The sequence below is a fragment of the Desmodus rotundus genome, chromosome 6, assembly GCF_022682495.2.
Source record: "Desmodus rotundus isolate HL8 chromosome 6, HLdesRot8A.1, whole genome shotgun sequence".
NCBI classification, from domain to species: Eukaryota; Metazoa; Chordata; class Mammalia; order Chiroptera; family Phyllostomidae; genus Desmodus; species Desmodus rotundus.
Window position 1 is genome coordinate 144,765,667 of NC_071392.1, and position 113,490 is coordinate 144,879,156.

Consider the following 113,490-nt stretch of genomic DNA (forward strand, 5'->3'; position numbering starts at 1 on the left):
ATCAACAACAGGGGGCAGCACTGTGTGGAGCAGTGTGGCCTCACAAAGAAACTGAAGCTGGTTTAAGCCATGTAGATTTGCAGCTTTAAGGGCTAGACTTTCAGCCTCCCAAAATTCTGGGAGAAAAACAAGGGGTCTGTTCTTGCTCAAACCATCTGGATGGAAACTGAGCCAGGCACTCAGTGGGGTGCTCCTCTTGTGGATAGTGTTGGCTACTGTTGACTGAGCTCTGAAATATGCAAAGTGAGTATGTCCTGAGCTACAAGCCTTCTCTGCAGTTTATCCTGAGTTCACACCAAACTTGTGAGTTAGTATTACTATTCCCATTTTACATATTGTAAAACTGAGGCTCTCAAAAGCGAGGACACCTGACGAAAGTGGCAGACCTAGGAATTCAACCCAGGATTCTAGCTCACGTGTGTCTGACTCCAGTGCACAGTTTCTTTCTTCCTACTCAACATTGTCTCTTACCAAGGACAAAAGGAACTGCTTGCAGAGGAAATACATACAGCAGAGGGAAAAGGCAGAGAAAGCCAATAAAGACATCAACAAAGCACCACCCGAAAGTGATGCTGTTCCGCTGTAGACCACTGCTGTTGGCACTGTAGCCCTCCCACTTGGAATAGGGTCTCCTCTTTCCTCATCTGTAGCCTCCCCTTGGTCAGAGGTAATGAGATTGGACTTAGTTAATTAACCCTTTGATTCACTCTACCTAGCAGAGTCCTGTGGCATGAAGCCATTTAGGTGGGCTTCAAAGCAGCTTGGGAAGATTCTCCTGCAGAAGTGTATAGAAGGCTTTCTGTACTCCAGCTTCGAGCTGGCTGCAGTCTTCTTGGACACTTTGTAGGGAAGGGTATTCCCTGATGGAAGAGAGAGTTAGTTTTCCTACAGTGTTCAGATAAAACTTGGGGAGGGATTGCGGAGTGGTGCTGCAATCAGCTCTTTCTAAACCAGGTGATATTTTGACTGGCTAGAGACCCGATGCATAACTTTTAACTACAATTGTGAAACGGGAGGCCCCAAGATAAAACTCCGTCATTCAGAAGATGATCTTACTCAACTTATCCAAACTCATCCCTCTGTACTTGCTGGCATTTTGTACATTCTCTTTTGGAATCTGTAATTAGAGATGTAATTTCTGGAACATCCAGCCTAGCAGGAAAACATCGGAATTGACTGATTTCTGCAGTCTGGTTTAGGAAACCTCCCCCTTGAGTGTCATTATCTCGTTCAAGCACAGATTCATGGCGCCGGTCTTAGCTGAACGCATGTAGCTCGTTTCCCTCCCATTGTCCTAGCCTGCAAAATGGACTTCCGGCCTGTTTTTTGTTTTTGTTTTTTTTAATCATTTTGAAAATGGTGCCACATGTTCACAGAGAATTCCCTCATGCAAGGTTTTGGTTCTTAATGCATTTTATAGTGTTTGCCTTTTGTACCTTTTGAGACTATGTATTTATATACGCATAGATGGGGTATTTATTAGTGTACAGTCATTGCTAGTGTTCACCATAAAAGTATTACAAATGTCTCTTACCCTTCATAAAGCACACACAGTCAAAGTTTAGGCCCAGCAAATAAAGCTGCCCATTTTAATAACTATAGTATGTATGGCCTGGGTTTCATATGTGTCCGAGTGTCAACCGCAAATATTCCTTAAATAAAAATGGTTACACAGTTTCACGTTCCGCAGGCACGCTTATTTGTTCAACAGGTAAACATCAAATGCTTCCTAGGTTCCTATGACACGCTGTGTTCTGAGCGCTGCAGAAACCAAGATGAAAAAAGGAAGAGTCTTTTCCTTTAAGAAACTGCAGGTATGATTGGAAAAGGAGACATATAAACAAGTAAAATTATATATAATATAGCAATTAGAGCAACACAGAAATATGGTCGAAGAAGAGAAGAGCTCAGAAAAACTGATGAAATCTCACTCTTAATAGGGAAAGGTTATGTCACTTACTACTCAAGCATGGTCCCTGCACCAGCAACAGCAGCAAGACCAGATCGTGAGATATGCAAATTATAGAGCTTCGCCCTGAGACCCACTGAATTAAGATTCTACATTTTAACAAGATCCACAGGATCCAATACACATTGAAGTTTGGGAAGCACTGTCCTAGAGGAAATAATGTCTGACTCAGCTTTGAAGATGAATTATGGTTTTTATTTAAGGTAAGCAAGTGGGAAGAAATAAGAGAAATACTTTTCAGGCAGGGGAATAGAGGAACTAGAATGTGTTGAAAAGTTATTATCCGCTAACCATTGGTGGAGCATAAGGGGGGTGTGTGTGGTCTCCATGAGGGTAGGGGTGATAGAAGGGGCAGGCGAATTGAAAGAGGCTACAAATCTAGGCAAAGAACTTGTTACAAAAGAAAAAAGTGGAATTCTACCTATAGATAGAAAAGATGTCATTGAGCAAGAAGAGAAGGCCAATTTGTGTTTAAAAATATATTCTGGCCTGGGCTGGTGTGGCTCAGTTGGTTGGAGCACTCTCCTGTAGACTGAAAGGTCGTGGGTTTGATTCCCAGTCAGGGCACATGCCCAGGTTGCAGGTTCGATCCCCGATTGGAACGCTTACACAAAGGCAGCGAATCGGTGTTTCTCTCTCACATCAATGTCTCTGTCTCTCTCTCCTTTCTTTTTTCTCTCTAAAAGCAATATAAAAAATGTCCCAGGTGAGGGTAAAATATTTTTTTAAAACAAGAAAGAATAAAAATGTATTCTGGCAGCAGCACACTGTGCTGAGTGGACTTGAAAGAGGCAAAGTGGTGGAAGAGAAACCAATTTGGATATGATTTCCTCCCTGCTCTTAGTACCAGATAATGATTGTTCATTCTCATTCACTGTTCGTCTGCTGTGTGGGTGACGTGCAGAAGTTATAATTCAGTCTTAGGTCACAGTTGGACAGAAATGAATAGATGTTCCCCTCCTCAAAATCTCAAGGAAAGAAAAGCTAGGTTATTATTTGGGGGGGGGGGGGGGGTTGAGCTCTCCCTGTACCATTCAGTTCACCAAATGCCCAGGTCCATTGCAGGGGCCAGTTCGGGAAACAGAGGACCCTGAGGCACAAGTGAGAAAGCCTGCAGCTCCCATGCTGTCCTCGGCGGAGCTCACCTCTGGGCCTGACTCCAGCTAGCAAATGACCCAGATAGGAAACTTCTATATGGTGTTAGATGAACAGATGTGCTTCCCAGGGCACTTATCCTGCAGACCTTACTCTCTCTGGAATCTTCCAGCACTCTGAGGTCACTGGTCTGAGAAAGAGGCAGAATATATTCCATTAGGCAAGATGGGGAGCATGTGTGTGTGTGCGCACGAGTGGAGGGAGCTGTGGGCTCCCTAGCTAGAGGGGCTTAAGAAGGTGGTCTGATGGTCAGGAAGACACGGTTGGAGTTGAAGCTGCATTTGCATGAAAGCACATATTTTCAATTAGAGTATGTGTTTATCTGCAGAGGCTTTGAAGGAAGTGCCTGCTCCCCAGAGCCACCCCTAGGTGGCAGCTGTGTGTGTGTGTGTGTGTGTTAGTGACTCCCCCATGTCATGGTGTGTAGTTGGCATGGGGAATAACACAATCATACAGATACTGTTAGAAAGAGTTATCGAGATCCTTCCTTTATTTCATAAGTAGTTACATCCACCTGTTATTGTTTGGCACTGTGTTAGGTGCATGAGATGAATACGATGTCAGTTAGGGACCAAATCAAAATAACTCCAGCAGGGCTTATTTACAAAAGGACTCTGTGAAAATAGTGTGGGTCAGGTTTAGGAGAACCACAGGAAGTGGCCCAGTGGAAAAGAACAGCCAAGGGTCAATTATCACCCCCAGGCCTGGACAGACGGCTGGGGCAGTGGCCATTTGAATGTGGAAGCAGGGGGTCACTGGTGAAGGCTGCCTGTGGAGAAGAGGACCTTTTGTGAGTGACAGAGGAAGCCCACAGCAGCATCTCAAGGAGGAAGCAAAGGAACAAATATGCTGACCCCACTTTTCTCCCCCCCCCACCCCCATCAACTGCTGAGGCTTCTTGTTAACCAAACCAAGGGTGAAGCCAGAGGACAAGGAGACCCTGGTAGGGTAGTCCACAGAGGTCAGTCTCCAGGGAGGGCAGCAGAAGGAGGAGAGCCGAATGGTCTGGAGGAACAAGAGACATCAACCCGGCTGTTCCCCAATTCCAGGCTCGCAGTCGTTCAGTGGGGTGGACTTGAGGGCCCCCTGAGCTAGCCTGAGAATACAGCAGCACCGACCCCATTTTACCTGGGCTATGTTTTGCCGTTCCAGATCCATTCAGAATATTCTCAGGTCCTCCTTATCGGTTCTTACCCACAATTATTGTAAACAGTATTTGTTGAACTAACAATGAAATGTTCTTTGGTATCAGTTATGTGTACAAGAGCTGACCTTCAAGGGAGGCCAGTGCTCTAGAGATTGTGGGAAATGAGCAAAGTGAGGGGAAGACAGCAGAAAAGGGGGGGACTGCATTTCCAAACAGCCCAGGGTGGAGCTGCAATGTGTCGACAGCAGAACATCCCTCCATATTTTATCTATAAAGAAACAGACCCATAAATGAAGAGAACGGATTGATGGGTGCCAGAGGGGAGGGGATTTGAGGAGGAGGGCTGGGTTGCAAAGCGAAGGGACCAAGAAGTAAAGATTGGTAGTTACAAAATAGTCACAGGATATAATGTACAGCATGGGGAATATAGTCACTAATATTGTAATAACTATGTAAGGCGCCAGGGGGATCGCTTTGTAAAGTACCCGACTGTCTAACCACGATGCCGGACATCCGAAACTAATACAAAATAACATTGAATGTCAACGCTAACTGAAAAATAAAATTTAAAAAACAAACTTAATATGTGAGAATGATACCTTTAAAATATTTGTTTCATCTATAAAATAATAGGGTGACTTCTAAGGATTTTGTGAGGATGAAATGAGCCCAGTCATAAACAGTACTTATCATAGAGGGTAAAAAAATTTTAGTTTTAAATATATTCTTTGACAAATTATTTCCGATTCAATGAGGAAAATGGGCAACACAGTTTCCTATGGAAAGACCAAGGTCTGGCACCAGCTGACCTTGAGCAACCCTTCCCCTTTCTGGGCCCCAGTTCTTTCCTTTGTAAACTGAGGCAATTTTGAGCAAAAGGTCAGGTTTGATCTAATGGACAATGAAAATTGTGTAACTGACCATTAAATTTCTCTTTTCCTGCTAATTACACAGACCAGATGTATCAGCCTTCTGTAGCAATATAGAGATTTTTTTTTGGTATTATTCACATTTTCTCTCCTTCTCAAAGCCTTTTCCTTCTTTCTTTTAAAATTTGTTACTTATTAAAAACATTTTAAAACAATGCATCTCAGTAACTTGCATTAAACATGTTTGGGGGGAGAGGTGGCATGTTTATTTAAAGATTTTCACTTATTTGTGGGGGGGGGGGGAACATCAATGTGTGCTTGCCAAGGGCTGGAATAAGGTGGCATATTAATGAATACATGGTTTTAGTTGGCGAGGGGGAAACGAGGCTGTAGATAATTTTGGTTAAAAGCATGAGTTTTGATTTCACTACCTGCACAACTTATTTAACCTGCTTTAGTTTCTTCAATTATAAACTGGGGCTAATAGTTATATTTTTCTCATAGGAGAATTGTGAATATTAAATGAGGCAATACACTTGGTAGGCCTTAGCTATTGTTACTAAATATCAGTATTTTTTATTTCTCCCTCCCAAACCAATTCTTATGCCCATTACAGATACTCCACCATTGGTTTCTACAAAGTAGGGTCTGCCAATGGATTTTAAATTGAAACCCAGATGTCCTAAGTGAGGGTTTTCTAAAAACATGGCAACCCTGCCACACAGGAAAACACAACGCGTGGGACACAGCCTTGCAAGGGGCAAAGCAATTCTCGCCTGACGGCCGCGGTCCTCTCAAGGCTGATGGTGCTGACGGGTGGGAAGTGAAGGAAATCTGAATGCAGTAGAAAGACGGCTATGAATTTCACTGGCAACTTGTAAGCTAAGATTTCAGTTCTGATTACTCATTCAACCCACTGTTACTGATCTCCTGTTATGTACTGACTAGTCTGAGGACACAATGGCAAGCGAGACGGACTCTTAGGTTGAACGTTCTACTGATGGGATGCAGGCAAGTGTGTCCACAATCACAGCTCAGCGTAACAAGCAGTACGACAGAAGGAGCCCAGGGAGCTAGAGACAGCTAACCTTAACCTACCCCAGACGTGGAGGGATCTTGGATGAAGTGACATCTAAGTACACACCAGAAGGATAGATAGAAGTTGGGCAGCAAAATGGGGAAAAGAGTGCAAGGGGGAAGGAAAGGAGGACAGATCATTCCAAGCAAAAAAGCCCAGCTCGTGTAAAGGTCACAAGAGACAACACAGCAAGTTTGGGGAACTAAAAGACTCCCTTCAGCTGAAGCGCAGCAAGCTTGTTCACAGGAGAGTGCAGATCAGGTCCTGAAGCCCCTCGCAGGCGTGGGGAGGAGTTTGGGCTCCATGCTGAGAGTGGAGGGAACTAGTGAAGTGCTCAGAAGAATGACAAGGGCCCGTCCTTTGTTTTCACTCAAGCGATTTTCCACATTGAGAAGGACTTTGGGGTGTAACAACCTACTTCACTCTGTAGAAGGGGAAACGGGGAGATGCAGTGACTTGCCTAAGAACACTCAATTGCAAAACGAGGACAAACAGGCAAGCCTCTGAATTTCCAACACAGAGGTTACAACAAGACCCTGCTGCTTCCCCTTGCAAGCAAATAAAATTCAGGGGTCAGAAAATGATTTTTGCCTAAGGTCTAGCCAAACAGATATGTAATAGTCTCCTTTGTTTTTAAGCAACTTGTTCTTAAACGGTGAAAAGATGGAGAAGGAACAACAGTGGGGGGAAATGTCTTCCAGAAATCTATACCATCCACCACAAAACTCCCTTTGGAATGAAAGCCCATTCTCTCATTGTTGCGTATTTGTAATCACTGACACTCACAATCCCAAGGATCACAGTAGGAAATGGAAAAATAATAGTTTTTTAAAGAAAGAAACCTCAGTTCCATTTTTAAAGCCGTCCTTCACAGACAGCAGCACTGCTTTCTCACATGGCATCATGGACAGAAACGTATGTGTGCGCGTGTATATATATATTGCTAAAAATAGCAATTTAAATTAGAGTGATGTACCATCAAACCACAGAGGACAACGATTTCTGAGTGCTCGGGAGCCAGTGGGAGATCAGGCAGGGGAAACACTGCCAAGCCCTTTGCTGAGACTTGAGTAACCCCGCCCCTCTATAAATAGCCCCTAATAGGAAGAGCTGAGCGGTTAAGTATACATTTGTGGGCCCTAGGCAAACATTTCCCTTAAATCTGCATACACCTTAGATTGTCTCAAATGCTTTCCATTTACTGACCCTGTGAGGTAGCTAGTGCTCCTTCTATCGTTGGTGTCATCTCTGGAACAGAGTAAAGAAGTGACTTACTTCAAGGGTAGAATTTAACAGGGTCTGCCTCCAGCCTGGTCTGAAGGTCCACCAGGCTGCGCGGGTGTCAGTGAGAACCATGACTTTGGCAAGCCCTAAATGACAGACTAAGCCTTGAAGAGAAAGGTGCCTGTCCTCTCAGTTCCTTCCTGGGTTTGGCCAGGAATTATCAATACTTCTTCACGTCACTGTACCTTTTCCTGTTTGTCTACTAGGCAGTTGTTCCTGAATGAAGTTCATGCTGGTCCTGCTTAAGAGATGGCAGCATCAGGGATTCAGCTTTATGGAACTGAAAGGAAATGCCAGAAGTTATTCTTGACAAGGGAGCAGCATTAGGGACCAGATTCAAAGGGTCCCTCTCCCCAAACCCCAGGGTTTATTTCTCACTTCACCCTGTTCCCTTCCTTCACAGAACTTCTCCTAGCTGTAATTGGACATGTGCTAGGTTAACTCATGTACGCCCTGTCTCTCTTGGGTGATGGTAAGCTCCAAAAGGTCAGGGGCCCCGTCTTTTGTACACCAGTGCATACCCAGCTCCTGGCACGCTGCTTGGAACAAAGTAGGTGCTCAGTAAATATTAGGTAGATAAATCAGCACTTGGAAATAATGTGAGATCAATGAGATCCCAATGGAGCCCAAAGCTTCTGTCTTGCCCCTGCTGCAGGCGTGGTTCCAGGCTTTCAGAGACTGGGGACAAGTCCTCCCCGTCTTCTCCAACCTCAGAGCAGGGCGGCTGGCTGTCCTGGGGCGGAAGCCAGAGTTACAGGTCTGGGATGCACCGGCCGCCTAGTGGGGCACACCCAGAGCCCCTCGCCGCAGCCATTTCCTCCTCTTTGTGTGACAGCCGCGCCGGCTAAGGGGCCAGGGGCCGGGCACCGAGGCGGAGGAGGAGACTCGGCGAGAGGAGGGCGGGGCCGAGGGCGGGGCCGACTGTCCCGGCTGGCTGAGCGGTGCCGGGCAGAGCATCCTGCGCCCCGGCGCGGGGCCCCGCGGTATCTTAGGGCCGCTACCCTGGACCTGCCGCAGACCCAGGTAAGCGGCGTTGGCAGGCCTTGGGGCCATCGAGGGGACTGGGATGCTGCTGGACATGGCGATGTGGCTGTGAGGATGCGCGAGGGGCCGGCGCCCCTTCTCCCAGCCTGCGGGGGGCGCTCGGCGCAGCGCCCCAGCTAGCGAGGCCTGAGGGCCCTCGGAAGCCTGGGAGGCTGGGCCCCAGCCCCCGCGCAATCTCCTTGCCCCTCCTGCATGCCCGGGGTTCCGCAGCGTGGACACCCTGCGGGGAAGCGCGGGCACGCGGAGGGGCCTGGGCACGGTGGCAGCTGCAGCAGGTGCACGGCCCCGGCCGGAGCTGAGGGCCGGAGAGGAAGCAGCTCTAATCCCCAATTGCTGAGACACCTGCAGCAGCCGCGAGCCTGGCGACGGCGACATCCCCGCGCCCAGGTAGTGCACGCAGAACGCCAGCCTCCGCCTCTGCCGCCGCGTCCACCATCTCCTCCCCCAGGGCCTGGGAGAGCCGCCTGGGCCCGCCTGGCAGCTGCCTCGGGCACCCAAGCCCTGCGGTGAACCTGAGCTGGGTGGGGCGAGGGGGCGAAGCGGCGCGGTTTGTGGGTGGGGGTTTTAAAGAGAGAGGAGTCTCGTCTGACCCGCTTTGAAGCCTCCAGGCCTACACGAGCTGCGCTCTCTCTACCTCCCGGCTAGCTGGGGGCGGGGTGGAGGTGGGGGAAGAGGATGAGTGGGCTGGCTCCTGGGGGAAAAGGTTGGGTTTTCTTGAGCTCTGAACAATCAGGAACCTGCCTACCTGTCTGCTGTGGCTTCAACTTTTCAGAACAGCCCTCCCCCTGGATGGGTACACACCGCCTAAGTGAAAAGCCAGAGGAGAGGGTGCTGTCTTTTGGGGGCTGGGGGTGGGAAGCATGCTCTGATGACTATTGCTCTCTGAACAGGGAACCCGGCAGGGAAGGACACGGGCTGCCCGGGTGCCCTTCTCAGCCCAGGGATTCTGGCTTTGATTTAGGGTTTCCTCAGCGCAGCAGAAACACCAAGGGCTGGTAGCCATCAGCTCCCCTTCCAGCCAGGCCGGGAAGGGAGCAAGGATATATTCCAGCTGGCTCCTGGGAGCTTGTGCCCCTGTGGAATGAGCAGGGAGATGGGGGCAGTCCTGAGGGCAGGAGGGTCAAATGAGGAGAGTGCTGGTTCCCACACTGCCTCTTTCCCCCTCCTGCCTGTGTCCCCTTTAGCACAGGGGGTCTTACCTTCTTCTTGGGCACAGGCCCTGTAGGGAGATTCTTGCAACCCTGAAGATGACCAATGTTGGAGAGCAAAAGTCTAGGCCCACACCCCTGGGCAGGATTATTAGGGTCTCCAGGCTGTTTTCTCCAGCATCAGCCTCCTCTGTGACCCCGTGTGAGCCCCCTCCCCCCTTTCCACACAGTGTCTTGTGCTTCCCGTTCTCCTTGTTTTCAAGAAAGGAGCCAGTGACCATGTTTATCCTCAAGAGCTCAATACAAGAGAATTTCCCATTCCACACAGAGCAGGTGCTTTGATGTCATGTGGCCAGAAAGCAAACAGAGGATGAGGGGCCTTTTAATGGGAAGCAAAGCATTAGGGCCAATACTTGGTATCTCTAATGGTGGAATTTCAGACAGTGGGCTGGAAGTCGGAGTGCGGAGCTGGGTAGCAATTTGGGGGAACAGCTTCCTGAAATGACGATCCCTAGCAGCTGTCAGCTCTGTTTGCTGCAAGGACAGCTTTGGCCCTGAGGGCAAAAATATCGTAGGAGTGTGTATGTGTAACTGGTCAGGGGTCACTGCCACTAGAATGCCATCGTTGAGCACCCAGTGTCCACGTGGGGGAGGAGAAACTTTCCTCTAGAGAGTTATTCAGAGGCACTGGTTGCCATCTGCCAGGACAGCTACTGGGCCACAAGAAGGGTGTGTTGTTACTTACACAGCCTGAGTCTCTGGCTAGTTGTGCACACCGAGCCTCCAGCTGGGGGCAATAGCTCTCTGCTCACTAAGCCTCTTTATTATATTTCCTGGCCAGTTCTGACTGGTTCTGCAGGCACCCAAGCCCGCCTTGTTCAGTCCCAGGTGGATATGGCAATGAAAAGGCATTAGGCCAAGAGTAAAGTATAAAATCCAGTAGGGTTGACGAGTGTTCCTCAAATCGAATCAGGCTGACCTGGAGCAGGAAGTCGACATGAATTTAAAAATGAGGAAAGGGCCCCGGGAGAACACGACATGTCCCTTCTGACAAATTGGGCCCTCTCGGGGTGTTCAGCAGGCCTCCACTGCTGCCCTTGACCAGTGAGCTGAATTAGGTGATGAATAGGCAACGAGCTAATTAACGTCGGGGAATGGGGCTCCTGGGAAACAGTGCAGAGCTCCAGTCTCCATGTTTGAGGATGGGGAGACTCTCAAAGGCCTTTCTGTGGAGCACTGTTGGCCCCAGGGTTCCACCAAAAGCTTCACAAAATGGCCTTTTGTAGCCCCCCTGTGGCCACCATAATAATGAGTCTATTTCTTTACTGACAAGTATTTATTAATTATTCACTTGTAGTTGAAACCAGACATCAGTCACCTCGTTGGAGCCTTGTAAAAAGGCCTTTGGTCTTATTGTTCTAAGCAGTGAAGCCACCATGTCTAGGCTAGGCCAGAGGATGAGCCCTGCATTAGTGGTGGAGGTGGGGCAAGGGGGTGGAGCCTGCTGCTGCCTTTGGAGAGGTGAGGTGGCTGGCCAGCTGCGGTGGGACAGGAGCTGGTACTCCACTGGATGCTCTTATTGAATGAGGGATGCATGAAAGTGCTGTGTAGAGTCTAGCACAGAGTACTATTACATTTCTCTGTATTCCAATTTCAGTATATGTGCTGCCGAAGCGAGCACGTATATATTTCTGTAGTTATTATTAAATGTGTTAATTGCATAATCACTAAGAATGTGGCTCATGTGTGTAGTTAACTCACAGCTCTTTGTCTAAAATAAATATTTTTTATTCTATTACAGTTGTCCCAATTTTTCCCCCTTTGCCCTCCTCCATCCCACCCGCCCAGGGCTTCTACCATCCATCCCCACACTGTTGTCCATGTCCATGGGTCATTCATACATGTTCTTTGACTAATCCCTTCCCCTTCTTTCCACCATTCACCCCTTCCCCCCTTTCCTCTTGCAGCTGTCAATCTGTTCCTTGTTTCCATGCCTCTGGTTCTGTTTTGCTCATTAGTTTGTTTTGTTCATTAGATTCCTTTTATTAAGTGAGATCATATTGTATTTGTCTTTCACTGACTGGCTTATTTTCACTTAGCATAATAGCCTCCACTTCCATCCATGTTGTCACAAAGTAACACACAGCTCTTACCAACCCATCTACCTCTGGAGCCTTCCTGGAGTTTGCTTTTCCCAGGGGGGTTGGTCTCTGTGACCAGGAAACCCAGCCCCAGGTTTACCTGCTGAAGGACAGAGTAATAAGACACAGTGTCAGTAAGGACTTCAGGTAGGAAGTGCTCTTGAGTAGCACACTGAAGGTGGATACGACTTGAGTTGGCAGAGAGAAGGGGGAGGGGCTATGCTGAGCAGAAGCCCAGAGGTAGTTCTCACATTTCCACACAGAGGTCAGGAGGCACCTCTTCCTCTGTGTGCCTTCAGCATTTTGCAACCAAACAGGCAAGCATGTTGAAGTCACGTTTGGCTTCCCTGGCAGACAGAGCAGTACAGTGGACTTAGGAGACAGGATGGATCCCTGACTTTCTGGGTTCCTTTCAACCAGACACTACCTCTCTGACTTTAAAAACTGGGTGATGGAAAGCAGCCTGTCCAGCCTGTTCCCTGCCTGTCACCACAGGAGCCCACAGACGACATAATGTCTGCAAGTCCCAGTCTAAGAAAAAAAGACCATAGAAAGAGAAGAGAAGGAGGTTCCGGAATATGTGGTTCTTTTGGATGGCTGCCCTCCATTCGTGAAGGAACAATTTATTAATTCTAGATTGTGTGTCAGTTAAGGAGACGGATCTGTGGCCTCTCTGTGCCATTGCTCCGAAGGGAAACTGAAAGGCATTTTGTGATTCACAAATTCTGTGAAGGCCCCTAGATGGCCTTGTCTGTACAAAGGCACTTCAGACTTCAGTCAGTGGGTGTGGGACGCCTCCCAGGATGCAAAAGATTTGGATATTGGCTTCCTCGCCACGGCCAGGATGCTAAGAGCTGTGTGTGATGTTCCTCAAAGGACGGCCATTCAGGCCATACTTCTTGGACTCTGGTAACAGGAGAAAACTAATTGGATGCAAATTCTTAAAAGAAATCGTTTTGAGAAGTCAGCGTTTGGGTTCAGGCAGAATTTCTTACAGGGATCTTTCTGGCTGAATGGTATACATGCCTTCTGGAGAGATGGCCAAGAAAGACCCAGTGATGACTTCATCAATAGGACTTCTGATTTTGTGTTTGCATCATTGTTATGTCATCTTAGAGCCGTGGTTCTCAGGCCTCGATCTCTCTGTGGACCGGAGGAATGGTTAGTGTGTCTATGTTGTGTGGTGCCTATCTTCTCAAGAAAGCAGGAGATGAGGTCTTCTGCAGTAGCTAAAGGGGGTGGAGTGGTTAGGAAAGTTCAAGAGACTCTCGGAAGTTCGGAGCAGCTGCCTCTGTGGGTGGAATAAGAAATCAATTGGGGATGAATGAGAGGATTGTCTAACTTTCCTGAAGGCGCAGCCGAGATCAGAGAGTATCTGCGGGCCGACCCTCACAGAGGACTCTCAGTGACTCAGTATGAATTGAAGGGATACCTGAGAACGATTTTGATTTGTGCTTTTAAAATGAGATGCCTTCAGGCCGATGTTGGCAAGGTCTGTGTAACTGGTGAGACAAGTGTTCAAACTGAGGGTCAGCCATCAGCCTCTAAGTCCACTCTTCTCACTTGGGAAAGAACAAAGACCAGTTTCTGCTTTTCATGGTTTGAGGTAGAAACTGCCTGACAGAAGAATTTTCTAGAGGTCTCTTAAGAGTCTCATAGGAATAAGACTTACTATAAGCATGGGTACCTTGAGAACCATAATATTCTAAATTTTGTATTTTTTTTTAAAGTAGAAGACATGAATTTTGACCATTGGCTCATGCATTCAACAAATCTTTCGTGAAGTGTTAACTAAGCAAGTAATGCCTCGTGCGTGCCCAGTTTTGTCAGTTGCTAAGGGTCAAACTCCACAAAAAGGTGAGTTCGGGTGATCCGGTTAATTAGGAAAACATAAAGCAGTCCGTAATGCAGTAAGAAATGACGGACTTTGGACTGTGAGTGCTGCAGGCATCCAGAGAAATGAAGGTTGTGGTGGGTTTGGCTGGTCGCATCTTCGTGGAGGCGGCCTGTCTCCACTGGGGCCTGGACAGTGGTCAAGGGTAGGATCTGAGAAGGGGAGAGAACAGCCCAGGGGGCAGAGCAGACTGTTTGAGAAAAGGCACACAGCAAGAATGCCCATGGGCAGGTTGTGGCGCCCTAGACACCCTGGACACAATGGGTGGGGAGTCCATGTCGGGAAATGCGATGGGGTGGAGTGACCCATCTATAATCAGAGCCATTTGCTTTTGAGTTGGAAAGAAAGGCTCAAGTCCAATGATTCCTAACCGGTTGCTTTGGTTTTGCTTTTTTTTTTAAAGAACATATGATGGGCAATGTTGACATCATACCCTAGTCCCCTCCCTAACTTCACCCCATTTTCTCCCACTGAAGGAAAGAGATGAACAGACAAGCAAGGGAGGACTTTGAGCCCCGCCCCACACGTAATAGGCAGCACCTTGTTTGCAAACCTCAGTACCTAGACCCTTATTGGTACAAGTTGCCCCAACAACCTTCACAACAGAGCTTTTGACATCATGGTTGAGAACCACAGCCAGGCCACCCTTCATATCGGGTTGGCCAACGAGTCCATGTGTTTTTTTCCGTAAAATAACAGACACGTTTTTCACTTTCACCGATAACTTTATTGAGTTGGATATTTTGAGTGTGTCGGCTGTCTCCCGTGTGGTAGAGTGTTGACTGTTCTTAGTTAATGTTGCGATTTGATCGCTGTCCACTTCACCTGGTCTACCCGACCACGGAGCATCGTCCAGCGAGCCATCTCCGGCACAAAACTTCACAAACCATTTTTGACACATTCGATCAGTCATAGCACCTTCTCCATACACTGCATAAATCTCTTCTTGCATCTCAGTTGCAATTTTACCTTTCTTGAAATAATATGCATAATATGCCAAAAATGTTGGCGTATTTTCTTCTATCTTCAATTTAAAATGGCTACACAAAAATTCATCAATTTTGATACTTTTTTTAAAATACACACTGCTATGACATCTGTCACAACACAATCTAACAACGTTGTTTTGAATGAATTTAAAGACAACGAAGCACTACTAGAGCCATCTTACAGGAAAAACCAAATGAACTTTGTGGCCAACCCAGTACTTTACAGAGGGAAATAGCCCTTTAGAGTGAGTGAAAATGTGATTTCAGGACCTAAGTCAGTCTTCAGACTGAGAAACACGTGAGTTGCAATTTCGCATCAATGGAGCTGAGGCCTGCGTGCCCCAATCTGGTGGCCAAACCTGAAGTCCTGTTTGGTTCCCCAGCAGATGCAGTGGCTTCCCTTTCTGAGTTTTAGCAGGTGCCTCTGAGAGGCAGCTCCTCCCCCCAGATAAAAGTCAAGTCGGTGCCCCTCCTGAGGTGCTTTGTCACAAGCCCCAACAGGAACAAATCAGCAAGCTGCATTCGGTGGCGTGACCTCCGCACCCGGGAGGATGGTATCTCCGTGGTTGGGTGATCAGCAGAAACCCAGACAACCCAGGAGGCAGCTGATAAATCAGCAAGTGCAGCAGCGAGCCAGGTATCCCCGCCGGGATCTTTTACTGTGCTGTTGACAAAGAGGAAGGTTGGCCTCCTCCAGAGACCCGAGTCCAGGCTGACGGCCTTCTCTGCTCCAACCTCAGGTCCCCTGTGTGGAGAGAAGCTGCAGGGGACAGGGCCTCTGGTCCCAGAAGACCCAAAGAGAGGCCCTGACGTAGCAAAGACTGCCCAGAGACAGTGCTGGGGACTGGCCAGCTGTCTAGACTGCTAGAAAGGAGGGCTTGGGTTGCTGTCTTTTAAAGTAAATTTTATGTCCATGGGTCATACTTATAAGTTCTTTGGCTTCTACATTTCCTACACTATTCTTACCCTCCCCCTGTCTATTTTTCACCTATCATTTATGCTATTTATTCTCTGTACCTTTCCCCTCTCTCTCCCCCTCCCAATCCCCTATTGATAACCCTCCATGTGATCTCCATTTCTGTGGTTCTATAGGGGGGGAATGTGGGAGGGAGGAGGTGGGCAGGACGGAGTTGAGTGAAGGGGCGAAACGGGACAACTGTAATAGCATAATCAATAAATATATCAAAAAATAAATAAAGTAAATTTTAAACTTTTGATCAAAGCAATACATGCACATGCTGTAAAGAAAATCAAATAATACTGAAAAACTGACAGTGAAAAACAGCCATCCAGCACCCACCAGCCCCCAGAGACTGTGCTGTTTTTCTCCAGTAGTTGCCCCCAGATCTCTAAATGATAAGCTGCTGTTTCTTGTTTTATCTAGTCTGTGCGTTGTCTATTTACTTCCTGCTGTGAGGAATCAAGATTTCGCTTTCTGACACCGTACCACGCCCTCCCCCACCCCCAATCTCCCAATACAGAGAGAGCTCCATTTTAACCTCAATCCTGTCAAAATGTCCAAATTATGTAAATGGATGGTGATCCCCAGAGATTATGTTTCCTTTCTTACGTGGTTTTTTTTATCGCAGAATTAGAATTCATTCCCACCCCTACCCCACCCCTGTCCCTCTCTCTCTCTCTCTTTCTCTCTCTCACATTCTCCATTTTTTTTCTTTTACAGTCTGTCATCTGTTACTGTGTTGGGTCCCTCTGCCTTCTGAAAAAGTTAGAGTTAGCCCTGGCACTGTCCCTACTTAGGCAAGTAACCGTGTACACAAATCATTCCCATCTCTCAGCCTCAGAAAGAGAGCTTGGGTAGGAGGAGGAGGAGGGGCTGAGATCCATCTTCTCATCAAGCCCATCACCCCACCTTAGAGGTTTTATTGTCTGAGAAGTCTCTCCTCTTGGGTGGGGCAGCCCCAGGACCTGACCCAAGACCGTTGAACAAAAACAGGCAGGGGAGGGGCAGGTTTGGGCCGGGCCCCTGGGTGGTCCAGCTCACCCAGCAGCCATGGAGGCTGCCCCTTGGGGTTAGTGTGGGCGTGTCTGCTGCTCTCCTTTTCCCTCCTGCTGTCCCCTTTTAATTTTTATTCAGCACAGTCTCTGCTTGTATGGGCAGCGTCAAGCTCCCCAAGCTCACACTCCAGCTCCATCTGTCTTTGTATCACTTCTGCTCATGTACCCCAAATTTTCCAAAACTAGTCCTATAGATACTAACACTTCTGGTAACAACTTGATTGAGATAGAGTTCATGTACTGTACAATTTCCCCATTTAAAGCATACAGATCGGTAATTTTTAATATATTCACAGAGCTGTTCACCCGCCATCATGATCAGGTTTAGAACATTTTCTTCAGCCCAGGAAGAAACCTCATGCCTTTCAGCAGTAATGCCTGTCTCTCCCAGACAACTGCTGGTCTACTTTATGTCTCCATAGATTAGCCTGCTGAGGACATTTCCTTTAAAAAAGCTTATTATGCTCCTTTTTACCTGGCATCATATTTTCAAAGTTTATCCACGTTGGAGCATATCTCCATTCCTTTTCACGGCCGAATAACATTCCGCCATGGCTCTACCATCCTTTATTTATCCACTTATCAGGCTGATGGACCTTTGAGTTGCTGCTACTTTTTGGCTATTCCTGATGAACATTTGTGCACAAGTTTTAGTGTGATTGGGTATTTTCATTTCTCTTGGGAGTCCATCTAGGAGTGGAATTGCTGGGTTCTATGGGAACTCCGTTTTCAGATTTGAGGAACTGCCCAACTGTTTCCCAGTGTGGCTGTATTATTTCACATTCCTGCCAGCCACGTGTGGCTGGGGGTTCCAGTTCCACACTCACCAACCCTGCTGACAAGCCCGGGGAGTCCAGGGAAGGAGCCGTCATGTCAGAGAGGGGAGGGGCCTCGGAGGGATGAGTGAAATTGGGGCATGCAATGGTAGGGGACAGAGGTTTTATTTCACAGATAACTGTTTACAAATTATGGAAGCCTTTTACTTTAAGTGTTCCATTGTTAACACTGGAACCATTTTAATGGAGTTCCTTCTAAAATATGGACAACTTTCTTGCTGTTTATATCCCTTCTCCTCCTCCTTCACTTTGAAAACCCTGGTGTCTGGGACATAGCGACGCCTCTCTTGATGTCTTGGGTTCAGCGGTCAGCCACTCACTGAACGTAGAGCTCCACTAGTTAGAAAGTTGTGCTTAGCAGTGTGCTAGGTAGGAGCTGGGAGTGAATCAGACACGGTGCCTGCCCTCCGGGAGTTTAGTGTTTGGGTCAGGAGAGAAAACACGGGAAATCGGATGAGAAAGAATTATAGGAGCACTGGGTTTGCTGAGGACCAAGGGAGCAGGTACGGGGTTCAGGTACGGGGTTCAGGTACGGGAGGGGGCAGTCGGAAAGGCTGCTTTAGGAGCTAAGCATTTTCTTAGGGGTCTCCCAGCTCTGCCCTCATTCTGGCAACATATGGAGAGCGTTGCGTTGTGCTGTGAACCGTGGTATCGGTGATACCCCTGCGGGGTATAGAAATGCGGACAGTGGTCACTCCCACACGCTGTGGCTGAGTCTCCTCTCCACATGCCCCACTGTGAGGCCTGCCACTCTTAGCATCTGGGCTGCCTCTAACCTGCGGCTGTGTTCTGCGGGTTGGAACAGGTAATACCCGGCAGGTGGCTCTAAGTGGCTCCTGTGGGGTTTGGAGCCACGAGGTCTGACCTCTGGGTTAATGGACAGTTCCTGTAACACTCTTCATCACCAGTCTGTGCAGAGTGGGCTGCATGGTCCACTTGGGAAGTCTTATAAGATGCCCACAGTGACTGTCCTGGCGTGGCCCCCTATACCCCCGAGGAAGCTCTGACATGTGAAAGGGTCTCAGCTCTAGGGTAACACTAGGACCTGTGGGGCCATAACCTGTCACAGCAAACCTGGGCCCTCACAAAACTCCAGACGCACCCAGCTGACACCTGTGATGGAAAAGCCGGCAAGGCTTCACATTTCTTCTTGGGATATTTTCTTGCCCAGTCAAAGGCTGCTTTAATTTTTTTTTTTTTTTTTAAAGAGAAACCATCTAAGCCACAGGTGGCAAACACAAGGCCCACGGGCCAAATCCGGCCCTCCACCTGGTTTTATCCAGCCTGGCACCTTGTTTCTGCCTGGCGGCAGCACCCAGCTCTTATTTAACTGTTAAGGAGTAGTTACATTTATACAGTCCTCAAATTATAGTCAGCCATTTGAAGGCAACTGTGAGGCTCATGTGGTCCCCAGTGAAATGAGTTTGACACCCCTGCCCTCAGCCTCCTTCTTAAATTTTTTATATTTACTTATTTACTTATATTTTATTGTACATATACATATATTTTAATTTTTATTTTTACTTATTTATTTTAGTTGCTTTCTAGCTGGAGAGATTTACAGATGGGGAAAATATTTCCTGGCCTTTTGATGTTCATGAAACCCAAAGGTGGCAATTAGCTGATCTTTCTAGTTTGTGAGAATCTTGTTCTTCTTGAGGAAGGAGAAGGCAGCCCCACTGGAGGGGGGGAAACAGTAGAGTGCCTGGGACCTTTCATAAAGGTACGAAAGTAGGTGTGGTCTAGAAGAAAGGGCGTAGAACGGGCGTCCAGCTATCCCCTTTCTGCCCTAGCTCAGCCCCTAGTGGACCATGTGACCCTGAATGGGAGTTTTCACCTCTCAGTAACACCGTGCCCTCCTTTTCAGAAAAACAGCAAAAATAACATCTGCCCTCTCTGAAACCTCCAGGGGAGTTGTGATGGAGGAAGTCAATATGAAAGATCTGTAGAACTGAGATATGCGTGGGGTAATAACAAAGCCTTCCCTTTTTGTGGAAGAATCGGTGCGTTGTTTAATTGATCCATTCACTCTAGCAAAAAGAGGCCACCAGACCAGCTAACATTTCCCCGGTGCCTGCTCTGATCCTGTTACTGCTAAACGTTCCACGCCACAATGTTGTATAGTTCTCCGAGTAGATCCCTGAGGGTGGGGACTGCTGTGAATTAGCACCCTTTTACAGAAAGGGAAACTGAGGCGGCTCAGAGAGGCTAAGTAATACGCTTAAGGCTGTATAGCTAGCAAGTGACAGGGGATGGATTTGAGCCCACAGCTCAAGCTTAACAACTATACTTAACCTAATAATTTACTTAAGTAAAAATATCTTACTTTTTTCACTTTCCTTCCAGAACATCAAACAGAAAATGACAGTGCAAATCTTTTGCTTATGGGGTGGCCGGGTTTGGGGTATATGGGTAGTCAGAACCTGCATTCCCAAGGCTGGCTTCTCCTTGCAGGCTTCATGTATTTGGGGGGCCCACCTCCTCTGGCTCATGCACTGTGGGTCAGCTCAGTGGGTGGTGGTGGGGCCTACAGCCCTCTCAGAAGCAAATTGCCTACAAGCCCAATGTTAGTGCTTGTCTCGTGACTGCAGGCCACTGCGTCTGGGTTTGTTATGAATTTAAATGTGCCATGAATACCCCACGCTGAGAGGTGGCCACTGTGCCTGGCAAATGATGCTCCCAGAACACTGTTTATTTTTAAATATTTTATTAATTTCTCTTCCAAAATGACAAAAGGGCCATGTGTTCCTAGACCGAATAGTCTAAGGAATGCTTCTCATTTGCAAGGTTGCATAACAGGCAGGACACTCGGGCCAGAAATCCCCTTATTTCCATGTATATCTCTGTTCAAATCTCCAGTAGTTTTTTTTTTCTTTCTGATTGATTCGGAGTTGGCACTGGCTTTCAGCACTTGAGTGAAAAACGTCTGATTTCCTTCCCCCTTAGGCAGTGAGTGGTCCGCAAACACACCGAGAACTCCATTAGAGAAGCTGTATTTACAAGGAGAAAGGGAAGGTTGCGTTAACGAAATAGAGACTCCTAACATACTGGTTTCTAGGCTGTTCTCTTAGATTCTCCTGGAGGGAAGTGCGGGGTTATTACTGTGTTGAAGTGGGAAACCTGAAGGAGCATTCTGGTAAATGAGCGCTTTGATGTCTGCAAAAGCTCAGAAGAAACTCAGGTTACCGGAGAAAGGAGAGGGGAAAGGTCCTGGCAAATAGGAATCGGGGCAGAAGAGGGAAAGAATGGTAAATTAGAACTGTGAGTGCCCACACCAAGCTGGGGGGCTAAATGTGGAAATGTTTAAATCTCAACATTTATAAAAGTGGATGAGAATATAATAAATCCCTGGGTAAGCATCAACCAGCATCGACAATTATTACTGAGCAGCCGGTTCGCTCCGTCGAGTTCCCACTCTTCCCCCGCCCCGTGAGCAGCCTCGGAAGCAAAGGCCTGTACCCTTTCCTCCGTATTTTATTTTAGTAGGTGTTTCAAGAAGATAAGGACTCTTCTAAAACATAACCTCAGTATTGTTGTCACATCTAAAAAAGTAACACTATTTCCTTAATATCATCAAATATCTTAAGTCAGTATGAAATTCCCCAATTTTCTTACAAATGGGATCGTTTTATGTTTATGGTGGTTGGTTTGGAATAGGTTCCAGGTAAGGTCTTTAAACCGATAGCTTCCCGCTCCATCTCGTTTTTTCCCTTGCAGTGTGGTTGTGGAAGGCACGGAGTCATTTGTCCAGCGGGGTTTCCCATGGGTTATATTTCACCAGTCACATCACTGTGGCATATTTGAATGTGTTCTTCTGTGTTTTCTGTCACTTGGTATCCGAGGCTTGATGAGATTCAAGTTTTTTGTTTTGGGCCCAGCGTTCTTCGGAAAGTGATGCTGTGCTTTTCCATCAGGAGGCACTAATGCCTGATTCTTTCATTTAGTAACAGTTGATGGTCAGCACCTACGTCCATTTGTTTATTGGGGGTTGGAAAAATAGGAATATTTTAATTCTGTCACCATTTCTGGGGGAAAAAAGAAAGAACTTTATAGAAAGAAACGTCTCTCCTTGGCAATTTGGTTTTCCAGGGGTATAGTCTATATGGGAAAAACGGGTTAAGTGTTTGCTTCTTTCCTTTTATTTATTGACTTTTCAATAAGAGTTCGCAGGAATCCTCCAACTTTAGTAAAGTAATACAACCCACGTTTGTATTAAGTGTGATTATGATTTCCTGGATTTAAACATATTTGATACTGTTTCAAGTCCACTGAGTCATGCTTGGTGGTAATCACATGACCCTGTACTGGGCCAGTGGAAGCTGCCTCCCATTGGCTCCTGGGCCCCTTTGACACAACCCCACTAGTTTTAAATAGATAGCTGCTTCTAAGCCTTTTTTATAGGACAAACCCAAGTTCCATCCACAGCTCCACCACTTGCCAGCACTTGACCTTGTGCAGCTACTTAAATTCTGAGCTTCTGTTTGCTCCTTTGTAAAGTGGGAACAATCATAGTACCTACCTTTAGAGTGTTGATGCAAGATTAAAATAGTCAAGTGTTTGGCAGAGTGTCTGACACAGGGTAAGGGCTTAAAAATGTTTAGTTTTATCATTGTTCTTTGAATTAATGAAGAGCATTATCAGGGCTTTGGAGCTTGTTGATCATTATGCCCCATAAAATCATTAACCCTTCCTGCTAAATGGAACTTCATATTAATGTAAGAAAGAAGGCCATCTTTTCTGTGGATTGGCAAATGGTTTTGCTGAATGCCACACTTAGAATTCAGGAGGGAGAAGAGAAGAGGAAGAAGCATAGGTGTGGGAAGGACCTGAAACCGCAGCAGGGAGGCCAGGTGCTGGAGGGGGAAGTCACTTCGGAGTGCCCTGTGCCCTCATTGGATGTGGCTTTGGCTGTTGCCATAGAGTATGACAGGGGTTGTGTTGAGAACTCAGTGAAGTGTGACTCATAGTTAGCTGCACAGCCCCATCTGCCCTCCCAACTGTAGGCCTAAGGGAGACGCTAGTTGAGGGGCAGCAAGCCATTGGGAACACTCCAGCTCTTTCAGCCCCTAACCCAGTTCTCCCATTCCTAGTGAGGGAGTCAGTTCGCTGACACTCATAGTACTCGGCCCTTAAGCATGTTTCACACCTGCCTGTGATTGGGGGTGGGGAGAGAGGGAGGTGGCTCCGACAGCACAGTGGGCCTTCTCTTTGTTTCCTTATCCACCGTGCCAAAGTGTTAGCTTATTAATCTTCTTATAAAACAGTTTTTAGATTTTTGTTTGTCTAGTCTATTGTTTGTCTGTTTTGGTTTGCTTGGTTCTTTGCTTCATTTAGATCTACTTTTGTGTTATCGATCCCTATGTCTCATTTCTTTGGGTAGATTTTTTTTCTTTCTTTAGATTTGGACTGGAAAATTCAGTTCATTTAGTTTCACTTTCCTATTTTCTGCTAAACGCATTGAGGACACTTATTCATGCTCTAGCTTTCAGTTCTAAATGTTTTATAATTTCTATTTGAATTCCTCTTTAGCTATACATAACCTTGAAGTATGTGTTTATAAATCTCCATAGGTATGGGGTTTTTTGGTTTTTTGTTTTCTTTTTTGCTATTAGTTGCATTCTCCACTGTTGACTGTGTTGTACTGTGATCGGTGAGTGTGGCCGCTAGGAGATCGTGTTTGCAAGAACTTGATGACCACGGTTGTGATCTGTTTGTACCAACATCTCACTTTTTCTTGAAAAAAAAAATGGCTTAGATAACTAAGCTGTTCAGATCCTCTTCAGTTTCACTGTCTGAAGTCGTCACCAAAGCCACCACACTCTGCCAGCATCCCAGACACAACAATGTCCGTTCAGTGCTGATCTGTTTGGTGTGGCCCACAAAACACACCGAGGCCAAGGAAGATGGTGGTTCTTCCATTTTTGCAAATAAGGTTAATACCACTGGAGTCTGAATTCTGCTAGTCTCAGTAGAATTAGCCTGTAAAACCTGGGCTCTGGTTTCGGGTGGATAACCTTGGCTGTTGCAATCATGGGTGTTTGTGCTGTGCAGTAATAATCTAAGCGTGGAACTGGTAAATATTCTCATAAAGAACAAAAGGGGGGGACTGGCTGTGGCTTGTGTCCTGGCGTCAGGCATTATTTGAAGTCCTTTGCCCTTGGTCACTGGTTGTGTGGGTGTCATATAACCTCCCTGAGCCTTGTTCCTTCATCAGCTATGTGGGTATGATACCACCCACCGTGCTGATCACAGAGCATTGCGGTGCGGCTCAGCCGAGGTCATAGACAGGAAAGTCCTGTGTGAACTGTGAAGAGATCCTCGCACATCAGCTGCAGATGGAGGGCACCTTACGAAAAAATAACGAGTGTGGTCTCAATGCATGTTAACTCCCTTTATTCTCCAAAAGGAGTCTGGACAGGGTGAGGTTGAAAGAAGTGTTTGGAAGCCCCCGAAGTTCCTCATGGTGCTTCTCCTCTTTTCCCTCAGTGAGGAATACAGAAACGGCAACCATGACGACCCACGTGACCCTGGAAGATGCCCTGTCCAACGTGGACCTGCTGGAAGAGCTGCCCCTCCCTGACCAACAGCCATGCATCGAGCCTCCGCCTTCCTCCATCATGTACCAGGTCAACTCTCCCAGGGCTCTAGGGGCTCAGGAACTCTGGGGATCCCCCATGAGGGTTTGCTTTGAAGGCAGAGGGAAGGGGCAGGACTGCATCTTGGAGGTGAAAGGTCACGAGCTGATGGAGTCCCTGGTGCCCTAATGGAGCTGAGTGTAAGGAATAGATTAGCTAGTAAATGTACACCAGAGCTATTCCTCCTCCCCAGGGGAGGCTTGTTGCTCTGCTCTGACCCCAAATACCTTCCCGGCTGTTCTTGCTGCAGCACCAACCAAGGCTCTGGCAGCTCCGATCTCATGAATTAAATATTGCAATTTAGAAACCCCCAGAGCCTGCCTGGGTAATTACTTTTCCTTCATGTATGTGAGAAGAGCTCTTCAACTCCCCGCAGCAGCTAATGGCCCAGGGAAGCCTGTCACAGTTGTTTGCTTTTGCCTGAGACGGGTGAGCTTGTGCTAAACCGTGATTGGACGGGTCAAAGCCATGGTCACCAGGGCACAGGGGGCAGGGCATCGTGCGGGAGGACTCTGCCTTGCAAATAGCCCCTGGTCTGGGTCTGCAGGGTGAGTATGCCACACTGTGAAAGAATAAGTTCATCTGAAATTCTTAGCTGTACTTGACCTTTTGAAAGTTCTCAGACTGCTAATTCGGACTAAATATAAATGTGTAATATATTTTACATTTCATTCAGTGGTTAGATTTATGAAACACATGCCTGAAGGTTCAACTCATAAACTTGGTGTATTCACATTTTTTAACCCAGATTAAATTTTAATTATATAAATACCATGTTTATTACAAGTAGTACAGAAAAGTAGAATAAAAATTCCTGTAACTATGTCTATATATGTGTGTATAGAGATCCCCACATGTCCCTTTTTACCATATAAATGTATATATTTTCTAATATAACAAGGGCATCATACTATATATATATATATATATATATATATATATATATATATATATATTGCTCTGTGATTTGGCATTTTTAACTTAAAATTTCTTATAGATATTTTCTTTGACGACACTACGGTGCTACCACATTGCATTTAACCACCGTGTAGTACGTACAAGTCCATTGTGTGGATATACTATTATCTATTTAGCCTTTCACTGGTAGTGGACATTGGAATGATTTCCAGCTTTTCCTTTCACAAAAATGCTGCAATTATGCCCCTTGCATGTACGTGCACCCTCAGGTGAGTCTTTTTGCACCTGCTGGGTGAAAGCTGTGCACATCTAACTTCCAACAGCTCTTAGGTGTGGACAGCATTCACTCGGGGGTGCCGCCAGGCCAACTGGTGGGACGCGGACGTGGGCCCTGTCTGCAGGCGGCTCGCACACCGTGTGGTTCAGAGTGGGATTTGAGGGGCAAAGTGACAGGCTGATGGGGACATAGCTTTCCACAGAGAACTGGCAGCGTGCGTTGGCAGCAGTTTGTTCCCTGGGCACCCAGCCAGCTTGGACCTGTTTTCCAATAACCAAATGTTCCTGTCCTCCAATTCCCACAGGCTAACTTCGACACAAACTTCGAGGATAGGAATGCCTTTGTCACGGGCATTGCAAGGTACATTGAGCAGGCCACAGTCCACTCCAGCATGGTAAGCCTCTGGGACCCTGCCAGGGCGGGCAGGGCTGTGGGCAGCTTGTCACACCAGGGGCACAAGCTCAGCTCTGCCGAGGACCCCCGGCCTCCGTCAGACCCAGCTCCAGAGGCCCATTCTTACACCTGCCCCATCCCATCTCAGTGTCTAGGGCCATGCTGTGCCCCATCCTTCCAGCTTTGCAAAACCTACTCACCTCAAGGCTCAAGTTTATCCCCACCATTTGCTTCCCTTTTAGGTTAACATGGGATTAGATGCTGCCTTGTTTTATACTTCATAGATTACTGGCTGTGTGGAATTTTGTCCTAGCAAAACAAAAGGTTTCTCATAAAAGGGACAGTGGCTTTGGAATGACATTGACTCGAGGAAGCTGGTGACCTAAATCGTTCACAAGCGGGGCCAGCTGTGTCACGGGACAGGTGTCTGGCCCATCTCCGAGGGATCACCCCTTCCCTCGCGGGCTTTCATGGGTTGTGTTCTCATGTAGCACTGAACCCAGAGGACTTCCAGGGTCCTTGTTCGGAGCCTGCCCCTGCGACTCTGTGGATCTTTTTTCTGTCTCAGCTACATTCTAACCTGGTCATACGAGCCCCTGCGCAATCATTGAGTAAATACGTGCCCTGGGCTCTGCAGAGACCGTGCTAAACAAGGGTGGGTGGGGGGAATTCAAGGAGAGATGTGGACCTGCCTTGATCCTCAGTGAGGCAAGTGGGGAATTGACAAGCCTACCATTTATCAAACACTTTCTGTGCAGACACTGTAAATGCATTTTTTTCGTCCTCACCTCAACCCCGTGAGGTAGGTTCTATTACAATACCCATTTTATGGATGGTGAAAACTGAAGTGCAGAACAGTTAAGTTACATGGAGTCGGCTGCTGACAAGTGACAGCTAAACCCAGGTCTGTGTGACTATAAAACCTGGGCTCTCGGCTACTCTTTGCACATAAATAAAAAAGCACAAAATTAAAGGTGAACGACACGGTAAAAGCACAAAGTGCTTTGTTTTGGAAGGGGCCTTGAGAGTATCGGAGAAAGCTTGATGAAGGAAATGGCTTGTATTATATGTATGAATATATAACATGTAAATATACATGTATTACATTATAACCATATATATATGGTCCTTCAAAATGCATAAGGTGTGCTCACTCATACTATCATTGGAGCCTTATAACAGCCCTGAAACTTGCAAAGAGATCATTATCCCCACTTTGGGGATAAGAAAACTGAGACCTAGGGAACTAACTCAGCAAGTTGCTCATGATTCCACAACTAGAAAGTCACAGGGTTGCAGCTGGAATCCAGGACTTTGCTCCCCAGTCCTGACCTCTTTCCACTGAACTCTGTGGTCCCAGCTGGTGGAACCAGCAGGAGCAAAGGCAAAAAGGCAAAAAACTCCAAAGACTGCCTGGGTTCGGAAGGTAAGATACATACAAGAAGATTCGATGTAGTACTTATGGAAAATTAGATAAGGGTCCGTGCACAGGGGGCATATTCATTTGATGGGGCGGCCAGTGGCTTCAATGACAGCAATGTATTTTCTCACAGTGCTGGAGGCTGGAAGTCCAATACCAAGGTGTCAGCAGGTTGGTTCCTCCAGAGGCCGCTCTCCTTGGCTCGCAGATGGCCACCTTCTCACTGTGCCCTCGCGTGGTCCTTCCTCCGTGGGCACACACATATGGTGTCTCTCTGTGTCCGAATTCCTTCTTCTTAAAAGGACACGAGTCAGACTGGACTGGGGCCCACCCTAGGGCCATTTTACCTTACTCACCTCTCTCTTTAAAGGCCCTGCCACCAGATACAGTCCCATTCTGAGGCCCCGGGGGTTAGGACTTCAACTTAGGAATTTTGGAGGGACACAACTCAGCCCATCACGGAGGGGTCATCTGGAAACTGTGTTCATTATTTTGAGAAACTGCCAGACTATTTTTTTCCTAGTAATACTCTTCACCCCTTTTACAGATTATGCAGCCTGTGCGTGTTTGTTTTCCATTTAATTCTCATAAAATTCTCTGAGGTGGTTACTGTCATTGTCACTAAAGGGAAAATCTTAGGTTCCGAGGTTGCCTGAAGGCCGAAAGGCCAAAGAGCGATGAAGCTGAGATTTGAGCCCAGATATTTGGACCCTGAGCTCAGGGCCCTTTCTTTTTATATTTTTAAAGATTTTTATTTATTTTTAGACAGAGGGGAAGGGTGGGAGAAAGGGAGGGAGAGAAACAGCAATGTGTGGTTGCCTCTTGCACGACCCCACCTGGGGACCTAGCCTGCAACCCAGGTGTGTGCCCTGACTGGGAATCGAACCAGTGATCCTTTGGTTCACAGGCCAGTGCTCAGTCCACTGAGCCACACCAGCCAGGACTCAGAGCTCTTTCCACAGCATCATTTACCAAATGAAAGAAACATTAGCATCACTGCATTTTTTTCAGATTTACTTTTCATGCTGTTGTTGGTTTCACTATCTGCTCTGCATTATTTTAAAAATTTATTTTAATCATTTTCTTACTTAGGGAAGAGTAATGTAAGTTCTCACAGAAAGCGCAAACATTATGGTACTATATGATAGGGAAAGTGAATGCTCCTGTTTGTCCAGCCACACGGAGAGCTTGCTAGTCGTAGCCTGGTGCATATTCCACCAAAATATCTTCCAAATCCAATAATATATTTTTATAATTATTACTCATTGTTTGGCTTTTGTAGCCTAACTGCTGTGCATACTGTTTTGCTACTTGTTTATTTTCTTGCTAACGTATATCTGGGACAACTTTTGCTCTTGGAACAAATAGATCTGCTTCTTTGTTTATAAGGTGGCCGACCGTCTATAAAAAATGTGGCCTCCTCACAGAGCCCTTGGTGTCTGATGAGGATAGTTTAGGCCAGTGTTTCTCAAACTCACTGTGCACCTGGGAGGGCGAGTCACCTGGGAATGTTACTGAAATGTGGATTCTGAGCCTCTAAGCCCAGGTAGTGGCTTGAGGCTCTGCCTTTCTAGTAAGCCCCCCAGGTGACGGTGATGCTGCTGGTCCACGGACCACCTGAGTAGTGAGGACTCAGGGGCCATTGGGAAGCTTGTGGCCCCAGCACAGCCTTTCCCTGATGAGCGTGTTTTGCTTTTCAGAATGAAATGCTGGAGGAAGGGCATGAGTATGCGGTCATGCTGTATACCTGGCGCAGCTGTTCCCGGGCCATCCCCCAGGTGAGACTCTCCTGGCCTGGTGGCTCTCTGGCCTCCAGGGGCACCACCACCCTTCACATCCCCTCCCTTCAAAATTCCAGGTGGCTGGGAGCAAAGTAGGGGGGAGGGTAGCGGAGAGGGGGACCGGCTCACAGAAGACATTTGGAGAGTTTCCCATAAAACTGATGCCAGCCTAAAAAAGTTTTTGTTCAATCTGTTTTATTTGGAAAACAGTAAACGCTAGCTGTATGTCACCCAAACCATTGCAGAAAGATATAAAGTAAAAAGCAAGACACCCTCCCCTGCCCCCCCCAACCCCCCACCACCCAAACCCACCTCCCGACAGAGCGTGGTCACTATGGGCACTGTGCTGCTGTTTGTCTGGGTCTTTTTTGGTGACTATCACAAATATTTCTATGATGATTATTTTGTAAATTTTACAAAAGCATGTTGCTTCGTATCTTGTTCTGCTCTTTGATGTTTTTACCATTTATTCTTTACTGTTGACATTTATTAACATACTGCCTGTATGTATATTGGCCCACCCAGATCCTATGTTACCATCACTACACCGCTAATCACCATACAAGTCACATTTTAACAAAATCAGCGAGGCGCAGGTGTGCAAAGGGAGGCTGGCTGTCTCCCTCCCCCACTCCTGGCCCCCGGGGCTAACTGCTCGCTGGCAGGTCACTTTGCACTGTTTCAGACTTTGTGTCTGTAATACATGTGGACACAGAAACACAGTTTTGTTTTGTTTAATGAAACGGGATTGAATTACTCTTCCTGTCCTGTCGCAGTTTTCACTTGCCAATTTATGGCAGCAATCTCTGCGTGTTAGTCGACACAGGGCTGTCTCGTTCCTTGTGACAGTTACATAATGATACTGAACGAGCGTCTCATATTTTGTCCATTCAGTCATCGACTCGTGGATATCGAGCTGATTGCCTCTATTTTAAGAATTTCTAAACAGCAGTGTGAAGGATGACCTTGTACTTACCCTTCGCACACTCTTCGTCACAGGGGACAATTTCTCGCTGTCACAGGTGACAGTTTCGGTCACCCTGTTAGCTGTCCCTAGTGTGCATGCTGTGAAAACATCTGCCACATGACTCCGATGTGCGGAAGCCCCGTGGCAGAGACCGTGGGTGTCTTGTGGGCCCGAGTGTGGCAGGTGCATCCAGAGCAGTGGATGGAACATTTTTCTCTGCTGAGACTCTGGCGGGGCCCCTCTGGGGTAGGAAACGGCTGCAGGAGGGGGACCTTACAGATAAACGTAGACAAGTGTATGGCTCCTGGGCACAGTGCAGAGACAACTGGAGGGAGTGGAGGATTGTTCTTTCCTGCAGCCAGTGTCTGGGGGGCATTTTCCCCCAGTCAGACCCATCAGACAGGGCTGCCCCAGCCTCCTGTCACGAGGGCAACCTTGTCATTTATCCTAGTTGAGTGAAAAGGGGCCCTTTAACAAGACAACAGGCATGAAGCAGGACTGTGTGTGCCGGTCAGGATGCCTGAAATCCCCTCTCCCCACAGGTGAAGTGCAACGAGCAGCCCAACCGAGTGGAGATCTATGAGAAGACAGTGGAGGTGCTGGAGCCGGAGGTCACCAAGCTCATGAAGTTCATGTACTTTCAGGTGAGGAGCTGGGTGACTCTGGACCAGGACACTTGGGAAGTTCCCCCACTCTTGTAAACACATGGGTCTGGGTTTTTGTGCCGTGTTGCTTATTCACTCGACAAATACTTGTTGAGTGCCCTGGGTGGGGGGCATGGACAAACCCCTGCCCCTTCACGTAATTTCCATCCTCGTGAGCATGCAGGTGTGCTCTGGGCAGGAGAGACTACAATGAACAGTACACAATCGTTTCCAGGGCATAATATGTGCTGTGAATCAAATAACATTTAAAAAATCTCTGGGCTAGAGGGTGTCTGTGACCTGGTGCATTAGGGACGACCTCTCAGGAGGTGGCACTTGAACTGGGGTTGGTGTGATGAGAAAGACTGCCAAGTGGTGATCCCAGGAAGGGGGTTTCACGGGGAAGGACCTGTAAAGCCAAGGAATGCCCTGAGGCCTGACAGAGCCTAATGGGTTTCAGAAACAGAAGGAAGCCAGGGAGGTGGCAGGGTGGGAAGTGGGAGTGGTAAAAGTTGGGGCTGCAGAGGTAGCCAGGGACCCAATCATACAGGGCATGAAGTAGGACGTGAAAAGAATTTGTGGATTCTATTCAAGCAGCACAGAAGCTGCTGGAGACTTCTGAGTGACGACCCGGTTTGAGCTTTTACAACACCTGGCTGCTGTGTGGGAAAGGGATGGGAGGTGGGGGCAGTACAGATGTGAGGGGCAAGAGGGGCAGGAGTGACAGGAGGGAGACCAGCTGGGAAGCCAGGAAGAGTGATTATTTAAAGGAGGGAAAGGGGAAAGACAGCCAAGGGCTTTCAAGAGGGCAAGCTAGTTAAAAAAAGAAAGGACAAGCTGGTTAAACGGAAGTAACAAAGGAAAAATAACACAAACTGGTTGCTTATGCATGTGTCGGAAGCTGCTCAGGAGAGCAGCCTTAAGACCAGCCTGCACCCTGGAGCAGGAGTCATGTTACACACCGCGCCCTGCCCGGGCTCCACGGGAGAGCTGAGCTCCATAAACAGGCTCCCAGGCACTGGTCGAATGTCTGCTCAGCTCCGCACTGGCCTCCTGGTGGCAGGAGGTGGGATGTTTGGGAAGGTGAGGTCCTTGCAGCCCAGGCAGGAACACTGGCTTCCGAGGCAGAGGCCCATGTTCTGCCACGCGGTGACTGTGTGCCTGTGTGGCATTTAATATCTGTGACACCTTCAGTTTTCTCACCCCAGAAATAATACCACACCACGGTTTGTGGTGAGGATGAAAGAAGTTTGTTTGTAAAGAGCTAGGTAGAGCCCTGGCTAAACGGTAGGTTTAACACATCAAAGCTGCCGTATTAGCATCATGATTCTGCCTTCAAGGAGCCTAAAATCTCTTTAGGGAGGCAGATCCAAGAGAGAAAAACTATCCAGAAACCAATTAAGTACTAAGCTGAGGGCCTCCTGGCAAGAGAAATGGGGGTTTGGGATCATATGGAACTGCCCTGGGCAGGCAGTAGCCATTGCCTGCATGTGGCTATTTGCATTCATTAAAATTAAATAAAATTTAAAATTCAGTTCCTTCGTCGCCCTGGCCATCGAGTGCTCTGTAGCCACATGTGGTGAATGGTTCTCCTGTTAGGCTTTGTAGACTCAGGACATTTCCATCATTGCAGACAGTGGTATTGGACTTGGACTCTAGAAGGAGAGAGCATGGCCCGGTCTGATCTCGGCAGGAGAGGAATTCATGGCCGGTGGGGTACCCCACGCTGAGGAGTGGAGCGCACCTAAAGGAGTAATTTCTCTCTCCTCCTCTTCTGCTGCCGTCTCTCTGGATTACTGCTTCAGCCTAGTTCTTTGTTGTTCGGTAGCTTTCTTTGGTAACAGATTTACTGCTGTAATTCACAGACCATGTAATTCACCCGTGTAAAGTGGACGATTCAGTGGCGTTTAGTACATTCACAGAGTTGTGTGTCCATTACCAGGTCAATTTATGCCATCTCCATCACCCCAGAAAGAAACCCCACACCCTTTCACTATTACCCGTTACACCCCTGTCCGCCCCAGCTCTAGGCAACCGCCCTCCCGACCCCCCTCTCTGCTTTGTTTCTCCATAGACACATTACATTGTAATGTGCAGAAGTCATTTGTTTTGTCTTCCCTCACTAAAATATAAGCCGGTTAGGATAGAGTTTTTTTTCTAGTTTTGTTCCCTTCTTTACTCCAGTGCCTAGGATGGTACCTGGTACATAGTGGATCCTCAGTAAATACTATTGATTGGATCCATGAACCTCTTTCTCTGAATGTCTCTCTTACTCTTGGTCTCTACTGCCATATTGGTACCTCCCACTGTCCTAGGTGCTAGAATACAAAAAACGAGTAACGCACAATGTTTCTCTGCAAAGGTGTGACTAATGAATACATTGGTTCAACTCACTTGAGGGTTGCGGGGGGAGGTTCCAGGCTTCCCTTGAAAAATCAGCTTTGCATTTAGGGGCTTCTCTGAGGAAGGCCCCCTGGCAGATTTGCCTTTCTCTAAATGCCCAGGCTCTGACTAGGGCCCCAGGGGAGCCTTGACCCTGCTCCCCACCTGAAAGCGCAGCAAGCTGCCCCCTGGCCGCCCCGTCCTTACTCACGTCTCCCTTGCTCCCGCAGCGTAAGGCCATCGAGCGATTCTGTAGTGAGGTGAAGCGGCTGTGTCACGCGGAACGGAGGAAGGACTTTGTCTCCGAAGCTTACCTCCTGACCCTGGGCAAGTTCATCAACATGTTCGCCGTCCTGGACGAGCTGAAGAATATGAAGTGCAGCGTCAAGAACGACCACTCTGCCTATAAGAGGTCAGTCCCCCCTCCCTGCCCACTTCCTGGGGAGCTAGCCAAGGGGAGGAAGAGGATGGAGTCCTTCTAACAGGTTCCTTCTCCAGAACCAAACGAGCCACAACCCAAGTACACAGGACCTGGTTCTGTGGTGTGAGGGAGTGCAGGGCTGGCTCCTGGGAGAAATGGGTCTTTGTGTCGTGGTCATCGGTAAGCAGTGTCCATGGCGTTGTGGCTCAAGGCAAATTTATACAGACTACCGAGTCCTGTGGAGGAAAAGGGACCGCACGGCCACTCTCTCAAGGGGAGAGCACCCCAACCCTTGCCTTGACAGGCTTTTATTGATTTTCTGGGCACATTACATTGAGGATGGTCCTCATTTACTATGCACAGGTTCACTTTAGTTGGTTACCTTTTACAGAAAACAAAGGAGAGGCTGTTGCTAATTACATCAAAAAGGAAGGATATTTGCAAATGTAAAGGGAAAAGTGGTTGAACTGGTTACACTCGTCCTTGGAAGGTTTAGCACAGATTTTAGGAAGTTACTTTAAAGACCTGCAGTAAACGTTTGCTGCCTGGATCCAGGATGGGGGAGTTTTAGCAAAAGCAAGTCTCAAAGTGGCCTAGGTACAATGAAGGCCTGATTCCCCACGGGAGAACCTATCCGTGGGTGTGGGTCCTGTGTGCCAGACTTCTCTTTCCACTGGCCTTCCCGAATGGGAGCTGGGCCCACGCCACGCAGAACGGTCTCCTATATCTTTGCAGGGTTTTCTGTCTCAAGATGGAATCAGATCCTTGTTCCCCGCCTGTGGGGCAGCAGCACCCTCTCTTGTCCTGTGTAGTACAGCATCATGCGATCATCACAAAATGACCACAGTAGTCATTCCTGCCCGCATCAGACAGCCAGTTCAAACTGCTTCTGTGAGAGGAGGGACGGACTGGCTCCCAGAACTGCGAAGCCACTGTGTACCTGGATCCGGGTACTCAGAGGATGTTGGTCTAGTTCCCTCCACCTCGCACTGCAACTTGTCCTCCATATGGGCTCATTCTCAGGCAGACTTGGCCCTGGGGTGGCCTCCCTCGGGCCAGCATAGCCACCCCAGCTTCAGCTTCGCAAGAAGGAAAGGATGCTCGTCCTTGCAAATACTTTTACATAAGTCCCAGGGAGGGTTGTCGTCGCTCCAGCTTGGTCCTGTGCTAGGTCCTTTGTCCATTACTGTGGGGGGAGGGAGCTCTGATTGGACAGGTGCTCACCCACCCGTGGGGTCACTTGGGGGTCAGTGTCAGCTCACAAGAGAAAAGGACCGAGAGAGAAGGGAAGAGGTCGTTCCTCTGTAGAAATTAAGGGACAGCCACCCAAAAGTGGGGTGGGGAGTCAAAAGCAACAGATTCCCTCTTTGTTGTCTGGACACACCTCTTGGGAGGGATTTTCTGTGTCCCTGATAGAAGGGCCCTTCCTCCTTGAACCACATCATCCCGGGACTCCCAGGTTACTGGAGAAAGCAGACAGTGGGCTGATTCTCAGCACATCATCCTCCTGAGTGAGCTGTGAAACCTGGAGGTGCCCAGCGGGCAGAGCCCCATCTCCAGCCTGACTCAGAAATGGCACCTTTCACAAAGGTTCATAGACGGCTCATAGTGTAATACCTCCCCTCAGTATCTCCCCAACTCCTTCCATCGTGGTCACAATTGACATGCTCTGCGGGCCGGCTGGAGTCGTGAGTGGGGCAGGTGTCTTGTCTGAGTTGTGACTGTCAGGCTGTACCACCACCGGGTTAGGCTGGGGGAGTCTGGGCCACCGCAGCCTTCTCCTTTCAAGTCCTGCCTGTGCTCCCCGCCATCCCCTCACCTGTAATCCCAATGGGGTAAATAGACTTTGGTTTTCTGTGTAATGCTTTGCTTTAGAAACAGAGAGGTTTTCCAAGTAAAGAACATAATACACAACAAAAACAGCGCCTCCTGCCTGTGATTCTGCTCCATGACTGACTGGCCATTTCACGGAGGTCACCCCAAGGCCCAGGGATGCTTATTTCACTCTGTCTTACCACTTACAGCTGGTGGATAGGATGCTAGCTGCCCTTAAACTTGGAGTTTGACCTTCAGGGCATTCTTGCCTCTGAATTTCAGATGCCCTTATCACAAGTGTAAACAGCTCCAAATGAAATGACTCCAGAACACATCCTACTTTGACATTAGTCACCTGTGATATCAGGGCTCATTAACCTCGGGGGCAGTGTAACTCCGGGTCAGGTGGGCCTACTTAGGCAGTGGCACTCGAGCCTTCCTCTCTGCGACACCCATGCTTTAGGGCTGCCCAGTTCCTGAGGAAGATGGCGGACCCCCAGTCTATCCAGGAGTCGCAGAACCTGTCCATGTTCCTGGCCAACCACAACAGGATCACCCAGGTGAGGGCACACTCCCTGTGTGTCCTGGAACCCCGGGACACAGGCGGGGCCCAGGGGCTGGGTGGAGTCTGCGCAGAGGAGCCCAGTCCAGATCTCACACCCCGCTGCCTGGCTCAGGAATTCAGCTGCAGACCTAAGTCTCCCCTCCCAACCACAGACGAACACCTTCACCTTCTCCAGATTTTGTTCCCTGAAAACCTTCTCAGCCAGTATCCTGCTCCCCTATCATGGCTGAGAACACGAGTTCTGGGGTGAAACAGCCTATTTTCCAGTCCTGGACCTTTCACTGGCCTATTAGGAGACCTTGGGCAAGGCCTATACCTCATTTTGTCACCTGTCCAGTGGGGCTTTTTTTGAGAACATTATGAGAATATTTTGAGAAGTCAGTGAGATACAATGAGATATAAAAAGCCCCCCCGTAGGCAGAGCCTGACAAATGGCGAGGGCACAAGATGCTGTAGCTGTTATCACCCCCGCTGCTAGGCCAGGGCACGCCCACCCGGCTGTGGCTCTCACGCTCTGTCTGACTTAACGTAATCTGTCTTGCTCGTCTGTCAGTTCAGCCTAAACAAGCAGCAGCAAGAATGTCAGCAGGACCCAGGCTGTATGCGGCCCTCCACCTTCACGGGGCCCCCTACTCTGTGTTAAAGGCAAAAGGCTGTCAGTTTGGAGGCTCCGAGCTTCTTTCTGGGAGATGCAGCCCCTTGTTGCCCGGCCCTTCTCTCAGGAGAAGTGTTTCTGTACCCCCATGTCCCCCTGGGGCCCCACCCTCCTCCACCAGCTGGGTCACCTCCCATCATCTGACGAGATGTCATGGCTAAGTCCACACCCCCAAAACTAAACCGAGATTACTGTAGGCCTTCGCTGTGAAGCTGAACTGCATTTCGGTTCAGCCCAAGAAAGTCCTTTCCAACCATCAGACTTCGAGGAAATAAAATGGAGGGCCTGGAGGGGAGCCAGTTTTGTGCCGTGGGGAATGTGCAGGAGCTCCGACCAGCCATTGGGGGACATCGAGAGGATGCAGGCCCCCTCCCCTGGTGGTTAGCTGTGGGGGGTGAGGGGCGAGTGCAGGAGCACACACAGTTCTGCAGTGTAGTGGGTGAGGAGGGGGCAGGAGAGGGGCTAACCAGAGGGGGGCGCTGCTGTGTAGTGTCTCCATCAGCAACTGGAAGTGATCCCAGGCTACGAGGAGCTGCTGGCGGACATTGTCAACATCTGCGTGGATTACTACGAGAACAAGATGTACCTGACCCCCAGCGAGAAGCACATGCTCCTCAAGGTACGACCCCTGTGGTCAGCACTGCGGGGCCTGGAATTGCCCTCCCACCTCCTTCTTGCGGAAAATCACTTTAAAAAAACCAGTATTTATTTTTTCTTACTCAAACATTGATACAGATCTCACTGCACATAATGTTACAGAACAGACCCCGGGGGGACGGGCAAATGATATACTACTACTGAATGGACCCACCCTTGTGCTCCGGGGTGCCCCCCACCCCGTACTAGGTTCGCCTTGCCTGCCACCAGGGAAAGACGTCTCTCAGTGCCAGAGGCTGGTGAAAAGGAAAGGGATTATTTATTTAAAAATTATACAGACTTAGAGTACTGACTTAATGTCTTCATTAAAAATACTAAAGTCCTTTAAAATACCCACAAACGCACAGTCCTCCCTTCTCACCTTTGCCCAGTCCAGCGTACCATATCTCAGGAGAAGTAGAAGTCCGTGGTTCAGGCAGCCGCTCGGTTCCAGCACCATCCACTGTGTCGCCGTCACTATCTCCAGTTAATCCAGAGCCATGTGGCACCTTCTTATGGCCCACTAGCAAGAGTCCTGTGTCCCCTTGTCTTCCAGGCAAAGTCCCTCCAGCTTCCTAAGACACGTGGCAAAAGGAGCATCCTAAAGCTGCACAATCCCAACCTTCACCAAAGCCACGTGATCCCAAAAAGACCCGCAGGGCCGCTGCACCTGGGTTTAAATCCCAGCGCCAATCTTCCTCCGCAGCCCCATTTCCGACTCCTCCCACAATCAGTTACACCTGCCAGCATTCCCGTTTTCTCCCAGCTTTACTGGGCTGCCATAGTAAGTCTGGGCAGGTGTGGCCCTGTGGCATGGAGCCAATCATCTCCAAGCTTTTATGCAGGTGCTGTACCCAGTTACATCATCGGTTGAAGTCACTCCCATCCCCCTGGCTCAAGGCATGGCCACAGCAATTTAACAAATCTATGAACTCAGTTAAAGGTTATAGATATGTTAAATGACCATTCTAGAGGTTATCTGCAAAACTGTTGCTATTCAAAACAACTCTGAAGGACCCTGCTCCATGCATCCCATCCCCCAGCTCAGGCTTGTGGGGGTGAGGACATCCTATATATATATTTTTTTTTCCTAATGTTTCCTGGATACCCTGAGCTCTGGACCCCATTACAAATCCCCATTTGGGCCCCCCTCCTTGGCTGCACCCTGTTACAATAATGTTTTATAAGCTGGCTTTTTTCCTTTAAACCAGACATCATTAAGGATATTCCCGCAGTGTAGTTTTTAATGGCTGCCAAGTAGTCCATGGTATGGGGACACTGTTATTTAACAAATCCCCCCCTCGCAGGGTGTTTGCTTGCCAATCTGCACTGAACACTCTTACAGCTCAGCCTTTGTGCGCACACCCTCGTCAGGTCAGACTTCCCCGAGGAGAAACGACCCACTCGGAGGGAAGGCAAAATCTTCGCGCATTTGCTCTGGTTTGCCAAAATCATCACATTTGATCCATCAACTTACAAGTTTAATTTTTAAATTATCGAGTTATAATTATTGAAGAAAATCTGAAATATACAGAGAAGCACAAGATTAAAAAGTTTTAATCTCTCACGATCTTTCCATCCAGAGAAAAGTAAAATGCGTTACTTTTAGCATTTTAATGTATATCCTTCCCATTTTTCTATGATTATATATTTCCAACATATGCAGGATACACAAGTTATGTATGTAAGTTTTATCCCCTTTCATTCAATGTATTGGAATAGTATGCAGCTGTTAAATAATGTCGCGCGGATAAACTCTCCTTTTTTAGCCATTGTTCTAATGTTGGCGGCTTCGGATGTTTCTCTCTGACAGCTGTAGCACTGAAACGAATAACCTCCGTGTTCTTTTTTTTTTTTTTTTTTAATGCAAGAACTTTTTTTAAATTGAGTTTTAGAGAGAGAAAGGAAGGGGGGGGAATACATCAGTTTTGTTGTTCTACTTATTTATGAATTCATTGGTTGATTCTCTATGCCGGGACTGGGGATTGAACCCGCAGCCTTGATATAACTGAGCTACTGGGCCAGGGCCAACCTTCGTATGCTTAATACACTCAGCAAAGCCCCTTTTGATTCTTTCTTCCCCAAAACCTCACCTTTCAAACTCTCCTGGTGGTTATACTTTTTCTTTCTCTCCTCCAAGTCACTCTAGCTATTCTAAGCATCCCAGACCTGTTGGTGTTCCCTTCTTTACATTCCATAGCACCTGAATGGGGTTTTCAGGGCCGTGTGGCTTTGTGCCTCGTTCCCTTGGCTTCCTCTGCACAGTCAGAAATCCAGGGAAGGCACGTGGGCTCTCTCAGCCACTGCTATGCCCAGACAATTACTATAGCTCTCCCCAGAACTGCTGCTTCCACAAATGAGGGTACCAATTTCCAGTCCACAAGCATGCTTAGATGCTGCCGTCGAATTCTCAGGCCTTCCTTTTCCCTCACCTGCCTTTAATCTTTACCCACCACAGCTTCTTAACCTTCCTCCTCCTCAATCTCCTGGGTCTGAGGCCTGGCCTGGACACTGTTTTGGTGTTTCTAGTTTCTGTAGTTTGTCAGGGAACACAGATGCCATCAGGTGGCGCTGTTCACCCTTCACAGAAAAGTCTGGCATTTTCCCCCGGCAGAACCACACAATGCGGCTACTAAGGGGGCAGTGACCTTAGCAGTCCTCTAGTTCACTCCCTATGTGTCAGTTGTGACTTGCCCGTGGTCACATAGCAACTGTGAGCCAAGGGAGGCTCCCTCGTATGTTTGACTAAAAGATCAAGCCAGCCTTCAGGAAACTATTAACTGGGCTGGAATATCAGGAATTTGTCAACCTGCTTATTAAGCATTGTCAGGCAAAATTTTAAAAAAATATTCTTATTTTAAAAATAAAGTCTCCAGTGGCTCCTCAGGAATCTTTACATTATTATTGTTTCCTGGGGGAAAGAGTTGAATAGTTTCATGTTCATTCAACATTTGACAAGTGTTTCTCAAGTGCCTGAGATGCACTGGGCCCCAGGGATGCACTGGCAGCAGCCGCTGCTGGTCCGAAGGACTGGGTGTCATCAGACAGGCCCAGGCTTGCATCCTGTCTCTGCAGCTTTCTCGCTGTGTGACCTTGGCAAGCTGTGTGACCTCTCTGTGTCCTCAAGTCCTCATCTGTGAGCAAGGTTATTGTGTGGAACTTGACTTACAAGGCTGCTGTGAGAATTAAGGATAATGCCTGTGAAAGCCCTAAGCTCGGACTTGGGCCCATAGTTAGGACTTCAGCAGCGGCCGCCACAATCATATACTAAGGAGCCGCCTGCATCTCTTCACAGAAATCAGATTTCGGGTTGAAATTAGACCTCTGTGTGTTCTTTCTTTATTTGAAGGCACACGTGGGTTTTGTAATAGAACGTGTAGCACAGGGAGTGAGTGTGTGTGTGTGTGTGTGTGTGTGTACACGTGCACAGACCTAGCGTTTTGAAACTTTTCCATCCGATGTGACTGGCTTCTCTGCTCTGCCCCTTCTCACTCAGGTCATGGGTTTTGGTCTCTACCTGATGGATGGAAATGTCAGTAACATTTACAAACTGGATGCCAAGAAGAGAATCAACCTCAGCAAAATCGATAAATTCTTTAAGGTCAGCACCTGGGGCTGGGCAGGGGCCAAGGGATGGTCTCTCAGGGGAAAGAAATGATATTAGTCAGCAAGCAGTGGGGCTTGCTGGTTGGGCTACAGCTCTGAGGAGGAAGAGAATAGAACGGCAGGACCCCCAGCTGCCCTTGGTAGAGGAATCTATACTAGAAGGGACCCCCTGCATGGCAAACATGCTCAAGTCTCAGGATTTGGCTGGGGTTTGCCTGGGGGGCATTATGATCCTGTGTGCATACTGCTTTTTCCCTTTCCTGAAATCCCCTGCCATGTAAAAAAAGGTACATCCCAGAAGACAGCACCTGCTTTATTTCTCAGTTCAAGGCAGAGCTCGTAGGAGCAGAAGGATTAGACTGGATTTTAAACTGATTGGCATTTGCAAAAGCACAGCCTCTCACCTGGCCCACCAGAAGCACCATGCTGGCCCCTGCCTCTGGGCCGATGCCGCAGAGCATCCATCCTACACTCAGTCTGTTCCAGTGCCCCAGAGATTGCAGCTTCTCACCCCTGATCTTTGCAAATAAAACACTGCGATTAAGCTAAGCCTTTGAGATGTTCACCAAGGGATTTCCTACTTTGGAACTGAATCCCATGTTGTCATTTGATTCGAGCACTGGGCACTGCAGGCATGGGGTGGGATCCCAGAGGTCAGACACGGGAAAGCCAGGCTTAACATTCAAGGCGGAACCTGCAGATGTGACACGGTGAACACCAGGCTGGGCCTGAAAACCATCAACTCTTCAAGGTTAAGGGGAAATAAGTCACCGAAAGACATTCTGTGCCTTGACTGCTTTTTGAGGCTGGAACTTCCACTTTTCTCCGGAGCTGCCCCTAATGAAAACAGGGCTCGTCTCGGGAGACCCTTGCAAAGTCTGCCTCTGCCTTCCTCAGCATGACGAGGGGCAGATGGAGTGGATGGATACAGCATCTCCTCGGCCAGACCGGGCTATAGTCTACCCCTGCCACTTACTAGCTGGAAAACTTTGGGAAAGCCACAGAACCTCTCTGAGACTGAGTTACCCAGCCGCATGTGAATGTTAAGGGTCCACTTCACAGAGTCCCTTTGAGGGTTCAGTGGGATTATTCTAGGTGAGCCAGAGCCCTGGCTCGTAGCCCTGTCTCCTTGACTTCTAGCTGGAATGACTTTGGGAAAGAGTCACTTAGGCCATCTGAGCTTCGGCTTCTTCATCTCTGAAATGGGAATGAAAATAGTACTGACCTCACAGGGTTATTGTATGGGTTGAGATACTATTTTTGTTGTTGTTTAAAAGACTTTAATTTTTTAGGGCAATTTTAGGTTCACAGCTTAGTTGAGCAGAAAGTATGAAGATTTCCCTTACCCCTTGCTCCTCCGACTCATGTACAGCACCCCACCCCCACCCCCATTATCAGTGTTCCCCACTGGAGTGGTACATTTGTTGTCATTGATGGACCTACATCAACCCATCACTGTCACCCAATGTCCATAGTTTACATTAGGGATCACTCTTGACCTTGTACGTTCTGTGGGTTTTGACAAATGTAGAATGACGTGTACCTACCATTATGGTGTCATACAGAGTCCTTTCACTGACCTAAAAATCCTCTTGATTCTGAAGTGCTTAGCCAAGTGCCTGGCGCGTCAGAAGCAGGCTGTAAACATAAATGGTGGCCTCCCCGCCATTTGTCCTGGTCTTCAGATGAGACTTGTCTGCCCTCTGGTGTCAGGTGGTGTGATTTCCATTACTTCCCTGGGAACACCACAGCAGCCAGCAGCACCCAAACACCCACTCCTAGCTCAGAGTTCCAAGCAGCAAGGATCATCTAATCTGAGGAAAATGAGAGCAGAAAGGACCCTGCCCTGGGAGGCAGGCCATCTGGTCCTCATCCTTCATCTGCCTGCTGGGTGACCTTGGACAAGTCCTTTTGCCTCTCTGGGCTCAGTCGCTGGAACATATGGCTGGTCAGAGGCAGGGGATCTGTATGCTGGCTGGGGCTCTTTTTGACTCCAGGGTCCCCTGGAAGCACCATCAGAAGCAAGAACTAGGGGTCAGCCCAGAGGCCCATGGAGGCCACCTCCCCCAGTGGAAGGTGGCTGCCTAGTCCCCACCCAGTGTCTCACGCGCTGTGTTTGCTTCCTTTGCAGCAGCTGCAGGTGGTGCCCCTTTTCGGCGACATGCAGATAGAGCTGGCCAGATACATTAAGACCAGTGCTCACTATGAAGAGAACAAGTCCAAGTGAGTGCCTGCCGTAATGTCTCTCGGCTCCTGCGAGGACGCCCAGCCTGGGCAGGGGGTCGAGGGGCCACTTCAGCCCCTCCTCCCTCCCCAGAGCCCTGGGCAGGCGGATTCCAGAGGGGAGCAGCAGAGGGTGCTCTGGGCCCTTTTGTGCCTGCCCTTTGCTGCTGGGGTTCAAAAGGGCTCAGAGCACAGCCACGCCCCTTCTCTGTCCCAGCCGCCGCGGGACAGCAGGAGTCCTTCCTTGAGAAGGGGGAGGAACAGCTGGCCCGCGGTGGTCGGGCCAGCAAGGTGACGCCCTTCACATCACCCTGATTCTCTCCCCAGGTTTTGTGTCTGTGCAGTAAGTATGCCGTGGTGTGTGCGGTGTGGGCAGTTCCGGCAGTGGAAAGGTCGCTGGCCTCACCTTAGGTTTTACGAACCTCCATCCTAGGGAGTCTGGGCTGCAGTCCGGGCTGTCAGTGCCTCATGGGAGAGGGGGACATCCAGCTACAGCCTTTATCGCTGGGGTTGTTAGATTTTTTTCTGCTGGCGTCTCATTCCCAAGCTGAGTGATCTTGACCTTTCCATGGGAAAGCGGGGAGGGGCTCGGGGGCGATCATCCTTGAGCCCCTGTGACTGAGTCTCACCAAGGAAAGCCGGGTTAGCCTCTTTATAACCCGCTGGTTGCTAGTGTGTGGGAAGGTTTTCCAGGAAAAGCATGGAGCCAAGAATGCTGAACCCATTTCCTCACGTTTTCTACATGAATTCTCTACCACCTGAAGCTGGCCGGGCATAGTGATGTGGCCTGGGTTGGGTGCGTGTCTGGTCTTGTCCCCTTCCCTACACTGGTGATGCAGCACAAAACCAAAGCCAGAGTATACGCATGAGGAAGTGCATGGCCATCCTGAGTATTTATGAGGGCCACTTCAGGGCTCCTTTTGAAATATTAAATTCTTGGCGAAAAATTTTTATCTGCTTTCTTGGGTGGCTGTGCTTTTAATCTGTCTACCAGGCCACCTGGCACTGGACAGTAGAAGAGGGTAAAGGGGGCTGACTTTATTCTCTTGGGGAAGGAGAGTGAAGATTTTCATTCATTCATTTCCTCTCCAATGTAGGGTGGTTTTCCCAATGATATCTTTCAAAAATAGAGTTGAGAAATAGGAGGGGAAGGAGAAGAGGGGTGAGGAGAGAGAGAGAGACAATGACCTTGGCATTCCTCACCATGCTGGGTTTGCTTGTGTATCACCAGGTCACTGCTGGGAAGAGGCACAGTCCCTTTCGGTTTCCTTAGTCCCTCCCCAAAGGCCCCCCAAAGCCAGCGGCAACCACAGTCTGTCAGTGTCAGTAGACAGATTTTGAGAGGTCACTCATCTTGCTTTTTGGCATGGACTCCAGGCATTTGTAGCCCTAGAGAGGCTACCAGTCCCTTCTCGCTGGTGTGATTGGTGAGTACGTGGACAGCAGGTATCTGGAAAAGCCTGTGATTGGGTCTTGGAGGAGGAGGAAAGGCTGGACCATTCAGCCTGTGAGCACCACCGTGTGGAATGAACAGGCTGTCTTGCTCATCTCTGGGTTACCTCTGGGTTCCACCCAGGGGAGCAGGCCACCTTGGCTGGAGCCCAGGAGCAACGTGTAAGTGGAAGGAGCCTGTTCCACCACGTGCCGACCCAAGGACCTGTCCGACCCTGTGATTTTCCGCCCAGGTGGACCTGTACCCAGAGCAGCATCAGCCCCCAGTACAACATCTGCGAGCAGATGGTTCAGATCCGAGATGACCACATCCGCTTCATCTCCGAACTCGCTCGCTACAGCAACAGTGAGGTGAGCGTGCTCCGGCCGCTGGGATGGAGGCCCGTGTGGGCCCAGGGGGCGAAGGGGTAAGGACCAGGCAGGAAAGAAATGGCCACAGAGATGATGGACAGCAGGAGGGCAAAATGGCCAAGAGCATGGATTTTAGAGCCACACAGGACTGGATTTGATTCTGGCTCTGCTGCTGACCATCACAAGTTAGTCAACATCTCTGTGCCTCAGTTTCCTCCTCTGCAAAATGAGGGTAAGAGTATCCAGAGCGGTTCATTGAGAGGATTAAACTATGAAGCATGGAAAATGCATTGTGCCTCAGAGAGTAACAGGTAATTGTTAGTGATTGTTAGTCTGTATGTGTTCCAAACCATCTCTACCCTAGATCACGGGAGGAACCGAGTTTTGAACACTCATGCCCATAACACCATCTAAATATTTTAATCTGCACAATAACAAATGGTCATTAAACAAGCCAGAAAATACCACTGGGGACAAGATAAGTGCTCAACCTCAGGAAAAACAGAGTATGCAAAAGGAGGGACTATCTATCACATCAAATCCTACCAACCAGCACCAGCGAGGATTGATGTTTGGGTATATATCTCCTCCTGGACCTCTTTCCCTATAAACCCTCCCAGTAAGTCTACACATTGGTTCAGTAGCATAGGTCTCCTGATTTGAAATCCTTTGTTACCTGGCGCACCTGGATGACCGCCTGTCTGTCCCACGCTGGCTCACTGGTTCCACCATGTGGCTGGCGCCATACTGCATGTGCTTCTCAAAGCCAGACTCCAAACAGCTTCATCAAAGAGGCCACCTGTTTGAAACGAAGACAGTCAGACAAACACAGAAGGTGTGGTCTTTAGGCCCGTGCATGTGGGCTTAGGTCAAGCTCAAACCTTCGGCTTTCTTGACCATATGCGCCCATCAACTGAGCTAAAACTGCGGGCATACTTTAAGCGCAGGATCTCTTTTATTCCTCGTCACGTTTTGGTGTGGTCTCAGAATGGGCCTGGCTCAAAGTTATTTTTTACATTGTATGCTTTATATGTGGACATGCAGACAGTTCTCGTTATTCGCAGTAGTCATGTTCTAGCAAGTGGTCGTGAGCACTGAATTAACCGACGCTGAACCATTGCTCCGGGAAAACACGGGGTTAGGTTCCTGTGAGTCTCTGGTCACGGTGTTTTCAGCTTCTGATCGATGCGCAACCCCGTTTTATGTGCTTTTCTGTTTGAAGACGCCTCAGGTAATAATAGATGTTTTTGATTCATTAACATGAACTCACCGCCGACAGCGCTTTAATTTATGCCTGAAGAAAGCTTATGCAAAACACATTTTCTCCGAAAGGCACTTCTTTCTTAGTCTTCTAGACGGAACTTCGGCACCAGGCTTGGGGCCATCTGAAATACTGAAATCATCAGTAATAAAAGGTGCAGAAACATGAAAAACTCGGCACTGAATAAGCCATGGAAAGGACGCTTGTTTACAGTATGGGAGCCGAAACAAGAAGGCAGAGCCTCGCCTTGTCCGACCTCAGCCGAGGACGTGACCCACATTTCTTGTCACTCAGCACGTGTCTGTGAATGACCACAAAGGCACTGCAAACACTGGTTTTGAGGGTCCAAGTGCATTTTAGTGAGTCGGTGACTTCACAAATACAGAATCCACAAATAACAAGAATGGTCTCTGTGTGTTTATGCATGTGTGCGCAAACATATATGTACACATACACATATACACACGTGCCTGCTTACACACTACATTTCACTGTGGAACATTACACGTGGAAATAGATGATTCTCTTCGCCAACGCTTTTCGTCACTCAGTTGTGTCTAGTGACCTGTGAAATCAGTTTAGTGGCACATGATGAGCATTTTTGTGTGAAATGGCATAGAAAGTCAGAGGAAATCCCATGTATTAAGAGTAGAGCTGCTTTGTGACAAGTGTTTTGTGCGTGTATTTAATATCTAATATCTCTAGGTAAGGGTTGCTGAGTCTGTGGTACGCATTTCCTGCTGTAAATCACAGCCAGAAAAGTCGAAAAACCACCCCTCTGAAAGGCATTAGGGCGGCTGGCGACTCTCCACCTGCGTTGGAACCCTCAGCCATTCATTTACCAGCCATGCGGCCCTCCGCGAGGCACTGTCCGAGCCTCAGTTTACCTGTCAAGGGGGTATAATAATCGCTCCTCCTTGTAGCGTTCTTGAGGGGAATCAATGAAATAGTGTGTAAAATGCCAGGTATGTGGGCAATGAGGGTGACGGCCGATGTTCCCCAGGTGGTGACGGGCTCCGGGCTGGACAGCCAGAAGTCAGATGAGGAGTACCGCGAGCTCTTCGACCTGGCCCTTCGGGGCCTGCAGCTGCTGTCCAAGTGGAGTGCCCACGTCATGGAGGTGGTGGGTGTCCCCCTGACCCCTTCAGACCGCCCTCTGTTCTCTTGGCATCTGTCTGCCTCTCCCCAAGCACTCTTTTTTTAGCAGCTTTATTGAGCTATAATTCTCATACCATACCATTCACCCATTTAAAATGTAGATTCATTGGCTTTCAGTCTATTTACAGAGTTGTGCAATCAGCTGTTTAGAACATTTTCATCACCTCAAAAATATGATCGCTGCCACCCCCCACCACCACCGCATTCCCTGTCTCCCCAGTCCTAGGCAACCTAGTTTCTGTTGCTATAGATTTTCCAATTCTCAGTGTTTCCTGTAAAGTGAATCCTATGATGTGTGGTCTTTCGTGGCTGGCTCCCCTCACTTTGTATGTTTTCAAGGTCCATCCACGTTGTAGGGCGAATCCACATTTTATTCCCTCCTGGGGCATGGGCACACCTCGTTTTGTCTCTGCATTCCGCCGCTGATGAAGTTTGGGTTGCTCCCTCCCCCCAGTACTCCTGGAAGCTGGTTCACCCCACAGACAAGTTCTGTAACAAGGACTGCCCCGGCACGGCAGAGGAGTATGAGAGAGCCACGCGCTACAACTACACCAGCGAGGAGAAGTTTGCCTTCGTGGAGGTGGGTGCTGACCTCCCTGCGTCTCCTCTTGCCCCCGAGGCTGCTGCTCAGGGTCTGTGTCAGTGGGAGGGGGTGGCTCTGAGCAGCCTTGGCCCCCCTCCTGTGCAGCCTTGGCCCCCTCCTGTGCGTGCATGTCCCTGTCCCCCTTCTCTGCCCGAGTTCATCTCTGTCAGGTTACTTACAAATGATTAGAATCTCATTCTGTTCTTAAAAATCCAAATGAAAGTGTTCACTCCACTAGAAAACTGAGCAAAGGTAAACCAACCGAAGAAACAACCAAAAAATAACTGACAGAGATCAGAGAAATGCCCAAGCAGATGAGCGTTCAGAAAGAACTGCAGATGAAAACTAGGATGAGACAGAGTGTTGCCGACCACTCAGGATGGTCCGGTCTTAGAAGACTGGTGATCCCTGTTGCAGCGTGGGAAACAGACCCTCTCGGAGCCTTGGGGCGGCTCGTGTACGTGTTACAGTCTTTCTGTGAGGACAGTCTGCTGGGATTCACTCAAACGTTTAAAGCGCATACCCTTTGGCTCCGAGGGTCTTTCGGGAATATATCCCTGAAAAATAAGCCAACCGTGCAAAGACATGCACACAGGGGTTTATCACAGTGTTGGTTATAATACCAAAATACGGGAACAGCTGAGATGTCCTGCAGCCTGGGACCAGGTAAAGCAAATGGGGGCACAGCTGTGTCACTGACTACTATGTGGCCACTAAAGCGGACGTACCGACATGCAACAGTGTATGGTTAAGTCAGAAAAAAAACAGGTTAAAGAACATCATGTAAAAAAATAATACCATTTGTAGTTAAAATTAATATACTTTTGCACATTTGCTCAAAACTGAAGGACATAAGTATTTATATTTTTGTAGACCAAACCATTAATAGTGGTAATTTCTGGAGGGGAGATTCTTACTTCCTGGTTTATAGCCTTCTAATTTGTTTTTTGTTTGTTTGTTTCCTTGCAAAACGATGTTTCTATTTTGAGGGAGGACAATTCCTGCATGCTAAGTTTTGAGTGATAGCGCCCTCTCTCGTGACCGTCTGAAGCCGGGAAGGCGGAGACCTGGACACTAGCCCTGGGCCCAAGGCCACTTCATCTGTGTGCGCCTCAGCGTCCCTCTCTGTAGAAGGGAGCCGATAATGTCTACCTGCTCCATCCCAGGGCCCTCATTGAGAATCAGACATCAGTTGTCAGAGGAGACAATGATGTAGATGAGCTGTGGGAGCTGTAAAGGGTCAGACACTTCTGAGGAGCCCGAGTTGTTCCTTAGCACATCTCCAGGCCACATGTTAATGGACTGAGGCTCAGGGCTATAATTTCAGGCAGGAGACCAGTTGTGATCACATGATGTGGTGAAGGACTGGACAGACAGGTGTACCAAGGTACAGTGAGCCTGACCTTGATCTCTGCTTGGTCAGGTGATCGCCATGATCAAAGGCCTGCAGGTGCTCATGGGCAGGATGGAGAGCGTCTTCAACCAGGCCATCAGGAACACCATCTATGCCGCCCTGCAGGATTTTGCCCAGGTGACACTGCGCGAGCCCCTGAGGCAGGCGGTACGGAAGAAGAAGAACGTTCTCATCAGGTGGGTCTCCGGATGGCCCTTTTCAGGGGCACATCAAAAACCAGGGGTGCGGTGCAGGCCGCAGAGGAAGCTCCCTGCTCAGTCAGATTCCGGGGCAGCCTCTGAACACACACAGATCCTTCTAACAAGTTTCAGGAAGCCTTGTTAGGAGACTGGACATTTGAGATGGATGGTCCTGAGTCTCTGGGTTTGAAGCCCATTTCCATCACTGCCTGGTTATGTGAACTTAGTCAAGTTACTTACCTTCTCTGAACCTCTCTGCCCCTCTTTTGTGAAACGTGGATGATAATGGTACCTACCTATCTCATAGGCCAGGGGTGTCAAACTCATTTTCGCGGGGGGGGGGGCCACATCAGCCTTGCAGTTTCCTTCAAAGGGCTGAAGTAATTTTAGGACTATATAAATGTAACTACTCCTTAACTGTTAAGGAGTTGAAATTACATTCAGTCCTTTGAAGGCAACCACGAGGCTGATGTGGCCCCAGTAAAAATGAGTTTGACACCCCTGTCTTAGGCTGTTGGGATGATGAAATGAGATAATCCATGTGTCGACCTAAGCACGCGGCAGCATGGAGTAAGTATGCAGCGAACATAAGCTGTTACTGAAACTTTAAATGTGCAGCGGTTTAATGAGACTCTCTTATACCCAACACCAGAAACAGCCATCCCACCCCACTCAGGTTCTCTGCCACTGCACAGGCTCAGAGCTGGGTTCTCGGGCAGCCAGCGGGCACTGGAATCACCTGGGGCACTTGTAACATGCAGGCTTCTGGACTGTACCACAGATCTGTTAAACCAGCATCTCTGCGGTGGGGGCACCCAGGGTGAGCGCCTCTTACAGGTACCCCAGGAATTCTAGGGAAGGGGTCCTGGGACACCACAGACTCTAGAAACAGGCTTGCAAGGTTTACCTCCTTCTAATGGTGAAACCTGGTCTGAGCCTCCGTCCTTCCTTCCCACAGTGTCCTGCAGGCAATTCGGAAAACTATCTGTGACTGGGAGGGGGGCCGAGAGCCCCCCAATGACCCATGCTTGAGAGGGGAGAAGGATCCCAAAGGTGGATTTGACATCAAGGTGCCCCGGCGTGCCGTGGGGCCCTCCAGCACACAGGTAAGTGGCTCCGGAGACAGGCCAGCCCAGCTGACTCAGAGGCCAGCCAGGCCATGGTAGGTCCTGGCTGGGCCATCGGGCACAGGGGCTGGGGGTCCTCAGGCAGGAGGGGCAGGGTTAAGCAGCTGCTCTAGCTTTACTCTACCATCTTCTTGGATATAGGAGGGAGGGCCACTGGCTTAAGATTCAGGAGACCTGGATTCTCGTCCTAGATACCTGTGTGACCTTGGGCACGTTAGATATTCTCTTTGTGCCTCAGTTGTCTAATCTGGCAAATGGGGGTAATACCAGGACTGGTTCCAAAGTTCCAAAGTGTAGGAGGAGTTTAAAGTAGAATCTGTATGCATCTGTCCTGTCCCTCTTTAACGAACCCTGCCCCTTCCCCTGCAGTGGCATCCTAGCTTGGGAATTCACAAGTTCTGCCTCTGACTTGCTGTGTGATCTTGGGAAAGTGCCTTGACCTCTCTGAGCTCTGATTATCTTCTCCATTAAATGAAAACTTTGGAGGAGATCATGGTACTGATAAAATACCCCCTTTTGAATCCCTCTTTGCCCCCCAAAGCACAAGTATCAAAAGCCCTTGACCCCTTAGAGAAAGTCTAGTAATCCGAGATATTCCAAGTTTCCCACTGGAGCTTCTGACCAACAACAGGTTGCCTGTGGCTCATCCAAAGCCGTTGTAAGATTATAGGAAAAAAATAAAGAATCTGGGCACTTTAGTTAAATCTTTGCCACCTACTTAAAGGCTAGAAGCTTCTAGTGGGCTTTTTGAAGTATTGGGGGAAAGCTTGCGGCTCCTTTGCTGCTTTTAAAGGTCTTACAGGCTCAGAAGCCCCAGGCTGGGACTCCCACTTCACTCGACCTTTAAGCCTCTCTCCATGTACCTGAGTTCTTGAACCACCTGAGATGAGCCACCTGAGGCCACCCCTGACCCTTCTCACTGTGTGTGCGTCTGTGTCTGGGCAGGGGTACGGGGAGGAGGGACGGGGCAAGGTGTGTTCTCAGCACTGTCATCCTTAACACCCCCTGGCTTCACCACCCGTGGGCCGGTTTGCCCTGATCTCGCCTGCTGGCTGTGGAATGTCCTGAGGAAGCTTCTACAGACAGTTCTGTGCAGTGTTAGGGGCCAGAGACCTTTCTGGCTCAGAATGCCCCCGGCGGGGAGGGAGCTGAGCAGGGCTTCGGGCATGTCTCTAAGTCCCGAGTGAGGGAGAGAGACAAGGTACAGGAGAAACTGGGACGGAGAGGGGTTGTGCTGGAGGCAGAGAGAGGAGAGACAGGACAGAGAGAGGACTATTTATAGACAAGCGAAAGGCGAATGTCACCAACAGTCAGCCCCCCCAGCACCACCGAGTCATGCCAGGTGGCACAGATGCATTTAATAGGCTCCTAGACAGAGCCGAAAGAACCCTTAGAGAAAAACTAGTCCCAGTCCCCACCCCCTATTTTACAGATGGGGAAACTGAGGTCCAGAGAGGGGAAGTGGCTTGTCCAAGCCACAAGGTGAGTGACAGGTTGAGGTGGGACAAAGAACCAGGTCTCCTGACTCCCACCCCAGGGCTCTGCTGGAGCCTTGGGGGCACAGCAGACTCAGGCCCCTAGCGCAGCTGGGACCTTGGCTGTGCTGGCAAGTGAAAGGCTCTGTTTGATACAAGTAGGTGGGAAAAGAGTTCCCCCTCTTACAGACAAAAGGGATTTTCAGATAGAATTTGATACAAATCAGCTAACCCCCACAGGGATGGATTAACCCTTTTCCAAGGCCTCCCAAGGCCATCATTAGAACCGTGCTTCCCCATTGCTAGGGGTGATAGATATGCCCCCCGGCAGGGCTGCAGAGGGTGGATGGCGTGCCACTCCTTTCTGTGGCTACGCTGCCCCGCCCAGTGCCAGGCGCAGGACGGGTGAGAGCCTAGCAGAGACCCAGAGGCAGCAAGGACGGACGTGGTGGCAGAGGGAGGTTGGAGCGTCGCAGAGGTGGTCGGCAAGTGGCCCCTAGCAGTCGTGACGGCTTTCCCACCGTATACAATACCTCTTGCTTTTCTCTCTCTCTCTTTTCTCTCTCTCCCTCCTCCCTGTCTCTCCTGCCCTCCCATTCCCTCCTCCTCTCTCCTATCTATGTCTTAGGCCTGCCAGTGGTCCCCGAGGGCTTTGTTTCACCCCACTGGTGGCACACACGGCCGAAGAGGCTGCCGATCCCTGGTATCACACCGCCTGGCGGGGTTGGTTTGGGTGCACCTCTCCAGGAGGCAGCAGGAATGGACTAGCCTGGCTCCTCGAGGCCCCTTCCAGCCCTAAGATTCAAAGACAAATGATGTGGAGAGATCTAGATTAGCGCTTGTACCCTTTGCTCTTAAGGTCCTCTGTAAGAGGGAGCTAATTGTCTAGTAGGCTCCTGTGTAAGTACCGATCTTCACACGCTTTCCGCCCAGGATTTCGGCAGGCTGTGCCATGCAGCTGGTGCCACCAGAGGGCGAAATTCCTCAGGAACGGATTCAAAATGCTGAGCGTCAGACACTTGAGGTGGTGGGGGGCTTGTTTGGATCATACGCCATTTCACAGTTCTTCAGAATGTTAGCGCTGAAAGGGACGGGTTTGAGAAATTATCTGCCACAACTCCTTCACGTTAACAGATAAGAAAACTGAGGCCCAGAGTGGGACTTTGTTGCCCAAGGTCACACAGCAAGTCAGTGGCAGTACCTGGCCTTGACTCCCCAGTCTTTTGACTGTCAGTCTTCTGCTCCACCCGTGGTGCCACAGTGCTGTCCAGGAGGGCAGGGACTGACTCCTGGGTGGCATGGAATGGGGTTCTCCTCTGATGCCCACACCCTTGGCTGAGCAGAGCAGAAGCCTGAGCCTTGAAGGACCTGGCTTTACCAGGACCACCTACCCAGCGATGCCGCAGGCCCCAGACAGAACTGCCTTCCTGGGCTGGCTAGTCTCCCTCTTGAAAGTTTACATGTTCCAAATTTGCTGCTCCAACCCTAAAATTGGTGCTTCCTAAGACAAAGCTTTTTAAGGGCAGACATCTACAGAAAGAAAATATGTACGTACATAAACGCAGCACAAAGCAGCCTTTCCCCCCACCCCCGATGGAGGGCCAGCCCCTAACCTGCCCGTCTTTCTTTTTCAAGCTGTACATGGTGCGAACCATGCTCGAATCGCTCATCGCAGACAAGAGCGGCTCCAAGAAGACCCTGAGGAGCAGCCTCGACGGCCCCATTGTCCTCGCCATAGAGGACTTCCACAAGCAGTCCTTCTTCTTCACACACCTGCTCAACATCAGCGGTGAGCCGCGGTGTCTGGGGAGAGGGTGGGGGCTTTCTTAGTGGTCCCAGAGCCACTAAGCTGTCGGGCCAGAAGTTGCCAACAGACGTGATCACTGACCCCAAGGGGCACACTTTGACACCGGGGAAAAAACACCACCTTTCTGATGGGCCCTGAGAGCTAGGAAAGACCAGGCTCAGTCCGGCTACTCTGACTTAGCTGGAAATACCTGTCTGGTAGACATATGTGGCTAACTTGTCATGAAGCCCTTAGTACAGGGGGATCAGAAACAGCAGTGTGCTCACAGACACACATAGGACTAGGTCAGTGTTTTGCTTCTAAGCAGCAGCTCTGAGCCGATTACTACTTGTTACCCTTAGCAAAGGAGGCTCCCAGGCTGCACCCCCACCCTGTGTCCCCCATTCCTCCCCTGTTAGTAGGATACATGCACAGGTGCGACAGGGCAGAATAGAGGGACAGTAGCATCCCCAGGTCACAGGAGTGGTAGCACACCTGTCAGTATTAAAGAGAGATCTTAACTAATAGTCCGAAGTTCTTCATGGAGCGCAGCCTAGGAGGGGCCTTCAAGGCCTCTGAGCAGTGAGTTCAGAATTACCATGTACAAGGGGTCACAGAGCTGCAGTCCCATTAAAAGCAGACACCGGGAGACCTGTCTTGACTTTGAATAGCAAGTATTTTCAGGATGACTTTGTGGAGGGGGTGACAGGAATTGTGGGAGCCCCAAAAGCTCTAAAACATCACCACCTCCTTCCCCATGCCTTCCCCATGCACTGTCACTGTCTCTGACGCATAACAAACCCTATCTTCTAAATAAATGTTAGCCTGGCATTCAAGTTCAAGAGAGCAGGATCCACCGATGGGGTCATACTCATGAGGACCAGCCATGTGCCTCGTACCATCATAAGAATAACAGTAAAAAGTCATAAAAACAATAAGCTCGCAGGTCCTTTGCTGCTGCCCCCGTAACCCAAGGCTCTCTCCCTCGTGCTTCCCAGAAGCCCTGCAGCAGTGCTGTGACCTCTCCCAGCTCTGGTTCCGCGAGTTCTTCCTGGAGTTGACCATGGGCCGGCGAATCCAGTTTCCTATTGAGATGTCCATGCCCTGGATCCTCACAGACCACATCCTGGAAACCAAAGAGCCCTCCATGATGGAGTAAGATGCAGGGCTGGGCCAGCAGGAGGTGCCTGGGGTGCAGGTGGAGGCTCGTTTGCCAGTGAGCTGTTTTCTCCAGAACTTTCCAGATGAGGCATTGTGCCTGGCTAAGGATCTGGTCACACCACATTTGGCTGAGCTTTGCAGATGGGTTCAGGACTTACCAGCCCATTTACCCTTCTGATGCTTCGTTAGTCTCCTAACAGTTAGCCCAGGAAAACGATCATCTCTGGAGATCAGGAAGCTAACTCATGTTTTTCAGGCCTTGGATATATTAGCATCATGGACTCTTAATTTCTGTGGGTAGGATGTAAAGTAAGTTATTCCTAAGTGGAGGCTGGAAACATGGAATGCTGGGAGGTTCTCTTTTTCCTTTCCCTGAACTTGCTCATCTTTTCATCTGGATGTTCGTGTTTCCCAAGCAGGTATAAATCTGCCTGCCGTAAGAGAGATGATTAGTAAGCTGGCATTGTTTTCTCCTCTTTAGGTACGTCCTCTACCCATTGGATCTGTACAACGACAGCGCTTACTATGCGCTGACCAAGTTCAAAAAGCAGTTCCTGTATGATGAGATCGAGGCCGAGGCAAGTGACGTGCTTCTCCGTTTGTTCCTGTAATCTTGTTCTGAGAGTCTGGACCTTCCACATCTTTAGATGTTGGCACAGTGTGGGGTGTCTTAGTCCATTCAGGTTGCAACCAAACATCACAGACTGGATGGCTTATAAACAACAGACATTCATTTCTCACTGTTCTGGAGGCTAGAAGTCTGAGATCGGGGTGCCAGCATGTTTTGGTGAGGGTGTTCTTCTGGGTCACAGACTTCTGTGTCCCCCATGGTGGAAGGGACAAAGGAGCTCCAGGGGTCTCTTTGATAAGGGCACTAATCCCACTCATGAGGGCTCCACCCTCATAACCTCATTGCCTACCATCATCTTTGGGGGTTAGGATCTCAACATATGAATTTGGGGGGAACCACAGCATCGGGGATCAATGACTTATTCTGGAGAGTGCTCCCCCAAGGGACCTAAACTGGGATAATGGTCCTTCTTTTTCAAATGGTTAAGAATGGCAAATGGTAGAACTGCTTGGGTAAAATTAGTTTTCTAATGGGTCTTGTATGGTTTGATTACTTGGCTACCAATAACAGTAATACACCTATCAATTATTATATACTTACCATTTGCTAGGCACAGCGTATGCACTATACAAACATTTTAAATAATCTTGACCACAAAATAAAGAAAGAAGTATGTGCTGCTATCTATTTGGCAGGCAATAAATCAGAGACTTAAAGTGGGTCAAGTGTCACATCCCAAGGTCACAGGGTCTCTGTCTAGTACTGATTGGCATCCTCTCAGCTATTCAGCTGTTTACTAGAGAGTCACTCAATGGCTTTATTTCTGTAATGGTCAGGATAAGCTGGGTTACGATATAGTAACAACCAACCCCAGACTCTTAGTGGCTTGAAACCAAGGGTTTATGTCTGCGTTATAGGTTGGCTGGAGTCTCCGCTCCCTGTAGTCTTCAATCTGGGACTCACCTGGAATATTTATTTACTAGTTGCCCTAGCAGGGGAAGGATCAGGGTGAATCACACACTCTGATGCTTAAAGCTGCCACCTGAAAGTGACACAGCATTGGTCACAGCAAGTCACATGGCTGTACCTCATTTCAAAGAGGAGCGAGGAAGCGCAGTACTGCCAGGAGCCAGCAAGAAGAGGAACAGGAGATGAAAGGCACTAACGGCTCGGTTTTGTCTTCTGGAAGCTGGAATGATAGTCACCGTTCTATGAAGTTCCTGAGGTTATAGAAACATAGAATGAGGCCAGTTAGGTAAAACTGTCACACAACTATAAGGCATTCTTATTTATAAAGAGAAGACATGAATGTTTTAGGACAAGCATTACCACCAAATGCATTGGAAAGTTTGTGTGATGCCAAGAGAAGCTAGTGAAGATCCTGCTTTCTCTCTGCATCCTCCCATTTCTGTGGGGGTTGAAATGGAGGGCGAACCTATCCTCAGTGTCTTCAGACCCTTTCCTTCCCATATACCCAGACCCCGTTCTCCACCATGAAGGGCCTTGTGGCTACATGTTGGAGTCCCCAAGCTTTGTCTCCCACCAAGGGTCCCTTGGCCAGCCCTAGGGGTGCACATACCTGCAGAATAGTTTGCGCTTGGGGGTGAACCCAGGGAAGGTAGCACACAGGGCCTAGAAGGGACTTGGGCCCTTGGGGCAAGGGCACTCAAATCTGGTTCTACAAGAGGGTCGTGGGGTATCAGTGGGCACCCCCTCCTGGACTCTACGAGCTCTTTGCCCAGAGGAGACCCAATGCCCTTGAAGTTCAAAGTCCAGGGCAGTGGCCTTGGTTACCTGCGTATGAAGACAGCACTACGTATGCCACTGTGTTTTTGTGTTCAGAATAACATCTGGGGTGTAAAACAAAAGGCATGAGAGCTCATTACATTAAAGAGTTGACCACACAGAACTGAGAATTTGGTAAGAAAAGAGTCAAGGATTGATCACCTAAATACGATGTTTCCTAAACATCAATGATCCTGATTGATCACCTAAATTTGACATCATACTGCCACCCTGCTTCAGCCCCCACCCCCGTCTCTTTAAAGTCCCCCAGCCATTTCCTGCTCTTACCACACTGGGGGATTGGATTTGACCCTCTGTCTCCTGGGCACTTTCTTCCCGCCCGAGCAGCACCAATGCTGTGAAACACTGAAGTGGCAAGACAGTCCCTTGTCCATTAAAAATCAAAGGTTTTTAAGCAATATATATTTTTGAATGTTTTAAATGTCCAATGACCATTTAACCTCTTTATTTGCAAAGCGAGGTTAAAATGAAAGGGAAAGACAAGAAAGCCTAGAGGTAGCCAGGGCAGGCGAACAGGAGTAATTACAGGATGTGAAGACCAACCTGTTGCATCCCCCAGCTCCCCACCCTGGGCCGGTCCCTTATAATGTGGAGGAGGGGACCAGTGGGGAGGGCAGTTCCTCAACAGCTTTTTGAGCTTTGCCTTCTCTGTGCCTCACTGAGGACCTTGACAACAAGGGACCAGATTTCCCAACTTAACCTGGCCACAAAATCTTTTTCTTTGCCCTTCGAAGCCTCCCCTGCTACTACACGCTTTAGGCAGTCCTCCCCAGCTGCCCTCTGAGTTGCCCAAGTTTCTGTGATAGAGCTGGCCGGGCACTGCTGACATTTCCTGCTTCCTCTTTGCCAGGTGAACCTGTGTTTTGATCAGTTTGTCTACAAGCTGGCGGACCAGATCTTTGCTTACTACAAAGCCATGGCTGGCAGGTATGAGAGCCTGGGGTTTTCCTGTTGCACAACTTCCCTTCTTTATCATGGAAGAAAGTCTGAATGATTCTGTGGGCCTGGACTGGGTGCTAGAATACAGGAGAGGAAAACAGGTTTGGAGCTGGATCTCCCAGGGAAGACAGACATTAGTAAAAACCAATGCACGCACAGTGATTAGGGAGGGTACGTGCTCCCTGTGAATGAAAAGTTCATGGGAATGTGGGACTGTGTGACAGTTAAACCTGAGCTAGACTTTGGGGTAGGGAACTGGAAAGACTGTTCTGAGAGAGAAACATTTGAGTTCATTTCTGAAGGTGATAGGAGTTAAGTAAAACTAGGTGAAGGAGGGGACAGGAAAATGTAGGGAAGAGGAACTACCTGTGCATAGTCCCCGTGGCAGAAGTATAATAATAATAATAACAATAATAATAATAATAATAATAGCATGCCAGATACCACATGATGCCACTTATATGTGGGATCTGAAAAACAGAAACAAATTCATAGACAGAGAACAAACTAATGGTTGCCAGAGGGGAGGGGCGGATGGATGGGTGAAAAGGGTGAAGTTTCATAAGAAGTACAAACTTCCAGTTATAAAATAAATGAGCCACAGCATAGGGAATATAGTCCATAACTTTGTACGGTAAAAGATAATTATTAGACTGACCGTGACGACCACTTCTTAAGGGATATAAATGTCAAATCACTACATTGTACACCTGAAACTAATACATTGTATGCATGACTTGAAAAGTTCAAAAAATAGTAACAGCAGGCCTATGCCTTAGGGATGTGGAGAAGGGATTAACGTGGACTAGAATGTTGACAGGTCCCTTCACAGACCACAAGACGGGCAGGGCAGGCTGTGTGACACAGCTGGAGGGGCTGGAAGAGTCGGAAAGCCCAGCAGGCAGAGAATGGCCCAGATCAGAGCCGCCCGGTAGAAACACACCGCATGTTACACGTGTGAGCCACAGTGCCCTTTTATAAGTTTCAGTGGCTATATTTAGAAAAGAAAAAAAAAGCAGGTGAAATTAATTTTAACAATATATTTTATGTGATATGTAATCCAATATATGTAAAGTACTATAATTGCAACATGGAACAGTTAAAAATTATTAAAGAGATAGTTTTCTTTTTTTTTCCCCGAAGTCTTCACACTGTAGTATGCATTCGACACTTAGCGTGCATCTGCTGTTGGGCGCACCGCGTCTCAGGTGCTCCGTAGCTCCTGTGGTGGGTGGCTGCTCCCTGTACTGCAGAATGTAGATTTAGATTATGTCACTTTCCTGCTTAGTGGCTTCCTTTTAATACTTCCAGTTACATGTAGAAAACCTCTAACCTCTTTTCTGTGGCCTGTGTAGTCCCGTGTGATCTGGCCCCCAGACTGGCTTTATACATTCGTTCTTGCACCAGGATCTTGGCCTCACCCTGCCCTTTCTGCACCCTGGCGTCTTTCCTTTTCTCCAGCTCCCGTGTGCCCGAGACAGTCTGCCCCAGATCTTGCCATTTTTAGCCTTTAGGTCTCCGTCCAAGAAGCCCTTTCCAGAGAGCCTTTCCCTGACCCCCTAACACCAGAGTGTCCTGTTCCATTCTCCCCAGAACACCGATTACTCTGTGGTCTGTGCCTCAGTGTGAAAGACAATCATGGTGCGTCTAACTCATAGACCTGTTGTGGCATTAAAGGGACTGCGTGATCATGTGTGCGCACCTGATAGTAATACACGCTGTGCAGGTGTGCACTCTTTGGAATTATCTTATTCCTCTGCTTTTGTTCACGGTGTCGGTCTCTGTTCTCTACAACATGGGCTTCACGAGGACCTGCACTTTGTATTCCTAGTGCTCAGAATGTTTCCTCCTGGGGACCTTCTGTCCTGAGAAAGGCTATGGGACATGCGAAACATGCACTCACTTGTTTTTATTTTTATTGTCTTATTTTTTGGTAAATGAATACAAGAGGAAAGCAGCTCAGCCTCTGTGTTGCCAGTCCTCCCCTTAGAAATGCTATTGAAAAGAAATTCGAAGAACTTTGCTTTCGAACAGAGAAAAATTGTATTTCCAATGTATGAGGCGGTGCCTCCTGAGCCAATCCCATGGTCTAAAGGGGACGTGGCTGAGCAGCTGAAAACCATTCCCTGCCCCGTTCTCTGACCTTGTCCCCCCTTCTGTCCCTTCCAGTGTGCTGCTGGATAAACGCTTCAGGGCCGAGTGTAAGAACTATGGCGTCATCATCCCATACCCGCCGTCCAACCGCTACGAGACGCTGCTGAAACAGAGACACGTGCAGGTAACGAGGAAAGGCAGCCCCGAGGAGACGGACCGGGGCAGGAGAGAGCCGCTGAGCAGTGAGCACGCAGACCAGAAACCAGGGCTGTCTGTTGTCTGCCCCACACGGCGCCCCGCGTGGATGTGTGAGCGCCGTTGTGACTTGGCCTCAGAGTCAAAAGCAGGAAAAAGGCACTGGGCTCCCTCTGGTCCAGGTTCTAGGCTTCTCAGCTCGTCTGCAGCTCACCTCTGGGGAGGAGTGGCCACCAGAGCCTTTGTCTTCCCGTCAGAAGCTGCAGCCACTTCCTTGCTTAGGACTGCTGCTCTGAAATCTGTCCCTGAACAGGCTAAGGGAGGGAGAGCTCTGGGGGCCTTCGAAACAAAGCATGTCGGACTAAACACGGGGCAGATATTATGATTTGTTTTTGTGGAGTTGGTTTCTGTTAACATTTGGCCCCAGATGGAGAGAAACTGCTGTCAGGAGCTCAGAAACATATCCTTGCTTAAAAGCGTTAACGGAACCAGGCAGACAGAGTAAGAGATGCTCTGGCAAACTTCACCCTACTCCTGCGCCCTGCTGGCGGCCGAGCAGTGGTGAAGTGGCCTTTACCACTGCCGTGACCTCCGGGTGCTTATTACGTGGCCCACGGTGCTTCTGGGACAGACGCAGGTGAAGGAGGGCAGAGGCTCCCCTCAGCAGGTGCTCTGGGGGAGGATGACAGGGGTCACCTTGGAAGCCCTGGGCATTCCCACTGCTGTGAGAAATCCCAGAGAAATGGACAATCAAGATTACAGTCTCACCTCTGCCAACAGCAGGGTCTCACTGCTTTTCCCTCAGCCTCCTGGAAAATGATGACTGTCTCTTACTGCTACAGCCAGAATTAGCCACAGGATATTCAATACTGAGGACTTCACATGTGCACAAGATGGCTTTAAGGGGTCCCTAGGCAGGGGGTAGAAAATTCACTCCCAGAAGACAAATAGAAAACAATTAAACAGTTAAGAATAATCCTTGGGCACCTAGCAAAGTACAGTGCACTCAGCAGGTAGTCAGTAAATGTTTATTGCTATCTATATAACATCTTTAATAATGCCCATGTGTTCCCCAGTGGAAGCCACATTTTCCATTCTGTAACCAGCCCTTCATCCTCTTGCTTTTAAATTCATCCCCACAAAGGCACGCAGCAGGTCCTTGCTGAGGAGGCGGCTCTTCCCAGGTGACGGTGAATTGGGGCATAGGGCCGACCCATTCAGGAACGACCTCAGGGCCAAATTTAGGACGTTGGTCTTGCACAGGATGCCAGAGCCTCTCCCGGGCCTCCTCCTACAGTCTGAATGAGTTGTATTTTCCCTCAACACTTTATATTTCAAAACTATAGGAAACCTGAAAGAATAATACACTGAGCACACATATGCTCTATAAACAGATTCATGATTATTAAGGTCTTACCCCATTTGCTTTGCTTTCTCTTTCTCATGTGTATATTTTTTCTCTCTCACAAAAACAGTAAATATATAAAAAGTATTTATATAATCCAAGTTCCCATTAGTGCGTTGCATTTAGTTGTCATGTGCCTGTGCACACCGTAGGTCACTCTTCTCTCTCTGCCTTCCACCCAGCTCTTGGGGAGATCAATTGACTTGAACAGACTCATTACTCAGCGCATCTCTGCCGCCATGTATAAGTCCTTGGACCAGGCCATCAGCCGCTTTGAGAGTGAGGACCTGACGTCCATTGTGGTAAGAAATGGGAGCTCTGGGATTTTCGGTGGACGTTGTTGTGAGCCTAGTACCAGGCCAGTTAAGGAGAAGCAGTGAGTCTCTTTCCTTTCTGAATGGAGCAGGAAGAGTAGGTTTAAGAATGAGAATAATCTTACCCTCTCAATTGCCAGGAGAGCAGGAGTGGAGAGAGGTCCTGAAATCTCTTCAGAGGTCCAGTGTGGGGACACATGCTTGTCATTTAGGATTCTACAGATCCGAGCAAGTAGGAGGGTGGTCCTGTGAGGCCAGGGAAGGTTGCACAACAGGCTCGGCCTTGTGGGTGTGCTGAGGTCCAGGACCCAGAGGGCTCTGTATTGGCTTTAGTGCTCTGCTGTTGCCATCTTGAAATTCTCAATAATTTTTAAATTCTCACCCAAGGTTATGTTTTATTGATTTTAGAGAGAAGGGAAGGGAGAGAGAGAGAAACATCAATTAGTTGTCTCCTGTATGTGCCCCAACAGGGGATCGAATCTGAAACCTTGGTATGTGCCCTGACCGGGGATCGAACCTACAACCTTTTGGTGTTGGAGATGATGCTCCAACCAACTGAGCCACCCAGCCAGGAAAAAATTCTTAATAATTTTTTAACAAGGGTCCCACATTTTTATTTTGCGAGGGGACCTGCAAATTATATAGTCCATTCTGATGGACAAGCTTGGACCTGCCCTCCTCTCCTTTAAACAGCATGTGGACTTCTCTGGTAATTTCCTTTCTCCAAGAATTAGATAACCTTGACCGATCGGTCATTAAGTGAATCAAAGGGAGACTGGAATGCTTTCAGAAGCAGAAGAATAGAAGGAATGAGGGAACTAGAGCGTCACCATTAAGTCACCACAGTGTTGCTGGCCAGACCCGGCCATGGATGCTAAAATTAGTGGGCAGAACTGCGGGAAGAATATCGTGTGATTCCTCCTATTAGGAGATTCCTAGAGGCAGCCAAATTCACAGAGACAGAAAGTGGGATGGCGGTCTCGGGGAGAGAGGGTCAGGGGTTAGCGGGTGCAGAGTCCCTGTTGAGGAAGGTGGAGAAGCGTGGAGACGGGCGGAGGCGATGGTGGTACAACATGTGAAGGTGCTGAGTGCCAGGGACTGTGCCTTTACTATAAGCATGGTCAGAATGGTACACTTTACGTCATGTGTTATTTTCCCACAATAAAAAACCTCTGGGAAGAAACAGGATACTGGCATCATGTCAAATGATCTCCTTCAAGACATTTGTTACCTCCAAATAGAAGGTTAGTGGCTTTGCAGTGGGGACACTTGGCAGACACCCCCTTAACCAGGTTTCAAAGGTTGACATCACCAGTAGTAGTTAAATAGTCGTGTGTCCCCAGTTTGTGTTTTTCTGTGGTGTTCTTGCCAAAAGGCATAATCTCCGTCTAATCATGAGAAAAAGCTCACAAACCCAAATCAAATGATATTCAAAAAAAAAAAAAGCAAACAGTACTTTCAAAAGCACCCAGGTCACAGAAGACAACAAAAGACTGAAAACTATTGGAGATTGGAAAAGACCGGAAGACAGGACACCCAAATGCGACGTGGGAGCCTGGATTAAATTCCAGAGCAGAAGAAAGGGCCTTGCTGGACAGACAGGCGAAATTCAAATGAAGTCTGGCATTTAGTTGGCAGTATCGTCCCAATGCTACTTCCCCTTTCTGCTAATTATACTGCGGTTATGTAAGGTGTTAACATTGGTTACACAGGGTCAAGGATATGCAGGAACTCTGCTGTTTTCCATTTTGTGTTGGTCTAAAATTACTTCAAAATTAAAAGGGGCTTTTTTTTTCAAGTGGACAAAGTAGTAAAAAAAAAATCTAAAATGATTAGGAAGTAGGGCTGTAGAGTCAGGAAGACCTGCGGGCCCCGTCCTGACCTTGCCACTAGCTGGGTGACCTTTGGCATCTTACTATCTTCTCGAAGCCTGTTTCCCTGTCTGTGTAATGGAGGAAATACTAGAATTCACCTCACCGTGTCGGCGTGAGGGTGAAATGAGACGCTGTCTGGAAAGAGCTTTGAGTAGTTCATGAGGCTTAATAAATAATAGCCTACGGGGAGAGAGAAGACAGACGAGAGGAACATCGAAATTTGGAGCTGCGGTGAATGTTCTCAGGGTAAATTTTCAGCAATATTTCATAAAAGGACTTGACCCCCCCGCCCACCTAAGTCCTGGGTCGCTGACTTGAAGAGACTGTAATATAGCACACCTTCTTCTGGGAAATCTATTTTAAGAAATAGATTTTTCTTTGTTTATGCCAGAATGTTAGCAGTGATTATCTCCAAGGACTGGGATTTTTGTTTTCATCTTCTTTTTCTCTGTGCCTTGCAGTTTTCCACTAGTGAATGAGCACAGCTTATGGGAAAACTGGGTTGGGGTGTGTGGGGGTGGCCTCTCCCCACCCTTTGAAAGGCACTGAATGTTCTTTGAGCTGAGAACAACACCAAAGCACTTGGTGAAAGCCTGAGTTCACCAGGTGAGGATGATGGCCCCCGGGAAAGTAGCCACTTCCCAGGAAGCCTTTGAAGAGGAGATTCCAGGGACCCTCTCTCCTTTAGAGTCAGAAGACTCCCACTCACCTCTGTTGAGAAGCTTCTACCTCTCCTGAGAAACAAACCAAGGAATGTGCTCCCCTCAGCCCTTCCCTCCCGGTAGAAACTCCATTCTGGGAAGGGGCGGCAGCGTGATGCGCAGCTGGGAGGGCTGCAGAGACTCCTGGTCAGCCCCGGTCCCCCTCCACAGCCTGGAACACAGGTCCTCCGAGGGATCTGAGGCTGAGGTTGAGAGCTGGCAGCCTGTGACGTTCAGGCTACAGAGTGTATTTGAAATTTCAAGGCAACATTTAGCGTTTGGAGGAATTGGAGTCACACCGCAGAAGCTCTGGCAGCACCAGCCTCCCCAGATAGTAACAGTTGCCCAGACGTTGCCCTCAGCCTGGCTGCACTGCCCGTGGTTTCCCGCAAGCCCCCTTGGGACACTCTGTTCCTGTACCGGACCTCCCAGGTCTCACCGTGCCTGAGTTCAAGACCCCCACTCTTCTCACCTCCTTGGGGCCACAGAGCTGGTTAACAGTCACCTGTGGCTGACGCTTGGGCTTTCTGGTTGTCCTTGAAGAGCTCTTTCCACTATTTCACAGAAATTGCCCGTGTAGGTGTTGTATTTCCTCAGCGAACCGATTCACTGTGGAATGCTGATATCCTCTCGAAGGTACCTGGACCTCGCACGTGGCCCTTTAAACCCTCTGCACCTGATGCGCTGCGCCCTGCATCCATGATGAGGCAAGAGCACAGCTGGGACTATGTCACAAAGACACACCCCTGTACTGCTGGTGGCAGGCCCAGGGGACCTCCGCTTCCGACCGCCCCCACGTCACAGAGCTGAGAACACTCCCGCAGTGTGTCCCCTGTGGACACTGACGCATTTGCAAGACTGTTAAAAGTACAGAACGTTAGGACAGAAATTGTTCCCCGGTTCCTTAGGTGCAGTTATCTTCCCTGGAACAGGGCAACTCATTCATCTTAGAAATGAACTCATTAGCGTTTACTCCTTTTATTATCTGTACTCATTCTAAGTGAATGTTTCATAGAGGAGCAAAGGGAAGCTAGGGGGCTAAGTAACTTGCCCAAGGTCACCCAGGACGTACGTGACAGGGCTTAGGATGTGAACCTAGGTCTCTGATTCCAGATGAGGTGTTTGGCCCCTGTACACAGCTAGCTGTCTGGAGTAAAGAAACCATTGCTAAGAAAGCCCTTTGAAAAGTAACGATGGTTTTACAACATAAAATCAAAAGAACGTCGGAAGGGCAGTTCACCAGAGTGCAGCCAGGGGGTGGGACTGCCAGAGGGCCAGCCTGACGGCGGGGACACGGAGCTCAGTTGTCTAGGGTCACAGGAGGCAGCCTCGCCCCAGGGACTCGTTTTCATTCTCATCAGCCACCAGGCACCCCTAACTTTGATTGGGGGGCCAGAGTGTGGTCGGGGGAGGCCTTAGGCCACACTTCCAATCTTGGAGCTTTGCCACTCTGAAACTCGGATTCTGTGGCTCTATGCTGCGGGTACAGCACTGGATCAGAGCTTGCAGACTGAAATTGCTGTAGGGACAGACAGGTAAGTGAGACAGACAGGTTGGGCAGGAGGGAGTCCTGGGGTGGGTTGTCTGTGAGTGTCCCCGCCCAGAAAAAGGTCCAACTATTGCAGCATCAGGACAGGGCTTAGTGAGAGCAGATCCTGCCGTTTCTCAGAAGAAGGTCAAAGTCGGGATTTCAATTCTGGAACAGCAGCGGGAAGAACGAGATCCCAGTCCTCGTACACCATGCAGTACATGAGGGCAGAAATACAAGATCGACTCTGCTACTGTCTCCTGGGGCCCAGCTCGCTGGGCTGTGTCTTTGGAAAGCAAGCAGGCATGCTTGTGCCCAGAGGGCAGTGGACAGGGGAGTTGGACATGGTTTGTTGTCCCCTTCCTGGGACAGGCATGCAGCCTCCCTCAGCAACATCTGGCAATTCCTTCCTCTCCTCAGAAGAAGGGAACGTGGTCATTTGCCACACCCAGGGCCTGGGTCCCCACGTCGGCAGTTGGGAGGATGTGTGAGGGGCTCTCACCTGCATGACAGGAAGCAGTAAGACTAAGTGGCAGTAAGATCTTAGCAGCTGCGGGGTCTCTCTCTGGCCAGGAGCTGGAGTGGCTGCTGGAGATCAACCGGCTCACGCACCGGCTGCTGTGCAAGCACATGACCCTGGACAGCTTCGACGCCATGTTCCGGGAGGCCAATCACAATGTGTCCGCCCCCTACGGCCGCATCACCCTGCATGTCTTCTGGGAGCTGAACTTCGACTTCCTCCCCAACTATTGCTACAATGGGTCCACCAACCGGTAAGGGAGTCCCCATGCAGAGGGGGCTGGGGTGCGATGGGGCCCGGGAAGCAGCCAGCTGCCTCCTCCAAACTAGGCCCCGCACAGGTGTCAGCTTGTTCCTGTAGCGGGCATCTCACAGAGCCCCTTCTGAGTGCAGGCTCTGCTGGAGGCAAGCGGACATCTTCCTGCCTCTTGGAGCCTTCAGGCTAGATCAAAGAATTGCATGACTGGTCGAGTGACTTATCGCATGATAAATGTGCTGTGATAAGCAGTGAATGTGGAGATGGAAGAAAGCCCACAGAGCCAGGAGAGAGAACAGCACCGCCTGTAACAGCGCAGGAAGCGATGCAAACCTCAAGAGAGGCTTCCTCCTCAGAGGAAGTGTGCTTGGGTTGCAGGGCAGAGGCTGAGTAGGAATAAATGAAGCAAAAAGGCAGGAGAAGAGGGTTCCAGGCAAAGTTTGTAAGGAGCCAGGAAGCTGGTCAGGGCGGAGCAGGTGGGATGGGGAATGGTACCAGGAGATGACGTCAGGATGCAGGAGGAGGCAGGACCACACTGTACACTGCTCCACAGGCCACGTCAGGATGGGGCACTTAGGAACCTTGAAACAGTTTAAGGAAGGGAGTGACAGAATCTGATGGTACTTTGTGAGGACATCCACATGTGGGAACACATGTGTGAAAACAGACATACATATGCAGAGCGCGCACACACACATGATGAAGTGGAACACGTCTCCTACAAGGTGCACACAGCCCGGGGCCAGGCACCAAGGTAGAAACAAGACCTCATCCCTTATCCCCTCAGAGGTTCAAAACCTGGCAGGAGAAGTGAGAGGTATTCACGTACAAAGTAAGTCCGTAAGGATGTGTTTGCAGGTCCTCTGAGCATCCTCAGAGCCGGCACTAAATAAGTGTGTGCAGAATGAATGGGAGGCCTGGGAGGAACCCACCAATGCCCCCGAACCCGTGCTCTCAGCAAGATGCGCTTCTGTTCTCCGGAGATTTGGGACTTGTAACTTTCTTGGCCCACAAGCCACATCTAGTTCCCGACTATTTTTGTGCATACAGCCCATGAGCCAAGAATGGTTTGACATTTTCAAATGGGGAAAAAGTCCAAGGAAGAATTATAATTTGGTGACAAGTGAAAATTATTCAAATTCACAGGAACTCAGCCAATACTCACTCATCTACTACTGTTTACGGGTGCTTTCATGCTACCAGCAGAGCTGAGTCTTCGTGAAGGAGACCATCTGGCGGGCAAACCTGGAAATGTGTGCCATCAGGGCCTGTACAGAAAGAGTTTGCAGAACTCTCCTCTTGGGAAACCAGCCCGAGGGTGGAGAGGTGGAACCCTGTCCCAGCCCACTGTCCTGAGCTGCCACAAGCCCCAAATCAACCTGTGAATCTGGACTGCAGTTTCTCCATCTGGCAGAGGAAGCAGTCGTTGAATTGGGCGTATGTTAGAGAATTTTATTCAGTACCCTTACCACCTGGTCAGGAAGGGCTCCCACCATATGTGTCCCCTAAAGAACATGAGGACCCGATTAACTCCTGCCCCATCTCTTTTCTTCTAGTTTTGTCCGAACTGCCATTCCTTTCACCCAAGAACCGCAACGAGATAAACCTGCCAACGTCCAGCCTTATTACCTCTACGGGTCCAAGGTGAGTAGCCTTACCCGTGTCCTACTTCTAAGAGAACTGGCGAGCCAGAGCGGCTAGAAAAGTGTTACCTGAGTCAGAAAAGCAAGGTGTGGAGATTACGAGGCAGCAGTGAGATCCAGGCAGAAACGACCACGTGTTTATTCATCTTTATTTGTTCACAACTAGCAAGGACAGGGGTGAACTCAGGCCCGGGGTTGGATCCTGTGCAGGAGCTTTGGGGGGAGGTAAGCGGAGCGATGCATGCATGGGGTTTCTCATCTTGGAGTCCCATCACCTCCAGTTTCTCAGTCAATTCATTATGGTATCGTCCTGTGATTTTGGGATCTGTGTTCTATAAGTATGAGAGATTTGCAGACCGGAAGCAGTTGGGAAGGTGACACTTTGAAGGAAGTCCAGGTGACGGGAGCCAGAACTGAGAACCCCGTCTTCTGTCTCTGCTGCGCTGTTCACACGCACACGGCCTGACACTAACCGTCCCCAGTAGTGCCTGTTCTAGACCTTCAGTTCCTATCGTCCACTAAACAGACGCTCATTAAGCACTCACTGTAGGCCAGACACAGGTCGATTTTGCACGCTGGGGATGTGTTATGGATTAAAACCGACATCACTCTGCCCTCCTCATGTTCCATTTCCACGCCCAGGGTGGAGAAGGGAAACACCGCTCTCCAAGTCCCCCCGTCACATGGCATAGGTAGGAGATTCACTTCTTACCCCGAGAAGGGGGCAGTTATGGGAGGACTAAAGAATGCCACTGAAACAGTGCGATGGGCCAACAACAACACAAAAGCCAACCTTTCTCCTTGGGACGGAACAAAAATGGCCACCTTTGAACCCATGTCCATATGAACTTAGAAGAGGAGCTGAATGGATGAATAGAACACTCTTGGGAAAGGTCGTCCTGTGGGTCAGGGAGCCCTGGCTTAGGAAGTGGGATGAACCAACATGAGTTCCCACCAGTCGGCCCTAAAGGGGGGGCTTAGAAGGTCTTACGATGAAGCCGGGAGAGGGCGGTAGCTTCTCCAGAACTGCTGGTCTGGCCAGCACACCTTTCTCAAATCAGGGGATGCCTCCAGAAGGCATTTTAGGTCATTTCACACCTCGTGGACTATGTCAAGGAGAAAGACTTCTGTTGGTGCTAATGGGTCCTTAATACTTCTCCAGTGCTTACTAATCTCCCTTTTTATTGAAGATTAGAAAGTAAGCCTTAAACTCAGAGTCTTTAGTAGGCAATGGTATCTAAGTCAAATTTATGATTTTGTTTTCATTCTGTTTATTCTTATGTCTCTTCTACTTATAGCGGGAGGGTGGTGGTATTCATTTTCGGAGTAATGTAAGGCTGCCTTTTAAAATATGTTTACATTTTTTAAATGAGTCAACTTAAAAATATTTGCGCCCTGGCTGGTGTGGCTCAGTGGATTGAGTGCTGGCCTGTGAACCAAAGGGTCACAGGTTCCATTCCCAGTCAGGGCACATGCCTGGGTTGCAGGTCAGGTCCCCAGGAGGGGGCAGGCAAGAGGCAACCACACATTGATGTTTCTCTCCCCCTCTTTCTCCCTCCCTTCCCCTCTCTCTAAAAATAAATAAGTAAAATCTTTAAAATAAATAAATAAATAAATAAAAATACTTGCTAATTATAGTAAAGCTAGTATATGGCTTAGAAGAATGAAAATGATGTACAAGGTGATACGTGATTGCCTGAAAGTTGGAAAACACTCATGAGCAAGTCTTCTCCCACCTTTCCAAAACCGCCCCCCAACAGCAGAGGAGACTGCAGTCCTGCCTGAAAGCTGACTGAGACCATAACCCCGAGAGCCCATCTTCAACCCCAAAACTGCTTTGCAGTATTGTGTTTTATTTAAGTCATGCAAATTTCAGTTTCTACATCATAATATATTCATGTTTGTTTTAACATTAAAATAACTTTTAAAATTTCGAACTGCCCCTCCTCAAATGGACACTTCTAAGTGATGCCGCGTGTCTACCTTAGCACACCATGGGCATACCTGTCCTCTGGCTCAAGCAGCTTTGTCACAGGGCATCCGTGGACCCAGGTGGTCCATAAGAACACTGGCATTTGAGGGGAGACGTGGGTAGTCAGGCTACAGACACATTTTTACAAAGGAGCTACTCTGCGGAGGGCTTCATGCTGCACAGTGAGGGCTGCCTCCTCCCCACCACTCACTCCTTAAAATGGGGCGGAATGGCAGGCTGATCATCACCCGCATCTGAGGCAGCCTGGTCCGCTTCCACTTCCGGTTCTGTTCCATCTCCGGAATCCTTGCGTGGCATTTCCACCAGGGGAAGCCGCTGCTGGTCTTCCTCCCTCAGACCCAGGACCCGGGCCTCCTCTGGCCACCTCACCAGCCCATTGGCTTCCTCCATTTGGCCGGCTCTGTAAGACCAGCGAGGCTCATGGCAGCGGATGCACCAGAACTGGAGGCAGATGAATGCTAAGACGGCCGTGAGGCAGGCCATCAGAATGGCCAGCAGGACCCACAGGGAGACATTGGGGTCGATCAGGGGCCTTCCAGAAGACAGCGGATTCTTCTCCATGGTGTGGAACATGGTGCAGTAGTGCCTGTAGGGGAAGGTAATCTTCTTGCAGCTGACGCACAGGAAGTAGAAAGTGGAGGGGGTGAGGTGGTCCAGCACCACCTTGCTGACGGTTTTAGGCACCTTCTCCTCGTGTTGGAAGCTGTAGCGAAGATAGCCGGAGAAGATGCTGTTCCAGTTGGGCCTGTACATAATGTGGTAATAGTCCTCCAGGCAGGGCTCCGAGGACGACCAGGACACGACGGCTCCTGTGTAAGAAACGTTGCCAACCTCGATGTTCATCCTGATTCTGCAACGAGAACCAAAGTAAAGAGTGACATCTCCTTAGCGAATTTGTTTATGGCAATCATAGCCACTGTTTATGGAACATTCGCGATGGAGGCTAACATGGCCCCCATTTTACAACCAAAAACATGGAGGCCAAGAGGCGACATCACTCAACTAGGCTTAGCTAAACAACTGCAGGACAGGCGTTCCAACTGGGGCTTTTGTGTGCCTACGCTGGTGGCCTGCAGACCTTAAAACCATGGGCCCACATCACCTAGCCTCATCCGGCCTGGGCTCCGACCCTTTGAATACAACATTGTTCCCACCCCTTCAACACGAAGGAAAAAAGGCACTGAAAGGATGACCTCAGAGTCCCTGCAGGAGTCATCACAGATGTGTGACCTCCGCGTCAGGCAGGTGTTTCTCCTAAATTTCCCTTCCGGACCTCTTACGTCTGCTCTAAGTGCTGGTAGCTCAGCCATCTAGAACATTCTGCCTCCCAGATCTGTTGCCCATGGTGAGCGGACATCTGCTTCATCACTCATGGGCAGTTGATTTCTCCCCAAAGCCTCTGCTCTTGTTTTGTTTATTTTTTTTTCAAAGCCAGAGGTTCACAGGAAATTAGCTTCTTGAATCAATGCAGTCAGCTCTGAATACCAGCACAACTGTTACTATTTAATAGTACTGGGCCTGTGAATGTTAATCATGGCAGTAACCACCAACAGTTGGCGTGCCATGGCTGTGTCACAGGTCACGCTAGGTGTGTCACGTACAATAATAAATTTCCTTTACTCTTCAACACACCCTCCGAGCTAGATCCCCATTTTACAGATGAGCAATCTGAGGTGACTCAGCTAAGAAGAACCAGACTCAAAGCCACTGCGCCAGGCTTTCAAATTTGAGGCGACTGGGTTTAGTAACAGAAGTTACTGCGAAAAGGGGGGCTGGCACCAGGACCCAGTGCTGTTTTTCCAGACGAGTCAAGCGAGCCCTCCCCAGATCGCCAGCCCTCTCGCTTTTGGAAGGGAACACCATCTGCAAGCCTTTCACTTCTCTTGAATCCTGTGTATTTCCCCTTCACTGACTTGCCCCTGGTCTAAGATTCCAGGACAGCCGCATTCAGTCGTGTGTGGTGATGGACAGGTCTCCCCAGCTCTGTTCTCCGCTCCTCCTCCCACATGCAATACAGGAGGTTTTGCTTTAGACTGCAATGGCATAGTGAAAAACCGTCAGTCAGATTTTAACCAGAACTGGATATTAAGCCAGACTGATTTCCGGTACGAGCTGCTCTCTGTCCTCCCTGCCTCCCTCCAACCTTCTGTTTTCATGCCTGTATTCCTTCCTAAGAGAACATGAGTGATTTTTCAGTCCTTGATTTTCCTTCTCTAAGGATGACAGTAAACTAAAATGCTCAGGAGGGGGAGTAATTCCTTTCTCTTTGGCTGGAAATTTCCTCCCCGAAAAATGGAGACGGAAAGGGACGACAGATGTGCTCAGGTCCCTCCAGGGGAGGTCATTTGCCAAGGACACTGAATATTTGCGCTCCCTGTGGTGGGCTTCTCACACCACCCCGACACCCCACACAGCTTTATAAATACACTTCTGACCACAGGGAAAGAGCTCGGTTCTTTACTAAGGGTGCAGAGGCAACGGCCTTCCTAAAACCCTTCCAGCAGTGGTGATCAGGAACCTGTTTCTTGTCATGAATCTTTTCTCCTGTTTGCCTCCCCGCTGCTGCTGGCTGTCTTTGCGGACTGAGTTCCAACAGCAGGCATTTTTAAGGGCTTTCTGTCAAGACGCTAGCAGCATCCTGGGCTTTTAGGACCAAATCCATCTCCCTTATTTATTTTTCTTCCTCTGCTTCTGTTTGGAAATTCCCCCAACTTGTAGCTATTCGTATGACCATTGCCTGGCCCTCCTCCAAGCGAGTGTGAAAGGAAGAGCCATTTCCTTTTCCAAGAAGAGCCATTTATGTCCCTTACCTGGTGCTTGCGGCAGATCTGGCTACAGCGCAGCCTTCAGAGGCAGAGTGGACCCGGGCTAAGGGAAAGGTGCCTTTTCCCTGCCTCTGCTCTGGGCTCTCCTGATGTCTCTCTCGCCACCGTCTGAGTAATCCCACTGTCGCCCCCAACGCTCACATTATTCATTTCAACAGATCAGCATCATTCACCATGGCAACCAGGAAGCAAATGTATGCACGATGCTTTCAGGAACCAGTCTGAGAGGAGCTCTTGTTTATTTGGTGCAAAAGGAAAAAAAAAAAAAAAAAAAAAAGGCAGGCAGTCTGCTGCAAACTGATCCTCAGAATGGTACTAATTCTTCCAAGGAGCGTAAATTTTCCAACAGGAGGAGGAGGAGGAGGAGGAGGAGGAGGAGGAGGAGGATGATTTGCCCCATCTAGATCCCCTTTGCACAATGGTTTCAAAGGCATAGATGCCCTTCTCCATTATCCCACAACTAAAACAGTAACTTCACCTCCATCCCACCCCACCCCTCTCCCACCCCCACCTCCTTCCCCACCTCTGACTCTCTCCTTTATTCTGGTCTGCTGTGGCATTGCCTAGGTTATACAACACTGTCCAAGTCTTTCGTTCTCTGGGCCTCAGTTCCATCATCTGTAAAACTGGGGGCCTGGGCTACATCGGGTGGCAGACGGAAGACATGGGTCTACCCCTGCCCAGTTCTGAATTCGTGTCAGGCTTGCTACACCATCATGGTATTTGCACTGGGTTGGTTTGGGTGCCCGCCCCGAAATCAGGTCCACACAGAACCTCAGAATGTGACCTTATTGGGAAATAGGGTCTTTGTAGAATTAGTTAAGGGTCTCAGAATGATCTTATGCTGGATTTAGAGGGAATCCTAAATCCAGTGACTGGTGTCTCTATAAGAAAAAGGAGGGAGAGGTATACACCCAGACAGACAGGAAGGGAAGAAGACACGGAAAGCCAGGAGCAGAGATAGGAGCGATGCTGCCATAAACCGAGGAATGCCAGGGGTCAGGAGGAGCTGGAAGGTGCAAGGAAGGACTGCCCTCCCAGAGCCTCAGCAGAGCTCCTGGTGTCAGGCCTCTGGCCTTCAGAACTGTGAGGGGTGTGAGATTTCTGTTGTTTTAAGCCACCACATCTGTGGTGGTATATTGCAGCAGCCCCAGGGAATCACTCCTTCCATTAGGGTTCAGAAACACAGCCTCAGAGTCCTTCTTAACACAGCATCCCAAGAAACAATCAATTGTTTGGAGGTGATACCAGAAATAGAAACTGTTTATTCTTCCTGGGTTGGATGATCCCCAAAGTACCTTTTCTTTCAAGAATCCTGACTTTGCCATTTTCCATGTCCCGCAAAGTTTCATTGGCCTCCGGGCTTCCATCCCCTGCTGTTCCCCTCTGCCTTAAAAGACATTGTCACTGTTCTGTGGGGAGATCACAGGGCGTGTCTGAGACTGAGAATCAAGTTCTGTCTTCCTAAAGCCACCGAGTTTGAGGTAATCCGTGGCAGCTACCCTACCTCAGATAGATTGAAGCCTGAATTATTTTACACAAATTGCATGTTGTTAAAGTCAGCTTTTTTCTTCTTGGTTGTTGGCCAAAGTAGCCAAGCGAACCCCTGAAGGTTTTCTTGTGAATCCCATCAGTGACAAAAGGTCACGAAGTGTTGCCTGGGGGTCACAGACCCTCCCCTGGTCCAGGGTCTCTGAGGCATGGAGCCGGGATGTCCAGAGTCTCTTGATTAAATGTTCCCTGTGGCTTCCCCGTGGCTTCAGTCTCCCCAGGGGCCTGTCCAAATCTGCTGTAATTGAGGCTAATGGGGACTCCCTGCCACCAAGCATAAAAGCGTCCTCTCCACAGAAAGGCCAGTGTGGTAGTTTGCAGGTGCCTTTTGAAAAGGTTATTTTCAGAGGAATAAAAATACCAGTTCGGGAGCCTGTGGAGTGATGAGAGAGAACCCAGTCCTTTGCCACAGAAAAGGGGAATTTACTTCTGATGCTCCTGGATGCCATTTTTAACAGAGTATTTTTTTAATCCTCACCCAAGGACATATTTCTTTATCCTAGAGAGAGAGAGAGAGAGAGAGAAACACAGAAACAGAAACATCGATGTGAGAGAGAAGTATTGATTGGTTGCTTCCCAAAGGCACCCCGACCAGGGATCTAAACCAAAACCCAGCTATGTGCCCTGACTGGGAGTCGAACCTGCAGCTTTTTGTTGTACAGCATGATGCTCCAACCAACTGAACCACCCAGCCAGGGTCTATTTGAGAAGTTGAGACACTCAGAATATGAGGCCTTAGAAGTCCTTTGGCTTCAGAGACCCCGAGAGAAGGGCTGGCATTCCTCAGGCCACGCCACTGACTAGTGGCAGACCCAGGACTGGAAGCTGCATCCCTGACCAGGGCCCGTCCTGCTCCTCGGGGCCATCTCTGTTCACCAGCACCCAGAGGAGCCAGTGCAGTGCTTAGTGAATGAGAGAACCATCTGGGGACACTTGCTCCAGAGATCACACTCCAGCCATGCTCACTCTTTCTCGCCTCCAGGGAGGCCCTTCTGCTGGGTCTCCAGGTTGTAGCCTCTACAGCTGTCTGGCCAGGCTGTATACACCAGTAGTAGATTACCGACAGAGTGGGGTCCCTGTGCCCTTCCTGAAGGTGGCAGTAAAGGGACTGCGTGAGCGCTTACCTGGGTCCCAAAGCTGATGGGCACCCAGGGTTCAGTGTACAGGCCCTGAACCCCCTGGGCTGGGTTCACTTCCTGCCTGGACAAATTCCCTCACTTTCTATGCCTTGGTGAACTCCTGTGTGAAATGCGAATGTCAATAATACCTGCCTTACAGTGTTGCTGTCGCAGCGAGATGAACCCATCTCTCCAAAGTGCTGGCTTAGGAAGAGTAGCGATGATTACTGAGAAGAGGTCAGTGTGTCAGGGCCGTTTCCGGAATTGCTTAGCCCAGAGGTGGTAATGGGCAGGTTTATACCCTGCGCGATGCTTCCTTCCCCTCCTTTTTAAAAATAGCTTTAAAAAACACACGCTTATTGTGCATGCATTAAAGAATATAGAAATGTTCAAAGATGGCAGTCAAACTCAATCTAATTCAGAGATAACCATTGGGCACATTTTGGTGCATTTTCGTGTGTTTTCTTATTTTACCCATGCCACAACTCTTTGAGATAGGCGCAAAGGGGGAAACTGAGGCTCAGGGGAATTAACTTGACCGTTATCACAAAGCGAGGTTGTGGCCAAGCCGTGCTCTCAGTCTAGTTTGGCTGGTCCCCAAAGCCAGAGTCTAGCTGGTCTTTGATGTACTTTCATCTGTCTTGTCCTGGTCTGTAGCCAACAGTAGGGAGCAATAGCTCTCTGCCTGGTGGGTTGCTTCTCCTGAGAGGTCGAGACAAAAAAAAAAATGGGAACAGGCAAGAAACTAAAAGACCCCAGAGAGAACTTAGCCACCTGAATGTAGTCGACTTAGAAGCAGGGAAAACATCAGACGTGTCTGGAAAAACAGTCAGCAAGCGCTTCGCTTTCTGGAATCATACCTACCTGAGCCTGAGAACTCTCACTCCAGGTTAGGGCTGACGTCAAGTGTAAAAACCTTTAACAGCTGGTTCAGTAGTCAAAATTAGTATATGAGTCAAAGCTGTAAAAGTACATTGTCTAAGTAATTATGTAGACTCTATCCTACAGCTGCCTTCCAGGTGATGCAGATTGCAGCACAAACCATTCCTTCAATTGCATCAGTAATTTCCTGGTAACTTTTCAGCCTTTAGGAAGTGTTGCTGTGGTCCTCTCTAGCTTCACGACGCCCCTAAGGCATGATTTGACCTCTGGGAAATTCGTCACACTCCTGCAGTACCTTCCCCACTAAGTCGTCGTCCTCATCCTCAGGAGGCATAACCAGGAGAATCTGCCTCGGCCCCACTGACACCCCCACCAGCGGCGCCACCGCTTTGCTGAGGCCACCCCTACTCATGTCTGCCTGGTCCCACTCCCAGGCTACCCCTTATTTACCCACCATCCAGAGTTCAGCAACTTGGGCAGTTGGTCCATCTGTCAGAGTGCCATCTTGGATTTCACCTCAGGCAAGTCACTGCACTTAGATTCCTCCTCCACCAAATGGGGATGCTTGCACCCACCGTCCCTGGTGTAGTAAGCTGATGATGACCCCCAAAGAGATCAGGTCCTGATCCCAGAACCTGGGAGTGTTACTTGATTTGGGGAATAGGGTTTTGCAGAATTGAGTAAGTAAAGGATCTTACCATAGGAAGATTATCCTGGATTACCTGGACGATCCTACATGCCATCACAAATGTCCTTATAAGAAGGAGGCAGAGGGAGGTTGCACTCCCGCAGATGAGAAGAGCAGATCTTAGCAGAGATGTTTGAAGACTGGAGTGATGCAGCCATGACCCAAAGAATGCTGGCTGCCACCAGAAGCTGGGAGATGCAAGAACTGATTCTTCTCTAGAATCTTTGGAAGAAGAGTGGCCCTGCTGACCTGATGTCGGCCCAGGGATACTGGTTTTGGATTTTGGATTCTAGAACTACGAGAGAATAAATTTCTGTTGTTGTAAGCCACCAGGCTTGCAGTAATTTGCTACCGCAGTCACAGAAAATGAAGGCACCTGGGTAGTTATGAAGGAATTATTAGGTGAAAACATTTGTAAACTGAGAGGCATTATACACATGGGTATAATCATTGTTATATTAGATTATTTTTTTAAAATGATGGCATTGGTTTCCTTCAAAACTTTAGTGTTAGAGTGTTGGTATGGGATCGCTGAACAGGAAGCCTTCTTTCCTGTTCTCCCTCTTGCCTTCTTCAAAGGACTTAATTCCTACAAGAAAGGAGGACATCATTTCTCGAGGTCTGTTCAGCAGTTGCCTAGAATCCTTCAGCGTCTCAGCTGAGAAGACCCACAAGGAGCCCAGCTGTTGGAGACCCAGCCCCAGAGCTCACGAGACATCAAGGAGGGACGGACAAATGTGTCAGCAGTTTTCCCTGTGCCCTAGCAATGGATTTGAACCTGGAGCTCAGGAGTTATCAGTCCTTTATTCGTCTCACTTTGTGATCTTTCTTGGTGTTGCTGTTTTATTCATTTGTCTGCAGTGATTTCAGAGTTGAGTTGCCACTCGCTCTCTGAACCTAATTAGAGAACTGTGTTTGCCGTTGGTGGGCTGATGGTATTCAAATTGCTCAAGGAACATGAGAGAAATTGTAACTAAAACAGGAAATTGGAAGCAGTTTTAATTCCTCTTGGGATCTCTGAAAACAGCAATTGTGATTCCAGGAAGCAGAGATGCAAAGTGCTTGCAAATTCAGTTTGCCAAGTAAATAGCTCTTACTGTTTAGGATGGCTTGCCCTGTTTACCATCTAGTGAAAGACAGAGGCCTTATAACTAAAAGCCTTATACCCCACTTAAAAATTGTTTGAACAGTAGCTTTTATGTTATGTATGCTATATCACAATTTTTTTAAAGGTCCATTTACAGATAATATAGTGCCCAGGACCTGCCAGATCTAATTCACTATATTTTTTCCCTCTCCTTTAAATACTATTTTGCCTTTTAAAAATAAAATAAAAGGAGAGGGGAAGCAAATATATGTCACATTAATAAGATGGCTCTAATTCCTGAATCAGAATTGTCTATCTCTTAAGATCTCATAAAATTATCTCTTTTGTGGATTGTGGATTGTGCTGGCTTGTTTATCTTGACTTTAAAAGTGAGCCATCCTAAACCTAATTCATCTCTAAGACAGGCCCCTGGGTTGTAACCTGAGTCAATTAGCGGGATTGGTTCAGTATAAGAGATTTGTAGCAAGTTTCCAATGTCTCAAGTCATGTTGCATTCCTGTTTTTCTTTGCCCAACCTCAGAAAATGCCCAGGCTCCCATATTCGCACATTTTCTCAATAGGGCCCAGCCTCCTGTTGAGCCAGCAGGTCAGACGGGTGCCCTCCGGGGGTGTGCACGCACGGACTTTTGAGCATGGACGGGTGTTTCTTCTTGCATGGGTGTGGTGTCTTTGCCGGGTTGGGAGTGAGGGGTGCTTGTTCACTGAGAAGGATTTTAATTCTGCTCAATTCATGCTGGTCCTTGCTGAGCTTGGGTCATCAGCTGAGGCTTAAACTTCTGGTCCTGACCAGAATCCAAGACTGATGTAGGAACATCAACAAGAAGCTGCCTGTGTGCATTGAGCAGACTCATAGGGGGGAATTTTTGAACCTTTGTGTGTGGTAAAGCAGTTCCAAAGTTATTCTCCTCTGTCTAGAACTGGGGAGGGTTGTTGAACCCTATGTATATATTTCACTTGTGCTTGCCTGGAAGTGCTGAGGGAAACCTGGTACTAGAAGCTCCTTGGGTGGGAGTGAGGGTTAAGAAGACTCTAGGAGGGAGGAGCATCCCCGGAGATCTCACTGACGCTCACACCTCTGCAGGGAGTGTTAACCACAGCTCCTCCAGCCCCCCACCCCAGGCAGGCTCCCTTCTTTCCCAGCCTCCCCTCAAACAGCCTGCCACAGAGAGAGCCTCTACCCAGCAGGCTCTTATTGGACAGCTCCCATCTTTGTAATGTTGTAACTATTAAGCAAAATCTGCATTTTGGGTGCATTTCATCAGCTGGTCGCAGTTCTGCCTTCTGTCACATTCCCGTGTGGGACATCCACAGTGTTGTGCAGAAGTGCACCTCACGAATGCATCTCTCTCACGTGCAGAGTGCCGTGACCGCTGGGGGAAATTTGACCCGGAAGCTGTATTTTCCTAGTCTTTAGTTACCAAGTGATCAAACGAAGCAGCAGGAGTGGCTGTTATTGCAAAGGGTGCTTCCAGCGTGTCAGGCACGGTGCTCAGTGTTTCATACCTGTTATCTCATTCAAACCTCCCAACAGCTCTACTGCAGCTGGTATTGTCTTCACTGAGGGGAAACCAAGGCTGAGAGAGGTTAAGTACTTTGCTTAAGGTCATCAGGCTAGTAAACTTATGGGCCTGGAATTTGAACTCAGGTGAGCCCACCCCAGTTTACAACTATAGCCTCAGGCAAAGGAGAAAAAGAAGTCGTAGAATCACAGAATAAAATAAAGTAGCTGATTAGTTTTTGCCTCCTCCAGGGATATGCACTGAAAAGCCCCCTTCTGCTCATAGGTGCCTTTTATAGGTTATTTGAAAGGGGATGAAGGGGAAGTGCTCAGAGCTTCACTGGGTTCAGAGGAGAGGCCTGGAGAGTGTGGTGTGGGTGGGGGGATGCAAGGCCGGGGGGGGGGGGGGGGGTGGATGGCAGCCCACCTACTGGGAGTGCCCCTTGGGCCTGTGAGCAGAGCCAGGTCATCCATCATTCCTTCGTGCCTATGCAGGCTCAAGCTGCAGCCCTCTTCTGGAGAAAATTAAAATGAGGTTTTCATTTTTTAATCTTTGAAAATAAATGCCAGGAAGTAAATTAGGCTATGGTGTGGCCCAGTGGGTTTTTTAATTTACTTTTATGGTGACCTATAACCGTATATAGTAAAATGCACTTAGCTCTGGCTGGTATAACAAGAATACCACCCACCGAATGGCTTAAATCACATTTCTATATTGCCTAGAGGCTGGGAAGTCTAAGGTCAAGGTGCCAGCAGATCTGGTGGTAGGTGGAAGCCCACTTTCTCATTTGCAGATGGCCTCCATCTCATTGTATTTCCACATGCTGGGGGATCGGTGGGGGCGGGGGGAAGCTCTGGAGTCTCTTCTTACAAGGGCACTCATCCCATTCATGAGGGCCTCACCCTCATGACTTAATGACCTCCCAGAGGTCCCACATACAGGGGTTGGGATTTCAATAACCTGACCCAGTCCATAAATGCACAGATCACGCGGGCGCCTTTAGTTTCGCGAGTTTTGACAAATGCATACAGCTGCATAGTCAACAACCCAAGCAACTGTAGGGCATATCCATGCTGCAGAAAGTTCTCTCATGCCCCTGGCTAGTCATCTTCTCCCCCCTCCAGCAGTGAGCCAGGGTTGGCTTGGTGTTTGCTGTATACTCCTCGTCCCTAACTGTAGGAACAGGAGAACAGCACCAGAGCTGAGGTGCGTGCACTCACGGAGGAGAGTGAGCCCCCCACCCCTTTGTGCTCCAGTGCCCCACTCACCTCACCCTGCACCCAGCCCTGTCTGGCTGGGTGGCCTGTTACACAGACACCAAAATGGTTTGCTGCACTCCCGGGAAATGACGTGGCCTGGCCCCAGCGGTAGCTAGCTCAATCTCAACGACTCACAGACTTCCAGGGTTTGCTGAACATCAACTTCAGTGAGCATTGTACTTTTAAGTTAGTTGTATTTCCGTCCCTACATAAACCATTCCTGCCCCATGACACTTAGGAACCCGTAAGAACCTCATAAAAGGTACCTGTCCGCCCGGTTCAGGCAGAGTTTGCTGTGAAGGCACATTGGTGTTGAGGGCGGAGCCTGCTGCGTCACAGTCTGAGCCCCCCACCCCCCACGCATAGGTATCAGCTCACCAAGCAGGTATCCTTCAGCCTGCCTGACAAGTGGGTGTTCCGATTGTGGTCTTCGCGTGTCCTTGTTATTAGACGACACTCTGTGGTGTTTGTTTCATAAAGTTTAGAAGCGCTCCTCTATACAAAAACATACTTAGTGCAAAACGTCGGCTGAGCATAATTAAATCCTCCCTCGATGGCTCCAGAGGGAGTTGAGAATCTCGCAGTCCTCCGAAAGCTCCATTACAGTTCCTGTTTCATTCACACAGGGTTTCTCATTAGCCTACTAACAGAATCCCAGCAAGTAGAACTTCCGGTGTGGCCTTCCGGTGTTCGCACCATTTGCATTCAAGTGTTTTATAATTCCAGGTAGGGAGACTATGCTCAGCAGTAAGCTTTGAAGTGAAGCCTTATCTAAAAAAAATGAGTTATAATAGGATTCAGTTCCAGAGTCCAGCATTGTTAAACAGAGGTTAAGAACGTGGGCTTTGGAATCTGACCTCCCTGGGTGCAGATCAGGGCTCTGTTACCTAGGAAGTGTGTGACCTTGAGCAAGCTACTTACCACCCTGAGTCTCAGGCTCCTCACCTGTGAAATGGGGCCAAGACTCCAGGTGGTTGTTGTGTGGATTACATGAGAACGCACAGGGCAAAGGCTTCATGGGGCCAAGTATAAGGGGCTCTTTAAGTGTCAGCATTTCAGAACAAAGTCAGAGACGACTTCAGTAACCAAGTCAGAGCAATTTAGGGACCTATATTTTAGGGTCATATAGTCTCAGACAGAGATCTTAAAGAGATCCCTCTCCTTCATTGGGAGACCTTGTGGGGGTTCCAAGGATGACGGAGGTGGCCAGTCAGAGGCCAGGGCCCTGAGCCCCCAACCAGCGCCCAGACAGAGCAGCTGTGCTTTGTCCGTCTCACATATTAGTTCCTGGGACATCTTTCCTGTAGACTGCTACCCCCGGTTCAACCCATCCCCTCATTTCATAGAGGAGGACACTGGTCTCCCCATGCACTCAGCAGAGGTCTCCTGACTCCCCGGCCTGTTCTCCCACGACCCCACCCCGGTATGGATGGAGACAACTAGAGGGAGAAGAAAAAAGACCGTGTCGAATCAGCTGTTGCTTTTTCATGTGATTCTTCTAGCCAGTTTCTAGAACCAAAAATTCCTCTAGAGAAAAAAATCATGTTTTACCCCCACCCGTGGCTCAGTGTGTAAAAGTCCTGGTTTGTGTGTGCACAGCCGTGGGTAGCAGGAGTCTCTGTAAAAAAGACATTTGCCTGGAAGTTCTCTCTCCTCTTCCACCGGGGAACCCACTGCTCTGTCTAGTGGCCTTTGCTCCATCCTGTGGCCACTGACCCCCCCTCTCTCCATGGCCAGCATCTTGCCAGCATATGCCCAGGGGTCCCCAGTGAGAGTGCGCAGGTAACGTCAGGTTTCCATCCTTTCTGTCAGGGAAACATCTCCCACAGGACCTTCTCAGCTGCTTATTTCGCACATCCTCTGTTTTCCAGCCTCTCAACATCGCCTACAGCCACATCTACAGCTCCTACAGGAACTTCGTGGGGCCCCCTCACTTCAAGACCATCTGCAGGCTGCTGGGCTACCAGGGCATCGCCGTGGTCATGGAGGAGCTGCTGAAGATCGTCAAGAGCTTGGTAAGGACGGGCCGCCGTGGGGCCTGGGACGTGCCCAAGTGGGGTTGATAGGAATGAGATCTGCTGTCACTTCTTACCTGGCCTGAGAATTCAAGACACTTCAGCTATGTCTGCAGGAATCACCCAGAGTCCTTTGCCCTTATCCCTTGGTGCCTGTGACCTGTCGCTCTGTATGTCAAACAGGAAAGTGTGACCATTGATTAAAGATGTCTGGACACAGGAGGGATCAAGGTGCTCTGGGGTTTTCACGCCTAAATAAGAGAGTGCGCCTCAGTCCCCACAGCTCCCTGGCCCCACTGCATTTGAGCTCTTAGTCTGGATCCCATGGAGACACCCCAACCCCAGGAAGGACACCGGGCCTAGAAACTGCCCCCTTAAAGTCTGTAAGCCCAGTGGAGTAATGAGAAAGCTCCCTTTGCTGTCTTACAAAGACCCGTTTTCCCTGAGAACGGGCACCGGGGCGGCCCCCATCGTAGGGGAGAACCTGCGCCATCCTATCAGAGCGCAGACCCTGGCTGTGTGTGTCAGCTCAGCTGCTCTAACACATACAGCACAGACTAGGGGCTTCAACGATGTGCGCATTGCTCACAGTTCTGGAGGCTGGACGTCCAAGGTCGGGGCGAGCGTGGTTGGGTTCTGGTGAGGGCCCCCTCCCAGGCCACAGGTGGCTGCCTTCTGGCCACGTCCTCACATGGCAGAGAGACAGTATCTCTCTCGTTTCTCTTCTTACAACGGCACTGGTCCCACCCCAAGGGCTCCACCCTCATGACTGATCACATCCCGAAGGCCCCACCTCCTACCATCACACTGGGGATTAGGGTTTCAGCACAGGAATTTTCAGGGGACACGTTCAGTCCATCGCCCTTACCCCCAGGTTTCAGCAGAACCCCCGTGTACCTCAGTGGCCGAGCGTTGGGCCCGAAGATGCACCTGTGCAGCAGTGGGGGCTGGTTTCATCTTGTCCTCTTGCCTCCTCAGCTCCAAGGAACCATTCTCCAGTACGTGAAAACACTCATCGAGGTGATGCCCAAGATATGCCGCTTGCCCCGGCATGAGTATGGCTCCCCAGGTTGGTGTTGGGGAACCGGGGGCAGGGGTGGTGATAGGAAAATAATCCAAACCCCTCCTGTGGCAGGAGGGGCTCTGGCTACCCACCTTGGGGTGCTTGCTTCTTTAACAGTCCAGCAAGCTGGCAGAGCTCTGGGTTTGCATCCTCCCTCTGCCACTAGCTCCATAGGTAGCCTTGAACCCTGTCTAGTCCCTCTGGGCAGTAGTAGGGTCTTCCATCAGCCACAGTAAGTGATGCCTGCTGGGCCCGCCTCACAGGACCGCCGGGAAGTGTAAGAGGCCTGCAGACATGAGAGTGTTTAAATCACGTATTAGCCGGGTTTCCTCGTAAAGGTCCCCATTAGCTCATTGCCTCTGGGATTCCTTCCTCCATGTGCCCAGACGGAGGAGGCTGGTGCCCCAGGTGGCAATTCTAAGGTGAGTCAGGAAACAGGAATTTGCCATTCAAACTCTACGCAGAGAAATGATTCTTTCCTTCCCTCATAGTGGAGTAGGAACTCAGTGGGAGGCCTGGGGAATACGGAAAGATGGAGACCAAGAGTTTGGCACCTGGTGTTTTTTCTAAAACCTAGGATGCCAGGTGCTGGGGCAGTGGGATTCAGAAAGGGAAAAGGCTGGGGCCAAAAGCTCTGGTTTTCCATCTCAGCTGCCCCGCATGCTAAGCTGTGTGACTCTGGGCATGCCACTTACCCTCTCTGAGCCTCATCTGAAAACCAGTGTATTTGTGCCTAGTTTATGGTGGTGTTATGAGTATTAAAGGAGGTACTGCAGATAAAGTCCTTACACGGTATCTAACACTGATAAATAAATGTTAATTCCTGTCCTTATTAGGAATTGGGGTGACTTTTTGGAGAGACTGCGGAAGACCCAGGGCTACTCATTCTGTGTGTGTGTGTGTGTGTGTGTGTTTTGTTCTAAAAACATGTCAGAACTGGATGCCCGATTTTCTCTAGTACTCAGCCTGAGCTTTGAGTTGGCTTTTTGCTGTCCCTGAGTCAGGTGTAGGGCTGCCGCTCAGCTTCCCGTTAACCTGGCTGAGCTGTTTCAACCTCCCACTGACTGTCCTCCTTCCTCCTCCAGGCATCCTGGAGTTCTTCCACCACCAGCTGAAAGACATCATTGAGTACGCAGAGCTCAAAACAGATGTGTTCCAGAGCCTGAGGGAAGTGGGCAATGCCATCCTCTTCTGCCTGCTTATAGAGCAAGCTCTGGTGAGTCCTGAGCCCAGAGGGCAGCGTCCCAGCCTGGGAGGGAACCCCTAGCCCAGCCAGACTTCCAAGGCCCCTGTACCGAGGCCCTGCAGCATGGATTCACATTCTGGCGGTGTGGGGTTCACGCCCCTCCTGCATCCCGTTGAGACACCTGCAGCCCTATGAATGCTAGAAGGAACTCAGGTCCCACCCTGCCCATCTTCCCTAGAGGCAGGACCTTGGTCATCTGGGAGTCTTCATTCTCCCGTCACTCATTAAACAGATGATGACTCCTTGGCTGCTGCAGACCAGTCCCTGCCTTGTGTCCTGGACAGTAGCAGGGAGACCTGTGCTGACCAGTATTTACACAGAAGTATGTATGTGTTCACAGTCATAGTCAGTGCCGCATGGGATGAGTGCGAGTTTTAATGGCAACGTAGAACCGAGGACCTGGTGTGGTCTTGGGGGTGAGGGAGGACTTCTCTGAGGAGGTGACCTGCAGAACGACCAGGAATTCACCTGGTAGAGAGTCAGGGACAAGTGTTCCGGCTGAGGGAAGAGCACGTAGTGTTATCTTCATTTGTTGTGATGGGAGACAGCGATTCTTCCCTACAGGGTAATTGGAGGCTGAAAGGAGATAATGCATGTCAAGAGTTTACAGTAAGAAGTCAGTAATTGGTGGGAGTTATCCACCCTCTCGGGACCACACAGAACAAGCCACTGTTTATCCCACGACTATTGGTCCACCTTTGTCTTTGCTGTCCTCAATGGCTGGTGTGCATAAGTGGGCCCAGCTCTCCCGGTGGCGTGGGGAAGCTGGTGCAGCTGGAGCTGCAGGAGGAAAGGGGGAGAGATGTCGCTGAGGGGATGCGTGCTCCTGAGGACCTGGTGGGAACATGGGCGTCCACTCCCACATTTGTCTCTCTGTACATGCATTTGGTGGACAGTGTGGGGAGCCTGCTCAAAGCCAGGTGCAGTTCTAGGTGGCGGGTAAATGGCCTGGCATGAGAGAGACAGATCATTACTGTTTTTACTCCAGAGAGGAGGCAATGGGGGAAGTAAATAACCAGAGATGGTGAATGCAGGCGGCGGTATGTACCATGAAGCAATCACCAGGGAAATAGGACAGACAGAGGGATGGGTGTCGGGACAGGATGGAGCTTGATGTGTTCAAGAGAAAGAAAGATCCCTGGCGTGAGCCTGAGTGACAAGGAGACAAGGTAGGAGCTGAGGTGGGAGAAACCGGTGGCCACAGTCCCCAGGCCATCGGAGCCTTGGGAGACAGAGTGAGGGGCTCTGATTTACTTCTTTTAAAGGCCTTTTGGCCATGGGGAGAAGAACTCACTGGAAGGTGAATGAAGGATGAGGCTATCTGCAGTTGTCCGGCCCAGGGACCACCTTGCAGGCAGGAGACACATGGAGAGGGGAGGGAAAGGGAGACTGAGGAAGGAGATGAAATGAAGGTAGAGACAGGTGAGGAGGAAGCCAGGATAGCAAGGGCTCAGAAAAAAAGCCAAAGAAAGTTCTTGCTCCCAGTTGTCTGGAAGCCAGCTCACTGTGTGCCTCAGGCCCCCCCCCCCCCCCCCCCCCCCCCCCCCCCGCACAGGAGGGACATGTAGTCACCGGAAGGTCTGAAGTACACAGTTTTGCTCTTCCTCCATAAGGAGTAATTGCCTCCCTGTTCCCCATTAGATGAGCTTTCGAGACAGCTAATGTTCCTCTTTACAATAACAGGTTTGTAACCTGGTTCAGGGTGCCTGGGTTGCCATGGCAATGTAGCCCTCAAAAGTCACAGGGATGAGATAACTAGGAAGCACAGCTCTGCTCAATGCCTCAGGAAGATGAGGAGATGCTCCAAAGCCACCAGGAGTGGAGGTTGGGGGAGGGTGGCTCAGCCTCAGGCCCTGGGTGTCTGCTATTAGTAGCTCCCGAGCATCAGCTAGGCTTCCCCTGTGCAGACCCTTACCAGGCTACAAGAAAATGGAACTTTTCCTCAGGCAGCCCTGCCTGGGCAAGCGCCTTGCACAGATCACTGACGACAGCAGAACACTCATACCAAAGACCTTCAGACCTGAGAGAGACCCCAATGGTGTATGGGCTCCAACCCCCCCTCATTCACAAGGGAGGAAATGGCAAGGGGGGGAGGGGGGAGCCCCTCCCCCAAGCTCACATTGCAGCAGAGGTGGAAGAACTGAGGCCTAGGTTTTCAGAGTTGGGCCGGCCCATAGCGGAGATCAGGGCTCCCCAGAGCTGTGCCCTCTGCTTTCTGCGCAGACAACTGGGGAAATCTCCAAGCTAAGACACACTTTCTGAGATTAGAACGAGGCATGAAGGAGCTTTCTGGAGTTTTTTACTTTATGAAGCTGAAATTACATAATTACTTAAATGACACATCAATTGTTCTCATTAAAGAGGGGAACTAACAGCCAAAGAAAGGAAGGAGAGGGGGGGAAGAAAGGGAAAGGGAAGGGAGGGGAGAGGAGAGGTACTAAAGCAGCTTTGTACATACCAGCATTAAAAAAATGGTGTGAGTCATAATATTGAGTGGAAAAAAGCTCGTCCCAGGACAAGACACACGTTATGAGGCCACACACGTAGCTTGTCTTCTGATGAACAGAAGTTTCTAAGGTTTCGTGTATTAATCTCTTTTCCCGTATGGCTGGTGCTCTTGTGAGTTATTTTAAAAGTCTTCCCTAGCCCTGGCTGGTGTGGCTCAATGGATTGAGTGCCAGCCTGAGAACCAAAGAGTCACTGGTTCAGTTCCCAGTCAGGGCACATGCCTGGGTTGCAGGTCAGGTCCCCAGTGGGGGGTGCAAGAGAGGCAACCACACATTAATGTTTCTCTCCCTCTCTTTCTCCCTCCCTTTCCCTCTGTCTAAAACTAAATAAATAAAGTCTTTAAAAAAAAGTAAAAATTATTCCCTAAAGTCATAAACATATGTTTTCTTCTAAAATTTTTAGAGTTTAGCCTTTCAAGGAGTAACAGGCCTTTCAGTGTATTATGTATCTGGAATTGATGTCTGTGTTTAGTGGGAGGTAGAAAGCCAATTTCATTTCTTGCCAAGTTCCAGCACCACTGATTGGAAAGACCTTCTCGTCCCCACTCTGCACTGGTCGTCTGTGTCTGTCGTTAACAGGTGGTCACAAAGGGTCTGGTTGTGCACGCTCTTAAATATATTTGAGTCTAATCTGAAATGAGGCATTTCTTTAAGTACCTGTTTATAAGTCTGTTATGCTTTTAATGGGAATTCCGTTATTAATGACTAGTACTTTCTCTAGTGTCTTTTATCCCAAGAAATCATAAAGTGGTCCTTAGGGAAATATTCCACAGTCACCATGATTTTACTCAAACTTTTTGTGGTTTTCCAGCACATAGCTTGTTACACAGACACACACCAGGAGAGGGTCCAGTCCATTCACGGGAGCGAGGGAGGCCTGAGTCCCAGGGGAGGAGACAGCTCTTCCACATCTGCCTTTTACTGAGGGGCCTGTCACCAGCCCAGGACTGGAGATGTTTCCTGCCTTTGGTCCGGTTGTTTATCTCTTCTCTCCTCTTCACAGTCAAGTGGGCCACAGCCACACTCTGGTCAGTCCTGAGAGCATCGCTTCTCTTTCAGGCGGGGAGGAGAGTCTGGCCCAGACTCACAGAACTGAATGTTGGTCAGATCTGGAAAAACCATCAGAGACTATGCAGGACAGGTGTCTCAACCTCGGCACCACTGACATTTTGGGCCAGACAGCCCTTTGTTGTAGGACCCGCCCTGTGCATTCTAGGACCTTGGGTAGCATCTCTGGGGTCCCACTAGATGCCCACTGGGAGCACCCTCCCTGATTGTGACAACTACAAAGGTCTCCAGATAATGCCTAGTATTCTTTTGGAAGACGAAGCCCCTCCCCCTGTTGACAGCCACCAGTCTAGTGCAAGCCCCCATCTCGCAGAGTGGAAACTGAGGCCCCGAGAGGGAGACGACCTTCCCGACAGTACTAGGGCGGGAGTTGGGCGAGAACCAGGACGCTTTCGGATGTCATTCTTGGGGGCAGAGGGCTGCTCCACCAGCTGTGCAGATTGCTGTGTTGGTTTTTGTTTTAGTTCCTGCTTTACCTCTGGCCCCTTATTCTCCAGCTTCTACTTTATAGTCCCTTTTCTTTCATTCTGTTTTTCTTATTGTGTAACTGATATAAATTCACTGCTAGAAAATCCGAAGAAGCAGAAAGAAGAAGACACAAACCACATCACCACACTTGATTACTATTGTTCACATTCCAAAGGATGCCTCCCTGATGATGTTATGTTTCACCATGTAATTTTCCTCGTATACATGTTTTTACTTTGTTTGGTCATAAAAGTCACATTCACCAAGCTAAGAAGTGCAGTCAGGGTGGACAGTCCCTGGTCTAGAAGCAGTCTCCTTGAACTTGTGCTTCCAAAGCTCAGTCACCAGTGTGTGGTTGCCACAGTTCTTGCTGTACCCGCACACGACTGGTCCTTTTACTTACAGAATATTTTTATTTAAATCAGTTTACTTCTTCACTTCAACTTATTTCAATAGGAGACTTTATATCACTTCCATTGAAAACACCTCATGATCTCTTACCACCTTTAGAAAGCAAACAGAATAATAAATTCAATCAACATAAGGCAGGGTAGGGTCCGTCCAGCTGCTGCCCGCCCAGGCCTCTACACCTGAGGCCTGCTCCTTCTCTCTGTTCAAAACAGATCAGGGAATGTCAGAGAGGTAGTCGGATGTGCTGTGAGGATGCAAATGGAGACTTTCTCACTCAAGTTGTCAGAAAGATCCGTAGGGGCCTGAAAAGGGAGGAACTAGCTCACCGCAGGACCCACTGTTGCGAAACACCCTTTCCCTGCACCCCCAGTGTACACGCTTTGGGACCTGCCAACGTTGGAATGCACTTGGGCGAGGGGCCTCCTTGCAGGCCAGTTTCTTGGCTGTAGAGCTTTCCTAGTTGACCAAACCTGATTCGGATCCAGAATAATAATTCTTTCTCCCCTTGACAGTTCGGCAGTGGGGAGGGAGGAGCGGGTGGAGGTGAGACTTAACAATATATAGCATTATACAGTGAGGCAAGAGGAGCAGGGGAAGACCACACACACAGAGAGCTAGATAAGATTAAATTACTGATTTATTTAGCCAGGGCTACAGAGAGCTCCTGGAAGGGGGGCCACAGAGCAGGGACACGGAACATACCACAGCTGAGCTTCCCACGGTACCTGGACCCCAGCTGAGGGGCTGGAAGCTACAGCTCGTTCATTCTGTACAACGGAGGGTCATGGGGGACGGTGGGAGGCCTAATTTCTCCCTGCTCCACAGGCCCCGTATCCTTGGGGCTTAACACCAGTAAGCAGGAAACGCATACACTGACCATCTATGTGCCTCCATATAAGGGAATGTTTAAACCGGACCGCTGGGCACTCTGGCTAGGCCCCACCCCCCTCCGTGCCTTTGCTGCCAGAAAACCAGGGGGGGTTCCTGTGGGGGCTACACCTCCAGTTTGCCAGCTCATTTCTCTGCACTCACTTGACAAAGAGAAAACCGCATGACATTCCCATCAGTGTTATTTGTCTTTTTGTTGCCTCCAAACTCAGAGCAAAATGTTATTTAAGAAATACTGCTCTGAGATTGCTTTGATGATTACCTTGAGGAAATTAGTCAAAAAAATGCTACACTGTTTTTCACCCAGAAACAGAGCTGAAAGGTAGAGTCTATTGTTCTACATGAATCTGGGACGCCGAGGGTCACATCGCCCCTGTTTTTAAAAAATATGTATTTTGAATGTTTGTGGTATCTGTTAGCCAAGAGATATCAGTCCCCAGTTAACTTCAAGGACTAAGTTGGGAGCATGAGGTTTTGTGGTATTTGATGGTCTATCAGTTTTAAATTAAGTGCAACAGAAAAGGACATTTTTAAAGAGTGAAAGCCGTGCCCAGATGAAATACTCATCCCTTGGAGAATTTTGATGTGGGTTCCTTACAATAAAATATGCTTGCATTCTGACCGAAAACCTTTTCACTTCTACTTGCTCTGTTGGCAAAGAGCAATTTTACGTGAGGTCTTGGTCCTTATTAATCATCGAATGGCTTCTTTGCTCATAACCATAATACATTCATTGGCGGTCGTCCTAAGCAGTGGGGGTAATAAGCATTACTGGGGCACTTGGTAGGTGCAGAAGCTTTAGAAAACTCATCGTGGTTGGATCCCAATTCCAAAAAAAAAGAACTATCGCCCTGACTGGTGTCACTCAGTGGGTTGGGCTCCATCCCACAGACCCAAATGACTTGAGAGAGAGGGAGAAACTTCGATTTGTTGCTCTGCCTATTTATGCATTCATTGGTTGATTCTTGTATGTGCCCTGACCAGGGATCGAACCCACAACCTTGGCATGTCAGGACAACACTCCAACCAACTGGGATATCTGGCCAGGACAAGAGTCTTTTTAATGTTGTGATCACTGAGGATGTCCTTGTTTTTAGAAGTTGCGTGCTGACGTGTTCAAGGCCGAGTAATGCAGTAGCTTTAACTCCATTTGCAGTGATTCAGTAAAATGCATAGTCAAAGCGGATATGGTAAAATGTTCTCTGTGGCTCCACATCGAGGGCCTCAGGACGTTCCTTGTTCTTTCAAGTGTTTTATTTGTTTAACATGTTTCATAACACAAGCTTGAGGCAGAAGAAGGGAAACCTCACCGTGGCATCTGAGAAGTTCAGAAAAGGCCTCTGTGCACACAGAGTCACAACGTGAAGGAGGAAGAAAAGTTAGGAAGGCTTCTTGTTCTTTCCAGTTATGTCCGCTAGTGGGTAGCTTTATTCTTGGTAACACATGCCCTTCGGTACTTCTGGCTGGATTTTAAATTTATAGAGCCATCTGCCAGTGCCAAACCCAGCCACGACTCTCATGCTGCCCCATCTACTTGAGCCAGGGAAGCTGGCCAGTCCACGTTAGAAAGAGGCCACGTGGGCCACGTGAGAGGCCCTAAGAGAACACCCAGAACACCACTGCCAGCTGCCCTCCTCCCGTGGATTTGGTGGGAGGCTTTGCTGCTTCCACAACTCTTAGAGAGAGAAAAATAATAATTTTGAGCTCAGTTGAGGGCTCAGTTTATGAGGAATGTTTCAAAACCAGATTCTCTGAGGGTTGCTGTCTTTCCAGTCTTGCTAAGTGTGGAAGTGACTAGCAGGTAAAGCATTAGGGGATAAGATGGCAGGGCTGATTCTCCACGTAGCAGCAAAAGGATCTCCACACTGTTACAAACCCAATCATGTGACTGTCCTGCTCAAAACGGACTTAAAATTCTAACTCCTGCCTTTGATCCACCAGGCCCGGAGAATTCGGCCATGCCTACTTCTCCAAGTCTGGGTGACATTGTTTGGTCATCTCTACTGGAGGCCATCCCTTTCCCCCCGAATAAACACAAACCCTGGAAAGATGGCATCCTTATCGCCAATGAAGGCAGAGTGTGCTGAGACCCCTGGACACTGCCTGGCGTCCTGACTCTCTAGTGCTGGCGTTTGTCCTGCTCTGGCACCTGGGAAGCAGTTGAAATGCCCACCCCTGTTGGCTGGGCTGTGTGGACAGCAAGGCGGCAGAGCGAGGCATAGGACACTACCTGGATATCGTTAACCCGTCAGCTGTTTTGGTTACAAGGCAGCAGGATGGAAGGAAGACCAGGGGCCTTTGTTCCAATCACAACTCAGACTTAATTCCTTTTTTTTTTCCAGTCCATGAATCTGCTGATTTCACGTTTCAGTGACTTGCAATGAACACAGTTCCCTGGGGCCTTCGCCTTTGCACTGGCCACACGGCAGGCCCAGTGTCTCCCTCCCCACACCCAGCTTTTTGGGTGTGAGGTCCCGTGGTTCTGAAGGAGGTGCGTTGTGGGGACAGGGCCGCGGGGCCTGATGGCCAGTGAGGGAGTTCAGATGGTGACCATGCAGCAGGGTCTCGTCGGCCACTTAGAGGTTTAAAGTCGGCATTCCTGACCTGAGATTTACTGTGGGAACAGAGGGGAACCCTCACGCCTTTGTGCCTCTCAGGAAAGACCTATGTCCGGTCCAGGGCTGCACAACTCAGCAAGTGTTGCAGAATGAGAGAGCAAGGTAAGGCTGGTTCTAGGAAGGATGACTGCCCTGTGGGCCTGGTGGCCTGTACAGATCAGGCCAGAGAATCCTGTGAGGTCTCAGCTCCAGCCTGTCACCTGTTTCTTCATTTAATAAGAAGTACTGCTGTACTTATTTATATTTCACCTACATCCAGTAAATACGCGGCACGTCACAGTTACAAGTAATGGTGGCCCTAAGTCCAGAGACCATTACACAGAAGAAGAGCAAACAGGCACTGGGGGGCAAAGGAGAAGTCCAGGGTGAGTTACAGCAGGGCTGTGTCAGCCGGGTTGCAGACTCATTTTCAGGTGCGCTACTGGAAAGGGCGTATCTTCAGAGTCAGAAATCCTGGATTCCAGTTTTGCCTCTCTGCGTGGTAGCTCTGAGACTCTGGCAAAATGATGAAGTCCTCTGAGCCTTAGTTTTCACACCCCCAAAATGTTGGGGCTCCATACCTCCTTCCTAGAGTCTTTGTATTAAGTGAGGTGATGGATGTAAAGTTAGCAGAAGTTCATGAGCAGGCCCACAGTTACCAGGAGTCCTCGCCTTCCCTGCCTGTGCCCTGCGACCCCAGAGCCCAGCTCCTGCCTGCCTGCCTGCCTGCAGCCCTGTCAGCCTTCCCCTCCCTTGCAAGCCAGAGCAAAGCATTTCCTGCCGCCTTGACATCAGCGATGCTATCTTTGATCTTATCCCTCCTCTGTGTGTCCCGCACATTTCCTGCCAGTCCTCTCAGGCCCCTCTCAAAGCCATCGTTGCGTCATTCCCCCACTAGGTGGTAAACTTCCTGGTAAAATCTAGTTTTTCCAGTCTCACCTGGCAGCATGCAGGCCCCTTTCGGGCCGTGTGGTAGAGCACACCTACCCTTGCACTTGTGTTTTGCTTCCCCAGGTCAGTTTCCATCCTCATGCTGATGCTTCCCAAGTTCAGATCTGCAGTCTCTGCAAGGCCCCAGACCTCTATTTCTTAATTAGCCACTTTAGACAGTAATTGGCTGACTCCTTATTTGGAAAGATGAGATTTCAGCTTTGAGATGAGATGTGCACCTCTCCCCACTCTTCCTCTCAGTATTTAACTAGACTACTTACGCTTCTGTTGGTTTCCCTCGTGATCGGAAATGGTACACTCACCTCGCCCCTCTATTGCTGCCTTGAGTAACATTATTTAGCATCCTGACTCCTCTCCATGCCAGACAGGGAAATTAACCCTCCCGAAACCTACGCCTCCTACCTCTTGTCAGGTGTGCATTTACTTCTATATCATCACAGCTGCCTTTTTTGGTCACATTTGTATTTTGTCAAGCGTAGCCAAAAAGAAAAAAGAAAACAGAAACGTGTACTACTTACACATCATTAAACCTATGCAAATATGGTTCCTTGCTGGACCGAGCAGCACGCCAGGGTTCCTTCCCTCCGGCTCCAGCATCGAGATCCCACACACTCCTTATTTTACAGTTAAGAATTAGTTACTTCCAAAGGAGTTTTTTTCAAGTTAAGTTTTAAAGTAATATATGTTCAATGTAGAAAATTGAGTAAATCCATATATGTAGGAAAAAACAAGGAGGAAGGAAGAGAGGGATAGAAGATTTAAAACATTTTGAAAATCTCACTGCGCAGAGCTCACAGAGTTCGTACAGAGTAGTCAGTAACATCAGAGAGGAGCTACGTCCCTTAGGTCCATATAAAAATGGGCGGGACTCTGTTCTAAGTCTCAGTCCCTTTACATACCACAGAAACTCAACTTTCATTTACACACGTATTGAGCGTTTGCCACCCATCAGGCACCGTGCTCACTCTTGTGAATACACTGTGGTCCAAAAGGGGCATTGTCCCAACCTTCGTGAAGGTCATGTGCCAGCAGGGGGAGGTAGACATTAATCAAATAGGAACGTGCAGGCAGGAAAAATCCAGATTGCGCTCCAGCGCTGCAAGGAAAAGAAGTGGGTTCTTTAAGGACACAAAACAAAGAACCCTCATGGCCAGGGAGGCATTGAGGGGGTGAAGGGAGCCTCCCTGGAAGGCGTGATGCTTGAATTGAGCTTTGGAAGAAGAATGGGAATTAACTAAGCCAAGTGGGGTGAGGGAAAGAGCTAGGTGAGGGAGCCTTACAGAGACAGGGTGAAAATTCTGGGATGGGCGTCCAGACACTGCATTCAGGTAACAGAACACTGCCCTGGCTGGAGCAGAGAGCGCCAGGGGGCCTAGGGGGAAGAAATCCACTCTCAGTGGATTTCATAGGCCCTGGGCCAGATGGGTTCCCAGGCAGAGTTGAAGGCCAAGTGTGGATCCTTCAAGGCTGAGACTGGACAAGGGGGAGGTCAGCCGCTAGCATCAGCGCCCACAACGGAAGCTTGTTTGGATCCCTGACACAGGTCTTTGCGTGCCCTGAACTGAACCACACGTTTTTATCAGTTGCAGTGGCAGACAAATGCCAAACAAATACCTTCTACAAAAGGTGCTGTGGAGTATGTAGCCACCTCATTATGCAAATGGCCACATGGCTCATCCTCTGGGAGCTCCCAGGCAAATGCTTTCCCACCTTTACTAGGAAACCACATCCTTGGGTCTTTCCTGGCCTGCATGAACAAATGGCAGTACAAGGAGAGAGCACACAGGAAGCATGCCAGCCTGAACGGCCCTGCCCCCAGGACCTTCGGAGTCCTGCAGTTTGCAAACTCAGGGGTGGTAGCGGGGTGCGGAGGCGGGTAAATGGAACACGCTTGTCTCTCCCAAAGAAACTGAAGTGCAGGCTCGTCGTGTAAAATGAATAAGTCAGCAGCGTTGCTCTTGGTGTAGAGGGCCTGGGGCCTCCTTCTTCTTTTCCATCTCCTAAGTGTGTCTGAAGATCCATTTTACTTGCGTTAACCAAACAGAAAGGTGATAGTCCATGCAATGGACAACGTTTCTGTTAACAAGACACTTCCAGGAGCAACTGAAACTTTGGAAGAAAACAAGAAAGATAAACTTGGCTGTGGGGGTATGTGTACCAGTCCTCCGCTTGGATACTTCAGTAGTTCCTCGTTGCCCTTCAGATAAAACCCAGGCTCCTGCCATGGGGCCTCAGACTGTACGAAGGTGCCTTGCATCACCGTTCTCCAGGTTACTTTCTGCCCCAGGCCCGTTGCGCTGGAATGCTCTTACCTCATAATTGCATGGCTGGCTCCCTCACTTCATTCCATTCTCTGTTCAAGTTTCTTCGCCTCAAAGAAGATTTTTTTCTACCCACCTTCCCTTAAGTAGTCCCTTCCCCTTTCCTAGTCACTCTCTAGCTTATTACCCTGTTGTGTTTCACCACTACCTGAAATTGCCTGATTTATTGACTTGTTTTTATCTGCCTCCGTGAAGTAGACTGTAAATTCCATGAGTGCAAAGATCTAGTCTAACTTGTTCAGCATCATATCTGCAAAACCTAGAGCAGTGCCTGGTGCGCAACGCATATTTGCCAGTTGAATGGATGTAATAGCATTCTGGCATTTGGAATATAGTCATGTGGGTAAAGACATTTACTGATTCATCTGAGAAAATAGGGATAACATATGCATTCATTTTATAAATAATTATTGACAGCACTGGCTGGTGTAGCTCAGTGGATTGAGTGTGGGCTGTGAACCAAAGGGTCACCGGTTCAATTCCCAGTCAGGGCACACGCCTGGGTTGCGGGCTAGGTCCCCAGTAGGGGACACGCGAGAGGCAACCACACATTGATATTTCTCTCCCTCTCTTTTTCCTTCCCTTCCCCTCTCTCTAAAAATAAATAAATAAAAATTATTGACAAACTATTATGTCCTAGGCACTGAGAATATAGAGGCTTCACTCCTGCCTTTAAGGAGATGACAGCACTGTGGTCAGTGTGGAGAGCCAAGGAGAGAATCATGAGACACGAGGACCAGTTGATGAGGGGAAGTGAAGAGGAGACAGAAAATGAGTCCTAGGTTTTAAGCTCAGGCAGATAAAGAGATGATGGTACCTTTCTTCTTCTTTTTTTTAAATCATAACCCAAGGATATATTTTTTTCATTGGTTTTAGAGAGAGAGGAAGGGGGAAAGAGAGAGGGAGAAACATCAATGTGAGAGAAAAACATTGATCAGTTGCCTCCTGTACACGCCTCAGCTGGGGATCAAATCCACAATCTATATATTTTGTGCCCTGACTGGGAATCAAACCCACAACCTTCTGGTGTACCAGGCAACACTCCAACAAACTGAGCCACCCTGTAGGGACAGTGGAGCCGGTTTTTGAGCAAAGGAGCCCCAGGTGATGAGGGGAAAAGAAAGTCCACTTTAGAAATGTTGGCTGGGTGTATCCCAGTGGCAATAGCAGCAAGGGGTTGGGTACTGAGTCTGGAGCTTGAGAGAGAGGTCTGGCTGAAAGTAGGGTTGATGAATCAAAGGTGACACTTGTAGTCATGGGAGTAGGTGAGTCAAAGCAGGTAGGATAAACTGAGCAGAAAAAATGAATAAAGTGGGAGAAACCGAAATGATGGAAGGCCGCAGAACTCATTGCCATAGTAGCTGAGGCAGGTCAGTGCCTAACACACTGGAGATGCCATGAGATGAGAACGGAAAGGTGCCCACCACACGTGGTGGCAGAGCAGTTCTCAGTGATCTTTGCCAGAGTCACGGCCGTGGTGTGATGTGGCTGTGCATGCCACTTCTGTTTGCTGTGGGGGAAAGCCAAGACTAGGAGGTGGAGAGAGAGGCAGGAAACTCCTGTAAGGTGCTCAATGCTGCAAGGAGGAGAGAGAGAAGGGTGGCTGAAGATACTGGCTGGAAAAACACATCCAATTCTACTCCAAAGGGCAGAGCAAGGTCTTGATTGCAAACCATTGGGAGGCAGCCTTGGCTTAATGAATGATCAAACTTTCTCACCGCTAGCGTGGTTCGAAAATGAATGGGGCTGCCTCCAGCAGTACTGAGCTCTTGATTACTGAAGGTATTGAAGAAGAGCCTGAATGTTATATATATTTTTAAAAAGTTGTTAAATCAGTATCTTGGCTTCTATCATAAGAAACTAGAGAAAGAAGAGCAAATGAAACCCAAAGCAAGAAGAAGGAAGAACATGATATAGACCAGAACAAAAATCAGTAACATTGAAAACAAAAACTATAGAAAGATATGAATGAAACTAAAAACTGGGTTCTTTGAAATAAAAAATCAATGAAATTGATAAACTTCTAGCCAGACTGACCAAGAGAAAAAAGAAGATACCGGTTACCAATATCAGGAATGAAATAGGGGCATCACTATAGATCGCACAGACATCAAAAGGATGATACAGCTGTACCACCTTTATTCTATGTCCATAAATTAAACTTAGATAAAAGGAGCAAGTTCTTGAGACATACAAACCCCCAAAACTCACTAAAAAAAAGCCCATAACCTGAATAGTCCTATATCTACTAAAGAAATTTTATGCCTAGTTTAAGGGGAAAAAAAGCTTCCAACCAAGAAAACTTCCGATGCAGATGGTTTCACTCGTGAATTATACCCAACACTTAAGGAAAAAGTAGTATCAGTTCTACACGATCTCTTCCAGAAAATAGAAAAGGGGGGTGGATCTCTTCCCAAATTATCTTATGAGGTCAGCATTTCCCTCATATCAAAACCAAAGATATTTGAAAAGAAAAAGGCAAATCAATGTCCCTAATAAATAGAGAGTAAAAGTCCTCAGCAAAACAGTCACAAAGAAAACCCAGCAGTACTTAAAAAGGATAATGCATCACAACCAAGTGAAGTTTATACCAAGAATACAAGGCTGGTTCATCGTTCAAAAATCAATATGATTCACTATATTAATAAATTAAAGAATCACCTGAATGATCAATTCGCCAAGTTTTCAGGTTATACAAGAAAGCAAAGGCTCTAAGCTTAGACATAGCAATGAAGACCGGGTTATCTGATCTGCTGGTTAGGGGAGAAGCAAGTGAATTAAGAAAGGGGGGACATTTCCCTTCTGGTTGAGAAACTGAGAATGACACAGATCAGGCAGGTCCCTCTATAGAGGTCACTTGTCCTCCCTGTTTCAGGGAGGGATCTGTAGTAACAGGAGTTTGGGGGTTCCCTTCTCGAGCAGGTGGCCTGCTAGCTTTCCAGGGCGGACACAGTCCACCCACGCCTGAAAACCTCCTGATTTTCCTAGATGCTTAGGATCTAAGAGTGTCTGCGTTGAATGAAGCCTGGATCTTACCCAACACAAATCCCCACAATTGAAAGGAGAGAGAGAAAGTCACCATCAAACCTCTCTGTCCTGGGTTCTGGTCCTTGTCTCACTAGGTGTTTGTCTGGGGTGGAGAAAACTAACCAGACATGGGCCTTTCCACAGAGTCATCCTGGACTAGTGAACTGAATGGCTGGCCCAGCAGCTGCTTTGAGCCCACGGGCCTCACCACCTACCAGACAAACACAGCCTGGGGCCAATCGTCGCTGCCTGACCCCACTGCCACTCAGAATTCTCCAACAAATTCCTTGTAAGAGGGTAATGAAAATGAGTCGCACGCTCATTATGTACCTCGGACTTTGCTGTGAGGTTATGCATTCTCTTACTTAGTCCTCACAGCAGCCCATTAAAATAGGTAGTGATCCCATCTTCATTTTGCAGATAAATAACTAGACTCAGAGAGGTTAAGCAACTTGCCTAAGGTCCCACAGCTAGCAAGCAGAAGGGCTGGGATTCAGATTCAGGTCTACTTAACTCCAGTGCTCAAAGTTTTAGGAATGAAAATCCTTCCTGGTTTATAGTATTTTTTTTCTTTCCCTCCATCCCTGTTTGCAGTCTCAGGAGGAAGTCTGTGATCTGCTCCACGCTGCACCCTTCCAAAATATCTTGCCGAGAATCTACATCAAAGGTGAGAAACCACTGACAGCAGCTAAATAGCCAACTTGATTTTGAACTTCATATTCATTGAATCCCAACAAACCCAAATCTGCAGTCAGAAAGAGAGAAGGTTAAAGCCTTGGGAAGCTATGGACGAGTCACAGTATGGAATTCATAGAATTGGAAGTGATACTCCAGGCCTTGTTTCTTTGTCCTTCTAGAACATCCCTAGTTCTTGTTGTCAAGCCTTAGTTTAAATCTTTCTAGTAATGGAGAACTCATCCCCCACTAGGTGGGTGATTCCATTATTGGACAGAGAGAATAAAACATTTTTCCTTGTGCAGAGTCTTCATTCCACTTAGCAGAACCAAAGAGAATCGTTCTACACACTCCATCCAAGTTTTGGAATGCAAAGACGTCCCCAGTTCTTCTGAGAGTTGTCCCCTCCCCAGTTCCCCCAGTGTGACCTGAATCTCATTCTCTGCCCTCTGCTTCTTTGACAGAGGGGGAGCGTCTGGAGGTCCGGATGAAACGCCTGGAAGCCAAGTATGCCCCGCTTCACCTGGTCCCTCTGATAGAGCGGCTGGGGACCCCTCAGGTATGCTCCTTCTGTCTTGGGCCCTCAGAACCATCGTTTTACAGGTGGGGAAACTGAGGCCCAGACACAGAAAGGGAATGTGTTACCACAAAGCCTGTTAGTGGTCAGGCAGGTCTGGAATGAGATTTGCTGACTCTCAGGCCTGAATTCTTCCTTCTACACCCGGTATCCTCCATCCTGCCAAGAAAGAAGGAAGTCAGGCATGGGTCTGGGATGCCCCTGTTAGGTGTCAAGCACTCTGCTCCATTCTCTCTCAGAATTAAAATTCCACACACCCTGTGAGCCAGCAGTTCACATCTGGGTATCTTGCTAGAAAACCGCTTACAGGAACAGAAGGTGTTTACTGCCACGTTGTTTGTTCAAGCAAAAACTGGGAACAACCTAAATGTCGATCGGTACAGGGCTGACTAAATAAAAGGTGGTTAAGTCACCTAAATGCTGAGTGCTTGTTATATAATAATGAAAAGCAAACATTAATTAGATCTCGGTGCATCAGTGTGGAGAGATCAGAAACACATGGTTCGGTGAATAAAGCAAGTTACACTGCAGTTCATCTGGTCTGATGCCATTTGTGTTTTTTTAAAAAACACACAAAACACCCACATAAATAAAACTTTTCCTAGAAAACGATACACACATAGTTTGCAATGGTGGCAACCTCTACTGAGGATAAGAGACAGAGATCGGGGGGTGGGATCAAAGAAAACTTCAGCTTCATCTGCAATGTTCTAATATTATCAAAGGTGAACGAACTCATGCATTAATCCTGGAATTAAAAGTAATTTTTACAAAGCAGTCCCGCCAGTGGCTATGAACATGGAGATGAATGAGACAGGACCCCCTACTTTCAGAGATCTCACAGACTATGCAGGGGGTCAGGGAAGAAGAAAAATTGGGGAAAGACAACAAAAACCATGTGCTGTCTCCTTTCAAGTTGGTTTAAGCAATCTAAATATTTGTTTGGGGGGCGGGGTGGCGGCGGGTTCAAGAAGAGAAACAGGGCACCATAGGGAGAGAAGCCAGAGTGGTGTGCTGTGTTCACCAGAGCTTACTGTTTATTTAGAAGTTGAGGATTGGGATCCCTCTTGGCCTTGCGTTGCTATGGTCCTCTGCCCTACTGCACACAAAAGCTCGAGTGTGAAGACTCACATCCTGGGCAGAGGGCAGAAGGCAGCCCGTTCTCTCGAAAACCATGGCAAGTGTTTGGGGCCCCTTGCAGAGCCAGATCTGCCCCAGTGGCACCCACCTCCTCCTGCAAACCCGACTAAACGTTCAGTGGGAAGGGTGGTCCGAGCCATCCCAGAGAGGGCTCAGACCCTGTGGAGGGCGCCCATGTTCTCTCCGGGCCGGCAGGGGCCGAGCAGAGGAGCTCCTCTGAAGATTTCCTTTTAGGGAGAAATCCCCCAGGCCGGCAGCACAACAGTGTGTCTGCCCTGCTGGTGGTGTCATCCGACAAGAATCTGGCCCCTCGCACCCAGGCCTTGGCATGTGTTTTCACTTAGAGACTGGATTCCTTCCCTGTTCTGGTGAACACCATTTCCTGGGGACTGATAGAGATCGCCGTTTGTCAAGTGCTGAGTATTTAATAAATAGAAGCCTAGACAGTCTGCGGGAGAGGAAATGCCAGTCTTAGAAATCTGCCGGCCCTCGAGGACCAGTCCAAAACTTCAGTTGTCCTGACGACCGAAGAAAAGTTAACCAAGTGTTCACTTCTGAGCTGACTGGGGTTCAGAGGGCTCCCATAATACAGGGTGGGGCAAAGGTAGCTGTACAGTTGTTCCTATGGAAAAAATAAAATGATCAGTAAATAATAATACAAGAATAAACTATGTTTCTCCTACTCAATACTGTACACCTCCTTTAGCCCCGCCCCGTAGCCAGGTCACTGGCAGGGCGGTTCTGCTACAGAGTCAGAGTCGGGAGATGTAGTGCTACCGCATCGTTTGCCTCTGTTTCTGGGACAAACTGAGCTGGCCCGATTTGTTGCCCAGTGTTCTCATGGGAAGGACATTCTGGCAGAGGGGTCAAAAGACAGTATTCTTGTCCCAGTGTCACCCCTAAATTGTCACTTAACTTAGTGCTGGATGCTTAGTATCTCAGTCTTTGCTTTTCCATCTGTAAAATGGGCGAATGGCTGTTTTGTCTCCTTAGCTGAGCTGCCTGACATGATTGGTAGGATGAACAGATTAAGTAGAAGGCTCCTAAAAACACAAAGGATTATATTTTCAAAAGGAGTATGCAGGTCTCATTCTCCTCCCAAGGTCACTAGACGTCATCAGAGGACTCCGCGAAGAAACGCATTTGCACAGGGCTTCTGGGAAGCTTTTTCTATTCCCTTGTTTACTCAGAAAAGAACAGCAGAAAGAGAAAAATCCCCCACTGAGCGGAATAGAAAAGAAATGGATAATATTTACGTTAAACCCTAAGTATACATACACATATCATATATTTTTGTGTGTGTGTGTGTGTGTGTGTGTGTGTCATGAAGCCACACATCGGGGGTATTGGAAGCAAATGCAGAAAGAATGGACAGGCAAACCAAAAGAAAAAGCACATGAAAGGAAACTGATACCATAAAAACATATAAATGCCAACAAACATCAGAAAAAGTGTCCAGCTCTACCAGTCATCAGTGAAATGTAAATGAAAAGAACAGGGTGCTAGAGCTTCTCACCGCTCAAGTTGGCATCGAACTTCCCTCAGTGACGGGGAGCACTGGTAAGGGCACGGGGAGGGAGCCAGGGGCCCAGCTTTTCCTGAGACTAGCTGGCTGCTCTGTAATAAAAGCCTGTAAAATATTGATACTCTTCACGTGAGTAGTCCCTACTTCGAGGATTTTATCCTAAGAAAATAACTAGAGATGAGCTCAAAAAGTGCTCTGTGTAAGGTTGGTTGTTTAGGAATTGTCTGTAACAGTGAAAATTTGTAAGCAATTTAATGTAACCAACAAGAGCAGAGGACTGAATAAATGATGGTGTGTCGTTGGCCATCTTATGTAGTCATTAAAAACCCATGTTACTGGAAATACTGAAGGAAAGGGTTTTTTAGGGGAAGAAAGCAATACAGATAGTATGATCCAAATTTTGTAAATATAGATGTATATACACACATACAAAAATAAATGATACATTGGTATTTTAAGAAAGCTTATCTCTGGGTAATGGGGTTTATGGGAAATTTTTATTTTCTCACAATGTTTTAATTTTTTTTCATGTCTTACCCAGTAACCACGTATTACTTTTATAGTTCACAGGGTAAGACTAAACACTTTTCAAGGAAAGGAACAAAGCCGCTAACCATTTCAAAGGGTCAAGGGCCCTTTGGTTGGCTGTAGTAGGTATTGGGGGGGGGTCACCAGAATTCACAGTCTACCTGCAGATTTGTAAACCCCCTTGCTAATTTTTTAATCCCCTGTGATTGTCAGGTCTTGAGTATTGATTCAGACTGATTAAATGCTCGTGAGGTTAATTAGCAATTCAGAACTCTCTATGAACGTATGAAGGAGAATATTCATGACTCAACAACAAATCTAGATCCTTTGTTTATTTACGGAGCATCTTCACTATCCCAGGCCCTCCCTTTCTGACGTGAAGAACCACAGACCTGCCTGGCAGAGAGTTGCCTGGTGAGAACAGAATCCAGCAGCAGGTTCAGGATTTTGTAAGAGATATTTCCAGTTAACTGGGGCAACTTGAGTGGTCCCTTCTCTGCTCAAGAGCTGTCTTTCTCTGCCCACTGAATCAAGAGTCACCTTGAATGAGGGTTCCCTCCCCTTCCTGTTTGAAACACACGCTGTGAAACTCTTCTCCCCCAGTTCACACCGTTTTTACCTGAGACTTCTTTCAGCTTATCATTGTCATGACAACTGCACTTCTGACCCATAATATCCTGACAGGCTCCAGCAGTGATGTTTCCTGATTTATTTCCCTCCACAGAGTGATTGAGAGGTTGTCCTCTTTCTGGGGGCTCCAGGGCCAGGGCTTGCATCAAGAAATGAGGCTCCCCATAAAGTGAGCTCTGTGGGGAGACCGCTTTTTCGGGAGCTGATCCCATGAGCACCCTCTTTAGCTTTGTCCTTGATTTGCAGACCTTATTTTGACCTTAGATTGTTATATCTGTCTATCTTACTTCGCACATGGCTTTTGACACTTTATCCTAGGTAGTTCATTCACAACGCAGGCATGAATGAACTTGTCTAGCCAGCTGATGTTAGAGATGCAGTAACCAGAAGCCAGATGAGGAGCCAGTTTAAATTATCAATAGAGATCATTCACGGTGTCCAGGGGACTTCTCATTGAAGGAAATAATTCTGTAAATTCGGTGGCAAATTTTAAGAGTAACATACGCTCATTGTAACACATACAACTGTGCAGAAGTATTTAAAGTATAAAGTGAAAGTCTCACCCACTTCTCTCAGCCCATCTGCTCCCACAGCTGATGATCATCCTTCTAAAATGTTTTACATACACCCCACATATAGCTGTGCCTGTCTGTCTGTGGGCTTGCGTGTTAGCGATATCTTTTAATAGGATTATAGTATTCATCCTTTCCTGCAACTTGTTCTATTCACTTAACAGTTTAACCTACAGATCTACCAGGATTCAGATCCTCACTTTACCACTCACTGGCTGCCTCCCTGAACCTTAGTTTCTCCGTCTGTAAAATGGGGGTAATAATGGCACATACTTCCCAGGGTTGGTATAAGGGATAAATGGAGTGCATACTGATGGGGTGCTTAGAACAGGGCCTGGAGTGGTACCCGTGCTCAGTGAGCAGGAGTGAGTAGTTATGATAGCACAGTCACAGCAGTAGTACTCTTGGAAGGGTACTCTGAGGGTACTTAGAAGTACTCTCAGTCTTTCCGATGTCTACCGAGCATTTCATTCATTGCCTGGGCATATCAGCGTTCTTTAAAACGGTTCCTCTATCACTGACTCCTACACTTGACTTACTACAATAGGCTTGCCCCCAGGTGTATAAAGTCAGTGCCTCACCCTGGCTAAGACACCAGTTCTGGTGAACGAATTCCAGCTCCAGGGTTTGGGGGTCTCTCGTGAGCGGTGGAAGACGGGGTCTGAGATGTAGATAGAAGGTTTTTATACCCGTCTGTTCCCAGCAAATCGCCATCGCTCGGGAGGGTGACCTGCTGACCAAGGAGCGGCTGTGCTGCGGCCTGTCCATGTTCGAGGTCATCCTGACCCGCATTCGGAGCTACCTGCAGGACCCCATCTGGCGGGGCCCGCCGCCCACCAACGGCGTCATGCACGTCGACGAGTGCGTGGAGTTCCACCGGCTGTGGAGCGCCATGCAGTTCGTCTACTGCATCCCCGTGGGGACCAACGAGTTCACAGCTGAGTGAGTACCTTACGGGAAAGCACGGTCACCTCCAACCTGCTCATCCCCCAACGAGGCATGGGCTGCCAGAGCCCAGCCAGAAAGGTGGTGGTGGGGCGAGGCTGTCCGAGGGCTGTGAATGGAGCACACACCACGTGCAGGTCGCCGTGTAGGTGCTGGACCTGCAGCAGTGCTGAGCAAATCAGACGCTTCCTGGCCTTGTGGGGACCACAGGGTCTGTAGAGGGACACATGTACCTTGCATGAGACAGCTTCACAGCAAGGGCAGGAAGAGGGACAGGAGCCTGAGAGAGAGGGAAGTGGGTGGTCAGAATTTAATCGACAGGCTAGACCTTAGCCTTGAACGTTGCTGGGATTTGATCCCAGAGCTCAGGCGGAGATGGGGGTGGGGGTAGGGGGCAGGGGTAGGTCCGGGGAAAGACAACAGGTGGGTAGAGGCAGAGGTGGAGCTTGCGCCCGGGAGTGTGCACACTGGGGACTTCAGGCCTCGCAGGGCTCGTGTTTCTGACTGAAGGGGCAGGAGGGAGCCCCGGTGGAGGTTTGGCATTCAGAACCTCACTGCCCACCTCACCCCCCGCAGGACCGCAGGGTTGGTGGAACAGAGAAAGGCTCCCTGTCAGAGGTCAGGCCTGGCGTGCTCAGAGTGCCTGGCTCTGGAGGCCTCCAACCCTGAAACGTGGGGGGCCATTAAGAGTAACCCGGTCCTGTCCCCAGAGAAGACAGAAGCAGAGCCCGGTACCCCCCCCCACTCCGTCACCCAGCTACACACCCAGAGCAGAGTGGTGAGGAAAGCAGAAAAGGCCTGCCCTGGGGGAAGCAAGAGCTCAGGGGAAAAGCATAGGAGGCCCAAGTGGCCCCGAGGAAGTGCCGCCGAGCCTGGGATGGGAAAACTGTTTCCAGAGCAGCTGTGGGGCCTGTGCTCCCCCCAGCCATGGAGAAGCGGGAAACCTGCCCAGGGTGGAAGGACAGTGGAGAGGTGACCCACAGCCCCCCAGATCGCCCAAATTGCCGTTAAGAGTTGGAGACATGCAGGTTGAGCTTTACCAGACCCAGGAAGACTTGGAGCCCCCACCCCACCCCACACACCGGCAGCATCTGCTCAGGGGCCCACGGCACCCCGTGCCTGCCCTCCCACCCACACTGGCCAGCTGGTCTGAAATGGCCCTTCCCCTCACAGGTACGCCCTAACTCCTTTATGGGCCAAAACAGATTCTTCTTTGACTTGCTTGACATAATTAGCCACATAAATCTCAAGTACTGGTTGGGTTTTTTTCTTGCACATTTGTCTTCTTCAAAGGTGACTTTTCCTCCATCAGTGGGGCAACAGGCTGACTCCTCTTTGTGGTTAGAAGCGCCTATACTATCATCACAGCCCCTAGAACAAATGAACCTACAGCTTCCCTTGTACCCATTTCACAGATTTAGAGAATTGTCCCAGACACTGGCTGCTCACTAGTAGTACTCCTGGTCCGGGAGGAGACCCTTCCCCCACCCCCTCTCGTGCCCCTCCCTCCAGCTGCTTCCTCTCCCTGCCCCCAGGCAATGTTTTGGTGACGGCTTGAACTGGGCAGGCTGCTCCATCATCGTCCTGCTGGGCCAGCAGCGGCGCTTCGACCTGTTCGACTTCTGTTACCATCTGCTGAAAGTACAGAGGCAGGATGGGAAGGATGAAATCATTAAGAATGTGGTAAGCAGCTGGGGCCTGGGAAATGGGGCCAGGCCTGACAAGCAGGCTTTTATCTGAGAAGGAGGGGGAGCTGTTTATGGAGCCAACTCCCCTCGTGGCAGGAAGGTACAGCAACACTCAGCGGTGCGGACCTCCTCACAGAAAGCCGTGAATCACTTGCTCGTAACCCGCTGGGATGAATCAGGTCGCCCTGCGGGCCTGGGCCTGGCCCCAGACCTGAAACGCACCTTCCCCGTGCCAGCCAGGTTCTGTGGACGCGGGCTCCTCATCTGCACAGGCTTTCACTGAACAGGAGAGCTGTGTGGGAGAGGGGGTGGAGGAGCACCGTCCTGGGGTGAGCAGGGCTGCTGTGTGAACACCCAGGAGGGCTGTCTGAACCAGGCCGGGGAGTGGGGGTGTGGCCAGAGGAGACTTCCCATGGAGGTGATGCTAAGGCCCAGTCCAGGGTGGTAGGCAGCAAGTAGCCAGGCAGGATGTTCCAGAGAGAGGGGACAGCCAGAGCAAAGTCACCGGCATGAAGCTGTGTGGCTGAGAGGAAAAAAGCAGGAGCCACCTCGTAAAGGGTGTTTGTTTGTTTGTTGTTCATTGTGGGAGCATCTTTGTAACATAAAACTTACCATTTTAAGCATGCGGTTTAACCATTTTTAAGTCCCACTGCCTTAAGCACACACACACTGTTGTACAACCATTATTACCACTCTGCATTTCCAGAACTCTCTCTTCTACAGCCGAAACTCTGCCCTTACACACTCTTACACCCCCACCCCAGGCCCTGGTAACACCCTTCCACTTTCTGTCTCTGTGGGTCTAACTGCTCCAGGGAATGCACAGAGGTGGAACCCTCACTTACCCTAATGTGTTCAAGGTTCAACACGTGGCGTATTTCAGAATTTCCCTCCTTTTTAAGCTGAATATATCATACGTTGTTTATCAGTTCATCTGCGACAAACATTCAAATTGCTTCCACTGTTTGGCCACTGTGGAAAATGGTACTATGACAATGAGCAAGCAAATACCTGTTCAAGTACAGAACTTCTATTTTTAGTTTTTGAAGAGCCACCATACTGTTTCCCACAGACCTGCACCCTTTCACATTCCTAGCAACGCACAGGGGTTCTGATTTCTACACACCGTCCCCAGCATTTGTTACTTCCCGGGGTTTGGGAAATAGCTATCCTGATGAATGTGAACAGGTATCTCATTGTGGTTCTGATACTTACTTCCTTAATGATTAGTGATGTTAGCATCTTTTTATGTGCTTTTGGCTACTTGTTTATCAACTTTGGGGCAATGTCTATTCATGTCATTTGTTCACTTTTAAGTTGAGTTCTTTTGTGTTGTTATCGAATTGTAAAAGCTCTTTACATATTCTGGGTGTTAATCCCTTATCAGGTATATGATTTACAAGTATTTTCTCTCATTCCGTGGATTGCTCTTTCTCTATTTATAGTGACTTTGAGGCAGACAAGTTTTTAAATTCTGATGTAGTCTAATTTATTTTTTCCTGTTTTCACCTGTGCTTTTGGTGTCACATCCAAGGAGTTATTGCCAAATTAAATGTCATGCGGTTTTTTCTCCATGTCATCTTCTAAGAGTTTTATAATTTTAGCTCTTCTCTTTAGATCTTCAATCCATTTTGAGCTAATTTTCTGTGTATGGTGTAAGGTAAAGATCCAGCTTCATTCTTTTGCATGTGGATATCCAGTTTTCCCAGCACCGTTTGTTGGAAATACTATTCTTTCTCCATTGAATGGTCTTGGCGCCCCTGTTCAGAAGTCATTTGACCATATATAGAAGAGTTTATTCCCGGGCTCTTTAGTCTATTGCTCTCAGTTTCTGTCTTCGTGCCAGTGCCACACTGTTTGGATTGCTGCAGGTTTGCAGTACGTTTTGAAACTCACAAAAACGTTATATGGCCAAGCTCTATCTTCTAGGAAGCCACAGGAGGTCTTTAAGTGAGAGAGTGACGTGACCATTGAGGTACCAGGACCCTAGACCCCTTGCTCGCCCTTTATTTCTCTGCCCCCTCCTCCCACTGCTAACCTGAACTGCCCTGTCCTTTCAGCCCCTGAAGAAAATGGCAGACAGGATCAGGAAGTACCAGATCTTGAACAATGAGGTATTTGCCATCTTGAACAAGTACATGAAGTCCGTGGAGACAGACAGTTCCACTGTGGAGCATGTGCGCTGCTTCCAGCCACCCATCCACCAGTCCCTGGCCACCACCTGCTAGGCAGAAGGTCCTGCAAACCCGCAGCCTGGAGGAGACGAAGCAGCAGGAGAGAGGAAGCCACAGCCAGACCTGCCACGGGGTCTGACTGGACAGTGCATGAGATGGACCAGGAAGCCTGCAAGAACCTCCCCAAATACACCGACACCTCCCGAGGGCTGGGCCTGTGCATGCTCTCCCATGACATCTCCATGGTGGTTTTGCCCTAGTATAAATGAAAAAACAACACAGGGCAGTATGTGCTCTTTTTTCTTCCTTTTTTTCCTCAGCTGTGTGAAGAGCCCTTGTTTCACCCTTTTCCCATGTCATGTCCCCACCCCACATTTGTGGTTGCTTCCCAAGACCTCCTCCCAAGATGGGGACCTCCTACCCGGTGCCCACGTGTAACCTCAGAGCTGAAGTCTCAGCTGGAGAAAGAGCGTGGCTGCTGCCTGAGATATCAGCCCAACCTGATGGTCGTGCCTCCACTTACTGGCTTCTTCACCTCCTCTGGCCTCCTCCCCCCATTTTTCCAGGTGGCATCTCCTCCTGGTCTGGACCCCAAGGATTCTACTGCCAAGAATACTCCTGGACCAGGTGCTAAGAGCCATGGCGAACAGAGGACAAGGTTCCTGGTGTCGGCACCATGGTCGATGGTGTTGGCTGTGGCCAGAATTTCTTATAGAATCTCCCCCAACGCATAGGCAGACTGCTCAGAAAGATGGAAGGAAGCCTTTGGAAGTGAACGTCTCATACAGAGCCAGTCATCTTCAAAGGGGCCTGTGCCTCTGCACTTGTAAGAAAATACAAAATGAGACATTTGATATCCCCTCCTCCCACCCCCCAGCCCTGGGAGGAAAAGAGAAGAGAAAAAAATAGAACAGTAATGATGCCCTCCCTCAAGGCGGACGGATGAGAATAGGTACCATTAATCCGCTGGCCCATTTTAACCTCCCGGAAAGAGCAAAGGTGAGCCCATAGCAACAGGTTCGTGTGGTACAGGCAGGCCCACCAGGGAGGAAAGGTGGGGCTCGCCAAGTGTGGTCCAAAGGCCCCCCCCACATCAGAGTCTCCTGAGATTAGCACGTTTGATGCCAACTCCTGGGCCCCGCCTCAAACCACTAATGCGCATCTCTGGGAGTAAGGTGGAAAGATCTGCACTTTCCACAGGCTGAGTTCTGTTGCACATGGAAGTCCAAGGACACACTGCTGACCATGGCCTTTGATCTCCCTCTGAGCCGTGAAGCAAAATATCCATAGGGAATAAAAGTGGTTCAGGGCGGAAGCTGGCAGATCCCCCTGTCTGGAGGTACTACTTCCTGTTCCGATTTCTTAGTTTTTGCTATAACCATAGGTCAAAGGCAAGAGGGAAAGGTTACTCCCCATGGCTGAACGACACAGAACGCACCTTCAAAACCCACATAAACTCTCTAAGAACCTTCAGCCCTGTCTGGGAACAGCAGCTCTTTCAGACGGATGACTAGCCCTTAGGTCCTAGAGACCATTCCAGATCCCTGACCTTTGCTTGTGAAGATTTGGATCATCCATTTGATGAGACTGCTATTTCAACAACATGCCCTTCCAGCCCCCACTTCCTAAGCCTGAATTTGACCCTCTTGGTAGAATCGAATCCCATTATCTTCAAGAGCTTCAATCCCAGTAAACTGAGGTCTTCACCTTTGGGAGAGACATCTCATGCCCCTAGCTTGCCAGCAGCATTTATTTATGAGCACTGGACAGGTTTCACATTCTTTCCTCCCTGATATTACTGTCTCCCTTTTGGTTTTTTTGTGTGTCTAAGAACCAGGAAAAAAAAAATCTTAGGTTTTAAAACGTTTTAAAAAAATCTGTTTCAGAAACTGTCAAATGTACCATATTTGTATTAAGAGTTGTCGGGGATTTTTTGTACAATGAATTTACATTTATTTATGGTGACTTCTATTTACGCTTGTGATCAAATAATGATGTTAAATTCTTCAATCATATTTGCTATGCAGCTGAAGATGATATTTTGCTTTGTATTTTGGGGTACCTGTGTTGAGTTGATAAACATTTCCATCTTCATTAAAACTGCTTCCAAACTGGTGAAACCCGCCTATGGGTCATGATTCCGGGCTGCGCTCCAGGCCTTGTCGCCTGCGGAAAGCCACATTACACCCGATGACTAAGAAAATAACCTGAATGGAATGGGAGAAGATAAAGAGCCAGCAGGTCAGGGCGCCCTGCACTTCTGCTCTCTCACTGAGAAAATGACCTGTTTAGGAACAGACTCGTACTGCGCAAGATGTAGGAGGCAGTTCCTGCCCTTGAGGGATTTCATGTCTCGTGGAGTGTAGCTGACACCCCAGACTCCTGGTTCTGAGAGGAAGAGCAAGTGCATATTCAGTGAGGCCTGACGTGTGCGAGCACCGTGATAAATCCTGGGCGTCCAACCCTGTGACTGCGCGCAGCCCCTGATGTGTTGTAACCCACTTGGGCAGAGAGGCTGTGCCATGGGTTTATTTTCACACAGTTACTAGGGGACGCTGGGATTTGAACCCAGTTCCAGACCCCGGGCTTTCGCTGTCACACTACCATGAACTGATCAGCCATGCCAAAGGCCAAAGCCAGTCTTAGGGAGTCGGTCACTGGACTTTTCGGGTCATTGGGTCAGTAAGTGTGAGTTCAGCGTGGTATCGGGGGAGTTCCTAGGCTGAAGCTACCTGGAAACCTCTCATACTCATCAGAAGAGGACAGGAGAATAGCACTAGAAGGATGTGTTTCAAACCAGCACCAGCTTCCCTGACGGCCATCCACAGATACTAGATCTGGGGCATGGGTG

The 113,490-nt window shown here is 48.9% G+C and overlaps 2 protein-coding genes and 1 long non-coding RNA gene across 4 annotated transcripts; 1 reads left to right on the plus strand and 2 right to left on the minus strand.

The window, feature by feature from the left end:
* Window positions 1-7,687: 7,687 nt before the first annotated feature.
* Window positions 7,688-8,332, minus strand: LOC123478351 (uncharacterized). Its single transcript, XR_006653528.2, has 2 exons — window positions 8,024-8,332; window positions 7,688-7,782 (listed from the first exon to the last, which is right to left on the minus strand). It is a non-coding gene; the product is annotated as an uncharacterized lncRNA (long non-coding RNA).
* A 69-nt stretch (window positions 8,333-8,401) lies between these two features.
* CYFIP2 (cytoplasmic FMR1 interacting protein 2) lies at window positions 8,402-112,759 on the plus strand. Of its 2 annotated transcripts, none has more exons than XM_024577086.3 (31): window positions 8,402-8,525; window positions 24,057-24,196; window positions 25,705-25,794; window positions 28,914-28,991; window positions 30,504-30,605; window positions 33,218-33,399; window positions 35,687-35,783; window positions 36,934-37,062; window positions 40,576-40,680; window positions 42,817-42,908; window positions 44,594-44,711; window positions 46,976-47,095; window positions 47,585-47,710; window positions 49,137-49,303; window positions 50,265-50,412; window positions 53,544-53,697; window positions 54,693-54,849; window positions 55,337-55,433; window positions 58,083-58,159; window positions 60,341-60,449; window positions 62,048-62,167; window positions 66,856-67,055; window positions 68,614-68,701; window positions 83,495-83,638; window positions 84,617-84,707; window positions 85,787-85,917; window positions 100,780-100,852; window positions 101,325-101,419; window positions 106,536-106,774; window positions 108,313-108,460; window positions 110,526-112,759. In XM_024577086.3, exons 2-31 carry the CDS (start codon window positions 24,080-24,082, stop codon window positions 110,691-110,693), a joined length of 3,762 nt encoding a protein of 1,253 aa, XP_024432854.1. In that variant the 5' UTR covers window positions 8,402-8,525; window positions 24,057-24,079; the 3' UTR covers window positions 110,694-112,759. The 2 variants fall into 2 exon arrangements, with proteins under 2 accessions (XP_024432854.1, XP_024432855.1); XM_024577087.4 differs by lacking the exon at window positions 8,402-8,525 and adding an exon at window positions 8,583-8,933.
* FNDC9 (fibronectin type III domain containing 9) lies at window positions 68,628-73,724 on the minus strand. Its single transcript, XM_024577089.4, has 2 exons — window positions 73,504-73,724; window positions 68,628-71,543 (listed from the first exon to the last, which is right to left on the minus strand). Exon 2 carries the CDS (start codon window positions 71,534-71,536, stop codon window positions 70,880-70,882), a length of 657 nt encoding a protein of 218 aa, XP_024432857.1. The 5' UTR covers window positions 71,537-71,543; window positions 73,504-73,724; the 3' UTR covers window positions 68,628-70,879.
* Window positions 112,760-113,490: the final 731 nt, after the last annotated feature.

Bases quoted from the DNA above. Each gene is read 5' to 3' on its own strand.
- CYFIP2 (XM_024577086.3), top strand. From the start codon at position 24,080: ATGACGACCCACGTGACCCTGGAAGATGCCCTGTCCAACGTGGACCTG. The intron at 30,606-33,217 runs GTGAGGAGCTGG...TTGCTCCCGCAG, and splicing joins TGAAGTTCATGTACTTTCAG to CGTAAGGCCATCGAGCGATT. The intron at 106,775-108,312 runs GTGAGTACCTTA...CCCTGCCCCCAG, and splicing joins ACCAACGAGTTCACAGCTGA to GCAATGTTTTGGTGACGGCT.
- FNDC9 (XM_024577089.4), bottom strand. From the start codon at position 71,536: ATGAACATCGAGGTTGGCAACGTTTCTTACACAGGAGCCGTCGTGTCC.